General features: G+C 42.8%; 1 protein-coding gene across 1 annotated transcript; it reads right to left on the bottom strand.

Annotated features, from left to right (window-relative positions):
- Positions 1-12,860: 12,860 nt before the first annotated feature.
- On the bottom strand, positions 12,861-99,702 carry cps1 (carbamoyl-phosphate synthase 1, mitochondrial). Its single transcript, XM_029637193.2, has 38 exons — positions 99,387-99,702; positions 90,694-90,803; positions 90,324-90,468; positions 89,449-89,538; positions 88,670-88,726; positions 88,356-88,448; positions 88,145-88,234; positions 82,689-82,817; positions 82,195-82,301; positions 81,490-81,631; positions 81,112-81,189; positions 80,809-80,907; positions 80,169-80,264; positions 77,538-77,727; positions 76,085-76,242; positions 75,559-75,687; positions 75,181-75,325; positions 73,851-74,061; positions 72,043-72,241; positions 71,592-71,768; positions 69,396-69,514; positions 65,845-65,986; positions 65,426-65,491; positions 65,027-65,090; positions 64,578-64,759; positions 58,782-58,976; positions 58,058-58,125; positions 54,244-54,319; positions 52,792-52,869; positions 41,362-41,469; positions 40,940-41,029; positions 36,856-37,026; positions 27,114-27,188; positions 26,760-26,858; positions 21,262-21,321; positions 20,882-20,994; positions 15,219-15,348; positions 12,861-14,979 (listed from the first exon to the last, which is right to left on the bottom strand). The coding sequence occupies exons 1-38, from the start codon at positions 99,501-99,503 to the stop codon at positions 14,821-14,823; spliced, it is 4,557 nt and encodes a 1,518-aa protein (XP_029493053.1). The 5' UTR covers positions 99,504-99,702; the 3' UTR covers positions 12,861-14,820.
- Positions 99,703-119,765: the final 20,063 nt, after the last annotated feature.

A 119,765-nucleotide genomic window follows, 5' to 3' on the forward strand; every position in this document is an offset into this window, starting at 1 on the left:
CCATGTTTCAGTCGATATTATGGAGTTAATTTGGAAAAAAGTTTGGCGTTTTGACGAATGAATTTTCGGGTTTTTTTGGTAGCCAAACATGACGCAGAAAACGGACCGATTTCTCCTGCACAAATAATCTTTCAGGAAAAATTGAACATTTGCTATCTAACTGAGAGTCTCCTCATTGAAAACATCCGAAGTTCTTCAAAGGTAAATTATTTTATTTGAATGGTTTTCTGGTTTTTGTGAAAATGTTGCCTGCTGAATGCTAACGCTAAATGCTAATGCTAGCTATCAATAGCTATCAATACGGTTACACAAATGCTAGTTTTGCTATGGTTGAGAAGCATATTTTTGAAAATCTGAGATGACAGTGTTGTTAACAAAAGGCTAAGCTTGAGAGCTAGCATATTGATTTAATTTAATTTGCGATTTTCATGAATAGTTAACGTTGCGTTATGGTAATGAGCTTGAGGCTGTATTCACGATCCCGGATCCGGGATGGCTCGCCGCAAGAAGTTAATCAATTTGAGAATAACGCTGTAACGTTACAAAATGTGGAAAAAGGCAAGGAGTCTGAGTACTTTCCGAAGGCACTGTAGGACAGACACTTCAGAACATCCTTTTGATATTTGGGGGGGGGACAATCTGTTGCTCCATGTAGTGAATCTGTTATTCAATGCATTTGTGTGGGCTAATAGCAGTAAGGCCAAAAATAATGTTTCATCAAAGACCACAAATGTACCCAAAATGCTGTCCAAATTAATGCCTTTTCAAAATATCTGATATCTATGGATTAGAATGATATACAGTATAACATTTACCAAAACAGTGATTGCATAATAAGTAATGGTAGCCTTAGTATCGTGTCCTATACATCTCATTCAAAAAGGTAGAGTTCTATTGGATTGGTTCCATGTCCATGGTTCCATTTTCAGCATTCTAATTATAGGGAAGGAAGTACAGGGAAGCTTTCTTGTCACATTTCTTGAAAATAAAAAAATACAGAATATCATGTTTTATATCACTGTAATTAGTATACTTTAGGGAATTGCCATTTGACAGTTTTAAGAGTTTAAATGTAATACTCCAATACTTAAATCTTAATTAAAAAAAAAAATCTCTCAAATATAGGACAAACACTTTAAAACAAACTTCCTTGACATATTTTTTGTGTATCTGTTTTTCCACGTATGAATCTGATATTCAATGCATTTCTATGGGCTAATAGCAGTAAGTCCAAATTCAATGTTTCATCAAATAATTTTGGGGGGATACCTAAAATTCCAAATCAAATAGCTAAATGATCCTTGGTATGACCATCTTGGTCACGTTCTTTTCTCATGATGCGGCCAAATTTAAACAGCATGCACCATAGGATAAATGTGCTCTGATGAAAACAATACAGTAGGCTAGTCTGTAGCTTGTTACTATCATCTACTCACATCACTCATCTAAATGCATATTTTCATGAAACAGAGTGAGATAAAATGGTTATGGTTGGCATTCAGAATGAAGCTTGGATATTTCACCTGTAAAACAAGAAGAATTGTCATTCATAATTGACAGTGATGATGGCCTATTTTGAAATTAGGTAGGCCTAATTTGGTGTTTGGCAGTATAAAAAATACAAACATTTATTCAAGTCAATGTGTGTAGGCATAGGCAGACGTTACATTTGGATGATGCGTTTTTTTTCATATACAATTATATTATTGAACAGGCTACAGGTGCAAACATTGATTGAGAAATTACATAATTTACTTTTCTTTGCTCAACAGCACATAAAACAATAGCACTTAGGTTAAATCTGCAATGACACTATTACTATCTTTGTTTAGACTGACTTACTTTGGGTAAAGGCTGAAAGGTCTCATCATAAAAGTATTTAGTTAAAATGGGTTACCCGTCTCTCTGCTGGACATAATACATTCCTATGGGATTTTACCTAAAGTGACTTGAGCAGGGCAGGTTTCCTGTAATTTTTCTTAAAATTGACGCAAACAGAATATCATATTATATATCATTGAAATCAGTAGACTTCAGGGAAAACACGTTACTTTTTTATGTTTACATGTAAACTATTTGAACTACTTACAAAAATGTTTAAGGATACATCAAAATGTTTAATGGAAAAATCTATGGATTCTTTTGCCATTTTATTGTATTTTCCAGACTCACTGGTCAAGTGATTCTAGTCCAATATGGACCTGCGCAGTTGGACATATGGGCGGCCATATTGGAAATGGACAAAATCTGTGATTGCACTATAGCCAAAGATAAATGGCTGCCCTGGTTGTCTGACATGCTTTCCAGACTGCCTCCAGGTATCTCCCGAGTGGCGCAGCGGTCTAAGGCACTGCATCTCAGTGCAAGAGGTGTCACTACAGTCCCTGGTTTGAATCCAGGCCCAGCTGCGCACATTTGGCCCAGCGTCGTTCCGGGTTTGGCCAGGGTAGGCAGTCATTATAAATAAGAATTTGTTCTGAACTGAATTGCCTAGTTAAATAAAGGTTACATTTTTAAAAACAATCTAGTATTAGTGTACCAAGTTTGATACTTGTATCATAAAGTGGAACGATCTCCAGTACTTTTGGTTCTTATCCACTGTACTAACAGAGAGAAACTCATTTAATGGTATTTTTAACAGTCTAAAAACAGTTTTCCCACCAACACAGAGCTGTTAGGAAGCAGACCAGTGAGGCAACAGGGCTAGAGAGATAGTGGGGAGCTCAAGTGCAACATGGCTATGAGAGAGAGGTTGCATCCCAAATGGCACCCCATTTTCCTATTATAGCACAGTGCTTTTGACCAGGACCCATACAAAAGTAGTACACTATATGGGGAATAGGGTGCCATTTGAACTGCAAACAAAGAGAAATCAGTCTAGCTTGAATCTGTAGCTGGAGTCCTCTGAGAACCTACACTACAACAGCCGGCAGCCATTGAGATGCAGCACTCCTCTTCTGCCTTGTTTGATCAAAATACCCTCCCTCCACCGCACCACAGCTTAAATCCACAGTTTTAAAGGCTTCATCCCAAATGGCACCTTATTCCCCAATAGTGCACTACTTTTGACCGTGGCACATAGATCCAAAAGTAGTGAACTATGTAAGGAATAAGGTGCCATTTTGGATGTAGGCTAACAAAGGATCAGCTTGGTTAATTCTGGGTGATGCGGAAACTTCTACAAGGCCATTTTAAGTTTAACAGTAAGCAAACATACACTGAGTATACCAAACATTTAGGAACACCTTCCTAATATGGAGTTGCACCCCTTTTGCCCTCAGAACAGACTCAATACATCGGGGCATGGACTCCTCAAAGTGTCAAAAGCGGTGAACAGGGATGCTGGCCCATGTTGACTCCAAATTCTTCCCACAGGTATGACAAGTTGGCTGGATATCCTTTGGGTGGTGGACCATTCTGGATACACACAGGGAACTGTTGAGCATGAAAAACCCAGCATTGTTGTAGTTCTTGACACAAACCAGTGCACCTAACACCTACTTCCATACCCCATTCAAAAGCACATAAATGTCTTGTCTTGCCCATTCACGATCTGAATGGCACATATGCACAAATCCTTATTAAACCTGTCTCCTCCCCTTAATCTACACTGATTGAAGTGACATCGATAAGGAATCATAGCTTTTACCTGGATTCCCCTGGTCAGTCTACATCATGGAAAGAGCAGGTGACCTGGATGCAAGGTATTGTTCTAACGTTTCAGCACTTGAAGGGGGGGGTGGGCTCTTCAGCTTATGTTGTCGATCGACTCTCATTTTCTAACAATTCCCATAATTATCTCGCTCTTCAACTCTCTCTCTTTCCTTTCTCTGTCTCTGCTCATAAATATGGTTGGTAGCGTTTCTCCTACTGGTGTCATTGGTTGCTTGGCCAGGAGGAGAGGTTTATTAATATTGTCTATTGTCAGTGTTTTTGTACATTCTTAATCACCACAATGTGCCATGGCAGTTCTCACAGTAAAGCAATAGGGTTCTGTTATAGCAAGGTCATCATTTTATTTTTCAAAACGAACAAAAAAATAAGACATTCTGCAGGGCTACCAATTTTTCTTTGCAATTAGAATAGAAATCCTTGTAACAATATCACTCTGCATTGGTTCCAAACTTTGCTGTGTGAAAGGAAAAATAAGTCTATGGTGAAGGAAGATACTGTATAACCACATCAGACAAATTCCAACATGTCCTGTATGTGATTTAAATAGTCATGTTGCAAATGTGTATGATTAAATAGTCTTCCCTTCCTGACAGACGGGAGGAAAAGGCAGAGTAGCAGGAGGGGTGTGTGCGCATGGGTTGTCCACGAAAAGGAGTGCCTTGTCACGTCCTGACCTTAGTTCCTTTTGTATGTTTCTATTTTAGATTGGTCAGGGCGTGAGTTGGGGTGGGCATTCTATGTTTTGTTCTTGTGTTTATATTTCTATGTGTTTGGCCTGGTATAGTTCCCAATCAGAGGCAGTTGTCAATCGTTGTCTCTGATTGAGAACCATACTTAGGTAGCCTGTTTTCCCACTCTTGTTTGTGGGTGGTTATTTTCCGTTTCAGTGTTTTTCACCATTCGGGACTGTTTCAGTTTTTCTTTATTCGCTTGGTTCATTTGTTTCCTATATTCAGTGTAATAAATATGACGAACACATACCACGCTGCATATTGGTCCGATATTTCCTACTCCTCCTCAGAAGAGGAAGACGACAACCGTTACATGCCTTTTGTATCTCTGATATTTTAAGTAGAAATTGTGCACCAATATTGACATTTTAAAGACCATTATATTCAATGAAGTGGCCTTTAATATCGACCATATGGAAAATTCAATACATCTGTAATCTGTACATTTTGTATATGAATAAAGACTAAATGTATAATTTTGACATGTCCCTCCGTGCACCATCTGTGACTTCTGGAACATTTGAACCCACTTAACCCCAACATTTTTCACGACCATTGAAAAGCCCTAGTTATTTTGTTGCTATGAAGATTATTATTTATTTAATGTAATTAGTGATTCATTTACATCTGTCCCTCATTTAAGGTGAACCTTGTTATGCGAACTGAACCCTCATTTTAATAATGGTGAAACTATTCCTTTTAAAATATTTTTTTCAAAAGAAACAGTCATAGAGTAAAAGTAGGTAAAAGTAGGTGAGCTGATTCTACACTTTTTGGCAATTTTCTGGTGTTTTGTGGTGTAAAACTGAGTCGAGCATATTTTTAATTTTTAATTTTACCTTTATTTAACCAGGCAAGTCAGTTAAGAACACATTCTTATTTTCAATGATGGCCTGGGAACAGTGGGCCTGTTCAGGGGCAGAACGACAGATTTGTACCTTGTCAGCTCGGGGGTTTGAACTCGCAACCTCCCGGTTACTCGTCCAACGCTCTAACCACTAGGCTACCCTGCCGACCATAACAGGTCACCCTGTTACCCATAGACAGGCTAGAATTTTTTAAAACAATTTCAATATTTTTGTGACGCTTCCCACGGGGCAAAAACTGGTTGAATCAATGTTGTTTCCATGTCATTTCAAACTAAAAAAAACTATGTGATGAAGTTGAATCAACATGGAAAACTGCTTGGATTTGCAGAAAGTCATCAACGTGAGGGAATTTAGTCTTTTTTTTCACCCAACTTTTAACCCAAATCATGGTGACATTTTTTTCCTTGATTTCACGTTGAATTGACAGTAGTCATCAACCCTGTTATGGTCAACCCTGTTACTTTATTTGGCACTTGGTGTTTTTAAAAGTGTTGAACATGTGGTCTTCGGGACAGAATGTCAAAAAATATATAAAATGTGACTCAGATCTACATCACAAAAGGCACCGAATTGGAACGATCTGTATGCGTGTGTATGTGAATGTTTGTTTGCGTGCGTCCGTTTGTGTGTGTGTGCATGCGTGTGGTGTCTGCATACGCGTGATTGTGTGTGTGCGCGTGCATGTCCGTACGTGTGAAGTGAAGGAGCGACTGCCTCAACAGTGGTCTTAATAGTGTTGTTGCCCAGGTATTGATTACCTGCTTTATGGTCAATTATCTGACACAGTCCATCAGCTGCTACACATCAACAGCACAACAGACAGGCTGGAGAATAGAGGTGGAAAGAGGGGAAATGATAGGTGGAAAAAGGGAGGCAATATGTAGAAAGAGAGGAGAAGATATGTAGAAAGAGAGGAGAAGACATGTAGAAAGAGAGGAGAAGACATGTAGAAAGAGAGGAGAAGACATGTAGAAAGAGAGGAGAAGACATGTAGAAAGAGTGGAGAAGACATGTAGAAAGAGAGGAGAAGATATGTAGAAAGAGAGGAGAAGATATGTAGAAAGAGAGGAAGATATGTAGAAAGAGAGGAAGATATGTAGAAAGGAGAAGATATGTAGAAAGGAGAAGATATGTAGAAAGAGGAGAAGATATGTAGAAAAAGGAGAAGATATGTAGAAAGGAGAAGATATGTAGAAAGAGGAGAAGATATGTAGAAAGAGTGGAGAAGATATGTAGAAAGGAGAAGATATGTAGAAAGAGGAGAAGATATGTAGAAAGAGTGGAGAAGATATGTAGAAAGAGTGGAGAAGATATGTAGAAAGAGAGGAGAAGACATGTAGAAAGAGAGGAGAAGACATGTAGAAAGAGAGGAGAAGACATGTAGAAAGAGAGGAGAAGATATGTAGAAAGAGAGGAGAAGATAAGTGGAAAAGAGGAGAAGATATGTGGAAAAAGAGGAGAAGATAAGTGGAAAGAGAGGAGAAGATATGTAGAAAGAGAGGAGAAGATAAGTGGAAAGAGAAGATATGTGGAAAGAGGAGAAGATATGTGGAAAGAGAGAAGAAGATAAGTGGAAAGAGAGGAGAGTTGGTGCAAGGAAAGGAAAATTCAAATAGAGCTGTTTTCCTCATTTGAGTTTGCTCCTCTCCCTCCTACTCCTCTCCCTCCTCCTGCCCTTGGCAGCCACGCAGGGGGAAGACTGTCTGAGACACAATGTTTGCTTATAATTAAATGGATCCAGACACCTCTTCAATAACTGAAAAACATTTGCATCAGAGGAGAGGGGAGCATGGGGAGGGGGGTGTAGACTAAAGTGCTGGGTGCTACTTTGACAACCTATATTCCATCCTCTAATGGGAAGGGAGTGCTGAGTGTGAATAGTGAGTATCATCTGTATCTTAACCAGAGTAATCAAAGGGCGCTACGATCTTATGATGCATTTATTTCGGTCCGCAAGCGACCATTACTCTCCTCCAGTCAGAGCACCAGCCACTACCCACCCTCCGCTACGCCACCCTGTCATATAGTACCTGCCTGCTCCTGCCACCCCCCGTTGCCATGGTGGTGGGAGGTGTTCTAAATGTTATTGTTAAATTGAAAATAGATGAAACTATCTGCCTGGGTTGGAAATGGAGGACGCTGACTCTCCCTCTCCCCTTTCTTTTTTGTCTAACTCGTTAGGGTTTTGAAACAAAATATTCAAATCTATTCTTTTGTCTTTTAGGAGACCAGGGGCTGTATGTTTCAAGCATATCAGAGTAGGAGTGCTGATTTAGGATCCGTTTAGGATTTTAGATCATAATGAATAGGATCAAATGGACAGGGGAGAACCTAATCCTAGATCAGTACTCCTACTCTGAGACGGTAGGTTACTTACACTACTGTTCAGAAGTTTGGGGTCACTTAGAAATGTACTTGTTTTTTGAAAGAAAAGCACATTTTTTGTCTATTAAAATAACATCAAATTGATCAGAAATACAGTGTAGACATTGTTAATGTTGTAAAAGACTATTGTAGCTGGAAACGGCAGATTTTTTAATGGAATATTTATATAGGCATACAGAGACCCATTATCAGCAACCATCACTCCTTCCAAATCATGTCCAATCAATTGAATTTACTACAGGTGGACTCCAAGTTGTACAAATATCTCAAGGATGATCAATGGAAACAAGATGCACCTAAACACAATTTATTTTGAGTCTAATAGCAAAGGATCAGAATACTTATGTAAGTAAGGTATTTCATTTTTTATAAATGAGCAAAAGTTTCTACAAACCTGGTTTTATTTTGTCATTATGGGGTATTGTGTGTAGATTGATGAGGGGGGAAAAAATAATTGTATCAATTCTAGAATAAGGCTGTAACATAACAAAATGTGGAAAAAGTCAAGGGGTCTGAATACTTTCCAAATTAACTGTACATAAGTATTCAGACCCTTTACTCAGTACCTTGTTGAAACACCTTTGGCAGCGATTACAGTCTTGAGTCTTCTTAGGTATGACGCTACAAGTTTGGCACACCTGTATTTGGGGAGTTTCTCTCATTCTTCTCTGCAGATCCTTTCAAGCTCTGTCAAGTTGGATGGGGAGTGTTGCTGCACAGCTATTTTCAGAGTTTTCCAGAGATGTTTTGATCAGATGTTTTCCAGAGATGGTTGATTACTCCAGTGCTAGCCTCTCTACACTGGCTTCCTGTCAAAGCAAGGGCTGATTTCAAGGTTTTACTGCTAACCTACAAAGCATTACATGGGCTTGCTCCTACCGATCTCTCTGATTTGGTCCTGCCGTACATACCTACACGTACGCTACGGTCACAAGACGCAGGCCTCCTAATTGTCCCTAGAATTTCTAAGCAAACAGCTGGAGGCAGGGCTTTCTCCTATAGAACTCAATTTTTATGGAACGGTCTGCCTACCCACGTCAGAGACGCAAACTCGGTCTCAACCTTTAAGTCTTTACTGAAGACTCATCTCTTCAGTGGGTCATATGATTGAGTGTAGTCTGGCCCAGGAGTGGGAAGGTGAACGGAAAGGCTCTGGAGCAACGAACCGCCCTTGCCGTCTCTGCCTGGCCGGTTCCCCTCTTTCCACTGGGATTCTCTGCCTCTAACCCTATTACAGGGGCTGAGTCACTGGCTTACTGGGGCTCTCTCATGCCGTCCCTGGGGGGGTGCGTCACCTGAGTGGGTTACTAGTCCAACGCTCTAACCACTAGGCTACCCTGCCGCCCCGAGGGAACCTTACATTGAGCCCCCTCTGTAGAGGAGAAAGGAGGAGGATGGAGAGGTAGAGGAAGGGATAGAGGGATGGAGGTTGGAGGGAAGGTTGGAAAAATGGAAGGATAGATACACAGAGCGACAGAGACAAAGAGGGAGAGGCACGAAGGGACAGAGACAAAGAGGGAGAGGCACGAAGGGACAGAGACAAAGTGGGAGAGGCACGAAGGGACAGAGACAAAGAGGGAGAGGCACGGAGGGACAGAGACAAAGAGGGAGAGGCACGGAGGGACAGAGACAAAGAGGGAGAGGCACAAAGGGACAGAGACAAAGAGGGAGAGGCACGGAGGGACAGAGACAAAGAGGGAGAGGCACGGAGGGACAGAGACAAAGAGGGAGAGGCACAAAGGGACAGAGACAAAGAGGGAGAGGCACGGAGGGACAGAGACAAAGAGGGAGAGGCACGGAGGGACAGAGACAAAGAGGGAGAGGCATTAAGGGACAGAGACAAAGAGGGACAGAAACAAAGAGGGAGAGGCACGAAGGGACAGAGACAAAGAGGGAGAGGCATTAAGGGACAGAGACAAAGAGGGAGAGGCACGAAGGGACAGAGACAAAGAGGGAGAGGCACGAAGGGACAGAGACAAAGAGGGAGCGGCACGGAGGGAAAGAGACAAAGAGGGCGAGGCACGGAGGGAGAGGCACGGAGGGACAGAGAAAGAGGGAGAGGCACGGAGGGACAGAGACAAAGAGGGAGAGGCACGAAGGGACAGAGAAAGAGGGAGAGGCACGAAGGGACAGAGAAAGAGGGAGAGGCACGAAGGGACAGAGAAAGAGGGAGAGGCACGGAGGGACAGAGACAAAGAGGGAGAGGCACGGAGGGACAGATCAGACAACAGTATCCTATGGTCGGTAAAATAGTTACTTGTCCTGGATTCATATCTAATGAGTAAAAAAAGAAAAATGCTTACTTTTGCCAGTTACGTAAGTGGGATCCTGTTGAATATTTAATATGATCTGGTGTCTAAACTCAGCATTGGCGCTGAAAGTAGTATTACACAAAGTAGTATTTTCTGCATATGAGCTCATTCCACACATTCTCCCAATGAGGACATTATCACCCATTTGCCCTCTAGTCTCCTGTAAGATGTAGATTTTACAAAGGCGTCAAGAGACTGGTTGGGTTTTAGACTGTCATCAATAAATGTATTCTAAATGAGCTTCTCAGCCATGGATCTGATTCCCACGATTGTATCATTATTGTAATTTCAAGACAATGAGCCTCAATCTACCTACATAGTACCTCTCAAAACATACACAGATCTGTACAGCAAGAACATAAAGATGATCCTCACTACCATCAAAATTAGAGCTAGTACAACCCAAGTGTGCTGGGTCGTGAGATGGCAGCAAGAGAAATAAAGAACTTAACCAGTGAGCAGGACAATTTATCTAGACATTAAAATGATGTCATGTCGGCCGGTAATAACCTTCATCAGAACCAATAGAACTACCGCAGTTTTACCAGATTAAATGTAACTATTTTACACAGTACCGGCCCTCATTGCTAGAATTAAAAACAGAGAATACAGAACACAGCTGGTCTTTGACATTCCAGGAGAGGCTTGAGGTAAGGCCTTACAGGAGCGTGTAGGGAAATCGCTCAATCCATAGTCATCTGAATACAAAAAAAAACATTCTCCATTATGTGTAATTGCACTTTATCCAGCTAAACAAGGGACTTGATCAAACCCCAGAAATGTTTTGTTATGCAAATTGCAAAATTCGCAATAAAAAAATAACTCCCCTTGAAACATTAAAAAGGGAAATGGCTGAACGCATCGTCTCCCTTTTCTCTGCACAAAGTATAGCTAATTAGAATGGAACATAAACACAAAGACTGTCATTTGAAAAGACAAGTAGTTTAAGTGTTCAAGTCAAGCATGCTAAAGAACATGGTAGTTAGGTATGATGATTCAGAGGTAATTACAGTAACATGTGAACAAAGAGTGTGGGCATCCCAAACGGCACCCCATTCTCTAAATAGTGCACTACTTTATGGTCAAAAGTAGTGCACTATATAGGGAACATGGTGCCATTTGGGATGAACCCAGATGAGCGAATTGGAGGGATGTTGTATATGTATCTGGATGGGTAGCAGAAAGGATACACATGGAACAGGCAGCTGTGGTCTATTACAAAGGTTCACCCATTCGCCCTCTAGTCTCCTGTAAGATGTAGATTTTATAAAGGCGTCAAGAGACTGGTTGAGTTTTAGACTGTCATAAATAAATGTAGCCTCAATGAGCTTCCCACCATGGTTCTGATTCCCACGATCGTAGCTTGGGAGAAAAAAAAAGACCCAGCAACTTCCCAATTGCACCCTATTCCTTATGCAGTGCACTACTTTCGACCAGGGCCAATAGGACCCAAATACTTAAGACAAACAGGAATGTATTCAGATGAATTGAATTCCAACACATACAGATGTTCTTATCATACATGTACACTACGGTTTATGTTAGATCTTAGCTCAGTGTTATTATTTGCAGAGCTTAGGGTCAGTGTGTGTGTGTTATTAACGATGGCAGGAAACGTAAGTTTGAGCTCAATATAACCTGTCAAACAGCAGGTGGCTGTGCTGTTACAGCAGACAGGCATATGGCAAACCTCCCTTTGCGTAGGTAAATGTGATGGAAAGTCTAACCCTATGGCAGCTGGGGAAACGTCTACATTCCAAATGGCACCCTATTCCCTTTATAGTGCACTACTTAACCATAGGGCCCTGGTCAAAAGTAGTGCACTATATAGGGAATAGAGTGCCATTCAGAACACACTATAAGCGTGCAATCATCATTGCTGGGGTAAAAGCATCAAAGCTCATGGCTAGCGTCTGAAGTCAGTGTGACTAGCGTCTGAAGTCAGTGTGACTAGCGTCTGAAGTCAGTGTGACTAGCGTCTGAAGTCAGTGTGACTAGCGTCTGAAGTCAGTTTGACTAGCGTCTGAAGTCAGTGTGACTAGCGTCTGAAGTCAGTTTGACTAGCGTCTGAAGTCAGTGTGACTAGCGTCTGAAGTCAGTGTGACTAGCGTCTGTCAGCAAAAGAGGTATTTACTGAGAGCATAACAAGACTCACACAGGGACTGACAACAAAAGCCACATGGAACACTACAGGCAATGTAATCTTCATGCTGTTGTATTAAATTGTCATTAAGGCCTGAGTGTGTGTGACTAACGTGCTATTGAAGAGGTCAGAGGTTGTTCTCCACTGTATCTAGTAATTTGTCCCCTCACACAAATAGCTTACATGTATCTCATTTCCTCTTAATATGTTTTAATTCATAATGAGTATAGCATGCAACAGATCTGCAAAAAGCAGAGACCATCTCTGTGGCTGGCCCAGGCAAGGCTCCATGTACAGTACGTTCCCCTCCCCCCTCCACCCCTGTCCTACTCTCCTGTGATTGGTCAAAAGACTTGGGCTGCATGTCTAAAAGCAGCTAAAGTGATACAGTGATCTCCTCCAAGCCCCAGGCAAAGCCCGAGGCAAAGTAGTCATTTACATGTGGTAAACAAAAGTGTTTGAAAGACTTTGAAAAACATCTGAAAGACAAACAAAACAAATCAATAAATATTGGTGGTGGATAAGGTGTTCCCACTTAGCGCTTTGTGCAACTGAAAAAGTGCTATTTAAACCCAATCAATCAAACATGTACTCACCTGATTAGTAGTGTTAATTCCAGGTAAGGGGAGGAGACTAAAACAGCCCTCTATGGTCATGCAGAACCTGATTCCCTAGGGCACTAAAACTGTCTAACTTCTATACAGCAGGGTAAACCCAGGGATAGTCAAATAAACTGCAGCTAAAACATGGTGAATACTGATTTTATTACATTTGTATGTATGCAGAATGCAGATGTTTATGAAAGGGAGAGTACTTTGAAATGTAAGCTCATGTTATTTATAAACATGGACACACAAATACATGTAAAATATAACTAATCAGCTGTTAGGCTCGTTAACTAAAATTGTCCCCAAAATAACTCAAAACTTTCAGATAGTTTTTTTTTAAGACAGAAGCATTTTGGATAAATTCATAACTTGATATCGGCCTCAAAATATCAAGAATGTAGAAGCTATCTCGAAGGGTGCCTAGTAAAACATACTCAACCACTGGTGTAAAGTATTTCAGTAAAAATATGTTAGAAGTACTAATTAAGAAGTTTTTGTTGGGGGTATCTGTACTTTACTTTGCTATTTATATTTTTGACAAGTTTTACTTCACTACATTTCTAAAGAAAATAATGTACATTTTACCTGACACCCAAAAGTACTCGTTACATTTTGAATGCTTAGCAGGACAGGACAATGGTCCCATTCACGGACTTATCAAGAGAACACGTGGTCATCCCTGCTGCCTCTGATTTGGTGGACTCACTAAACAAAAATGCATATTTTCAAAATGATGTCTGAGTGTTGGAGTCCCTGGTTATCTGCAAATGTTTAATACAAGACAATGATGCCGTCTGCTTTGCTTAATATAAGGAATTTGAAATGATTTCTACCTTAACTTTAGACACTTACGTACATTTAGAACCGAATACTTTTAGACTTTTACTTAAGGGGGGTGACTCACTTGTACTTGAGTAACTTTCTAAGTATCTATAGTTTTACTCAAGTATGACAATTGGGTACTTTTTCTAACACGGCACTCAACATACACATACAATCCTAGTTGGGTCCATAGCACCATCTTTAGTCTATAACCAAAATGCATGAAGCAGTAGTGTGGGTCACTGGCCAAACTGAGTCCTTTAATGTAGCAGGCATTACAACGGCTGAAAGCAGCGGCTGGCTAGTTAGAGACGGGTGGGTTAGTTAAGAGACGATCAGTGGTGAGTCAACATGTAGTCACTGGAACAGAAAATGATGCCCGATGTTCTGGGCAGAGATAATAGGATGGCCACCCGCTGCTTTTAAAAGTTTGTCAGCAAGGTCTGTTTTAGACTTTAAAATGTTGAAGGCTTCTGAACTGGCGAACAAAATATCAAAGGTGTTTTATGTGTTTTCAGTATGAGGAAAATACAGCCAAAATACAGCCAAGATAAAGAAAAATGTGTTTGTGGAGTGTAAACAGGAAAGATACTGCCCTTGGATGTGGTTAAATGAGATCACAAACAAACATACTATGTCCTCTATCCCTCGATGTGAAATGTCTTTAAAAACACATGTATTAAGATTTGGCATATAATTATGGGCTACATTTACAGGTGTCAATAACAATGGTTTACCCCCTTTAACTTCTGGTACAGTAACTATCTTCGCTACAGTAACTATCTATGCTACAGTAACTATGTTTGGTACAGTATCCGCCAGACATCACAGAGGAAAAGAGACAGGCAGCAACAGTTGTCATGGAAGACGAGCCCTGTGTCCAAATCTCTGTCCTTTCTCCTAAAGTGTTTGCTTCCCTTCATGGATTTCAGAGGAGCTGACTGATGTAAGAAATATGGTGGAAACTCCCTCTGGCCCAACATTCTTACACCAATCCAACACTTTAAAATCAATGGGGAGGAGTGTGTGAGTGCACACTTCAGGGGAAAGGGGACAAATACACCTCTACTCTGTAAAGAAGCATGTCACGTGAAAGGTCAAGGGTCATCATGGTCTTTCCTGGTGTTGGAGGACCCTGATGGAGTGAGCTGTGCTGTACTGTGCTGTGTCTGGGCCCTGTGGGGGAGGGATGGGGGGGATGAGGGAGAGAGGGAGGGTCAGAGATAGGGTCGGGGATAGATGAAGAGATGAGAAGGGGGGGGGGGGGGGGCAGCTCTAGCTCTGCAGTCCGGCGGCAGCGTCCCTAAGGCGGTCAGCTTCCTTTTCGAGGTCAGCGTCCCGTTGGCGGTCAGCGTCCCGTTGGCGGTAGTGGAACAGGCTGGTGGTGTCCAACTCGCTGGCATACTTTATGGCCTCAGCAAACAGCTTGACCACCTGACGGGACCACAGGGAAAGGTTCAGTGATGGGGTCAATTCAATTCGGGAAGTACTCCAATTCCAAATAATGCTTTTCTATGAGTAAAACTTGGAATTGCAGTTAACTTCCTGAATTGAAATGAAACTGACCCTGGAAAGGTGTCTCAATCTGTTTAAGACATGATTGTCTGTTCAATTCTTGTAAGTACTGTAAGTTGCTTTGGATGTGTGTGTGTCTTGTCACTGTGTCTGTGTACCTGGTAGTTGGTGATGAGAGGCACCCCGTGGTCCACAGCCATCCTGCGGATCAGGAAATTGTCCCTGAGGAACTTGCTGTTGTTGTTGGGAAGGTTTATCACCAGGTCAATGTGGCCCTCATTGATCAGCCTACACACATACACAGAGAAAGGTTACAGTGAACCGAGGAGAATAGGAGAAGAGAGAAAGGGAGAGGAGAAGAGAAGAGAGGAGGAAGTATGAGGAGAAGAGGAAAACAGGGCTGTGGATAAACAGATGAGGTAAAGCATCTAAAGATACATTTATATCTGAAGCCTTTTGTCAGACAGAGACACATCAGGATGGAATGCTAATGATAATATGGAGGGGACACAAATGACAACCACATTAAAACAAAGGTGACATCAAATCCTCTGTCCACAATCACACACACATCACGTGCCTCTCCTGAGGCTGACAGCAGCACTGTGTAAGGAGGAGTAGTGTGTGCGTGTGTGTGTGCACTCCTCGTTGTTATATTTCATATTCCTTATAATTCTGTGTAATTGGACTGTGTGTTCTGAGACATTATTCAGAGTTTAATCACACGCCAAATATATTATAGTGATGAAGCAGTAAGAGCTGTAAGGAGTGAGATGTTAGCAAAATACTAGGGATGTACATCTTTCCCTTTCAAGACAATTCCATACTCATCTAGATACTGTACATGGGCTCCGATACGATACAGGATTGATACGTTTTTAGCTTGAAACGGTTTGTGGGATTCGGTTTGATTAGAGAACGAATCGTTGCGATTCAGTTTGATGCACTAACATTCGTTGCATAAACACATTCCAAATCCTCTGCTGATTAGCTCATGAGTTGGGCCTCTCTGATCCGGATCTGTCTGAACTGACTTCTGCGTGTGTGTATGTGTGTGTGTAAATGATGCATGTCTAGGGTGTATCTACTATTTTGGCACCTGAGCTGAGCCATAAGGGAAACTAGGCACCACCTCACTACCAATATGAGATTAGTGGGGGCAACGTGTTTTTAGCCTCCCCCCACTTCGGTTCTGAAATCACCATCACCCACTAAATTAACGTGTCATTTTTGCAGATTAAGTGTTTGAGCTAGTATTGTATCAATATTTACCGTTTACAAATGAGCTATGACATAGCCAATTAATATATAGCCAACTTTGGATTTAACCCCCCACCCACCTCAAAATCTAATGGTTATGACCGTTGACGTTTTTACGGAGTAACCTTATTTTTCCTCCTGCATCGGCCATGCAGCGTGCCTCACAAAACTTGATTGTTGTTCTTGTTATGAAAATATTAACTTTACCCTGTATATCTAAAAATGACCATATACACTGATTGTTTAAAACCAAACTACCTAAAAAACTATTGCCGTTGGTGAACCTGAACAAGCTAAGTAAAATCTATACTAAGCCTGTTCATCAGGTATAGCCAAATGTCTCCAATAGTTTACATTTATTCCGGTAACATACAATACATACAACCGCACATAGATAACAATAACAACCTAGCAGATTTCATAGGTTGTCACTAAACTATAAAGCCGAATATCGCGCAAGCCAATTTAGCATTTGAATGCTGAAGGTGCCGTGCAGATGTTCAAGATCAGGCCGCCTACCTCGCGTTGGTCAGTGTGTGAAGCTGGGCACAGTGCACAGTTTTACTATAGTAGGCTACTGATATTCATTGACTACAGCTCAGCATTCAACACCATAGTACCCTCCAAGCTCGAGGCCCTGGGTCTCAACCCCACCCTGTACAACTGGGTCCTGGACTTCGTGATGGGATGCCCCAGATGGTGAAGGTTGGAAACAACACCTCCACTTCGTTGATCCTCACAACTGGGGCACCACAAGGGTGCGTGCTCAGCCCTCTCCTGGACTCCCTGTTCACCCATGACTGCGTGGCCACGCACGCCTCCAACTCAATCATCAAGTTTGCAAACAACACAGTAGTAGGCCTGATTACAAACAATGACGAGACAGCCTACAGGGAGGAGGTGTGGGCCCTGAGAGTGTGGTGCCAGGAAAATAACTTCTCACCCGACGTCAACAAAACAAAGCTGATCGTTAACTTCAGGAAACAGCAGAGGGAGCACCCCCCTATCCACATCAACGGGACCGCAGTGGAGAAGGTGGAAAGCTTCAAGTTCCTCTGCTTACACATCACTGACAAACTGAAATGGTCCACCCACACAGACAGTGTGGTGAAGAAGGCGCAACAGCGCCTCTTCAACCTCAGGAGGCTGAAGAAATTTGTCTTGGCACCTAAAACCCTCACAAACTTTTACAGATGCACAATTGAGAGCATCCTGTCAGGCTGTATCAACGCCTGGTACGGCAACTGCACTGCCCACAACTGCAGGGCTCTCCAGGGGGTGGTGAGGTCTGCCCAACGAATCACAGGGGGCACACTACCTGCCCTCCAGAACACCTACTGCCCCCGATGTCACAGGAAGGCCAAAAAGATTATCAGGGACAACAACCACCCGAGTCCCTGCCTGTTCACCCCGCTCTCATCCAGAAGGCGAGGTCAGTACAGGTGCATCAAAGCCGGGACCGAGAGACTTAAAAACAGCTTCTATCTCAAGGCCATCAGACTGTTAAATAGCCATCACTAGCACATTAGAGGCTGCTGCCCTATATACATAGACTTGACATCACTGGCCACTTTAATAATGGAACACTAGTCACTTTAATAATGTTTACATATTTTGCATTACTCATCTCATATGTATATTAGTGGGGCGGCAGGTAGCCTAGTGGTGGTTACAGCGTTAGACTAGTAATCGGAAGGTTGTAAGATCGAGCTGACAAGGTAAAAATCTGTCGTTCTGGCCCTGAACAAGGCAGTTAACCCACTGTTCCTAGGCCGTCATTGAAAATAAGAATTTGTTCTTAACTGACTTGCCTAGTTAAATAAAAATAAAATAATAATACACTGTATCTACTGTATCTTAGTCTATGCCGCTCTTGTCACGACTCCCGCCGAAGTCGGCTCCTCTCCTTGTTCGGGCAGTGCTCGGCGGTCGACATCACCGGTCTTCTAGCCATCGCCAGCTTCCATTTCATTTTCCATTTGTTTTGTCTTGTTCATCCGCACACCTGTTTTACATCCCCTCATTCTCTACGCATATATTGTCCTCTGTTCCCCCCCATGTCTGTGTGTGTAATTGTTCGTTGTGCAAGAAACACAAGCATTTCGCTACACCCACAATAACATCTGCTAAACACCAATAACATTTGATTTAATTGCCTGGGGTTGTTCGGGATGCAAAATGACTTGTTGATCAATGACTGTCAACACAGTTACATGCTTAATTCCACACTGAAGGAGAGGACGCATCAGTTGTCACAAAATATGAGAGGTATTTTCGGAAGGTAGATTAATAACGTTTGAAAGGAGGGTGCCCCGATCCACATCAAGACTGCAGTAGAGAGTCACAAGTTTTAAGTTCTTCAGTGTCCACATCACAGAGAACTTGTCATGGACCAACAATACCACCACTCTTGACAAGATGGCACACCAGTGTCTCTACTTCCTAAGACGGCTAAGGAAATTTGGCATGCTGCCCCGGGTGTTCTCCAAATACTCCCGCTTCATCATCGAGAGCGCCCTGACCTGTTTCATCACGGCCTGGTACGGGAATTGCTCCGTTCACGACCGCAAGGCCCTCCAGTGGGTGGTGAAGACGGCCCAGTCCATCACTGAGACCGTGCTCCCACCCATCCAGGACATCTACTCAAAACAGTGCCTGAGGAAGGCACGCAACATCATCTAGGACCCAACACACCCCAGAAACAAGCTGTTCTCCATAATGATGACGGAATTGGAGAATGAGGTCTGATACCAACAGGCTCAGAGACAGTTTCTATCTACAAGTCATCAGACTACTTGAATTGGACTGACCACCTGCTCTGTTACTACACACCTTAGCACACATGCACTCATTCATGCACACACCCACACAGACATACACATATACATTCATACTACACACCCACATAGACATACAAACACACATATACATTCATACTACACACACACACACACACACACACACACACACAGACATACACACACATGCATACTACACACCCACACAGACATACACATACACATTCATACTACACACAGACATACACATATACATTCATACTACACACCCACACAGACATACATTCATACTACACACACACACACACACAGACATACACACACATACACATGCATACTACACACCCACACAGACATACATTCATACTACACCCACACAGACATACACATACACATTCATACTACACACAGACATACACATATACATTCATACTACACACCCACATATACATTCATACTACACACACACATATACATTCATACTACACACAGACATACACATATACATTCATACTACACACCCACATATACATTCATACTACACACCCACATATACATTCATACTACACACAGACATACACATATACATTCATACTACACACCCACATATACATTCATACTACACACACACATATACATTCATACTACACACCCACACACACATATACATTCATACTAGACACACACATATACATTCATACTAGACACACACATATACATTCATACTACACACCCACAGACATACACACACACACACACATATACATTCATACTACACACACACACAGACATACACACCCACACAGACATACATTCATACTACACCCACACACACAGACACACACACATATACATTTATACTACACACACACAGACATACACATATACATTCATACTACACACACACATATACATTCATACTACACACCCACACACACATATACATTCATACTAGACACACACATATACATTCATACTACACACCCACAGACATACACACACACATATACATTCATACTACACACCCACACAGACATACACACACAGACATACACACACACACACACATATACATCCATACTACACACCCACAGACATACACACACACACATATACATTCATACTACACACCCACACAGACATACACACACCCACAGACATACACACACACATATTCATTCATACTACACACCCACAGACATACACGCACACATATGCATTCATACCACACACACACATATACATTCATACCACACACACACACACACACATTCATACTACACACACAGCCATACACACACACATATACATTCATACTACACACACACACATACATTCATACTACACACACAGCCATACACACACACATATACATTCATGCACACAACCACACAGACATACATACACATATTCATTCATACTACACACACACACACACATCACAACTGCTGCTACCAGACTCAGTTTATACACTGGCCCCCCATTCCCCCTCTTCCCCAATACACATGTTAATATTGGACTAAAAATTGTACCATCCTGTATTGTAATTATGCTAAAATGTTTATTCTATTGAAACATTTACTTTATGTTCATATTCTTATCTTTCATTATTTCTTATTGCTGTTGCTTTGTTGGGAACTTGCAAGAAAGCATTTCTTTGGACGATGTATACCATGCGTATCCTGTACATACGACTAATACAACTTACTCTTTATCCCTCCCTCTATTCCAGACAGTCGCCCCTTGCCCTTATCCCCTCTCACCTGATAATACTGGGCAAGCTGGCATCTCCTCCCTCCTGGCTGGGCCATGCCACAGGGGTGGCGGGCACGTCATTGACAGAGAGCCAGGCCGAGGTGGCCTCTGTAGCAAAGAGCTGGAGGAGAGACCACACACACACACACAGAGGGGGAGAGAAGCAAATGTCAGTTTGTTCTCTTTCTCTTCATATCCTCTGTGTTTTGGTGTGTTGTTTTGGGTTGTGCATAGACTATCAGGTCGACTAGCAGTCTAACTCATGACTGAACTTCCAATAGGAGAGAAGAATTTTGCTAGACCCGCAATAACATCTGCTAAACACGTGTATGTGACCAATAAAATTTCATTTGAAGAGTAGTAATTGAGAACAAACAGTAGTACTCACCTTAAAGCCTTCTTCATTCAGCTGGTGTGCTGTGGCTAAGAAGTTGGGCCGGAACGAATGCTGAGGGAGGTAAAAATCGAATCAGAATCACAAACTAAGCCCTGGTCAAAAAGTAGTGCACTACATAGGGAATAGGGTGCCATTTGGGACGCATATGAGTCTCTGACCCTTGGTAGCGTTTGCTTTTGAACATCAATAGAGGAGAAACAGAAGAAACACCTCTCTAAGATGAAATCTGTACATTCTTTCCCCCTCTTCTCCTCTGTGAGCCAGATCAACAGCCTAGTTGTGTCGTCACACTGTGTTAAACAGGACCAAGTAATCAGGTTTGTAAAGGCGTGTCAGATTCACAGCCATGTAGGCTGGTCATTAGGAGGGAAAGGTAGAAGAGAAACACAGCCTCGGTCGCTAATTCTGATTTCACACCACCCTCCGCTCTGTCCCTAGTACCTGCAGACACACACACACACAGATATTCCGATTTCACACTAGTGTCCACCCTTTGTTGAAGTCTTATTAGAGACGGACATGGACGATGACCCTATAACAACCTCTCTCTTCAATCATTCTTCCATCTCTCGCCCTCTCTTGCAGGGTTTCCGTAAGCCGGTAATTGACGGCTTTTGGCCGATAAAATAAATGAAAAGTCGATAAATAAAATTGTAGCTGGCCAAATTGTCCATAGCAGCATATCATACATCCCGATTTCGTGCTTCAGCACCATTTTCTCACTGTCTTCTGCGCTGCCTTATGCGCCTGCTGCTGCTGATGGAGCGAGAGAGCAAGAGAGGAGCCTCGGGCTACTGTTTCTTGTGAAGATGGATGCCTTTTTCATTGAAGTAAAACAAAAACGGTTTAAACCAGTTTGAAAGTGTTTTGTTTCATTTTGTTCTCTTGGAAAATGTTTTCCAAATGTAATGTTGTGTTTGTTGCAATATAATATCCTGCAGCCGTTTTACAGGTGCAAGACACTAATCTGGACGCTTATAAGAAATCCCACTACGCCCTCTGAGGAACCATCAAACATTCAAATCGTCAATGCAGGACCAAGATCGACACTTAATACACCGGCTCTGAAGCTCGTCAAATGTGGCAGGGTTTGCAAACTATCACGGATTACATAGTGAAATCCAGTCGCAAGCTGCCCAGTGACACGAACCTACCAGACGAGCTAATTATTGGGACGGTAAAGCATTTTTTCTACTTTTTGTTCTAAGTTACAGATGCACAAATATCATACCCCCAAGACATGCTAACCTCTCACCTTTACAATAACAGGGGAGGATAGCATGTTTTTGGGGGGTATGATACACTACATGACCAAAAGTATGTGGACACCTGCTTGTCAAACATCACATTCCAAAATCAGGGGCATTATATGGAGTTGGTGCCCCCTTTGCTCCACTCTTCTGGGAAGGTTTTCCACTAGATGTTGGCACATTGCTGCGGGGACTTGCCTCAATTCATCCACAAGAGCATTAGTGAGGTCGGGAACTGATGTTGGGCGATTAGGCCTAGCTCACTGTCGGAGTTCCAATTCATCCCAAAGGTGTTCGATGGGGTTGAGGTCAGGGCTCAGTACAGGCCAGTCAAGTTCTTCCACAGCAATCTCAACAAACCATTTATGTATGGACCTCACTTTGTGCACGGGGGCATTGTCATGCTGAAACAGGAAAGGGCCTTCCCTGTTGCCACAAAGTTGGAAGCACCGTACTGTCTAGAATGTCATTGTATACCGTAGCGTTAAGATTTCCCTTCACTGGAACTAAGGGGCCTAGACAGAACCATGAAAAACAGCCCCAGACCATTATTCCTCCTCCACCAAATTGTACAGTTTGCACTATGCATTGGGGCAGGTAGCGTTCTACTGGCATCTGCCAAACCCAGATTAGTCTGTCGGACTGCCAGATGGTGAAGCGTGATTCATCACTCCAGAGATCACATCTCCACTGCTCCAGAGTCCAATGGCGGTGAGCTTTACACCACTCCAGCTGACTCTTGACATTGCGCATTGTAATCTTAGGCTTGTGTGCGGCTACTCGGTCATGGAAACCCATTTCACAAAGCTTCCAACGGCCAGTTATTGTGTGGACGTTGCTTCCAGAGGCAGTTTGGAACTCGGTAGTGAGTGTTGCAACCAAGGACAGATTATTTTTACGCTCTACGCACTTCAGCGGTCAGGTTCTGTGAGCTTGTGTGGCCTACCACTTCAGCTGAGCCGTTGTTGCTCCTAGACTTTTCTACTTCACAATAACAGCAATTACAGTTGACCGGGGCAGCTCTAGCAGGGCAGAAATTTGACTACTGACTTTTTGAAAAGGTGGCATCCTATGACGGTGCCACGTTGAAAGTCACTGAGCTCTTCAGGAAGGCCATTCCACTGCCAATGTTTGTTTATGGAGATTGCATGGCGGTGTGCTCAATTCTATACACCTGTCAGCAATGAGTGTTGTTGAAATAGCCAAATCCACAAATTTGAAGGAGTGTCCACATACTTTTGTATATATAATGTATTTGTGCATCTAACTTTCTCAGTAATCCTTATTCACGATTCATTCAGAATTATCCGTAATCATAGTAGCATCCACATTCATGTAGAAGTATTTAGAAACATTTTGCATGCCTATTTACAATAAAAGTGACTCCAAAATGACATGAATTTCTACTGAGAACAAACTAATCTGAAACACAACCAAAACAAACAGCGAATACATCCAACAAGTTTGTACAGTCACAAGCTTAATGTGGTCATTGCGTGCTAGGAATATGGGACCAAATAGCTAACTTTTTACTACTTTAATACACATCAGCACATTTTTCCCAATACTTTTGCTCCTCTAAAATGGTTCACTTGATATGAATGAAAATTCTAATTAAAGCTGACAGTCTGCACTTTAACCTCATAGCTATTCTTTGAATTCAATCAAAACTTTTGAACTATAGAGTAAAAATAAGAAAAAATGCTTTACTGTCCCAATAACTACGGAGGGCACTGTATCTGGCCAAGAAACACGAGGACGAAGTCACACTTTAGTAGCCTTTCTAGTCAATTTGACCGAACCTCTATATGTGGCCTTTCTCTGTGTGACCACCCAACGTGGCTGGTGAAATAGACATTCTTACCCGCCAATGTAAAAATATACCCAATTTGGCGGGTGTTAATTTCTAACCCTGACTATAGTGGATCAGTAAGCCTATAGGCCTATGCATGCAATGTGCTGATGCATTTAGTGCTCAAATCTCCGACAGCTGAACTGTGAGGTGGACAATTATTGTTTTAGGAAAGTAATATCCCTGGTTTATTGATGCTGTTGGCTGCATGGATGGACACCCTAATGGGTTACAAACCCAACACATATGGATGACCGGTCCATTTCTCAACTGTCCGGCCCCAAATTCTCCTAATGGAAACCCTGCTCTCCGGGTGGGTGAAGAGAATCCCGTGGTCATTTGGACATCAGTAAGTTCCATAGAGGCGAGGCGGAGGATAAAAGGATGGGACATGACATTGGTACTGTCAGATCTTTAAGCAGTACCAAGGCCTCCTGGAGTACTACTAGCACCGGGAATTGCCAGGGACCTCACGATACGATATTATCACCATACATTGGTGCCGATACGATATGTATTGCGATTCTCACAATTCTTTATTGTGATTGAATACTGTGATTTTAGTGCAATTCACTGTTCAAAACATAGTGCTCACCATGTCTGCTGCAGAGGGACAAGACAGAGCCATGAGAAAAATGTTGATCTGTAATGGAAATAAAAGTACTGAAAACAAATTGGCTCCCTATTTAAAAAGAGGATGGGAAACAAGCTATGAAGAAAATACTGTTTTGGTGCAGGTGCAGCCAACTAGCACAAAAATAATATTGCGATAGTCAAAACTATATGATATATATCGTCAAAAAGAATATCCTGATATGTAACTGTATCGATTTCTTCCCCCGTTACTAGGTACTAGGCCTTCATAACGCAAGACATATTCTCCTGGTGGGTAGCAGGCCTTCATAGTGCTAGACATATTCTCCCATCAGACCTGCACTGAGCACTTGTGACATGTGGAGCTGAATGCCATGATGAGAAATAACCACTGTCAACTTTCATCTGGCCCTCAAAGGACTTCCTCACATACAGACAGTCTGTCACTGGAGACAGGAAGAACGAGTGAGAGGAGAGGGGGAGAGGGGAAGAGAAGGGAGGAGGAAGAAAGGGAGGGAAAAGAAAAGGAGAGAGTGAAAGGAAGTAGAAAGATGGAGAGAAGAGTCTGTCACCAGAGAGAGGGAGGAGACAGGGAGGAAGAGAGAGAGGACAGGGGGAGGGTAAGAGAGGGGAGGAGGGAGAGAGGGAAAAGAGAAGGAGAGAGTGAAAGGAGAGGAGGGAGAGGGGAAGAGAAGGGAAGAGGAAGAAAGGGAGGGAAAAGAGAAGGAGAGAGTGAAAGGAGAGGAGGGAGAGGGGAAGAGAAGGGAGGAGGAAGAAAGGGAGGGAAAAGAGAAGGAGAGTGAAAGGAAGTAGAAAGATGGAGAGAAGAGTCTGTCACCAGAGAGAGGGAGGAGACAGGGAGGAAGAGAGAGAGGACAGGGGGTGGGTAAGAGAGGGGAGGAGACAAGGAGGAAGAGAGAGAGGACAGGGGGAGGGTAAGAGATGGGAGGAGGGAGAGAGGGAAAAGAGAAGGAGAGAGTGAAAGGAGAGGAGGGAGAAAGAGGGGAAGAGCGAAAGGGGGTGAGAGGGAGGGCGAAGGAAGAGATGTGGAAACTCTACAGAGAGCTCATAATGCCCTGTTTATCCATATCTCTCTCTACCCGATGAAAACAGACACAGAAGACTTTATAAACAAGACCTTCCTCTCTCAATACAAGACATCTATGTAAGTATCTGATGTACACACAGGCACAGACATACACACACACACTTTTAACTTTCCATCAGAAGTGCTGTCGTAGCCATGGGAGACCAGTCCGTGGATCGATGATCATTTATGATATGAATGCATCAGCCTTTTACAGATCCTGCTATTCAGCTTTAGTGTGGCTAGCTAGGAGCAGGCCTGAGGCACTCATTCATAACCCCACTGACTGGCTCGTTGAAGAGCGCTAGCTACGTATTACACATGAACACTACATTAATCTTACTAGCTGCACACGCATGGCTGTTTCTGACACACACATGAGAAACAGCAACCTTTTTAAGCTGCGTCCCATATTGCACCCTATTTCATATATGGTGCACTTCTTTTGACCAGGATAATAGGGCTCTGGTCAAAAGTAGTGCACTACATAAGGAATCGGGTGTCAACCGCTTTTGTCTACTCTGTTTTAGTATCTGACATGTACCTGAAAACAGCTTTTTACAGAGCAAAGCACTTTGGCAAGAGACTTGGGAAGAAAAAACAAATCCTGACAACTGTGAGATTATGGATTAAACAATTTGAGAGTGTTTGAAAAAGGGAAGTGTTAACCCTGATGTGTACTTTCTTGAACCACACACACACAGACCTGGATCCCGATGAGGATTCCTTTTGTAGGCAGCTTGAAGCCAGTAGATAGCATAGCCTTGAGGAAGGCAGAGTAGATGTTTGGTCCAAAACAAGCCACCTGCAAGGAGGGACACAGACACCTGTTAAGTGTATATATGTGCGTGTGTGTGCATGTACATACATACATACATACATACATACATACATGTGTGTGCGAGCCCGTCTGTGTGCGTACATGTGTCATTTGTGTGTGTGTCTGTGTAATGTATGTGTATGCGTGCTAGTACCTATATATTTGTGTATTTGTGTGTTTGTTTATACATAGTTGTTTGTGTGTGTGTGTGTGTGTGTGTGTGTCCGCACGCACACACACCTCTCCTGTGGAAGCCATTTCACAGCGCAGGACTGGGTCGGCATCACGAAGGCGAGGCCAGGAGAACATAGGAGCCTATCACAGAGAAGATACAAACAGACAGACCATTTTGGTATTTTAACCTGTGGAGCTCAGTGGTGGAGACCTCCCCCAACCCTGATCTTAACCATCAGTGGGGGAAATGCTAAACTGACTCAGGATCAGTGTCTAGGGGCAACGTCACCGAATATTGTGGCTGGAAGAATGGAATGGATGGAAAGGTATCAAATGTGTTTAGTGTAACCTAAAGTATAGGCATTACTGAAAAAAGCAGTGCAAACTTTTCTTCTGCAATCAGATATGTTCTGGTGATTTAAATCCTTATATCAGCATTATAATACCTTTTTAATGGTGTTAAAGGATGTGTCTACAGAAAGCTATTGATAAAAAGACATGGGACTACCTGTGAGTAAGAAATGTTGCTTTGGTTAGAAATTCAATCATACTTTGCTACATTCAACAACCGAGAGGAAATGGAGCATCAGGACCAGTGCTTCAAATCAAACAGGTTTTGTGACAAGGCTGCCATCTAGAGGTGGAAAATCTCTCAAACCCCCGGATCAACCATGTGGATCTAAACCCCAGCCTCCCGCTCGTGATGTCAACATCTTTACCACTTGGCCAAGAGGGTATTCCCTATCAACCCGTGTCAACTGATGGTTATTCAACGTTACGGTTGCTGAATCTTTGTAGTGACTGCACCAAAAAGAGAGTCAGACAAGGACAGAGAGAGCGAGAGAGAGATAGAAAGAGAGAAAAAGTGTTCGAGAGAGAGCGACACAGAATTGTCATATCCTCAACTCTGATGTAAATGTAAGAAGTTAGAGCTTGGCTCACGTATAGACAGCAGACGAGACTAGACTATTCACTACTGTTTAATATTCTCTTCTACGCAAGCCTGGATATTGAGAAGTTACAGAGAGGAGACAGGGATTATACCTAGCCCATTGCCCCCTCCCCCAACCACAGCTATTGTGCTGCCTCTCCTTTGTAATTACAACAGGAAATTACTTTGGGAGAAAACAGCGTTCAAGCACCAGCTGGCTGGCTGACTCCACACTCCACTCACACATTTCAATCTACCAGTAACAGTTTAGTTAGTCACTGCCATAACCAGGGCCTAAAATTAAGACCCGCCAACTGCGGGTATATTTTTGCCACTGGCGGGTAAGAATGTATAATTCACCAGCCACGTTGGCGGGTGGTCAGACTCAGGGCTTAACAGTGCGAGCATTTCATAAAAAGTCAATATCAACATTTCTGGGATTTTTTATTTCAGCTCATGAAACTTGGGACCAACACTTTACATGTTGTGTTGATATTTTTGTTCAGTATTCAAAAGTTAGACTTTATCCATGGCTTTCTTGGCTATTTACATTGTTTTGTTTACAAGTTAGGTTGTTTTTAAATGTTTGAGTTTGCTTCCACTGCTATCGAAGAGATGTCGTCGGCCTCAACTAGTCAAGATTCTCAAAGGCACAGTGACCACTCGAGTGGCCCCGTTACCACGTTGTCGTGACGTGACTATCATTAATCTGATGACTGTTATTTATTGAATCAAACTAACTATGTTTAATTGTTACTCAATTAAATTAATCATGTAACAATTAACTCATTAGGAATTTGGGGCACCATGGGAAAAGTTGTTTAACGAGTTACAATCTCCCGACTTAAACTCTAAAGATATCTGTATATCTCTTACATCAATAATAGACCATTATTAATTATTACCTCAGTCTTATTCTGAATGTCGCATAATCCGTGGACCCGCAAGAACCCTAGCCCTTTTGAATATTCAGTACTACACAAATGTATTTATTTACTAACTAACTAATAACACAATACAATACACACTTACATGAGATAAAAGTCCCTAGTGGACTGACACGATATGACGGCTTGTTTCACAATGGAAGGGCGGTGGGGAAAGATACATTTGAAAACTACGGTCAGAGTAACCAGAATACTTAGCCCCCTAACCACCGCTCATTCAGATTAGAAATACAATATATATTTACGCATAGACGTCTTTCTCTGTCGTCTCTGTTGAAACCAATCGATCCGTCTACGGGTAGTGGCTCAATACAAGGTTCTGGTTGTCTACCAGAGGTCACAATGTCTTTCTTAGTTGTAGAGCTTCTCTGGTCTTGGAGTGTTCGTTAGAAAAGATAGTTCAGACATACCAACAGTTGTATCAGTGGGGATTGTCTTCCTTCCTCGTGTCTTTAGTCAAAGTTCTAGGACCACTTTTTCATGCACAGCTGCAGACTGTGAATGTTCTGGTCTAGTCTACCTTCTTCACTTGTGTTGAGAGTTTGTAACCATTTCGTAAAGTTCAGCTCGCGCTGTATGTCGGCTGGTCTGTAGAGTTTAAACCATTTTCAGCTGTGTAGCCACTGCTCCAAGCAGTCTGGCGTCAGTACAACGTTTCTAACCATTTCAACGTGTAGCCACCTCTCTACACTTTCTAGTCTGTATGTTAATTCTTAGCTAGTCCTTTAACCTCTTCAACCTACAGCGTCCGGACAGTTTGGCCTAGAAACTATAATGACCCCTCTATGGAAAGATGAGACTGTCACGTACATATGGATTGTTTTGCTCTACGACGCCCACGGTCCTCACAAGACTCGTCTGAAGGTCGCCCAGTAACATGGGACCTCATATCCTCAAAATGTTCTACAGCTGCAACACCGAGAGCATCCTGACAGGTTGCATCACTGCTTGGTATGGCAATTGCTCAGCCTCTGACCGCATGGCACTACAAAGGGTAGTGCGTATGGCTCAGTACATCACCGGGGCCAAGCAAACATTTCTAAAAAACTGGTTTCGCTTTGTCATTATGGGGTATTGTGTGTAGATTGCTGAGGATTTTTATTTATTTAACCTCTTCAACCTATGGGGGCGCTATGTCATTATTGGATAAAAAAACGTGCCCGTTTTAAGCGCAATATTTTGTCACGAAAAGATGCTCGACTATGCATATAATTGGCAGCTTTGGAAAGAAAACACTCTGACGTTTCCAAAACTGCAAAGATATTATCTATGAGTGCCCCAGAACTGATGCTACAGGCGAAACCAAGATGAAACTTCAAACAGGAAATGAGCAGGAATTTTGACGCTCTGTTTTTCATTGTCTCCTTATATGGCTGTTAAAGCGCCACGAATTAGCCTGCCCTTTCTATCGTTTCTCCAAGTTGTCTGCAGCATTGTGACGTATTTGTAGGCATATCATTAGAAGATTGGCCATAAGAGACTACATTTACCAGGGGTCCGCCCGGTGTCCTTTGTTGAAATTGTTGCGTAATCTCCAAGCTGCTGCATTCATCCATGTGATTGAGACAGAGAGGAGACTTCCAGGAATGATATATCATGAGATATGTGAAAAACACCTTGAGAATTGATTCTAAACAACATTTACCATGTTTCAGTCGATATTATGGAGTTAATGTGGAAGAAAGTTTGGCGTTTGGATGAATGAATTTTCGTTTTTTTTTGGTAGCCAAACATGATGCAGAAAACGGACCGATTTCTTCTGCACAAATAATCTTTCAGGAAAAACTTAACATTTGCTATCTAACTGAGAGTATCCTCATTGAAAACATCCGAAGTTCTTCAAAAGGTAAATGATTTTATTTGAATGGTTTTCTGGTTTTTGTGAAAATGTTGCCTGCTGAATGCTAACGCTAAATGCTAACGCTAAATGCTAACGCTAGCTATCAATACTGTTACACAAATGCTTGTTTTGCTATGGTTGAGAAGCATATTTTTGAAAATCTGAGATGACAGTGTTGTTAACAAAAGGCTAAGCTTGAGAGCTAGCATATTGATTTCATTTCATTTGCGATTTTCATGAATAGTTAACCTGTTAGTACTCTAGGGGCAGTATTTCATTTTTGGATAAAAAGACGTGCCCGTTTTAAGCGCAATATTTTGTCACGAAAAGATGCTCGAATATGCTTGGCATTGATAGTTTTGGAAAGAAGACAGTCTTACGTTTCCAGAAATGCAAAGATTTTCACTGTGAGTCCCTTAGAACAAATGCTTCGGGCAAAACCAAGATGTATGACCGACCAGGAAATGCACAGGATTTCTGAGGCTACGTTTTCCATGATCGCCTTATATGGCTGTGAATGCGACAGGAATGAACGGACTCTTTCTCTTGTTTCCCCAAGGTCTCTGCAGCATTGTGACGTATTTGTAGGCATATCATTGGAAGATTGACCATAAGAGACTACAATTGCCAGGTGTCCCTCTTGGTGTCTGCGTGGCAATTGGTGCGCAAAAATCAACTCCCAGTATTTTCCCAGTCACTTCTCAGAAAAAGCTAGATACAAGGACGGTGCTTTCAATGGAGAGAAATATGACAAACCACCTTCAGGATTGATTCAAACAACGTTTTCCATGTTTCAGTCAATATTATGGAGTTAATTCGGAAAAAAGTTCGACATGTAGGTGACTGAATTTTCGGTTAGTTTCGGTAGCCAAATGCATAGTAACAAAAGGGAACGATGTGTCCTACACAAGAATCTTTCAGGAAAAACTGGACATCTGCTATGTAACTGAGAGTCTCCTCATTGAAACATCTGAAGTTCTTCAAAGGTAAATTATTTTATTTGATTCCTTGGCTGGTTTTTGTGAATATGTTGCGTGCTAAATGCTAACGCTAATGCTAAGCTAGCTATCACCACTCTTACACAAATTAGTGATTTTCTCTGGTTCTAAAGCATATTTTGAAAATCTGAGACGACAGGATTGTTAAGAAAAGCATAAGCTTGAGAACAGGCATATTTATTTCGTTTCATTTGCGATTTTTAAAAATCGCTAACGTTGCGTTATGGTAATGAGCTTGAGGCTGTAGTAACGATACCGCATGCGGGATGGGGCGTACTATCAGGTTAACGTTGTGTTATGCTAATGAGCTTGCTGATAGATTTACACAACCCTGGATACATTTTTTTTTCTTAGCTAAACGTGATGCACAAAATGGAGCGATTTCTCCTAAACAAATAATCTTTCAGGAAAAACTGAACATTTGCTATCTAACTGAGAGTATCCTCATTGAAAACATCCGAAGTTCTTCAAAGGTAAATGATTTTATTTGAATGGTTTTCTGGATTTTGTGAAAATGTTGCCTGCTGAATGCTAACGCTAAATGCTATGCTAACGCTAAATGCTGTTACACAAATGCTTGTTTTGCTATGGTTGAGAAGCATATTTTTGAAAATCTGAGATGACAGTGTTGTTAACAAAAGGCTAAGCTTGAGAGCTAGCATATTTATTTCATTTCATTTGCGATTTTCATGAATAGTTAACGTTGCGTTATGGTAATGAGCTTGAGGCTGTATTCACGATCCCGGATCCGGGATGGCTCGACGCAAGAAGTTAAAGCACTCTGGCCACAGGGACATTCTGAACTCTGAGCTCACTTGAGCGTGGCTACAGACTGGGCACAAGTTTATTTAAAAATAAAACTCATTTACAAGGCTAAAATCACATTGCTGTCTTCACAAAAGTATTCTCATATTTAATCATATCATTATTACAACATTTAGATGTAAACCTGATACATAGAAAGTGTACACTTTGAGTTACCTTGATATACCATCATTAATGACATCACAAAATAATAAACAACGTGACATGATTATTATTTAAGTCCCCACCAACCATTCCAAACATTTGGATTTCAGAAATAATGTTCCAATGTCTAATCTTTTGATTTTAGAGTTTTTAGGTTGGCCACACTCTCTATAACAAAGGAGTTTCAGTCCTCCAATACTGCGGTGCAAGAAAGAGAACGTTTCTGCAAACTATTTATGGTCGGCTGTTAACTTCTTATGGATGGGGGGCAGTATTGAGTAGCTTGGATGATTAAGGTGCCCAGAGTAAACTGCCTGCTACTCAGGCTCAGAAGATATGCATATTATTTGTAGATTTGGATAGAAAGCACTCTGAAGTTTCTAAAACTGAGAAGAAAATCCAACCAGGAAGTGGGAAATCTGAGGTTTGTAGGTTTTCAAGTCTTTGCCTATCCAATATACAGTGGAAATTTGGTCCGATTGCACTTCCTAAGGCTTCCACTAGATGTCAACATTCTTTAGAACCATGTTTCAGGCTTCTACTGTGAAGGGGGGGAGAATAAGAGCTGTTTGAGTCAGGTGTCTGGCAGAATGCCATAAGTTCAGTCTCGCGCATGCCCGTAAGAGTTAGCAGCGTTCCTTTTCCTTTCTAAAGACAAAGGAATTGTCCGGTTGGAATATTATTGAAGATTTATGTTAAAAACCTCCTAAAGATTGATTCTATACATCGTTTGACATGTTTCTACAAACTGTAATACAACTTTTTTGACTTTTCGTCTGTACTAAGTGTGCCTGCATTCTGATGAAGATCACCAAAGGTAAGTGAATATTTATAATGATATTTCTGACTTCTGTTGACTCCACAACATGGCGGGTATCTGTATGGCTGGTTTCTGTGTCTGAGCGCTGTACTCAGATTATTGCATGGTGTGCTTTTTCCGTAAAGCTCTTTTGAAATCTGACACAGCGGTTGCATTAAGGAGAAGTATATCTTTAATTCCACGTATAACACTTGTATTTTCATCAACATTTATGATGAGTATTTCTGTAAATTGACGTGGCTCTCTGCAAAATCACCGGATGTTTTGGAAGCGAAACATTACTGAACATAACGCGCCAATGTAAACTGAGATTTTTGGATATAAATATGAACTTTATGGAACAAAACATACATGTATTGTGTAACATGAAGTCCTATGAGTGTCATCTGATGAAGATCAAAGGTTAGTGATGAATTTTATCTCCATTTCTGCTTTTTGTGATTCCTCTCTTTGGCTGGAAAAATGGCTGTGTTTTTCTGTGACTAGGTGCTGACCTCAGATAATCGCAATGTATGCTTTCGCTGTAAAGCCTTTTTGACAGCAGACACTGTGGTGGGATTAACAACATGTTTATCTTTAAATGGTGTATAATACTTGTATGTTTGAGGAATTTTAATTATGAGATTTCTGTTGTTTGAATTTGGTGCCCTGCACTTTCACTGGCTCTTGTCAAATCGAACCCGTTAACGGGATTTCATCCGTAAGAAGTTAAGTCATACAACCAGCCCCCCCCTATCTGTCAGCCATGTGCCAAGCTGATATGGCACCTTTGATCCTCATCAAGGAGAGAGAGTCATGACAACGGTAATGTTAAATGGGCAGCTGAACATTGTCGTCTCATTTGTGATATTTTGGTTAAAAGTGTGTGACTCGTTTCAGGAAACTAGGCGTATGACGCACGTCACTACTTCACAGGAGCAGCATTTAAACGTAAATATATATATTTTTTTCAAAATGCATTTTCTTTTTTCAGAAATACCTTCTGGAATATGTGAACTTCATGTGCCTTAATAACAAACTTGTATTCCATCCATAAATACTAATAAACATTTTAAATTACAAGCCTAGTTGGTTCAGCCAGGGGAAAAAAAACAGGAACCTTCCCACTAGCCATGATTGGCTGAGATAATGTATGGTCTGGACATTCCGGGAGATGAGTTTGGATTGAACTGAGATGTAAGCGCGCTTCTGTCTATTACGTGAGCTGTTCAGTATGTGTTGACAGCCCTTTCTACCTTGCCGTTTTTGAAAGATATAACGTTAGCCATCGAGAACTACAAACGTTTTGCTACTTTTCTCAACAACATTTGATGCCCTGAATTTAGCAGGTGCTATCGACAGAGCAGTAGGATAAAGTGATGGGCTACTTTCTGCACACGCCACGGTCAGTGTGAACCGGAGTGACTTGACACAAAGCTGGCCAAACAAGATGTAGCTACAAACAAAATAGAGTTAAATGGTTCCAGTCTGCAGTGAAGCGTTCATCCATGTAAGAGTACATGTCTAGACAATAGTGACACATCCACTTAGCTAGATGTGGGTGAGGGGTGGTTATAGCCTTTCCTCCACATGAAGGAAACACAAGTGTGTCAGGTAAGCATCATCTAATAACGATCAAATATTTATAAAATATTTTTATCTGGACACACTGTTTTTGATATCCCTACTATGCAAGTACTATCGCTGCACCGTTTACACCTTCTGTATCCTGTGCATGTGACAAATAAACATAGATTTAATTTGATATAGCGTGTTTACCACATGGCCTCACATGTGAATCCTTAAAGAGATGGTTGGGGCTAAGGCTTAAGCGGGTGTGAACGATGCTGAATGGGTGTAGACAAAGAAGAGCTCTCCAGTAGGTTTACCAAAGGATTCAAGGGCCATTTTCTCAAAATGTGGGGTTACAAGTTTATCAACATTCATTCAATGGCCATTTTCTCAAAAGTGGGGTTTCCAATTGTTCCTCAACTGCAGTGTATGATATACAATCTCTACTTTTATCCAATGTAAAAAACACAATTTCAAATATCACATTACTTCTTACTAGTTTTTTTGGTGTAATTAATGAGGAAAATATTTTGGCTGGTAAAAAAATCTGAGTGGCCCCTGGATTATTTTATCTACCTGCTAAAGTGGCTGGTAGACAAAAAATGTAGTTTTAGGTCCTTGCCATAACACTTAACAAGTCTTAAATAGCAACCTATTACATATATAGTGCACTATTTTTAACCATGTCCCTGGCAGCTTATTCCCTATATAAGTGCACTACTTTTGACCAGAGCCCATTGGGTCCACTATACAGGGAATAGGCTGGGTGCCATTTGGGAAGCATCCTTAGGGTCTAGGCAATTCAGCACTAAACTACAGAGATGTATTTATTTAACTTTTATTTAACTAGGCAAGTCAGTTAAGAACAAATTATTATTTACAATGATGGCCTACCCCGGCCAAACCCAGACAGCGCTGGGAAAATTGTGTGCCGCTCTATGGGACTTCCAATCACAGCCGGATGTGATACAGGCTGGATTCGAACCGGGGACTGTAGTGACGCCTCTTGCACTGAGATGCAGTGCTTTAGACCACTGCGCCACTCGAGAGCGTGTGTCTCCTTTCCACCCCATATTCATTGGAAGGTCCATGTGTTTAGGTTGTCACATGACCTGGATTTAAACTTTATTTTAAGCCTTTCCCGAAATTAGAATTAGACCAAAAATAAAAGCAATCGTCATGAAAAGAAAATGAGACTGTTTGGTGAAAAATCGCTATAAATAAAGGTTAAACTCCAGGTCATGTGACATGATTAACCAAAACACAGGGCCTAAATAATAGGCTTCATATGGCTAATCATACTTATTGTACATATATCACCCTCCTCCCTGTGTGGGAGTGTTCTACCATGCCTAAAGCAGTACAATAGTCCCCCCACAGTTTACTGCAGGCCAGTCCACAGAATACATGGTCATTATTAAGACTATTATGGAGGGTATAATAGGTGAAAATGGCAATAGGAGAGGTTGGTGCTATTACCACTTTTAATCAGGGTCCCTTTGCTACTCTTTAGTCTATTGCATAGTAAGACACCTATGATAGCAAAAAAATATGATTTATCGCTTCATTCTAAGTAGTGTGCTAGTGTGGATATTGGGACAGAGCCCTGTAGTCTCCCCTTATTGCTTCATTCTAAGTAGTGTGCTAGTGTGGATATTGGGACAGAGCCCTGTAGTCTCCCCTTATTGCTTCATTCTAAGTAGTGTGCTAGTATGGATATTGGGACAGAGCCCTGTAGTCACAGAGCCTCACCTTGATTCCCACATAGTCAACGGGGATGATGGGGTTCTCCAGAGAAGGCAGAGCAGCCTCATCCTGGGGTTCACCCACCATGACCCGTGTAGCCACACTAATGAAGTCCACACCGATGGTCTTAGATACGAAGGGGAAGGAGCGTGATGCTCGCAGGTTACACTCTATCACCTGGCGGGGAGGAACGCACACACACATTTTCATTCTAAACCAGTACAGTTGGAGGAGGATGGGCCGAGCTACTATTACCATTAAGCACTTAGTGGCAACTGTAAAAAAAGGCCCAATTTCATTGATTAATTGAACGATGTGTCCTAACTATTTCCACACATCAAGCTTTGATTATTTGAATCAACTGTGTAGTGCTAGGGTAAAACCCAAAATGTGCACCCAGCGGGGGCCCCAGTAGTTTGGGAAAAACTGCTATAGTGTGCTGTGAAAAGAGTCACCTCTTGCCTTAACTTTTATTTGTGTTGCTTTTACATGTTTATCGAATGCCTAAAATAAAATTTCAAGAAAGAAACTATGATCTCAATCTGGGATTTTTCTGCCATTTTAATCCGCCTAATCTTTTTTTCTCAAGTCGCCTGAATCCAAACAGTGTAAAAAATAAAATACATAAATAAATCATTTTTGGGATGGGAAAACGCTTTCAGTGTAAACCAAATACAGTGCATTCAGAAAGTATTCAGCCTTATTCTAATTGATTAAATAAATAAAAATCCTTATCTACACACAATACCCCATAATGACAAAGCGAAAACAGGTTTTTAGAAAGAATAATGGACCTATTTATTTTTTATAATATAATCTCTGATAACCAAAATAAAAGCTAGACAGTCAAGGAGAATTGAAAACCCATAAAGCAATGGAATTTGTGGTTAAGAGCAGTTCAGAGTGTTGGGGCAGTAACCGAAACATTGCTGGTTCAAATTCTCAAGCCGATTAGGTAAAAACATCTGTCGATGTGCCCTTGAGCGAGGCACTAATTGCTCCTGTAAGTCGCTCTGGATAAGGGTGTCTGCTAAATTACTATTATTTTTATGTTGAACACCAGTTTTAATTTTGTTATTATATTTGAGCAAAATAACACAACATTAGCCATGTCAAAACGCACAGAATTGCAGGAAACTAGCTTAAAACTAAGTTCTCTCAGCTCCATGGCAACTAACAGGAAATGTGCTTCAAAACTACAACAAAAATGTGTAGATTTGCAGGAAATGTGGTTTAAACTGATACAAATTCTCAGCTTCATGGTGAAGTGTGTAAATTGCAGGAAATTGGCTTAAATATGCAACAAACAAAAATCTACATTAGCAGGACGAAACCTCTAAAATTTTGACTTCACTCATTGCCTCTGCCACGCCAACCACCGAAGGCACTTTTTGATCAAGAAAACAGACACATTTGACAAATTAAATTGAAGAACAGTATTCATAATGAAATCTACATGCGTCTTCAAAAATGATTCACACCCTTTAGATGGCAAAAAAAAAACGTTAAAAAAAAGCAGACATTGAATATGGTGAAGTTACAAATTACCCGTTGGATTGTGCATCAATACACCCAGTCACTACAAAGACACAGGTTTACTTCCTAACTCAGTTGCCAGAGAGGAAGGAAACCGCTCAGGGATTTAACCATGAGGCTTAACCTGTTGCTTCTACTCGGGACGCTTGCGTCCCAACTAGAGCTCTGGAAATGCAAATGCGCTACGCTAAATGCTAATAGTATTAGTTAAAACTCAAAAGTTCATTAAAATACACATGCAGGGTATCGAATTAAAGCTACACTCGTTGTGAATCCAGGCAACAAGTCAGATTTTTTAAATGCTTTTCGGCGAAAGCATGAGAAGCTATTATCTGATAGCATGCAACACCCCAAAAGACCCACAGGGGACGTAAACAAAATAATTAGCATTTCGGCGTTACACAAACCGCACAATAAAATAGAAAACATTCATTACCTTTCACCATCTTCTTTGTTGGCACTCCTAGATGTCCCATAAACACTATTTGGGTCTTTATTTCGATTAAATCGGTCCATATAAAGCCTAGATATCGTTATATGTAGACTGTGTGATAAACGAAAAAAACATCGTTTCAAAACGTAACGTCATTTTTTTAAATTCAAAAAGTCGATGATAAACTTTCACAAAACACTTCGAAATACGTTTGTAATGCAACTTTAGGTATTAGTAAACGTTAATAAGCGATAAAATTCATCAGGAGGCGATGTAAAGATCATTAGCTGTCCGTCTGGAAAAATGTCCGGCTAGAAACTCAAGGAAAATATCCGGTCCTAGACCGGATTTAGATACGGTGTCCTGCATGTGTTTGACCAAGAAAAAACTCGAAGGGAAATGACAAGACTCTAGACACCGTGTGGAAGCTGTAGGTACTGCAACCTCAGTCAATTAATTGTGGTTCACCTTTATCAATGGGATCAAGTAGCGCATGGATATATTTTCCCATTTTCAGTGATCAGTTTTTCCTGTGCTTTTCGATGTAAATGCCGTTCTGGTAAAGCCACAGCAGTGATTTAACCAGTTTTTTAAACGTCTGAGTGTTTTCTATCCACACAGACTAAGCAAATGCATATACTATATTCCTGGCATGAGTAGCAGGGCGCTGAAATGTTGCGCGATTTTTAACAGAATGTTCAAAAAAGTAGAGGGTCGACTGAAGAGGTTAAGGTGACTTTAAAACAGTTACAAAGTTCAATCACTGTGAGAGGAGAAAACTGAGGATGGATCAACCACGTTGTAGTTACTCCACATTACTAACCTAAATGACAGAGTGAAAAGAAGGAAGCCTGTACAGAATACAAATATTCCAAAACATGCATCCTGTTTGCAATAAGGCAAAAAAATCTGTCAGAGAAATGCACTTTATGTCCTGAATACAAAGCCTTATGTTTGGTCCAAATCAAACACCACCATATTTTCAAGCATGGTGGTCCTGCATCATGTTATGGGTATGTTTGTCATCGGCAAGAACTAGGGAGTTTTTTAAGGTTAAAAAGAAACAGAATAGAGCTAAGTACAGGCAAAATTCTAGAGGAAAACCTGATTCAGTCTGCTTTCAACAGACACTGGGAGATAAATTCACCTTTCAGCAGGACAATAACCTAAAACACAAGGCCAAATATACACTGGAGTTGCTTACCAAGATGACATTGAATGTTCCTGAGTGGCCTTCTTTTTTTTTACCCCTTTTTCTCCCCAATTTCGTGGTATCCAATTGTTTTAGTAGCTACTATCTTGTCTCATCGCTACAACTCCCGTACGGGCTCGGGAGAGACGAAGGTTGAAAGTCATGCGTCCTCCGGTTAGTGCGCACTGCGCCAGGCCCGCCACAGGAGTCGCTGGTGCTCGATAAGTCAAGGATATCCCTACCGGCCAAGCCCTCCCTAACCCAGACGACGCTGGGCCAATTGTGCGTCTCTGGTGGCAAAGCTGGCGCTGCAGTACAGCGCCCTTAACCACTGCGCCACCCGGGAGGCCTAGTTACAGTTTTGACTTAAATCGGTTTGAAAATCCATGGCAAGACTTGAAAATGGCTGTCTGACACTGATCAACAATCAACTTGACAGAGCTTGAAGAATTTTTAAAAGAAAAATGTGCAAATATTGTACAATTCAGGTATGCAAAGCTCTTAACAGACTTACCCAGAAAGATCGCTGCCAAAGGTGATTCTAACATGTATTGACTGAGGGGTGTGAATACCTACGTAAATGACATAATTCTGTATTTAATTTTCATTAAATTATCAAACATTTCTAAAAACATGTTTTAACTTTTGTCATTACTGGGTATTGTGTGTAGATGGCTGAGAATTCCGGCTGTTAACAACAAAATGTGGATTAAGTCATGGGGTATGAATACTTTCTGAAGGCACTGTATCCATCTTTTCATCTTTGGAATTCACTGTGACCACACCACACCGAGATTCTGTATTTCAATTCATGACCAAATTGCTACTCTTTTTTTTTTTTTTTTTACGACTGAAAACGTCAAGTGATCATTTATAGCTTTCTCTAACGTATTCCGTCAGGCGTCACACACACGCACACACACACTTACCATGACATCGTTGCCTTTCACTAGGAACTGAGTATTGAATGGACCAGAGATCTCAAACGCCTTAGCAATTTTCCGTGTGGCACTCTTCACCTGAGAGTAATGGAGGACAAATACTAAATATGAAGCTTCCATCAAAGACGAACCTATAACTCAGTATAAATTATTCACATATTCACAGCCTGGGCAATGGATTACAGTAGTGAAAAATCAATATAACCCACAGCCTAATAATGAATTCCCTGTCAGGAGTCAGTGATCCTAAATGTAGGCAGGCCAACAGACTAACAGTCTAACAAATAAAATGTGGAAACTTTTCATAACGATGCACACTTTCATGATTGATGTGAGACATGTTTTGAGTGAGTCAGCCCCTAGTAGGTGGGTAAAAAAAAACAGCATGATACACACACACACACACTGACCTTCTCTAGGGCCCCCTGGCTGATGCTCTGGGTAGGTAGCATGAGGGTGGCATCTCCAGAGTGGACCCCAGCATCCTCCACATGCTCTGTTATAGCATGGCACAGCACCTGAGAAGAGGTTATAACTAGTGCTGAGCGATTAACATAAATTATAATTTTCCGTTTTTTAAACAACTAATTGATCAACGTTGGATCAATTATTTGAACATTTGATTTTGTTCTGGGGGGGGTTTCTGTGAGATCAATGCAGTTTCTCTAGACAGAACTCAGATCAAGCCCGAACTGTGCAATGTAGTAGGGAATTGTAGTTTCCAACAGGCCAATATTCGACATAGTTTAGCACAAAAAATGTGGTAATTAACTGCAATCCATTGCGCACTTACTTGTCCGGTCTATGTGGGGCAGTCACAGAGAGGGAGGGTTTCCACTAGTTAGGCATCAGGTTAGCAGTGTGGTTAAGATTAGGGTTAGGTTTAAAATCACATTTTAAGAAGATAAATTGTAGAAATATGCAGGCTTTATGACTATGTGGCTGTGGTAACTAGTGACAACTAATAACTAATGTATAAATGTATGCAGGCATGACTAAGTCGCTTTTGATAAAAGTGACTGCTAAATGGCATATATTATAAAAGTATGCCTTATTTACTTTGAAGAACTGCTAAAAATAGGGATTTTGTCAGACAGCAAAGGCAGCAAAACTATAGAGATGAGAAGATGACTGAATTAAATAATAAATTCATCAAATAAAACAAATGTAATATATTATAAACAACAACTTACATATTTGATTAAAGTAAATCAAATAAATGATGGTTAACAAGTGATAAGCAGTAATGGGCAGTCACTACCATAATGAGTCGTATTAAGTGTTTTATTCTGTGTTGTTTCAGCCACAAGAGCATTGGTGAGTTTGGGCGATTAGGACTGGCTCGCAGTCTGCTTTTTCATGAAGCTCTCAACGAACAGTTATTGTGCTGACATTGCTTCCAGAATAGGGCTGTGGCGGTCACAAAATTTGGTCAGCACATAACTGTCGGTCTCACGGTAATTGACTGTTAATTAACATAAACATATTTAGCATCTCCTGGCTTCCACACATAGCTACAAGCCATTTTAAAAAGTCTAATAAATCCATGTAATATAGCCTACACCTTCACAATAAATCCATTATTTATTTTAGACAGGTCTAAAGAAGCATGATATGAAGAAAATAGTAGTTTATTTCAGAAGAAAAGAATAGCATACACGAGCTGTCCTTAAGTTAGGTCCTGATGTGGCTATCCCAAATGGCTGTGGGCTACACTAGTTCATTTAGCAGACAACATTTGCTTATAATTCCGTGGCATTATTTTATAGTATGAAGAATACAATTGAACAAAGCTGAATAAAATAAAGGAATAAAATAAAAGGATATTTTTTCCAAATGATTTGAAGGAGTGCGGACACGTGGCTATTCTGTGTTGAGTGGTTAACAAAGAAATAGGTTCTCCTTTATGCTTAATTTAGAGTTATTAATGCAAACTTTACTTGTTCTACAAATGTTGGGCTAATGATGATTTGAAAAACGTCACTTGAAAAGGCATGAGCTCTGCTGTACGCAGGCTGTACACACTACAATAGTCTCTCATTCACAATTTGACAAGCACTTGATAATGCCTCGAATTTCCCGGCAGCATACCCTTTGTGGCCGTAATGCACCCAATAAAAATTATCCATGCCTTTTGCGGCCCGGAGTGCTGCGTTGTGCCCTTCTCCCTGAGTGTGCTGCGCAACCCGAATCGCCTCTCATTCACATGGCTCTCACGTGATTGGGTCTTTCTTACAGGCTAGAAGTGAAGACATACACATCGGGGACACAATTGCGCGTGTCCTTATCCAATTCCAAGGTGCATATTGAAGATATTGGAAGAACTGACCACATTTACTTTGTCAGCCAACAAGATGAGCAGGCCTAATGAACAGCAAAAGCACTAGCCTATCTTTTATCCTCCATAGTACAAAAGTCAACCTATTCTATTCTGTGTGATACATAAATATTCCAAACATAGTCTGGGATAGTAGTGGGATGCGATAGATCCCAAATTATTTCAACCACTAGCAATGTGCACATGGTAGTAGGCTTAAAGCGCAAATGTTCAATTTTTATGGTGAAAATGATCTCTCCCAAACTTGAAACTCAGACTGCTTACATATGCCAGTTAGGCTCTACGCCCATTGTAAAATGGATAAATGTGATTCATTTTAAGAAGATATTTGGCCACTTTAGTTGGAATACAATCCCATATAAAACATATAGGCCCATGGGCTGGCTACAAGAGGTGTGTGACTATGATTAGAAAAAGTAGCGACTATGATAAAAAAAGAAGAAGCATTGTTTCTTATGCTGGTCATCATTCACAAGTGATAATATATCAAGTGATAGGCTAATATTGTCACCCATCAGACTATTCTTGATTTAATCTTATCTTAACATATACTAAATAATATATATGTGTGACATTTGTTTTGATTTAGAATGGACCGTTATCGTGCATCTGTATCGAAACAGGGGCAGCCGGAGAAAATAGATAGGAATGGAGGACGCTTTTCCCTGTGGTTTATTTTCATGCCAGCCAGGTAGGTTATACTCCCGTTGTAAAGCTAACAATGTGCTTAACATTAGGAAAGTTGAGAAATAAGTATAGTAAGCCTAGCCTATAGAAAGCTGATGGGATCCTCATATTTTTATTAGCGGCCATCACTGCGTTTTCTCCCGCAATTGCATAGCCTATAGAAATGTTGTGCAACATGAGCTCATGGGCTCTCATGAAGTGTTTGCATGGATGTCAGAGTGATTAGAGGGACAACAGAGTGCTGAGTACCAGGCAGTTAGCAAGTTTGGTAGGCTACTAATGACCAGCAGCAGCAAGAGAGCTTGGAGAAGCCTAATTACCGTGACAAAACGGTAATGTGGAATTTGACTACGTTCATGACTCGTGACTGCTGGTGGCAGTAATACGGTCACCGCAACAGCCCTATTACAGAGGCAGTTTGGAACTAGGTAGTGAGTGTTGCAACCGAGGACAGACCATTTTTAAGCGCTTCAGCACTCTGTGGTCCCGTTCTGTGAGCTTGTGTGGCCTACCGTTGTTGGTCCTAGACGTTTCTACTTCACAATAACAGTACTTACAGTTGACCAGGGTAACTCTAGCAGGGCAAATATTTGACAAACTGACTTGTTGGAAAGGTGGCATCGGCATCCTATGACGGTGCCATATTGAAAGTCACTGAGTTCTTCAGTAATAGCTGAATCCACTAATTTGAAGGGGTGTCCACATACATATGCAAAAGTAACACTATTATTTCAAGTCATCACGATAAGCAGCCCTTTTCACACAAAAGTGTATAAAGGAATTCATCAATAGATAAACTATATAATTGATAGCAGGTAATACGTCAATATAAAACCTTAAATGGATGAATTGCTGAAAGGGCTCTGGTCAAAGGTAGTGGACTATAATCGGGAGCCATTTGGTACATAACACTTAACTCTCCCACCCCTTCCCCTTCCCACCAATCAAAAGGGAGTAGTGTTTCAATGAACTGCGTTGTCGTTAGTACATATTAAACCCCCGATAATTGCAGCACTCATTAGCAACACACTAATTGATGAACACACATAATCCTGGAGGAACACACACTCTTGATAAAGCCTGTAGTTAATACGGGGGAATGCATATGAAGAGCACACGCGCGCATGCACACACACACTGAATAATGAGCCCTATTTGGCATTCAGTCAATGGATGGATCTGTAATGTGGGAGGAAAAAGAGAAGACAGACAAATACAGAATATAAGGAAACCAGATATAATCTTTATAGCAGATTGAGAAATCCTTTGATACAGTATGCCTAGAATCTGTTTATGAGTGCCTTGATTTTTTAACTTTGGAGAATCTCTCATAAGATGGGTAATGTACAACAACTCTTTATGTAAAATAATCAACAACGGATACTTCTCTGAAAGTTTTGAGCTGTCAAGAGGTGTAAAACAAGGTTGCCCTTTATCACCATACCTATTTATTATATCCTTTGAAGTGTTAGCGATAAAAGTCTGATGATAACATTAAGGGACTAAATGATTCAAGTTATCTTGAGTCCTTCAACCTTGAAGGGCCTTATTGAGGACATGGAGAATTTATCAAATTTATCAGGGTTAAAAGCTAACTATGGTAAGTGTACTATATTACAGATTGGGTCTCTCTCTAAACACGGGACTTGTTATAGTCCCGTACCCCTTCAAACATTCAACCTCCAGCTGTGTACCCCCTCCAGCACCAGGGTCAGCGCACTGTCAAATGTTTTTTGCCATCATTGTAAGCCTGCCACACACACAATACATTTATTAAACAGAAGAATGAGTGTGAGTTTGTCACAACCTGGCTCATGGGAAGTGACAGAGCTCTTATAGGACCAGGGCACAAATAATAATAATCAATAATTTTGCTCTTTATTTAACCCATCTTACATATAAAACCTTATTTGTTCATTGAAAATGGTGAATAAACTCACCACAGGTTAATGAGAAGGGTGTGCTTGAAAGGATGTACATAACTCTGCAATGTTGGGTTGTATTGGAGAGTCTCAGCCTTAAATCATTTTCCACACACAGTCTGTGCCTGTATTTAGTTTTCATGCTAGAGAATCCACTCTCACATAGGTACGTGGTTGCAAAGGGCATCAGTGTCTTAACAGCATGATTTGCCAAGGCAGGATACTCTGAGCGCAGCCCAATCTAGAAATCTGGCAGTGGCTTCTGATTAAATAACATTTTCACAGAACCGCTCGTTGCAACTTAGATGAGGCTCTTCTGTTCAGATATCAGTAAGTGGACTGGAGGCAGAGCATGAAAGGGATAACGAATCCAGTCGTTTGTGATTGTTAATGCAGACAAAGAAGAGCTCCAATTTCTTAATCATAGCCTCAATTTTGTCCCGCACATTGAATATAGTTGGAGTCCCTGTAATCCTAGATTCAGATCATTCAAGAGAGAAAAAACATCACCCAGATAGGCCAGTCGTGTGAGAAACTCGTCATCGTGCAAGTGGTCAGACAAGTGAAAATGATGGCCCCTCGTTAACCAGCGTACTTCTGTATGTTGTAAAAGTGTTACATGGTCGCTGCCCATATAATTGCATAGTGCAGAAAATACACGGGAGTTCAGGGGCCTTGCTTTAACAAAATTAAACATTTTCACTGTAGTGTCCAAAACGTATTTCAAGCTGTCAGGCAATCCTTTGGCAGCAAGAGCCTCTCGGTGGATGCTGCAGTGTACCCAAGCGGCATCGGGAGCAACTGCTTGCACTCCACAATGTCTCTCTGTCATGGCTTTTGACCACCAAAGTCCATTTGATGTCATAAAGCTGTCCAGTACTTTAAACATATCCTCTCCTGTTGTCCTGGTTTCCAGTGGTTTGCAAAAGAGGATGTCTTCCTTAATTGACCCCCCATAAACGTAACTGGCATACAGTGGAGCAAAAAAGTATTTAGTCAGCCACCAATTGTGCAAGTTCTCCCACTTAAAAATATAAGAGAGTTCTGTAATTTTCATCATAGGTACACTTCAACTATGACAGACAAAATGAGAAAAAAAATCCAGAAAATCACATTGTAGGATTTTTTATTTATTTATTTGCAAATTATGATGGAAAATCAGTATTTGGTCACCTACAAACAAGCAAGATTTCTGGCTCTCACAGACCTGTAACTTCTTCTTAAAGGGGCTCCTCTGTCCTCCACTCGTTACCTGTATTAATGCCACCCGTTTGAACTTGTTATCAGTATAAAAGACACCTGTCCACAACTAAACGGACGATCTCTGCATGTGTGCTTCCCACCGTGAAGCATGTAGGAGGTGGTGTGACGGTATGGGGGAACTTTGCTGGTGACACGGCCTGTGATTTATTTAGAATTCAAGGCACACTTGAGTGAATTTTGGCCCATTCCTCCTGACAGAGCTGGTGTAACTGAGTCAGGTTTGTAGGTCTCTTTGCTCACACACGCCTTTTCAGTTCTGCCCACAAATATAGGTTTGAGGTTAGGACTTTGTGATGGCCACTCCAATACATTGACTTGTCTTTAAGCCATTTTGCCACAACTTTGGAAGTATGCTTGGGGTCATTGTCCATTAGGAAGACCCATTTGCGACCAAGCTTTATCTTCCTGACTGATGTCTTGAGATGCTGCTTCAATATATCCACAATTTTCCTACCTCATGATGCCATCTATTTTGTGAAGTGCACCAGTCCCTGCAGCAAAGCATCCCCACAACATGATGCTGCCACCCCCGTGCTTCATGGTTGGGATGGTGTTCTTCGTGCTTGCAAGCCTCCCCCTTTTTCCTCCAAACAAAATGGTTATTATGGCCAAAAAATTATATTTTTGTTTCATCAGACCAGAGGACATTTTCCAAAAGTACCATCTTTGTCCCCATGTGCAGTTGCAAACCGTAGTCTGGCTTTTTTATGGCAGTTTGAGAAGTGGCTTCTTCCTTGCTGAGCGGCCTTTCAGGTTATGTCGATATAGGCCCCATTTAACTGTGGATATAGATTATTGTACCGGTTTCCTCCAGCATCTTCACAAGGTCCTTTGCTGTTGTTCTGGGACTGATTTGCGCACCAAAGTACGTTAATCTCTAGGAGACAGAACGCATCTCCTTCCTTAGCGGTATGACGGCTGCGTGGTCCCACGGTGTTTATACTTGCGTACTATTGTTTGTACAGATGAATGTGGTACCTTCAGGCGTTTGGAAATAGCTCCCAATGATGAACCAGATTTGTGGAGGTCTACAATTGTTTTTCTGAGGTCTTGGCTGATTCTTTAGATTTTCCCATGATGTCAAGCAAAGAGGCACTGAGTTTGAAGGGAGGCCTTGAAATACATCCACAGGTACACCTCCAATTGACTCAAATGATGTCAATTAGCCAATCCGAAGCTTCTAAAGCCATGACACAATTGTCTGGAATCTTCCAAGCTGTTTAAAAGGCAGTCAACTTACTGTATGTAAACTTCTGACCCACTGGAATTGTGATAGTGAATTCTAAGTAAAATAATCTGTAAACAATCGTTGGAAAAATTACTTGTGTCGTGCACAAAGTAGATGTCCTAACTGACTTGCAAAAACTATACTTTGTTAACAAGAAATTTGTGGAGTGGTTGAAAAATGAGTTTTAATGACTCCAACCTAAGTGTATGTAAACTTCTGACTTCTACTGTATGTGGGAACTCCATCAAGACTGTTGGAAAAGCATTCCTCAAGAAGCTGGTTGAGAGAATGTGAAGAGTGTGCAAAGCTGTCATCAAGGCAAAGGGTGGCACTTTGAAGATCTAAAATATATAGTTTAATTTGTTTAACACTTTTTTGGTTACTGCATGATTCCATACGTGTTATTTCATAGTCTTGATGTCTTCCCTATTATTCTACAATGTAGAAAATAGTCAAAATAAAGAAAAACCCTTGAATGAGCAGGTTTTTCCAAACTTTTGACTGGTAATGTATATTGAATGTTTATGTTTTACACCAGGTCCTCCAACCAGAGGAGGGGGTGGTAGAGTAAAAAAAAGTGGGATCAGAAATTATGCAAGTAATGTTGTTTGATGGACTCATCTGTAAGCTAGTTTTTGTCTAAAAGAGACAGACAAACAAAGAGGGATATATACAAAAGAGAAAAAAAGGGAGAGGAGGAGAAGAAGAAGATTACCATGTATAGGCTACAATCAGAAATCTAAACATGTCCATACAGGGTCTCAATCATATTTATTAAATGTATTGCATTGGATCCATCCATGTGTGGCTTTTTTTCTTAATCGTGTTTCAACATTAAAATATTACAATGGCAGATCCAATTTAGACACATGAAACTAAGGGAATAATGATGAGCTCTTCAGGTTGAACTAAGGCTTATATACTCATACCTATCTCCCTGGCACCATGTAAACTTCTTAACCAATCCCTAGCTTTGACATGTCTAATAAGGGCTCTTAAGCGGTTGTTTTCGTGATGTCGGAGGAGGAACTGCTTTAGAGCTGTCAAATCCACAAGCGGCTTCTGGCATTATGCCACTGGAATTTTTTTTTTTTTTTTTAAACCTTTATTTAACCAGGCAAGTCAGTTAAGAACATTCTTATTTTCAATGACGGCCTGGGAACAGTGGGTTAACTGCCTGTTCAGGGGCAGAACGACAGATTTGTACCTTGTCAGCTCGGGGGTTTGAACTCGCAACCTTCCAGTTACTAGTCCAACGCTCTAACCACTAGGCTACCCTGCCGCCCCAACATGAACATTGGAATGTGACATGTACTCTACACCTCGATTAGGCTGATAGAAATCCTCATTATTTAGTTTAATTATTTTCTTTACAGAACAAAAATATAAAATCAACATGTAGTGTTGGTTCCATGTTTTAGGAGCTGAAATAAAAGATTACAGAAATGTTCCATTTGCAAAAAAAGCATATTCTCAGAAATGTTGTGCTCAAATTAATTTATATCCCTGTCAGTGAGCATTCCTCCTTTTCCAAGATAATCCATCCACCCGACAGGTGTGGCATATCAAGAAGCTGATTAAACAGCATGATCATTACACAGATGCACCTTGTGCTGTAAACAATAAAAGGCCACTCTAAAATGTAAAGTTTTGTCACAACTCAATGCCATAGAAGTCTCAAATTGAGCAAGCATGCAATTGGCATGCTGACTGCAGGAATGTCCACCAGAACTGTTGCCAGATAATTTTATGTTAATTTCTCTACCATAAGCCATTTCCAACGTCGTTTTAGAGAATTTGGCAGTTCGTCGAACCAGCCTCACAACCGCAAACCACGTGTAACCACGCCAGCCCAGGACCTCCGCATCCGGCTTATACACCTGCGGGATCGTCTGAGACCAGTCACCCAGACAGCTGATAAAACCTGTGGGTTTGCACAAGAATTTCTGAACAAACTGTCAGAAACCGTCTCAGGGAAGCTCATCTGCGTGCTCGTCGTCCTCACCAGGGTCTTGACCTGACTGCAGTTTGGCGTCGTAACCGGCATCAAAGTGCAAATGATCACATTCATTGGCCACTGGCACGCTGGAGAAATGGGCTCTTCACGGATTAAGCAATGGTTTCAAACTGTACCGGGCAGATGGCAGACCGCGTGTACGGCATCGTGTGCGAGGGTGGGAAGTGGCAGGACACAATGCAAATAGTCCGGGGAGCCATTTGATTAGTTGTTCAGTAGTCTTATGGCTTGGGGGTAAAAGTTGTTGAGAAGCCTTTTGGTCCTAGACTTGGCACTCCGGCACCGCTTTCCATGTGGTAGCCGAGAGAACAGTCTATGACTGGAGTGGCTGGGGTCGTTGACAACTTTACTGGCCATCCTCTGAGGTCCTGGATGGCAAGCAGCTTAGTCCCAGTGATGTACTGGGCCTTACGCACTACCCTCTGTACTGCTTTGCGGTCGGACCCCGAGCAGTTGCCGTACCAGGCAGTGATGCAACCAATAAAGATGCTCTCGATGTTGCAGCTGTAGAACCTTTTGAGGATCTGAGGACCCATACCGAATCTTTTCAGTCTCCTGAGGGGGAATAGGTTTTGTCATGCCCTCTTCACAACTGTCTTGGTGTGTTTGGACCATGATAGTTTGTTGGTGATGTGGACACCAAGGAAATTGAAGCTCTCAACCTACAGCCTTTTTGATGAGAATGGGGGGGGGGGGTGCTTTGTCGTACCAGGCAGTGATGCAACCAGTAAAGATGCTCTCGATGTTGCCGGAGTGGGTTGTTTGGTCTAGCCGGTGCAGCGTATATCCCGCTAGCTGAATGTTTTCCATGTCGTCATTCAGCTACGATTTGGTGAAACATAAGATATTACAGTTTTTGATGTCCCGTTGGTAGGATATTCGTGATCGTACCTCGTTTAATTTATTGTCCAATACTTTGGCCAGTAATATTGATGTTAAGGGAAGATTTCCCACTCACCATCGGCGGATCCTTACGAGGCTCCCCGCCCTGTGTCCTCTATACCTGCGTCTCTTTCTCTTGCCAATGACGGGGATTTTGACCTTGTCGGGTGTCTGAAGTACATCCTGTGCATCTTCGTCTAATCCGAGGTGAGTCACCGCTGTCCTGATATCCAGAAGCTCTTTTTTGCCGTAAGATACAGTGGCAGAAACATTATGTACAAAATAAGTTACAAAAACTGAAGAAAAAAACACATAACAGCACAATCGGTTAGGCGCCTGGAAAACGGCTGCCATTTCTTCCGGCGCCATTGTACATGTTTGATCACCACAGTTCGTCAGCACCCAGCAGGTGTTCATGTCAATGTTCGTGTTGGTCTATCTTCCCTCGTACAGTATGTGAGTGGTCAAATCTAAGGCTTTATTGGATCAAAGGTCAATGGAGAACATTATTATGCAGTTTCTTTTAAGAACTGGCCTCAAAATGTTATAAAAAGGTTAATTGACTCCAAAATACTTTTCAGTACTCTTTACATAACCTACAAAACATCCCAGGATTTTTTAAATTTGTTTTCCCCCACCCATCTTTCAATTGAATATATTCCATTTCCACTGTCTGTCTGATATGTATCTGCCAATCCTCTGTTCCTTTCAAAGCAGCTGTAATATGTTTCCCTGCTGATAGGATGGGAGAAATGATCTAGTGTCTACTTAGGTTGCATCCTAAAATAGTGCCCTACCTTTGATGAGTGCCCTAGTAGTGCTCTATGTAGGGAATAGGGTGCCATTTGGAACTTGGCCTCATCAGACTGAGGTAATATAATGGAGGAATAAAATGCTACATTAAAGCAGAGTGGAGTAATGCTCCAGCGTGGCTCAGTTGGTAAGAGAGCTAGCAAATGCAAGGTCGTGGGGTTAAATTCCCCCAGAGGTCACATCCACATACTAAAGACTGAGTCATGAATGTAAGAAGATATAATGAGACAAATGTAAAGGTAAAAGTACAAAACTGCTTTAGTAGTAGGATTAGGACATACTATGTTGATGTAGAACTGATTAAATTCATTACAGTCTAAATGTGATGCTAAGTAATATAGCCTGTGAGTGTTTTGCTTGCTGAAGCAAATAATTCACCTTGCCCTTCATTCAGGAAATAAGAGAGGAGAGGAGGGAGGGGGATGAGGAGGAGAGCTCCTATAAAAGCCCCCCACGTGTTCCACCTGCTCCATCACGTGAGGCAGAGAGATCACACATCTAGGTCCTGTATGGCTCACTTGATAAAATGGGTTCAAAAAAGGTCATGGGTTCAATTCCAGCAGGAATCACATACACATACTGAAAATATGCACATGCACTCACTGTACTGAAAGCAAGTGTCTTCTAAGTAGCTTATAGAGCACATAGCATAATGATGTGAGGTGTGTGAGGCATATCAAACTGGCTTACTTTTCCCATCTTGGCCACTGCATCCACCTCCACCTCTCTGGCTCCACGGATGAACTTGGTGATGACCACTGGATGCTCCTGTAGGAAAAATAACAACATCAGATATCTAACTCTCAAATGGCACCTATTCCCTATATAGCGCTCTACGTTCTTAGGGCTCTCAACAATAGTTGAGAGTTAACAATAGCACTATATAGGGAATAGGATTCCATTTTGGATGCACAGTGCAGCAGAGCACACTGCAATTATGTTGGAGTAGGGAGCTGCATCCTGTTTATATTGGGATTCTACAGCAGCCCAGCTCAACTCCCCAGCTTCCTTATACATACTATTATACCAGTTACACGTGTGATTTGTACAGCTAGCCGGATGCGCACGGTGAGTCGAGTAGAGTAGAGCTCAGTAGAGTCTGCTGGGGACAGGACGGCTCATAATAATGGCTGAAACGTAGTGAATGGAATGGCATCAAACACATGGAAACCATATGGTTGATCTATTTGATACTATTCCACTCCAGCCATTATCACAAGCCTGTCCTCCCCAATTAAGGTGCCACCAACCTCCTGTGATAGAGCTCCTCTTGGCGTGGTGAGTGGTATGTGTGTGTGTGTGCTGCCCCTGAGAGACAGGTGTGTGATGCTGTGTTCTGTCAAAAGCTAGGCAGGTCATGTCTATTCAGGTCACAGGCCAGAGGGCTGTTTCTCCTCCTCCTGGCTAGAGAAGTGCTGCTTAGCTGACAGTAAGCAAGGGGAGGTGTACGTGCGTGTTTGTGTGTGCATATGACCAGGACTGGTTTAGTGTGAGCAGCATGACAGGGAGGCCGGCTGCTCTGTCAGCCCCAGGCAAGGGCATGTTGAGGGGCCAGGTGGACCACCAGCACCCAGAGGGAGTGTGTTTGTATGTGTGGGCAGAGAGACAGGTAAACAACAAAATCAGCTCTGCCCCACAGCCAACATACTACACTCATCCATACTGAGAAGGTGCCAGTGAGGGGCACGAGCTGATTGAGCTCAGAGGAACTGTGTGTGTGTGTGTGTACAGTAGGTGAGTAGACATTAGACAAAGGTTGCATCCCAAATTGCAAACTAGTCCCTATGTAGTGCACTACTTTTGACCAAGGCCCAATGGGCTGTTTAAAAGTAGTGCACTATATAGGGAATAGGGTGCAATTTGGGACACAAAGAGATAGTTTTATCTGTGGTTGGCTAGGGAGAACAAATACATGGAGAAATGAAGTGTAAGCCTTTTTATAAGAGAGGGGGTTATGTGTGTGAGTGCATAATGAAGGAATTGTATTTGTAACTCACAGGGTGGGTGAGTCTGAGTGTGCATGTGTTAAAAGGATTTTGTATGTTGAGTAGGAAGAGGTTTTCAACTGATTACTTCAAGTAGTGCACCATATAGAGAATAGGGTTCAAGTCGGAACACAGATAATAAAGTTCCCTGGATCACCTGAGACACCTGAGTAGCCTCGTCCAAGAAGCCCCTCATCTCTTCTTCACCGTATGCCACGTTCATTGCTGAGCCACTGAAAAGGAAGAGAGAGCGAAAGAGGAAAATAATTAGAAAAATAACAAGCTCAAATGTTGATATCTCCCAGTTGCATCATTATAATCAAGATGAAGAAAGGTTTTAAACAGCAAAACAAAAAAGTGGAGAAAAAGAAAAAGAAAGATTTAGGTCAGCAAACACTCCAGGCTCTACAGAATGAGTTTGCTTTCTGAGCTGAGTCATTAAAAAATAAGTATTCGGGGTATTTATGTTTTTCTCCCTTCTTCTTTTGGCCAGCTAGTTGGGCATCCACATGCTCCTGAATGCAGCCAGAGGGAGAGTGGATAGTCTCTGTCCCAAATGGCACCCTATTCCTAACATAGGCTCTGTTCAAAAGTAGTGCACTATGGGTTTCACTATAGGCCCTAGTCAAAAGTAATGCACTATAAACGGAATATGGTGCTATTTGGCACACAGGCATAGACTAGAGGGACAGGGGAGGGTCAGGCTCAGTCACAACTCCTACCTCCTTTGGCCTGACTGCTACAAGGCACACATATGGCCAAACAGCCAGACACCACACCTGTCTTTAAAAAGCCATGGACATTATACGGGGTTCAAGGAAAAAATATTCCTCTGTGACTCAGTTGGTTGCAGCGCCAGGATTGTTGGTCTGAATACCGCTGGGACCACCACCCATATGAAAATGCATGCACGCATGACTGTAATCGCTTTGGACAAAATCATTGGCTAAATGGACATATCACAATCATTGGCTTAGTGAGTTCATTCTTTGAATAACAACATACTCAAACAATCAATGGATATCTAGTGTGAGTGGCTGAACTGCATTTAGAGATCAATCATCTTCCAAGCTAATCATAATTAGTAATGGTCTGATGAGAGGTAGGCCCAAACACACTATGCACAATGACATAATAGAGAAAGACAGACAGATGGACAGCCAGGCAGGAGAGGAGAAAGGGAAGAGGAAGGGAGGTGAGGGGAGAGGTACATGCTCCATGTACACAAACCAATAAGGTAATACAGTTAACAGGGTGGTGCCTCCAGTTCCTACAAGACCATAGACAGCCATTGGGGACCTGAGATTCCTAATCACTCCATCATGGATGACTGTTTGCAAACTAAAACAAGAAGCAGCAGCCTAACAGCCTAACCCACCTGTCTGATGCTGCTCTTCTCCTAAGCATGCAAGCTGGGGGGGTTGTGTGTGTGTGTGTGTGAGTGAGCTGTGTTGACTCGAGTACCAAAATTAGCCACCCAATATGCTTTCAATACACTTTCAAAACCAACGATGTTGCTTGATTATGTGCAAATTAGCAATCCAGACCTCCCCAATACCAGCACCGCATTAACACACACACACTGTAATAAGTTTTGTTGTGTTCTTCTCAGGATGTAGGCTATCTTTTCATTCTGGTAATTGAGTAGAATCGCAGTGGTAGCCGTGACAAAATTGTAAAGGCTAAATTGAGCCTCTGCTTTAGCTAATCAGTCTCTTGCTGTTTTTTATACCCTCCCTTCCATATTTCATTTTGCGTTTCTTCACGCTGACTGTCGTATTTATTTATTCTTCTGAGATGCATTCAATTACTCAAAAATGTGTTTTCTAGTTGGACATATGGTGTGGCTGTATAAACAAGTTATCATATTAGAAAATACATCCCATTACTGTGGATATACTGTAGAGGCCTGGCCAACATAAACAAGGAAAGATTAGTCCATTCAATTTCAATTCAGTTCATACAGGAAGTAAACTGAAATAGCAATTACTGATTTGAAATGGAGTTGACTCCAACCTATGGTTATGAGAGTGCTGTCCCCTCCCCAACACTTAGCGGAGTACATAAGAGGGGCGCAGGAGACAGGAGTAGCTTAACGGGGTACGTAAGAGGGGCGCAGGAGACAGGAGTAGCTTAACGGGGTACGTAAGAGGGGCGCAGGAGACAGGGGTAGCTTAACGGAGTACGTAAGAGGGGCGCAGGAGACAGGGGTAGCTTAACGGAGTATGTAAGAGGGGCGCAGGAGACAGGGGTAGCTTAACGGAGTACGTAAGAGGGGCGCAGGAGACATGGGTAGATTACCTGAGTACGTAAGAGGGGCGCAGGAGACAGGTGTAGCTTAACGGAGTACGTAAGAGGGGCGCAGGAGACAGGGGTAGCTTAACGGAGTACATAAGAGGGGCGCAGGAGACAGGGGTATCTTAACGGAGTACGTAAGAAGGGCGCAGGAGACAGGAGTAGCTTAACGGAGTACGTAAGAGGGGCGCAGGAGACAGGGGTAGCTTAACGGAGTACGTAAGAGGGGCGCAGGAGACAGGGGTATCTTAACGGAGTACGTAAGTGGGGCGCAGGAGACAGGGGTAGCTTAACGGAGTACGTAAGAGGGGCGCAGGAGACATGGGTAGATTACCTGAGCACGTAAGAGGGGCGCAGGAGACAGGGGTAGCTTAACGGAGTACGTAAGAGGGGCGCAGGAGACAGGAGTATCTTAACGGAGTACGTAAGAAGGGCGCAGGACACAGGAGTAGCTTAACGGAGTACGTAAGAGGGGCGCAGGAGACAGGAGTATCTTAACGGAGTACGTAAGAAGGGCGCAGGAGACAGGAGTAGCTTAACGGAGTACGTAAGAGGGGCGCAGGAGACAGGAGTATCTTAACGGAGTACGTAAGAGGGGCGCAGGAGACAGGGGTAGCTTAACGGAGTACGTAAGAGGGGCGCAGGAGACATGGGTAGATTACCTGAGCACGTAAGAGGGGCGCAGGAGACAGGGGTAGCTTAACGGAGTACGTAAGAGGGGCGCAGGAGACAGGAGTAGCTTATCGGAGTACGTAAGAGGGGCGCAGGAGACAGGGGTAGCTTAACGGACTATGTAAGAGGGGCGCAGGAGACAGGGGTAGCTTAACGGAGTACGTAAGAGGGGCGCAGGAGACAGGAGTAGCTTAACGGAGTACGTAAGAGGGGCGCAGGAGACAGGGGTAGCTTAACGGACTATGTAAGAGGGGCGCAGGAGACAGGGGTAGCTTAACGGAGTACGTAAGAGGGGCGCAGGAGACAGGGGTAGGAGACGTAAGAGGGGCAGGAGACAGGGTAGCTTAACGGAGTACGTAAGAGGGGCGCAGGAGACAGGGGTAGCTTAACGGAGCACGTAAGAGGGGCGCAGGAGACAGGGGTAGCTTAACGGAGTACGTAAGAAGGGCGCAGGAGACAGGAGTATCTTAACGGAGTACGTAAGAAGGGCGCAGGAGACAGGAGTATCTTAACGGAGTACGTAAGAGGGGCGCAGGAGACAGGGGTAGATTACCTGAGCACGTAAGAGGGGCGCAGGAGACAGGAGTATCTTAACGGAGTACGTAAGAGGGGCGCAGGAGACAGGAGTATCTTAACGGAGTACGTAAGAGGGGCGCAGGAGACAGGAGTAGCTTAACGGAGTACGTAAGAGGGGCGCAGGAGATAGGGGTAGCTTAACGGAGTACGTAAGAGGGGCGCAGGAGACAGGAGTAGCTTAACGGAGTACGTAAGAGGGGCGCAGGAGACAGGGGTAGCTTAACGGAGTACGTAAGAGGGGCGCAGGAGACATGGGTAGATTACCTGAGCACGTAAGAGGGGCGCAGGAGACAGGTGTAGCTTACCTGAGTACGTAAGAGGGGCGTAGGAGACAGGGGTAGCTTAACGGAGTACGTAAGAGGGGCGTAGGAGACAGGGGTAGCTTAACGGAGCACGTAAGAGGGGCGCAGGAGACAGGTGTAGCTTACCTGAGTACGTAAGAGGGGCGTAGGAGACAGGGGTAGCCCACTTTATTGGCAAAGGCAAAGGCATCTTCCTGAAACACACAGAATCAGAGGAGATGAGGGTTAAAGCATTGGTTCTAATTACAACTTATATTTATAGCATCAAATGCCTGTTTGCCTGACCCTAGGTCATTCTCTCTTTATTTCACTCGGTCTCTTTCTGTCACAATCTCTCTCTCTCGCTGCTCTTTGTTTTCTCCATCATAATACAACAGCTCCTGGTGGGATGAACAGAGACACAGATTGGTTCCTAGGGATACTGGGCTCTGTCGGCTCTAAGTCTAAAAACGACTCACCACTTAAAATACAAGTGAGCGCTAGAAAGAAGTAAGTAGATAATTAGGGAGAGAGAAGGTGTGAGAGAAAAAAACAAATATGGAATGTGTAGGAAGTGTCTCGGAGGAAGTCTAGTCCTCTGTTTTTCTTTCTCTCGCTCTGTCTCTTTCCTTCATTCTAATATCAGCATGTCTTCGCTAACTGTTGTTTCCTTCTACAGTACATAGCCCTGTCTAAGCCGAGACAGCCTATCCCCTTTCCACTCCTCTCCCTGTAGGTCCAGGAGAGACAGGAGCAGTACAACACTAAGGGAATGGAGAGTCAGACACATTTCAGCAAGTCAGTCGATCTACACGTCTCTGCACTTCTGACACTAAGGGGACAGTCTGTTTGTGTTGTGTGCATATCTCACCAGTGAGCTGAGGGCCTTCCACGGGGCCTGGGCCACCCCCAGTTCATCCAGGATGGTGGAGAACACTGACCTCTCCTCGGCTCGGTCGATCTGCTGGGGGTTGGTTCCTAGGATCTTGACCCCGTTCAGGTGCAGAGGCATGGCCAGGTTATTGGGGATCTGACCCCCTACAGACACGATGCTGCCTGTACAGCCCTGGAGACTCACGGTAGAGAAGTAGGACTTTAGTAAGGTTACATTATTTATATCTATAAATGAAATCTGCCATTTTTCTCATGTTTCTGGAATCACTGAATTCTGAAATAAGATGGTTGTGAATAGGCTACTGGGTGCTTGTTGAGATGTTTTGTATTTGCCTGATAAAAGGTTTCATACATTTCAATAAACCTTCATCGAAGAGAGCAAAGGACAGGAGGGATGGTGGTAATGTTATCTCCCTGAATCAACAACCAGTTAATCACCAGGCTGATCTTATATCCACTATAACTGGAGTACATTCCTCTGGAGGGAAAAGTCAACCGTACATCCCAAATGGCACCCTATTCCATATTTAGTGTAGTATTTAGTACACTACTTATGAACCGGGTCTATAGGGCTCTGGTCAAAAGTAGTGCCCTATATAGGGAATATGGTGTCATAACAGCCGCTCACTGAAACCAGGCTACAAACCTGTTAGAGATAGGGGGCAGTATTTCCCCTTTGGATGAATTGCGTGCCCATAGTGAACTGCATCAAAATCTGTCCTAAATTGCTAATATATGCATATTATTATTAATATTGGATAGAAAACACTCTGAAGTTTCTAAAACCGTTTGAATTATGTCTGTGAGTATAACAGAACTCACAGGGCAGGCAATCTTCCAAACTAGTTTTGAAATCCTGAAAGTTGGGGCAACTTTGACGTCATCGCCCCCTGCCTTCCCAACAAGTTATGGATCTGGAAACACTTCTGATGTCTTCCACTAGATGTCCTCATTCAGTAGAAAGTGTAATGGAGCATTTGCTGTGAACTTTGACCTAATGGGAAGGAAAGTACTAAGTGTCGCAAAATATTTCCATGTGCTTGAAGGGGCGTATGCGTTCGAGTGATTCGGCTGTTCCAATCAGCCCCAGATGAACATGAATGGCCCGGTTGGAATGCTATTCGATCTGTATGATCATAACATCCTGAAGATTGATTCTGCACTTAGTTTGACCAGCTCCATCAACCTGTAATATGTCATTTGGAAGTTTTGATGCAAAGTTATCCTGGACCAGAAGTCATTTTTTGGGCATTTGAGCTGAAAGTGGTAGCAAATGCTGCTACTTGGACACTAGAATTGAACATTATGAAACAAAACGATTTATTGTTGAACTAGGACTCCTTGCACTACATTCTGATGGAAGATCTTCAAAGGTAAGGGAATATTTATGTTGTAATTTTGTATTTCTGTTGACTCCAACATGGCGGAGAAATATTGTTACGTCTGAGCGCCGTCTCAGATTATTGCAATGTTAGGCTTTTTCAATAACGTAAAAAAAAAATGTGACACAGCGGTTGCATTAAGAACCAGTGTATCTTTTTAATTATATATAGAACATGTATCTTTAGTCAGTAGCTTTCTATAATTCCTCCGGACATTTTGGAGAATTTTCTGAACATGGCGTCAATGTAAACCGAGATTTATGGATATAAAATGCATATTATCGAACAAAACATAAATGTACTGTGTAACATGTCATATGACTGTCATCTGATGAAGATTTTCAAGAGGTTAGTGAATGATTTTTTTAAAAATCCTGCTTTTGTCATTTTATCTTTTGTTGGACAAAATGGCTACGTTTCTTCTTTGTTTTGGTGGTGGTCTAACATCAATATATGCTGTGTTTTCGCCGTAAAACATTTTAAAGATCTGACACACTGGGTAGATGAACAAGGTGTTTATCTTTCATTTGAGGTATTGGACTTGTTAATGTGTGGAGGTTAAATATTTCTAAGAATATTTTTGCATTCCCTGCGCCACCGTTTCAGCTGAACGGGGGGGGGGTGGAGTTCCTGTAGGGGAACCCATAGGCTTAAGAAGTTTTAACTAGCAGAGCCGAGAGCGTCATATTGATTCAAAAACAAATGTACTTTTTAATTACTCTGCCATTTTTAAAGTCACATGTCACCCCTCAACCATAACTTTTTCTTAACAAGTCTATATAACACAATGTCATTGTTAGAATCTTAATATCACAAACATCATTTGTGTTATAAGCGGTTTTAAGAGGTTATGTTTTCCCCCTGTCCCTCACCGCAAGTCATTCACTGGCAGTCAGCCTGACGATGGCCCATCGAAACAACACCTAAACTACAGTCAGGTACAGAATTATTGGCACCCATGATAAAGATGGGCAAAAAAAGGCTGTATAAAATAAATTGTACAAATACTGGGCTGTATTGCATGCAATTTGGGGGAGGGGGGATTATATTATTTTATACTAATACAATTGCTCAGAGAAAGACATTTTGTTTAACAAGTTTGTTTTAAGTGTCAGAATTATTGGCATCGCTGTTTTTAGTACTCAAGCACCATACCCTACCCAAGGATAACAACACTGAGCCTTTTCCTAAAACATTTTATGAGATTGGAGAACAGATTGGGAGGGACCTCAATGTGTTCTCCAATGGGAGGGATCCATACAGAATCTTTCCAGGTCCTTGATATTCATCGTCTGTACTTATGGAATGCCCTCTTCAATACAAACCACAGGTTTTCAATGGGGTTCAATTCCGGAAAATGTTGAGTTTGTGGTCAATAAACCATTTCTTTGTGGATTTTGATATGTGCTTGGGGTTGTCGTCTTGCTGGAAGATCCACTTGTGGACAAGTGTCAGCCTCCAATCAGAGCAACCAAGTTCATGACTAAAATGTCAGGTGCCATTGTCAGATGAGATGAAAATAGAGCTCTATGGCCATGCATACCAGTGGTGGGTTTGGTGTTGTAAAACAGATGCATATGCAGAAAAGTACATCATACCTACTGTAAAATATGGTGGTGGATCTTTGATGTTATGAGGCTATTTTGCTTCCACTGATCTCCAAATCAAATAAAATTTTATTTGTCACATGCGCCGAATACAACAGGTGTACCTTAAAGTGAAATGCTTACTTACGAGCCCCTAACCAACAATGCAGTTTAAAAAAATAAAATAGGAATAATTACAGATAAGAACAAGAAATAAAAGTAAACAAGTTATTAAAGAGCAGCAGCAAAAAAATAACAATAGTGAGACTATATACAGGTACAGAGTCAATGTGCGGGGCACCGATTAGTTGAGGTAATATGTACATGTGGGTAGAGTTATTAAAGTGACTATGCATAGATAATAACAGAGAGTAGCAGCAGCGTAAAAGGCGGGGAGGGGGCAATGCAAATAGTCTAGGTAGCCATTTGTTTTGGTGTTCAGGAGTCTTATGGCTTGGGGGTAAAAGCTGTTTAGAAGCCTCTTGGACCTAGACTTGGCACTCTGGTACCGCTTGCCGCTCGGTAGTCTATGACTAGGGTGGCTGGAGTCCATTTTTAGGGGCTTCCTCTGACACTGCCTGGTATAGAGGTCCTGGATGGCAGGGAGCCTGGCCCCAGTGATGTACTGGGCCGTTTACACTATTCTCCGTAGTGCCTTGCGGTTGGAGGCCGAGCCATTGCCATACAAGGCAGTAATGCTCTCGATGGTCAGGATGCTCTCAATGGTGCAGCTGTAGAACCTTTTGAGGATCTGAGGACCCATGCCAAATCTTTTCAGTTTCCAAGGGGGAATAGGTTTTGTCGTGCCCTCTTCACGACTGTCTTGGTGTACTTGGACCATGTTAGTTTGTTGGTGACGTGGACACCAAGGAACTTGAAGCTCTCAACCTGCTCCACTGCAGCCCCATCAATGAAAATGGGGGCGTGCTCGGCCCTCCTTTTCACTGCAGCCGACGTGAGTAAAACATTTAAACGTGTTAACCCTCGCAAGGCTGTAGGCCCAGACGGCATCCCCAGCCGGGTCCTCAGAGCATGAGCAGACCATCTGGCTGGTGTGTTTACGGGCATATTCAATCAATCCTTATCCCAGTCTGCTGTTCCCACATGCTTCAAGAGGGCCACCATTGTTCCTGTTCCCAAGAAAGCTAAGGTAACTGAGCTAAACGACTACCGCCCCACTCACTTCCGTCATCATGAAGTGCTTTGAGAGACTAGTCAAGGATCATATCACCTCCACCCTACCTGACACCCTAGACCCACTCCATTTTGCTTACCGCCCCAATAGGTCCACAGACGACGTAATCCCAACCACACTGCCCTAACCCACCTGGACAAGAGGAATACCTATGTGAGAATGCTGTTCATCGACTACAGCTCAGCATTTAACACCATAGTACCTTCCAAACGCTTCACGACCCCGCCCTGTGCAACTGGGTACTGGACTTCCTGACGGGCCGCCCCCAGGTGGTGAGGGTAGGTAATAACATCTCCACCCCGCTGATCCTCAACACTGGGGCCCCACAAGGGTGCATTCTGAGCCCTCTCCTGTACTCCCTGTTCACCCACGACTGCGTGGCCATGTACGCCTCCAACTCAATCGTCAAGTTTGCAGACGACACTACAGTGGTAGGCTTGATCACTAACAACGACCAGACGGCCTACAGGGAGGAGGTGAGGGCCCTCGGAGTGTGGTGTCAGGAAAATAACCTTGCACTCAACGTCAACAAAACAAAGGAGATGATCGTGGATTTCAGGAAACAGCAGAGGGAGCATTCCCCTATCCACATCGACGGGACAGTAGTGGAGAGGGTAGTAAGTTTTAAGTCCCTCGGCGTACACAAATTGAATTGGTCCACCCACACAGACAGCGTGGTGAAGAAGGCGCAACAGCGCCTCTTCAACCTCAGGAGGCTGAAGAAATTTGGCTTGTCACCAAAAGCACTCAAACTTTTACAGATGCACAATCGAGAGCATCCTGTCGGGCTGTATCACCGCCTGGTACGGCAACTGCTCCGCCCACAACCGTAAGACTCTCCAGAGGGTAGTGAGGTCTGCATCACCGGGGGGGCAAACTACCTGCCCTCCAGGACACCTACACCACCCGATGTCACAGGAAGGCCATAAAGATCATCAAGGACAACAACCACCCGAGCCACTGCCTGTTCACCCCGCTATCATCCAGAAGGCGAGGTCAGTACAGGTGCATCAAAGCAGGGACCGAGAGACTGAAAAACAGCTTCTATCTCAAGGCCATCAGACTGTTAAACAGCCACCACTAACATTGAGTGGCTGCTGCCAACATACTGACTCAACTCCAGCCACTTTAATAATGGAAAAATCTATTTAAAAAATTTATCACTAAACACTTTAAACAATGCCACTTAATATAATGTTTACATACCCTACATACTCATCTAATATGTATATACTGTACTCGATACCATCTACTGCATCTTGCCTATGCCGTTCTGTACCATCACTCATTCATATATCTTTATGTACATATTCTTCATCCCTTTACACTTGTGTGTATAAGGTAGTTGTTGTGAAATTGTTAGGTTAGATTACCCGTTGGTTATTACTGCATTGTCGGAACTAGAAGCACAAGCATTTCGCTACACTTGCATTAATATCTGCTAACCATGTGACAAATAAAATTTGATTTGATATCGTCAAAAATAACATCCCGTTATGCAACTATTGATTTCCCCCCCCCCCCATCACTAATGTGTGTGCGTATACATGTGTGTGCTTGTGCGCATCTGTGCGTCTCTGAACGTTCATGTGTGTGTGTTGACTTCTCACCTCTTGCTGTGTGATGTCCAGAATGCGTTCCAGAGTCAACTCTTCAAAGTACAGGCGGTCACATTCGTCAAAGTCCGTGCTGACAGTCTCAGGGTTGTGGTTTACCACCACTGTCCGCATGCCCATCTGACGCAGGGCTCGGATACTGGACACTGCACACCAGTCAAACTCCACACTGCTCCCTAGTGGACAGGAGGGATAACAAAAACGTAATTATTGTATTACTTTAACTCACAACTTTCAAATATTGATTTGATTGAATTTATTTTGGTTTGATACATGTTAGTTACGACAACGAACACACACGACAGAGGAGTTGGCGGATCGCAAACAGATCTGCTACCATAGAAAAGGTTCAAAAAAAGACCAAATAGAAATATGTCTGCTACCACCAGGCTAGAGTAAACCATTCATTAGTATGTTGAAAACACCATGATAATACATCTCACCAATGTGATAGGGACCACATCCCAGCACCATGACACCCTGGTCCTTGAACTCCAAGTCATGTTCCTGTTGAATGGACACAATGACACAGGTTAGAAAGATTGAAAAAGTATCTAACTAACTTTGACAAACACAATGCATGGGAAAAAACCTTTAAGGACCACATACTCATATCTTCTCAAATAAAGGTATTGCTTATACTATTAAGAATTGCAGTGTGTTTACATCCCTCACCCGTTTACCAAAAAAGTGGCGGGGTGTCCACTTTGTTGTTGTTTATAATGCAGATTGGCCTTAAAACATTTTTCTAATTCAGGAGCTAACGTACGGCACCAAGAAATTACTGGACATTGGACAAATACATTATGAATTCACATCGGTTAAGCAGGATAAGGACTCACCTGTCCATGGTAGGTACAGTACAGGTAGTTGGTCACAGCAGGGTACTCTGCAGCAAGGGTGTCAATCTGAACAGAAAATAAAAACTGATGTCTCCTACAATACAGAACCTACTCATTAGAATACTATGAACACGTGACAATGTGATATTTCTGTGCACAATGCTTTTATTTAGTAGGCCAAGGTAGGTCTGAGGGTCTGTCGCTAGGAGAGCGATGTCAGAGAGGTGTCACGTGGAGGTGAGGGACGTTGTTAGCCTGAAAGTTAATTTCAACTCCTGTGGGAAATACTCAACGCGTCCCAGATGACACCCTATTCCCAATATAGTGGACTACTTTTAAGAAGTACACTATGTAGGGTAGTGAAAAGGGTGCCATTTGGGACACATTACATGGACCAGGACCCAGGGGCGGCTGCTCACCTGTTTCACCCAGGGTTTAATGTTCTGAGCCAGCCTCAACACTCTGGCCTCCCCCTCGCTGGAACCAAGGGCCTGGCCCACCTGGCGGTCTGAGAAGCCGTCCTGTTTAGCCTTCAGCAGCAGGGTCTGGGGTAATGTTGCACTGAGGAGAGAAACCAAGATCTGAGCTTAAAGGTTAAATACATATACACACTGAATGTAGCACTTGGAAAACATGTGTGTTGGGCCCCTCCCTCTGCACCAGGTCAGTGATTGGAGCCGTTTAACCCTCTAGTCTAAGCCGGGGGAGGGTTCTACTTAGCTACCATATGAAATTATTTTAAGATGGTCATACCATGGATCATTAAGCTTTTTGATTTAGCATTTTAGAATAAAAAACTAATAATAAACTAATTATATATTTTTGGCATTATGCCAATTAGCTCATTGAAATGCACTGAATAACAGATTCACTACGTGAAAAACAAAAAACAGATCTAAAGGAAGTTTGTATTGTTTTTGTTGACATTCGGGAAGATATTCAGACCCCTTGACTTATTCCACATTTTGTTACTTTACAACAGTTTTCTAAATTTGATTAAATTGCCCCCCACCAATCTACACACAAAACCCCATAATGACAAAAGCAACAACAGGGATTTTCAATTTTTTGGCAAATGTATAAAAAATAAATAAAACTGAAATATCACATTTACGTTAGTATTCCGACCTTTTACTCAGCACTTTGTTGAAGCACCTTTGGCAGCGATTAAAGCCTTGAGTCTTCTTGGGTATGATGCTACAAGCTTGGGGAGTTTCTTCCATTCTTCTCTGCAGATCCTCTTAAGCTCTGTCAGGTTGGAACAGCTATTTTCAGGTCTATCCAGACATGTTTGATGGGGTCAAGTCCACTCAAGGACATTCAGAGACTTGTCCCGAAGCGACTCCTACATTGTCTTGGCTGTGTGCTTAGGGTCGTTGTTTTGTTGGAAGGTGAACCTTGTCCCCAGTCTGAGGTCCTGAGCGCTCTGGAGACGGTTTCTATCAAGGATTTATGTACTTTGCTCCGTTTATATTTCCCTCAATCCTGACTAGTCTACCAGTCCCTGCCACTGAAAAACATCCCCACAGCATGATGCTACCACCACCATGCTTCACCGTAGGGATGGCGCCAGGTTTCCTCCAGACGCGACTAGGGCTATTAGGGTGACCGTATTACTGCCACACCGGCAGTCAAGAAGGCAGTCAAATTCCACGAGACCTTTTAGTCATGGTAACTAGGCTTCTCCAAGCTCTGATGCTGCTGCTTGTCATTAGTAGCCTACTAAACTTGCTAACTGCCTGGTACACAGCACTCTATTGTCCCTCCAATCACTCTGACATCAATGCAAATGTGATCGAAAATCTAATCAAACACTTCATGAGAGCCCATGAGCTCATGTTGCTCAACATTTCTATAGCTATGCAATTGCAAATTGAGAAAACAAGAGTGATGGCCTCTATTAAAAGGAGGATCCCATCAGATTTCTATAGGCTATTATATTTATTTCTCAACTTTCCTAATATTAAGCACATTATTTATCTTTATATCAGGAGTATAGCCAACCTGGCAGGCATGAAAATTAACCACAGGGAAAAGAGTCCCCCATTCGCTATTTAAGTGCATAGATGACATGTATTTTTCCCGCTGCCCCTGTTTCGAGACAGGTGCACAATATTCTATATAAAAATACATGTCACATATATTATTTAGTATGTAAAGACTAGATTAAATCAAGAATATTCTGATGACAATATTACCCTATCACTTGTGAATTATATATTATCACTTGTGAATGATGTCCAGAGTAAGGCAAAAAGCAATGCATAACTTTTTTTGCGACTTGTAGCCTAGCCCATAGGCCAATATGTTTTCATTAGATTTGTATCACAATTAAAGTGGCCAAATAACTTATTAAAATGTATCCACAATATGGGGGATAGTAGATTGACATAGGCTAGTGCTTTGCTGCTCATTAAGTACAAAAGCTATCTTGTGTCCTGTGGTCTGAGAGTCCTGTAAGTGGCTTTTGGCAAACTCCAAGCGGGCTGTTATGTGCCTTTTACTCGGGGGCTTTCCTTCTGGCCACTCTAACATAAAGGCCTGGTTGGTGGAGTGCTGCAGAGATGGTTGTCCTTCTGGAAGGTTCTCCCATCTCCACAGAGGAACTCTAGAGTTCCGTCAGTGACCATCGCGTTCTTGGTCACCTCCTTGACCAAAGCTCTTCTCCCCCGATTGCCAGGCGGCCAACTCTAGGAAGAGTCTTGGTGGTTCCAAACGTCTTCCATTTAAGAATGATGGAGGCCACTGTGTTCTTGGGGATCTTCATTGCTGCAGACATTTTTTGGTACCCTTCCCCAGCTCTGTGCCTCAACACAATACTGTCTATAACTTTGGGACCTTATATAGACAGGTATGCCTTTCCAAATCATGCCCAATGTATTGAATTTACCACAGGTGGACTCCAATCAAGTTGTAGAAACATCTCAAGGATGATCAATGCAAACAGGATGCACCTGAGCTCAATTTCGAATCTCATAGCAAAGGGTCTGAATACTTACGTAAATAAGGTATTTCTGTTTTTAGTTTTTTATAAAATGTGTTAACATTTCTTAACCTGTTTTCACTTTGTCATTATGGGGTATTGTGTTTAGATTGTTACGTTACAGCCTTATTGTTCCTCATCAATGTGGAAAAAGTCAAGGGGTCTGAATACTTTCCAAATGCACTGTATGTCCAGAGAAAAAAAATCTAAAAAGGTAAAGAAAATAATAAGTGAATCACAAGATGTGCTTAAGTGTACATTATGAGAATAGCCCTGGTGGTATGGTGTGTGTTTCTTCTGTGTAGGATTGTGGCCATTCGTGGGTGTGTGTATATAGGGACTATCTGCTGGTAGAGTACAGACAAGCACACACACACACACACAACAGCCAGGCCATGGGTTATATGACTAAGGTAATTGACGTGTCTGCTCTGCTCTCCTCGCACACAGGGCCCAAAATCTCCTCTATCCGTCCATCGCTCCTCTATAGCATCCCTCCAACCTGGGCAGAGCCATGGCAGGAGGGTCATACAAATATGAATGGATGATTTAGACGGCGGGTGGACGGAATGAGAGACAGACTGGAGAAGACGATTGGTGGAGAGAGAGAAAAGAAGTGGAGAGAGGTGCTAAGACACTTGAGGAGAGGAGGACAGAGACTGGAGGAGGAGAGGTGGACTGGCTGAGAGGAGGGAGGAGGAGTATATTTCTACAGCAGGAGGGCTAGAGTAGTGGTTGAGCTGCTTAAGGGGCATCAAGAACACATCCCCATTGGACTGACAGTCTCGGTTTAACTGTGCCCTCATAGCATCACCTAGTGGTAGAAGTGTTAAATGCATCAAGTTTTTTTTCATAACAGTGAAATTTGTGAGTTTGTGTGTGCATGCATGCATGCATGCGTGTATGTTTGCATGCATGAGTGTGTGCGTGCAACGATGCATATGTATGTTTGCGTGTGTGTGTGTGCATGCATGTGTGTGTTCCTACCTGTTGAACTGGCTCAGGTGCTGCTCCAACTCTGTGATGCGTCGTAGCTTGTGTAGGAACCACTTGTCTATGGCAGTGAGATGGTGGATGTGGTCTACAGTCACACCACTGTGAAGGGCCTAGAGAGATACAGGGAGAGGGTCAGTCAATGCAATACGGTTTTACTCATATCACCTTACCTTCTGCTTTACTCTCAACACACACACAGAATCAAATCATTCTAAGCACTCATGATAATAACACAATTCAACCTGTTCTAACACCTGTGCTACTAACTGCTGGTAAGAACAACCAGTCAATCAATTATGATGAGACATTCAAGTCTCATGACTGACAAAGTAAGCTGAATGAATACCATGATGATAAAAACACAACCTATGCAGAACATAAGAAAACATTCAGTTGAGTTGTGCGATGGAGTAATCAGGCATTGTTGAGTGGAGTCCTTCTCATACAGGGAATGATGCAGTGTAATTGTGAGCTGTGTCTGCTGCGGTGCCTTCGGAATATAAAGCAGGGCCCAATGAGGCGTGACGGGCCCAGCTCCAACACCCACACGTTCCAGCACTGCTCTGTCTGTTACCTGGGCATGTGTGGGACGCAGTACAAGACAGAAGGACACACGCAGCACTAAGTGGTGCCTTTCAGCCATGTGTGATTCACATGGACAGGCTGTTTAATAGAAGACATAACCAGCTCACAATGAAATTAGGCACTGAGAGAAAAAAAATGCTGAAATCACACGCGCACGCGCACACACACACACTCTGCTGCCAGGCTAACCTTGAGTGTTATTGGCATCTCATAGCGTGATACGATTGGGCCCATTACTTCTTAATACATCGTACAAGCATCAATCATTTCATCCTGCACTCAATGAAGGATTCCTCACTCTGTTCCTCTCCCACACATACACCAGGGTTCCAGACTGCCACCATTTGACTTGGCTGTACAAGTTCCATTTTTATTTTAATATTGGTTTTATTTTATTTTTTATTCTTCAAGCTCTGTCATGTTGGTTGTTGATCACTGCTAGACAGCCATTTTCAAGTCGTGCCATACATTTTCAAGCCAGTTAAGTCAAAACTGTAACTAGGCCACTCAGGAACATTAAATGTTGTCTTGATAAGCAACTCCAGTGTAGATTTGGCCTTGTGTATTAGGTTATTGTCCTGCTGAAAGGTGAATTTGTCTCCCAGTGTCTGTTGGAAAGCAGACAACCAGGTTTTCCTCTAGGAAGTACTTGCCTGTGCTGAACTCTATTCCCTTCATTTTGATCCTAAAAATCTCTGTGGTCCTCGCCGATGAAAGCATACCCATAATATGATACAGACACCACCCTGCTTGAAAATATGAAGAGTGCTATTCAGTGATGTGTTGGATTTGCCCCAAAAATAACACTTTGTATTCAGGCCAGAAAGTGTATTTATTTTTTACTTGAGTGCCTTATTGCAAACAGGATGCCTTATTCTGTGCAAGCTTCCTTCTTTCACTCTGTCATTTAGGTTAGTATTGTAGAATAACTATGTTGTTGATCCATTGATCCATCCTGAGTTCTCCTATCACAACCAAGAAAACTGATTTAAAGTCAACACTGGCCTCATGCTGAATTCCCTGGGCGGTTTCCTTCCTCTCCGGCAACTGAGTTAGGAAGTACGTCTGTATCTTTGTAGTGACAAGGTGTGTTGATATACAATCCAAAGTGTAATTAATAACTTCACCATGCTCAAAGGGATCATCAATGTCTGATTATTTTTTTAACCCATCTACCAATAGGTGCCTTTATTTGTGAGGCATTGGAAAACCTCCCTGGTCTTTGTGGTTGAATCTGTGTTTGAAATTCACTGCTCGACTGAGGGACCTTACAGAGATTAGGTAGTCATAAAAATCATGTTAAACACTATTATTGCACACTGAGTGAGCCCATGCAAGTAATTATGTGACTTGTTAAGCAAATATTTACTCCTGAACTCATTTAGGCTTGCCATAACAGAGGGAGTGAATACTTAGACATTTCACCCTTTCAAAAATGTCTAAAAACATAATTCCATTTTGACATTATGGTGTATTGTGTTTAGGCCAGTGACACAAAATCTCAATTGAATCATCTTTTAATTCAGGCTGCAACACAACAAAATGTGGAAAAGGTCAAGGGGTGTGACTACATTCTGAAGACACTGTATGTGGTGTCTCTACCTTGGCCAGGGAGAAAACCCGTGTGCTGGAGGGTACAGCCAACTCCTGGTGTAGGTCCTGCTGAGCAGACCAAGGCTTGTTGAGGGGCAGGCGGGGCATGAACCCATCCACAGAGGGGTGGCACATTCTCAGAGCCTTCTGCATGCTCTCCTCAAACGTACGCCCAACCGCCATCACCTGAGAGGACAGGGGGGAGAGAGAGAGAGACGTTAAAACTAGAAGATAAAGTGACAGACAGGTTTCATTTAGAGTCATCTCTATCACTCCCTACATCCATTAATGGAAGGTAAACTGAACAGAAGTCAAGATTAAGTAGGCTATCCCTGAGTCCCAAATCAACCCCTAGCTCCTACCCCCTAAGCACTACATGTAGATATGAGAGGATAAAATAGGTGTGAAAGCAATATGGTAATATCCCCCTTGAAGCGGAGCGTGTGTTTGTGTCCCGTACCTCTCCAACACTCTTCATGGAGCTGCCTATTTCTCGGGACATGCCCTGGAATCGGTCAAGGTCCCAGCGAGGGATCTTCGTGACAATGTAATCCAGGCTTGGTTCGAAACAGGCTGTGGTTTTCTCTGACACAGTGTTCTTGATCTCCGGCAGAGGGATGCCCAAAGCCAGCTTGGCTGCAACAAACGCAAGGGGGTACCTTGAGGGAGCATGGGGAGTGGGTTAGGAGAGAGTTGAGATACTGTTGTACTGCGATACTGCACTTTAGACAGACCCTATGGGTCCTGATCAAAAGTAGAGCACTGTGAAATGAATATTATGGATTACCCTTTGTTTCAGGGGGGGGGGGGGGGGTCAGCATTAATATTGTAGCTAGATTGTGGCTTCCATCAATGTAATTGTCTGCATCATTTCCAATCCCCCATATATATTTTTGTAACTATATACTTTATTTTCCACTAACCCTACCCTAATTGGAGTAAACGATTTCGATATATTTTCCTTCTTTATTATAAACGTCTATTTTTGACACATTAATTCGGAATGGTTACAGGGTTGAAACAGAAACAACATTTCAGGCATTAAAACTTCATAACATCAACAATTCTCACAGCTTGCTTTAAAGGAATGATTAGAATACTCCACTCAGAAACCATATAATTGTAGAAATTGACTAGAATCATAAAGTTTTAATTAATGATGTGTGTAGTTTTAGTCAGTCAAACAATATGTCTATTATAGTGTCTTGAGCACAGACTGTCTGAGTAAGAGTCGGGGCCGACCTTGGCTGGGGCCACAGAGATTGGGGAGAGGACAGGGAGTGATTCTCACAGTGTTTTCACGGTCCCTAAACTTTGTCGGCTAGGTAGCAGGACATTGTGTGAATGTATGTTTGTGTGAATATGTGTGCGTATGTTTGTGTGAATGTGTGTGCGTGAGAAGCCAGTATAAAATGAATTGTTTTGTACAACAGGGTAGCGCTCCCTCGTAAATACATTTTCTGACTATCGTAGCTGGGCCTCCGTCTGATTCATTTCAACCAGTTTCCTACAAATTCTGGGTTTCAGGCTGAGTAGTTAATTGAATTGGGTTTATGAACATTGAGAACATAATTCTCGTGACACCCATCCAACCTGACAGAGCTTGAGAGGATTTACAGAAGAATGGGAGAAACTACCATACATTTGTGCCAAGCTTGTAACGTCATACCGAAGAATACTCAAGACTAATCACTGCAAAAGGGGCTTCAAAAAAGTACTAAGTAAAGGGTCTGAATACTTACGTAAATCTGATTCCAGTTTTTTTATACATATTATACAGTGGGGCAAAAAAGTATTGTCAGCCACCAATTGTGCAAGTTCTCCCACTTAAAAAGATTAGAGGCCTGTAATTTTCATCATAGGTACACTTCAACTATGACAGACAAAACGAGAAAAAAAATGCAGAAAATCACATTGTAGGATTTTTTATGAATTGATTTGCAAATTATGGTGGAAAATAAGTATTTATACATATATATATATATATATATATATATATATATAGATATATATACACATTTTCAAACATTTATAAAAAAAAAAAAAAGTTTGGGCTTTGTCATTATGGGGTATTGTGTAGATTGATGAGGGGCAAAACAATTAATGAGTCAATTTTAGAATAAGGCTGTAACAAAACAAAATGTAGAAGAAGTAAATGGGTCTGAATAATTCCCGAATGCACTGTATATCGATGTTCTCAGGACCTTTTCAAGTGTCTGAAATCAAAGTGTATTTTTAGTGATCAGGCTGGCAGAACAAGCGTCTTACCCGGTGGCCTTGGATGCGAGGGCAGAGCTGCGTGAGAGGCGAGCGTTGACCTCTATGATGCAGTACTCTAGAGAGCCAGGGTGAAGGGCGTACTGGATGTTACACTCCCCCACGATGCCCAGGTGACGCACTACCTTGATGGCCGTCTCACGCAGCATGTGGTACTCCTCATTGGACAGAGTCTGGCTGGGGGCCACCACAATAGAGTCACCTGGGGGAGGGAGAGTGGACAAACACACCAATGAGAGGATAGATTCAACGTATAGTCACTTTACAAATTACCCCGACTAACCTCTACCCCCGCTTGCCCCCTGTATATAGCCTTGTTATGGTTATGTAATTTTCTTGTGTTACTTTATTTTTTTAAACTTTAATTTATTTAGTAAATATTTTATTAACTCTATTGTTGGTTAAGGGCTTGTAAGTAAACATTTCATGGTAAGATCTACACCTGTTGTATTCGGCACATGTGACAAATACAATTTAATTTAATTTGATTTGATTTAGAGTGGAAAGAATGTGTATGTGTCTGTCAAAATCAAATCAAATTGTATTTGTCACATGCTTTGTAAACAACAGGTGTAGGCTACCAGTGAAATGCTGACTTACGGACCCTTCCCAACAATGCAGAGAGAAAAATGTACACATAATAACACAAGGAACAAACACACAATGAGTAAAGATGACAGTAGCAGCAGCATATGTGATGAGTCAAAAGAGTTTGTGCAAAAAGGGTCAATGCAGGTAGTCTGGGTAGCTATTTGGTTAACTATTTAGCAGTCTTATGGGTCTGGGGTAGAAGCTGTTCAGGGTCCTGGTGGTTCCAGACTTGGTGCATTGGTACCGCTTGCCGTGCGGTAGCAGAGAGAACAGTGTATGACTTGGGTGGCTGGAGTCTGACAATTTTTAGGTTCTTCCTCTGACACCACCTGGTATAGAGATCCTGGGTGTCAGGGACTCTGCCCCAGTGATTCCAAGCAGTTGCCATACCAAGCGATGATGCAGCCAGTCAAGATGCTCTCAATGTCGCAGCTGTAGAACTTTGAGGATCTGAGGGGGAAGAGGTGTTGATGTGTGTGGATCATGTTAAATCCTTAGTGATGTGGACACCGAGGAACTTGAAGCTCTCGACCCGCTCCACTTCAGCCCTGTCGATGTGGATGGGGGAGTGCTCTGCCCTGTTTCCTCTGGTCCACAATCAATTCCTTTGTCTTGCTGACATTGAGGGAGAGGTTTTTGTCCTGGAACCACACTACCAGATTACTGACCTCCTCCTCGTCTGTCTCGTCGTCTGTGTGTGGGTGTGCGTGCGCGCATGTGCTTGTAATACCTGTGTGAATGCCGAGGGGGTCAAAGTTCTCCATGTTGCAGACAGTGACACAGTTATTAGCGATGTCCCTGACTACTTCATACTCCACCTCTTTCCAACCCATCAGAGACTTCTCCACAAGGATCTGACAGCTCATCGCCAGGGCCTAGTCATACAAACACACACGTTTTCTACTTCATAACTTTTTTAAACAATTTGCTACATTGTGACTGCCTGAACACAACCCAGCATTCATGATTAGGCTAACACTGAATTGATCTTTGACCTACTGAGTAGACTGTTTGCCATTCATATGCCCGGCCTAGCCTGCTTGTCAAAAAGATGCATGCCTAAGAGGACTGAATGGGTCTTGTGTCCTCAACAAGTCTTTTGACCTACCTTCCGAGCGGTCTCCTCCAGCTTGTCCTTGTTGGCACAGAATCCTGAGCCCAGTCCGCCCAGGGAATAGGCAGAACGTAGCATGACAGGGTAGCCTATCTGATCCGCTGCCTTCAGGGCATCTGCCACCTATAGGACAAACAACGTCCTTACATCACACTACACTATTCAACTCCGCAACTTACCAGACCTGGGTTCAAATACTATTTGAAATCATTTAAAATACATTAGCTGTGCTTGACAGGCTTACCGGACAAATAGACAAGTCCTGGAACTCCAAATGCTACACATTTGGCACTCTGGGAAGGCAAATTCAAAATATTTCAAATAGTATTTGAGCCCAGGTCTGCACCTTACAGCTATAAATGCCTACACCTGGGTTTAATCTCAAATTTCTTTCCGCCGTCCTCTCCTCCCTTTCACAAAAAGGGAAGCAAGGAGATGAGAGTGGATGCAAGGAAAGAATTTTGAGATCTACCCCTGAACATTGTTGTTGATGTGGCTTGTGTTTGTCCAGAAGCCTCACCGTCTCCACAGCGAAGCTGGGAGCGATCTTCTCATTGATCTCGTTGAGCTTGTCAGCAAACAGCTGTCTGTCTTCAGTAGCCATAATGGACTCTACAGGGGTCCCCAACACCTTCACCCCATACTTCTGCAGTACCCCACTCTGGAACAGCTCCACTCCTACACATACACAGACACACAGGGAAACATGCACACACGTGAGCAAACATATGGGAGAATGCATGTGACTTCAGAGTGTAGGTGTAATAGTCAGAAGGCACATACAGTGGGGCAAAAAAGTATTTAGTCAGCCACCAATTGTGCAAGTTCTCCCACTTAAAAAGATGAGAGGCCTGTAATTTTCATCATAGGTACACTTCAACTATGACAGACAAAATGAGAAAAAAAATCGTGAAAATCACCTTGTAGGATTTTTAATGAATTTACTTGCAAATTATGATGAGAAGCGCTCATCATTTCACATAGGCTACATGTTGTATTAAAACAGCACATAAAACACTAAATAAGTCAGGAGAATGAAAGAAAATGAATTGTTTTGGCTACAATATTAGCCTATTAGTTCAAGGCTATAGCCGACAAAGAATTACATTGTTAAGCATTTGCGAGTGCAACACACTAGGCTGGCAGGAACATTAAACGCTCAGCATTTAAACAACATTTCATTGTATTAAATAATTATAGTTTATAAATTGCGCATATAGGCTGTGACTTACTTAGAATTAAATAAAAATGAAACAAAGGCTTAATTAGGCTTAATGAATTTGAATTCACTTGTAGAAACAGACGTTTGGCCAGTCTGTAGCTTCAGGCTCATGCGATGGTGCCTGGAGAGCAGGTCAGCAGTGGAGAATATCCTCTCAGTGCTTACAGAGTTGCTTAGATTTATTTTTTCTATAGGTAGACCTAAAGTTTACCTAACTCTATCAAAACAGAAAGCTCCTTGAAAGAGGTAATATGTCAGGCCTACTGGGCAGAAATCAATGATAGACTATCGTATAGATAATAGAACCAAAATGAACGAAACTTAAGAGATCCGATTGCTTGTTTATAAATAATTTTGCTACAATGACACACTTCGCTAGCTATCCACCTTGCTCCTTTCTGTTAGCATGTGCACGTAATACACCATCATGCTTTTACAATAAGTGTCTTTTCAGATTCCCAATGATTCTTTAGTTGTGGACACTACGTCACCACCCGCTCTTTCTCTTGGTCTTCATCTTATTAACTCATCTTCATTTTGCACCTGTGTGTTTTATCAGTTTCTTTATGAAAATATTTAGTGAAATCCATGGCTGTAGCTAAAGCAAGGGGCTATAGCAGCACACAAGTAGCCTACAAATGCAAGCAGTGCCGGTCATGCCCTGAGCTCCTGAAGTGAAATGAGTGCTACTGGAGTGGAACTGGAGTGAAATTGGAGCGGGCGAGAAGGCCAACACACACCCCTAACTCACCACAGTTTAGAGCAGTCTGTCCTCCCATAGACAGAAGGATTCCGTCAGGTCGTTCGGTCTTAATGACCTCTGTGACGAACTGAGGCGTGACAGGCAGGAAGTAGACAGAGTCAGCCTGTTTAGTCCCCACCTCGTTGGTCTGCACCGATGCTATGTTCGGATTCATCAGCACCGTCCTCACGTTCTCCTCCTGGAACACACACACAGAAATGTTGATGTACGTTTTGACTGAAGACATTTGTGGAGATTGTCATACACACATAGCCTGGTTTAAGTTTGTATTCTCTGCTATCATGACAATGACTATAGGAGTTGGCTGTACTGCAAAAACAAACCAGGCTAAAAAACAAGCAAAATACAGTGCATTCGGAAAGTATTCAGACCCCTTGACTTTTTCCATATTTTGTTAAGTTACAGCCTTATTCTAAAATTGATTAAATAAATGTTTTTCCTCATCAAGCTACACAATACCACATAATGACAAAGCGTAAACAGGTTTTTAGACATTTTCGTAAATCTATCAAAAAACAAATACCTTATTTACATAAGTATTCAGACCCTTTGCTATGAGACTCTAAATAAGTTTAGAACCACCACGACTCTCCCTAGAGCTAGCCGCCCAGCCAGACTGAGCAATCGGGGGAGAAGGGCCTTGGTAAGGGAGGTGACCAAGAACCCGATGGTCACTGACAAAACTCCAGAGTTCCTCTGTGAAGATGGTTGCCCTTCTGGCTGGAAGGTTCTCCCATCTCTGTAGCACTCCACCAATCAGGCCTTTATTGTAGAGTGGCCAGACGGAAGCCACTCCTCAGTAAAAGGCACATGACAGCCCACTTGGAGTTTGCTAAAAGGCACCTAAAGGACTCTCAGACCATGAGAAACAAGATTCTCTGGTCTGATGAAACCAAGATTGAACTCTGGCCTGAATGCCAAGCGTCACATCTGGAGGAAACCTGGCACCATCCCTACAGTGAAGCATGGTGGTGGCAGCATCATGCTGTGGGGAGGTTGTTCAGTGGCAGGGACAGGGAGACCAGTCAGAATCGAGGGAAAAATGAACGGAGCAAAGGACAGAGATCCTTGATGAAAACCTGCTCCAGAGCACTCAAGACCTAAGACTGGGGCGAAGGTTCACCTTCCAACAGGACATCGACCCTACGCACACAGCCAAGACAACGCAGGAGTGGCTTCGGGACAAGTCTCTGAATGTCCTTGAGCGGCCTAGCCAGAACCCGATCGAACATCTCTGGAGAGACCTGAAAATAGCTGTGCAGCAACGCTCCCCAACCAACCTGACAGAGCTTGAGAGGATCTGCAGGGAAGAATGGGAGAAACTCCCCAAATACAGGTGTGCCAAGCTTGTAGCTTCATACCTAAGAAGACTCAATGATATAATCACTGCCAAAGGTGCTTCAACAAAGTACTGACTAAAGGGTCTGAATACTTATGTATGTGATATTTCCTTTTTAAAATTTTGCAAAACTTTAAATACATTTGCAAAAATGTCTAAAAACCTGTTTTTAGCTTTTTCATTATGGGGTGTAGATCAATGAGGAAAAACAAATATTTAATCAATTTTAGAATAAGTCTATAACGTAACAAAATTTGGGAAAAGTCAAGGGGTCTGAATACTTTCCGAATGCACATGTGAGCCTCTGCTTCTTTGTTTGTTGTAAAGTAACCATTTTTTTCCTGTAACTTTTGGACAAGCTTGATCAGATCTGGTTCAGCCTCTCCTGCCTGACTGGCTCTCCTAGAGCTGGTTCAGCCTCTCCTGCCTGGCTCTCCTAGAGCTGGTTCAGACTCTCCTGCCTGGCTCTCCTGGAGCTGGTTCAGCCTCTCCTGCCTGGCTCTCCTAGAGCTGGTTCAGCCTCTCCTGCCTGACTGGCTCTCCTAGAGCTGGTTCAGCCTCTCCTGCCTGACTGGCTCTCCTAGATCTGGTTCAGCCTCTCCTGCCTGACTGGCTCTCCTAGATCTGGTTCAGCCTCTCCTGCCTGACTGGCTCTCCTAGATCTGGTTCAGCCTCTCCTGCCTGACTGGCTCTCCTAGAGCTGGTTCAGCCTCTCCTGCCTGACTGGCTCTCCTAGAGCTGGTTCAGCCTCTCCTGACTGGCTCTCATAGAGCTGGTTCAGCCTCTCCTGCCTGACTGGCTCTCCTAGAGCTGGTTCAGCCTCTCCTGCCTGACTGGCTCTCCTAGAGCTGGTTCAGCCTCTCCTGCCTGACTGGCTCTCCTAGATCTGGTTCAGCCTCTCCTGCCTGACTGGCTCTCCTAGATCTGGTTCAGCCTCTCCTGCCTGACTGGCTCTCCTAGAGCTGGTTTAGCCTCTCCTGCCTGACTGGCTCTCCTAGAGCTGGTTCAGCCTCTCCTGCCTGACTGGCTCTCCTAGAGCTGGTCCTCAGCTCTCCTAGAGCTGGTTCCTGCCTGACTGGCTCTCCTAGAGCTGGTTCAGCCTCTCCTGCCTGACTGGCTCTCCTAGAGCTGGTTCAGCCTCTCCTGCCTGACTGGCTCTCCTAGAGCTGGTTCAGCCTCTCCTGCCTGACTGGCTCTCCTAGAGCTGGTTCAGCCTCTCCTGACTGTCTCAACTAGATCTGGTTCAGCCTCTCCTGACTGGCTCTCCTAGGCCCTCTCACCTTCATGGCTTTGACGGCCTGTGATCCAGAGTAGTCAAACTCCCCAGCCTGACCAATGGACAGACCTCCAGACCCCAGCACCAGCACCTTGGAAACCTGCATTAAGAAAAACACAAAGACACATTAATAATACAGTATTAGCAGCGCTTGACTTGGGCAGGAGCTCACCGGAGCGGAGTTCAGACACCTCAAATGTTCTACAGCTTGAGTTTCTGCACCTATTATAAAATATTAGCTCAAAAGTATTGTGGAGCTCCTGCACCTAAATATACACAGTACCCACACCCAAAATGATTAACGGCACCTATTTTAGTCCAAGTCAAGCACTGAGTATTAGTACATACATGTTAGTATGTTTATATACTGTACATCACCCTTAATTGGGGAGGATGCGTTTATGGTAATAGTGGAACGGAATCAGTGAAATGCTATCAAATACATGGTTTCCATTTGCTCCGTTCCAGCAATTATTATGAGCCGTCCCTCACCTATGACCCTGGCATTTCAAGCGCCATGCTCTTACCAACTGAGCCACAAAGTAGAATCGCTCATGAAATATGATACAGATTTTTGGGCTTCTATCTTGATGAAGTAGAATCATTTTTGACTGTGTTGTACCTTTCATTAGTTAGTATCTTACCTGAGTCCTAGGTGGGATAGCAGGCTTCTTGGGCATGACTGACACAATGTTGGCCTCCTTCCCATTCTTTATCAGGGATATGAACACATCAAATAGGAACTGCAAAAAAGACAGAGATAATTAACTATGAATCACAGAAAAGATAGTTTTGTGTGAATTCTACTGTAGACTGTCCATCCTCCGCAGGAAAAAGTATTTCCTGTGTACTTAACAGGCCAAGGCACAACAGGGGCTTATAATGGATGCAGAGGTGTTTTGCAGTGATCAATAGTTTAATTGTATCCGTTTGTAGAGCAGCTTTACCTCAGTGTCTGTAGGTCCACCTTTAGCTTCTGGGTGGAACTGAGCCGTGAAGACTGGCTTGGTGTCGTGCATGATACCCTGGGACACAACAAGATAAAGTTTTGAACGACTAAGTTTGTTGTAAAAAGAACATAGCTATAAACTTAGGTAGAAGTTCACTTCATCTTTCTTTAACCAGTGTAGTCCAGCCATTCGGTAACAGTGTTTCCAAGAGAGTACGGAGCTAAGACAAATAGATACAACTGAACCTAATCATTCAAAACAATCATGCTGTATCTATCACAAAACCCAAGAGAGTGTGTTTCGTGTCATCAGTGGCCTATGCTCCCTGAAGAGTGATGGGCCCCCTAAGTAAGTAATTAAGAACACAAAGCAGACTTCGTTGGTTCCGTCGTTGGCGTTAACAAACAGCGGGCTCCATCCAGGTGGTAGAGAGGTGCTGTCAATGCCATAACCATGGTTCTGGGCTGTGATGAAGGCCTGACCCGTCATCACGTTGAGTACAGGCTGGTTCTGACCTCTGGAGAACAATAAACATAATTACAAATTACATGTAGTTATATCTTAGTAGCCACAGACTTAGAGGGCCAGTTTCCCAGACCAAGATGAAATCTACTCCAACACTAAAAATAATGCTAAATAGAGTATCTCCATTGAAAGTGCTTTTTAGTCCAGAATTAGTCTTAATCTAGGTCCAGGAAACCAGCCTATAGAGTTCTAATATCTCTTCAATTCCCCTAAGGTAGAGGGTTAACTTCAACAGAGCAAGACCCTAATGAAAGAATCAGCTGGCAAGAAGGACACTAATACGTGTCCTGCGGTGGTCATGGAATTGATCAGAGGGCCTTCAAAAGGGGGGCCGCAGGCCACCAGTTGCCCATCCCTGGGTTATAGGGACAATGGAGCCCTCAGTATCAAGCCATTAGCGACATGATGGTCGTTGGGTACGACCAACACATGTCCATTGAGTCAGAGGAGAACACTGACTCAACGGTCACATGGAAGTTGAATGCGGTCATAACTAATGACTGTCGGTAATACGGTCACTGCAACAGCCCTACCTGCAATGCATGTGTAGTTTACCTGTTACCCATGGGCAGTTTGTAGGACTGGGCCCCTGCAGCCAGTGCTGTGATCTGGTTGCCCATACAGATACCAAAGACAGGCTGTGGCCGGTCACTCTCCAGAACCTAGGGATGAACAACACAGCCAGGGAGGTGGTAAGATGAAGGGGAATAGACCAGAGGGAGAGCAATAATGAGAATAATGTAGTCGTATGAAACCACTTTCCAACTAGTTTACAACAATTAGTTTAAAAGAAATCAAAAGGCGGCAAGCACATACTAATAAAGTATGACTCAGATGTATTTTGAGCAATCGCAACACAAATGTTGCTCTGTAGTCCAATGGGCAGCTGGTACCTTGAGGATGTTTTGGATGAAATTCCATCTGGTAATGCTAACATCTTTTATCATGGTAACACTTCACACCTAAATGGTTTTATAAGTCCTTTGTAAACTGTTCTCTTCATCTAATTCTCTTCCCTCTGTAGTGCAATGGGCAGCTGGTTATGTTACCTTGCGGACGTTCTGTATGAGGTCTCCTGCCAGAGAGGGATCCCCAGGGCCGTTGGAGATGAACAGGCCATCGTACTCCAGACTCATCAGGTCCTGGTTCCAGGGCACCAGATGGACCTCAGCACCACGCTGCAGCATACAGACAGAGAGAGACATTTATTATCATCAATTCTATTCATGCTGCTATTAGTGACTAGCCCAGGGTCAGTATTTATGGTTCTCTAAAATAACATCTTTCATTATTTCACACTCAAATCCACAGGGTCATACTATGTAGTCTAGGGCTGACCCCAATTAGTCGACATTGAGACTTGTTGAGGACTTGTCTGTTTCTCAAACTTGACACTCTGTACTTGTCCTCTTGCTCAATTGTGCACCGGGGTCTCCCACTCCTCTTTCTATTCTTGTTTGAGACAGTTTGCACTGTTCTGTGAAGCGAGCAGTACACAGCATTATATGAGATCTTGTTTCTGGCAATTTTGAGCCTGTAATTGAACCCACAAATGCTGATGCTCCAGATACTCAATTAGTCTAAAGAAGGCCAGTTTTATTGCTTCTTTAATGAGCACAGCAGTTTTCAGCTGTGCTAACATAATTGCAAAAGGGTTTTCTAATGATCAATTAGCCTTTTAAAATGATAAACTTGGATTAGCTAACAAAGCATGCCATTGGAACACAGGAGTGATGGTTGCTGATAATGGGTCTCTACGCCTATGTAGATATTCCGTAAAAAATCTGCCGTTTCCAGCTACAAAAGTAATTTACAACATTAACAATATCTACTCTGTATTTCTGATCAATTTGAGGTTATTTTAATGGACAAAAATGTGCTTTTCTTTCAAAAACAAGGACATTTCTAAGTGACCCCAAACTTTTGAACGGTAGTGTATATATTTATTTGCGCCCATCTCAGTGAACTAATCTAATGTGGAGGCCTAGACATTCTTTATCTGAAAATGTGGTCAGAGGCTCCATATGGAGGGTGAGATGCAATTAAAGAGCCTCCAGAGGTATGCAGAGGCCGTATCGAGCTCCGTACCGCATCGCCACATTTTTTTATGTGGAGGGCTCTGTATAGCTCCGGATTGACATGATTGGTTGACAGTAGGTGGGGGCGGTACATCCTGTATAAACACAAACTCACATACTTGACAATAGCGCTGCACTGCTCTGCAAAGCGCAAGAATTATGTATGAATGCCCTGACTATCACAGTAAATGCTGGCCAATGCAGACGTCGGATTGACATGCGCCCAGATGCAGAATGCAGTTCTCTCTCCAGAATGCGCTTTCTCCAGGTAATTTGTGCACATTCATTGTTTCATAGCTTCATTGTGTGAATTGTTGGTGTATATCAATTCCAGTAGTACATTTACCATTAGGAATGAATCTACAACATGTTACTTTGGTTATGGTAATTTATTTGAATGCATTCAATATTATTTTTCCAGTCTTTCCGTTCTCATTGTGGGTGTGGACACATTGTTTGCAGGTTGCACAACCTATGCTACACTTGTGAGAAACAAGTTTTGGTGTAAGGTCTGCTTCCAGCTCACACTCTCACAATTGAGAGCATCACCACCTGGTCCGGCAACTGCACCACCCACAACCGCAGGGCTCTCCAGAGGGTGGTTCCCAGCGTAGCACCGGAGGCAAACTACCTGCCCTCAAGGAAACCAACAGCACCCGATGTCACAGGAAGTTCAAAAAGATCAAGGACATCAACCACCCGAGCCACACCTCATGTATTAGCCTAGCCAATAAGCCGATATGTTTTGATAAGGTTTGTATCACAACTAAAAGTGTCCTAATAACTTCTTAAAATTAAGCACATTAATCCACTTTACAAGTGGTTTAGCTCCTAACTGGCATACATAAACAGGGTGTGAGTTTCAAGTTTAGGAAGATAATTTTCGAAATAAAAAAGGCACCTTTAAAGTAAAAGCATTACATGCGTATTCGCATTTGCAGTCACTTTTCATAATGGAGTTTTCCTACTAATGGAACATTTGCTCTTATTTGCTCATGCCATGTAAGCATTGCTGCGCTTATAATGTGAAGAAATAGCCTAATAGTTTATCAACATCTTAAGCTAAATGTTCTGATCTGTTGTGTCAGCCACATTGCATAAAAAGTGTTTTGATGCTAGTGGTTGTATTAATTTGGGATCTATTGCATCCCACTACTATCCCAGACTATGTTTGGAATATTTATTTATCACACAGAAAATGTTTACTTTTGTACTATGGGGGGATAATAGATTGACATAGGCTAGTGCTTTCGCTGTTCGTTAGGCCTACTCATCTTGTTGGCTGACGAAAAGCAAATGTGGACAGTTCTCACAATATGCACCTCGAAATTAGATAAGGATGCGCGCAGTTGAGTCCCCGATGTGTCGGTCTTCACTTGTAGCCTGTGAGAAAGACCCCATCACGTGATGGAGAGCCATGTGAGTGGGAGGTGCTTAGGAGCGAGCAGCACTCCGGGCCAAGGGCACAACGGCCACTGGCTGCAAAATAAAACATTTTAGGGTGCAATTTGAGTCAATATCAAGTGCTTCTCAAATGGTGAATGATAGACTAATGAAGTGTGTACAGCCTGCGTAAAAAAGAAAGCAGAGCTCATGCCTTTCAAGCAACTTTTTCCAAATCATCGCATCATGCAGCCTTGCAATGTATTAAAAATGTAAACATATAGCCCAACATTTGTAGAACAACTAAAGTTACATAAATAACTCTAAATCATATAGGAGTACCTGTTTTCTTTGTTAACCGCTCAACACAGAATAGCCACATGTGCTCACTCCATCAAATCATTTGGAGAAAATATCCTTTCTATTTCATTCAGCTTTGTTCAATTGTATTCTTCATACTATGAAATAATATAAAATAATGCCATGGAATTCTAAGCAAATGTTGTCTGCTAAATGAACTAGTGTAGCCCACAGCCATTTGGCATAGCCACAGCAGGACAACTCATAGTATGCTATTCTGTTCTTCTGAAATAAACTAAATTTTCCTCATATCATGCTTCTTTAGACCTGTCTAAAATAAATAATGGATTTATTGTGAAGGTGTAGGCTACATTACATGGACTTGTTAGACATAGATGTTCCAAAGGTCTGCATCAGTGGCTTGTAGACTGTGTGTGGACACCGCTGGTTCTGCTCACACTGCCCTACCCTGTGCTCTGACCTCTTTCTCCCCTCTCTCTCCAGATGAAATCTCGCGTCTTGTGACGGCCGGCCGCCCAACAACCTGCCCGCTTGACCCTATCCCCTCCTCTCTTCTCCAGACCATTTCCGGAGACCTTCTCTCCCTTACCTCACCTCGCTCATCAACTCATCCCTGACCGCTGGCTACGTCCCTTCCGTCTTCAAGAGAGCGAGAGTTGCACCCCTTCTGAAAAAACCTACACTCGATCCCTCCGATGTCAACAACTACAGACCAGTATGTATCCCTTCTTTCTTTTCTCTCCAAAACTCTTGAACGTGCCGTCCTTGGCCAGCTCTCCCGCTATCTCTCTCAGAATGACCTTCTTGATCCAAATCAGTCAGGTTTCAAGACTAGTCATTCAACTGAGACTGCTCTTCTCTGTATCACGGAGGCGCTCCGCACTGCTAAAGCTAACTCTCTCTCCTCTGCTCTCATCCTTCTAGACCTATCGGCTGGCTTCGATACTGTGAACCATCAGATCCTCCTCTCCACCCTCTCCGAGTTGGGCATCTCCGGCGCGGCCCACGCTTGGATTGCGTCCTACCTGACAGGTCGCTCCTACCAGGTGGCGTGGCGAGAATCTGTCTCCTCACCACGTGCTCTCACCACTGGTGTCCCCCAGGGCTCTGTTCTAGGCCCTCTCCTATTCTCGCTATACACCAAGTCACTTGGCTCTGTCATAACCTCACATGGTCTCTCCTATCATTGCTATGCAGACGACACACAATTAATCTTCTCCTTTCCCCCTTCTGATGACCAGGTGGCGAATCGCATCTCTGCATGTCTGGCAGACATATCAGTGTGGATGACGGATCACCACCTCAAGCTGAACCTCGGCAAGACGGAGCTGCTCTTCCTCCCGGGGAAGGACTGCCCGTTCCATGATCTCGCCATCACGGTTGACAACTCCATTGTGTCCTCCTCCCAGAGCGCTAAGAACCTTGGCGTGATCCTGGACAACACCCTGTCGTTCTCAACTAACATCAAGGCGGTGGCCCGTTCCTGTAGGTTCATGCTCTACAACATCCGCAGAGTACGACCCTGCCTCACACAGGAAGCGGCGCAGGTCCTAATCCAGGCACTTGTCATCTCCCGTCTGGATTACTGCAACTCGCTGTTGGCTGGGCTCCCTGCCTGTGCCATTAAACCCCTACAACTCATCCAGAACGCCGCAGCCCGTCTGGTGTTCAACCTTCCCAAGTTCTCGCACGTCACCCCGCTCCTCCGCTCTCTCCACTGGCTTCCAGTTGAAGCTCGCATCCGCTACAAGACCATGGTGCTTGCCTACGGAGCTGTGAGGGGAACGGCACCTCAGTACCTCCAGGCTCTGATCAGGCCCTACACCCAAACAAGGGCACTGCGTTCATCCACCTCTGGCCTGCTCGCCTCCCTACCACTGAGGAAGTACAGTTCCCGCTCAGCCCAGTCAAAACTGTTCGCTGCTCTGGCCCCCCAATGGTGGAACAAACTCCCTCACGACGCCAGGACAGCGGAGTCAATCACCACCTTCCGGAGACACCTGAAACCCCACCTCTTTAAGGAATACCTAGGATAGGATAAAATAATCCTTCTCACCCCCCTTAAAAGATTTAGATGCACTATTGTAAAGTGGCTGTTCCACTGGATGTCATAAGGTGAATGCACCAATTTGTAAGTCGCTCTGGATAAGAGCGTCTGCTAAATGACTTAAATGTAATGTAATGTAAATGAAGCCAGGTGATGCTAAATGTGTTTATTTTAATTAACAGTCAATTACCGTGAGACCATCTGTTATTAGACCTACTCTGAGGGCCCAGAATAGTTGATACAACGTTTGAAGTTTGTTGCAGACAGGCCATGTGTAGCCAATGTGATTTATAGGATAGTTATTTTTATCAGGATATTTTCTACCTGCAGACTGCAATGTTTTTATTATGTAGGCTACATAGTTACCAATGGCAATACAAGTTACTTTTTAGGTTCGTATCATTTTCATTTAGATTTTGATCTGATTTTGATTAACCACATGACAATGATATAGAGAAGTTATTATAAATTATATGAAACTGTTTCATGAAAATGTGCATATGAAAACCATAACTGGCAGGCAATCTATTGGTCGAAAGAACAGACCACTTTCAGTCAACCAAGATTTTTTTTAGTTGGGACAGCCCTACTGTAGTCTAAGTTGTATCATCTATGGACAGAAGAGATGAGGTCAGTGATCAATGGTAAACTTTCTCCTCTAGTCTCCCTTTCTCACCTTAACAAGCAGCCTGATGATGTTGTGCTTGATGCCACAGTCAACAGCCACCACTTTGATGGGGTTACCTTTCCCAAACACTCTGGTCTCCTGGAAACATACAAGAACAATGAAAGGATATCATCATCATCAACAGGGGGGAATATGTTTTGCAGCAGAATCATATCCATAATAACAGCATACACTTGATCGTATAGCAGTCAGAACGTACCTTTGTTGAGACTTCTGCTAAAATGTTCTGCTGGTTAGGGTCTGATATCTCTATTGGATGGCCCTCAAACTCTATCTTCCCCAACACTGTACCCTGGTCACAAAATAAAGAGACACATTTTCTGTCAAAAACAGCTTTTTTCTTCAATAGTCACGTTTCTTTAAACACAATAAGAGTAAAGCAGTAACAAGACTAGCTTCCTGTCCAGGGAGTGTACTTGTACATCAAGCTGCCTCAAGCTACATAGACAGGAGATAGGCTCCTGCCCTATAGGCCATTCTGGCTTTGACAAGGCTTACAGTAAAAACACTTACCTTGTCTCTGATGATCTTGGTCAGCATCCTAGTATCCACTCCAAACAATGCAGGGACCTTTCAAACAATATGAGAAAATACTAATTGCCATTTGACAACATTAAAATTGCAGTAAGACTTGTGCTGTTAGAAAATGAGTCGAAGTGCCATGTTTTCAAAAGGTTCTTTAAACCACTGTAAAATCAGAACTGGTGCATTAGCCAAAAGTAAAACATCAAATTCATTAGTAGTGGGTCTGCACTCAAAAAAGTGATTTTATTTCTCAATTAACAAAAAGAAAATCTCCTTTTTGAGGGCGGACCCACCACTAATGAGAACTGTAACGCTGGGGACTTATGTTATGTTGACTATGTTAGAAGGCGATGAAGCCAATGAAATCCACCAAAACTCTCCCCTAACCCAGACAACGCTGGGCCAATTGTGGTGCTCCCGGCTGTAGTGGCACTTCATCACTGCAATGCAATGCAGTGCCTTATACCACTGCGCCACTCAGGAGGCCCCAGAATAATACATTAATTAATTAATTTTTGTTTCATTTTGTACCCCTTTATCTCCCCAATTTTGTGATATCCAATTGATAGTTACAATCTTGTCCCATCGCTGCAACTCCCGTACGGACTCGAGAGATGCGAAAATTGAAAGCCATGCGTCCTCTGAAACACAAACTCGCCAAGCCGCACTGCTTCTTGACACACTGCTCGCTTAACCCGGAATCCAGCCGTGCCAATGTGTTGGAGGAAACACTGTACAGCTGGGGACTGTAATGCTGTCTCTACTACCTTCTCCTCCTGTAGCCACTGTCCCAGGGACTTGACAGAGTTCCAGTGACTGTACTCATGACTGTAATCCTGCACCAAGAGTCCAGATACCTACAGAGATCACAACACAAACCCAACATGAGTCACAACACAAACCAAACACTTGAGTTATCAACCTAATAAAGCTATTATTTATTTCCTCTGTAAAGAGACCTTGTAATATGCACTTTAAATACCCTAAAATATTTACTTGACTAACAGCGAAGCAAAGGAGCAGTCAACTTTAAAATATAGCATAACATAACACTGCTCTTTTACCACATATTTCCCAAACATTACTATTTGGGAAACTATACTATTCTGGCCCTCCTATTTAATTTCAACTCTCCATTTCGCAGCTTTTCTCTTATTGAATTCAATTCTGACGTCCTTTTTGCCTCAGTGGATCAACGTTAACTTTTTTCTGCCCAAATTCCCAAAAGCATTTGGCGTGCATTTTCGCCAAGCCTCGCTGCTGCTTACCACACGGCTTGCTTAACCCGGAAGCGAGCCAAACCAATGTATCGGCTTGCAGGCGGTCGGCCCGACAAGGAGTCACTAGAGCGAGATGAGCCAATGAAATCCCCCAAACTCTCCCCTAACCCAGACAACAACGCTGGGCCAATTGTGCGCTGCGCCACTCGGGAGGCCCACAATTATACATTTATGATATTTTTTTTCTCTTTATTGAACCTGCCTGCCACCCACCTGCCCTTCATACACACAATATTTCATGACCCTAAACACATCCACCCGCGGATATACCCACTGGGACTGCGGGTTATGAGTCAACCAACACATCACTAACACAGACATGCTCTCACACACACACACACACGATAACATAACAGACCCACCTGTATACGGTCTGACTCAATGTTCCTCCTCAGGCCCAGCTCATCCAGCTCCTGAGTGTTTGGAACGCCGTAGTTCCCCACTATAGGGTAGGTCAGGGTCAGGATTTGACCTCTGTAGCTGGGGTCAGTCAAAGCCTCTGGGTACCTTCAGAAATGTGTAGTTATTATAGATATACATAGGTAACCTATTTGTGCTGGTTGTTGTCATGTTTGGTATGGGAGTGAAAATAGGAGTTGGGAAAAACTGCTTACCTGTCCCCTGGTTAGGACAAAATTGTCTCCCCACAATGTAAACATACTGTGATCCATGCACTTTAGCAATGATGATGACTGACTGTTAATGGTGATTTAGACAAGACTGATCTCTTACCCCACCAGGCCAGTGTTGAAGACCAGCTCCCCAGCAGCAGATCGTTCATCCCCAAAGGAGAAGCCCTTCATCCGGGTACCATCCTCCAGGACCAGGTGGGCGATCTGGGCCTGGGAGAGGAGGTGAAGGAGGAGCGAGACAAGGATGAAGAAAAAGAAGAAACCGTTGGTATATTACTCTTCACGTTAGCCTACACAGTACAGAACACATCCAAGAGTTGGACTGGTAACTGGGCTACTGAGTAAATACAAGAACGTGGTGGAATAACTACTATGATACATTCACAGACCTATTATATGGCAGTGGCACCTTTTTATATTACAATGACCCGTTGTTAATAATTCAATAGAACCAGGTCAGGCTATAGTAAAAAAGTAGCCAGCCTTGCACAAGCCTTGGTTTGTGCTAGCTGGAACAGCTCATAGGAACAGGAGCCTATGTACAAGTACACCCTTGGACAGGACAGTAGTTTACCTCCCGTCTATCTCTTTAGTGCTGAGTCTCAAGCAGAGACGCATCAGATCAAACTCCCAACCTTAGGGTGGGCACTTTAATCACAAGGCCACTGAGCCAGGCTACACAGTGCATTCAGAAAATATTCAGACCCCTTGACTCTTTCCAAATTGTGTTATGTTACTGGTACCCAACAGTACTAGAGATGCACCGATATTACATTTTTGGCCGATACCGATATTTTCCTTGGCATAAAAACAAAACATATCCGATATAAACAATTTTGTGGCCTTTAAGCATTCTAATAGTTATAAAGTTAAACACACACACGGAAGCAGCAGTCTAAGGCACCACATCTCAGTGCAAGAGGCGTCACTACAGTCCCTTGTTCGAATCCAGGCTGTATCACATCCAGCCATGATTGGGAGTCCCATAGAGCGGCGCACAATTGGCCCAGCGTCCTCCGGGTTTGGCCAGAGTAGGCCGTCATTGTAAATAAGAATTTCTTCTTAATTGACTTGCCTAGTTAAATAAAAAGGTAACACACACCACACTGACCAAAAAGTTATTTTGTTTGCATTTACTTATGTCCCCATCACCAGTAAAACATCATCAAAACCTATTTCTTTCACTTACTTGCTGTGCTGTTTCGTTGTTCATTTGTTCAGTCATTTCATTCTCAACCAGGATTTCATCATACATGTCAAGCAGTGAAGCTACAGCTCTGTCTGTCCTTGGTGTGCACTGTCACTGTGTCCATTTCCATCTTGTCCAGCTGTGTCTAACATTTCACGTAAACCCGGTTTCTTATCTGCATCGAAGTAGTGGTCCTTGTACCTAGCATCGAGCATGGTGGAGACACAGTAAAGAGATACTGCCTGTGAAAGTAGCGGCCCTTGTACCTAGCATCGAGCATGGTGGAGACACAGTAAAGAGAGACTGCCTGTTAAAGAAGTAGCGGTCCTTGTACCTAGCATTGAGCATGGTGGCAACACAGTAAAGAGGCTCAAATGACACCGAATCGCTTGTTCACAGCCTCGAGTACTTTTGTACGTTTTAACCCCACGGTCTGTGTCGGCAGTTTTGTTGAGCATGCATTTTAATTACATGACAGAGGGTATCACGTCTTCTGCAGATGTACTTGATTAGCTTATTTCTCAAGTCAGTTGTTCGAATGGGGCTAGGGATGTGTTCATGTTTCCAAGTTTCAAACATGTTCTCAAATGTCATTGAAATTGCAGCAGTGGTATGAGAATTAGTACATTCTTGAGCATGCAATACGGCTTTCCTCAGTACGAAATCCTCGACCCACATGGGGCTGACATCGCTGGTCCAAATGTCAGTCGTGAAGCTAATAGCAGTGACGCCCATAGCAAGTAGCTCATGGATGTGTTTCAACATTACTGTGTAACTCCGGAAGGGCAACATCTGAAAAATAGTGGTAGTTGGTAGTGTGTATCGGTGCTCAACCATATGGCAAAAGACAACATCATCCACGACAGAGAACGGTTGATTGTAAAGGGCAATGAATTCCATTATCTTGGCATTAATGGATTTCACCTATGAGTTGTCTCACAGAAATTCTTACTCTTTCAAATGACTGCTCAACTTGAACTTGTTTGTTGGAAGTGTGCGCTTACTATTTTTCTGCTTTTGTTCTGTGTAGTGCTGTATTTTTTGTGGCGTCAATACATCATCTACCTACATTATGTAGGTATGCACATCAGCTTTGTCATCGGTTTTGCACGCCGGCGTTAAACTAGACATCGGCCGACGCCGATGTTGGCATTTTTAGCAATTATCGACCTCGTGACCGCGGCATTCAAAACAAGGCTGCAATGAAAACTAATGGGACTGTAGCGACTGTGTTGGCATCAAAATCTGGGGTGTAAACCACGTTTCCATTCATGCGTTGATCGACATGGTAACGGACCAATAGTATTCGAAGAAATATGAAAAAAACTGACCCCTCTGATGCTCATTGTGTGCCGAACAGCGTCTTTCCACCAGGGGTGGTGCTTCTCTCCCAGATTAAAAACATGCTTAACCATAAAACGGTGCACAAACCTTCATTATTCATGACTTATATTAGTATTAATATTATTATGGCTAATATTCCATTATCGCCTTGTTCAGGGGTGGCAGGTAGCCTAGTGGTTGGAGCGATGGACTAGTAACCAAAAGGTTGCAAGATCAAATCCCCGAGCTGACAAGGTACAAATCTGTCGTTCTGCCCCTGAACAAGACAGTTAAATATTAATAATTTGACATGAGTTGTGTGCTAATAGCAATGTGGTCATCAATTACACAAACACTAAATAATAAATTGCATAAGACTGATGTGCAGAATCTTAAAAAGAATACCACTGCGCCATCCACTGATCTGCATTTAAACAAGAGATTTTATTTTTTGTTCTCACGTTAACTTTTTGAAATATCTTTGCTGTGCCAACCTATTCACGAGAGCTGTGTGTTCAATAATTGTGAAATCTCAATAACGCATGTCCCAAAATCTTAAAGGGTGCTATCTATTAAACTTGTTTGCAAATGTTATGCTCAAACCCAAATTGAGACGCCACATTCCTGCGTGCCTTTCTTTCTGCTCTTGATTGTGCACAGGTGAAGAAAATGAACTGAACTTCCAAAAGGCATGTTTAGCCAACTGCAATAGTTGTGGAACTATGTGGAATGTTATTGGACAATTGGCTACCCTGTAAACAGGTACTGACAGGAGGCATGAGGTCACCTCCCTCAGGCTGCTCCCTGTAAGGAACCTGTAGCTGTTCAAGGGTGTAGCAGTGCGGTTTCTTGGGCTCGTTGGGCCTTTCCCTTCCCAGACATCTCCTGTCATAATACAATTAAATGTTGTTGGGTTTTTTTCTTCTTCATGCAATACAATGTATTAAGAATGGTGCCACGGAAATGGACTCACAAATATGGATATCATTTCCATGTAATCCAACATAACGTTATTGCATATTTCATGGAAAGAGCAGGGGTTCATGTACACTCAGTGTGTATGATGGAGTGAGAGGACAGAGGTGAAATTATGTTAGAACTGTTGTTAGTTGTTATATAGATTTTTTATATTAATATTGTTACCTTACAGTAAATTACTAACGTTAAGTCGTTTATAAAAGTATTTACAGTTGAAGTCGGAAGTTTACATACACTTAGGTTGGAGTCCTTAAAACTCATTTTTCAACCACTCCACAAATGTCTTGTTAACAAACTATAGTTTTGGCAAGTTGGTTAGGACATCTGCTTTGTGCATGACACAAGTCATTTTTTCCGAACAATTGTTTACAGACAGATTACTTCACTTATAACTCACATTTTCACAATTCCAGTGGGTCAGAAGTTTACATTCACTAAGTTGATTGTGCCTTTAAACAGCTTGGAAAATTCCTGAAAATGATGTCATGGCTTTAGAAGATTCTGATAGGCTAATTGACATCATTTCAGTCAATTGGAGGTGTACCTGTGGATGTATTTCAAGGCCTACCTTCAAACTCAGTGCCTCTTTGCTTGACATCATGGGAAAATCTAAAGAAATCAGCCAAGACCCCAGAAAAATAACGCAGCCATCATACCACTCAGGAAGGAGACGCGTTCTGTCTCCTAGAGATGAACGTACTTCGAAAAGTGCAAATCAATCCCAGAACAACAGCAAAGGACCTTGTGAAGATGCTGGAGGAAACAGGTACAAAATAATCTATATCCACAGTAAAACAAGTCCTATATCGACATAACCTGAAAGGCCACTCAGCAAGGAAGAACCCACTGCTCCAAAACCACCATAAAACTGCCAGACTACAGTTTGCAACTGCACATGGGGACAAAGATTGTACTTTTTGGAGAAATGTCCTCTGGTCTGATGAAACAAAAATAGAACTGTTTGGCCATAATGACCATCGTTATGTTTGGAGGAAAAAGGGGGAGGCTTGCAAGCCGAAGAACACCATCCCAACCGTAAAGCACGGGGGTGGCAGCATCATGTTGTGGGGGTGCTTTGCTGCAGGAGAGACTGGTGCACTTCATAAAATAGATGGCAACATGATGGAGGAAAATTATGTGGATATATTGAAGCAACATCTCAAGACATCAGTCAGGAAGTTAAACCTTGGTCCCAAAAGGGACTTCCAAATGGACAATGACCCCAAGCATACTTCCAAAGTTGTGGCAAAATGGCTTAGAGACAGAGTCAAGGTATTGGAATGGCCATCTAAAAGCCCTGACCTCAATCCCATAGAAAATGTGTGGGCAGAACTGAAAAGGAGTGTGCGAGCAAGGCGGCCTACAAACCTGACTCAGTTACACCAGCTCTGTCAGGAGCAATGGCCCAAAATTCACCCAACTTATTGTGGGAAGCTTGTGGAAGGCTACCCAAAATGTTTGACCCAAGTTAAGCAATTTAAAGGCAATGCTACCAAATACTAATTGGGTGTATGTAAACTTCTGACCCACTGGGAATGTGATGAAAGAAATAAAAGCTGAAATAAATCACTCTACTATTATTCTGACATTTCACATTCTTAAAATAAAGTGGTGATCCTAACTGACCTAAGACAGGGAATTTTTACTCTGATTAAATGTCAGGAATTGTGAGAAACCAACAACACAGTTATAGAAAGAGTTAAGAAAACATTTACATTCATTTTTTTTATTAATAAAAACTAACATTAACGAGGCTTTATACAGGTGGTACCGGTACACATGTCAATGTGCGGGAGTAGCAGCAGTGTAAAATCAATGTAAATAGTCCAGATGAGAGGTCGACCGATTATGATTTTTCAATGCCGATACCGATTATTGAAGGACCAAAGAAAAAGCCGCTACCGATTAAAATCAGCCGATGTTTATATATACACAACAATACTGAATGAACAATGCACACATTTATTTTAACTTAATATAATACATAAATAAAATCAATATTAAATAAATAATGAAACATGTTAAATTTGGTTTAAAATAATGCAAAAACTCAGTGTTGGAGAAGAAAGTACAAGTCCAATATGTGCCATGTAAAAAAGCTAACATTTAAGTTCCTTGCTCAGAACATGAGAACATATGCTAATATGCTAACATAAACTAGTTAACCTAGTAATATCAACCATGTGTAGTTATCTAATGATTATGTTAAGATTGATTGTTTTTTATGAGATAAGTTTAATGTTAGCTAGCAACTTACCTTGGCTCCTTGCAGCCACAGGTCCTTTTGATACTGCACTCGCGTAACAGGTGGTCAGCCTGCCACGCAGTCTCCTGGTGGATTGCAGGCTGGTTGTATTGGTGCTAGTTATGTACCAAACTAAAGCTAGCTAGCTACCACAGCAGTTGCGGTTGAACAAATAATGCTTTATTACCAATACGGTATTGTAAACACATCGCTCGTGGCCGGTGTTGGCAGACTTTTTTGTACAGCTATGACAGTGCTACTGATAGTAGTGGTGACGCTTGGCTTGCACGTGCAAATTCAGAACAAACATTCTATAATAAAACTGTGTTATTTGACGTGTCAAATTAAAAGCGTATTTAACGTGTTATTTGACGTGTATCTTTTTTGACACGCAAAGACCCAAACAGCGTTCCATAGTATGTCGTGAAGGTAATAGCAGTGATGCCATTACTGTGTAACTCCGGTAGGGCAACATCTGAAAAATAGCGCACTTGGTAGTGTGTACCGGTGCTAGACCAGTTACGAATGCCAACATCGTGCAATGAATTCCATTATCTTGGCGTTTATGAATTTCGCCTTTTGAGTTGTCTGGCTGAAATGTTCTTACTCTTTCAAATGACTGCTCATCCACACAGCAGACATTGTGGGCTAGGTTAGGAACTCTGTGTTGCACGTGTAGTGAAACTTTTTACGTGGCGTCAAATAGGTATGCACGTCAGCTTTGGCATCAGTTTTGCGCATCGGCGTTAAACTAGACATCGGCCCGATACCTATGTTGGCATTTTTAGCTAATATCGGCCAATTCTGATATGTTCACTGATATATTGTGCATCCCTTATTCAGAACCTTTACTCAGTACTTTGTTGAAGCACCTTTGGCAGCGATTACAGCCTAGAGTCTTCTTGGGTATGACGCTACAAGCTTGGCACACCTGTATTTGGAGAGTTTCTCCCATACTTCTCTGCAGATCCTCTCAAGCTCTGTCACATTGGATGGGGAGTGTAGCTGTACAGCTATTTTCAGGTCTCACCAGAGATGTTCGATAGGGTTTAAGTCCGGGCTATGGCTAGGTCACTCAAGAACATTCAGAGGCTTGTCCCCGAAGCCACTCCTGCGTTGTCTTGACTGTGTGCTTAGGGTCTTTGTCCTGTTGGAAGGTGAACCTCGCCCCAGTCTGAGGTCCTGAGCGCTCTGGAGCAGGTTTTCATCAAGGATCTCTCTGTACTTTGCTCCGTTCATCTTTCCCTTGATCCTGACTAGTCTCCCATTCCCTGCCGCTGAAAAACATCCCCACAGCATGATGCTGCCACCATGATGCTGTCACCGTAGGGATGGTGCCAGGTTTCCTCCAGATGTGATGCTTGGCATTCAGGCCAAAGGGTCAAATCTTGGTTTCATCAGACCAGAGAATCTTGTTTCTCATGGTCAGAGTCATTTAGGTGCCTTTTGCCAAACGCCAAGCGGCCTGTCGTGCCTTTTGCTGAGGAGTGGCTTCCATTGGTGGAGTGCTGCAGAGATGGTTGTCCTTCTGGAAGGTTCTCCCATCTCCACAGAGGAACTCTGTAGCTCTGTCAGAGTGACCACCGGGTTCTTGGTCACCTCCCCGATTGCTCAGTTTGGCCGGGGGCAGCCAGCTCTAGGAAGAGTCTTGGTGGTTTCAAACATTTTCCCATTTAAGAATGATGGCCACTGTGTTCTTGGGCACCTTCAATGCTTAGACATTTTTTGGTACCCTTCCCCAGAGCTGTGCCTCGATACAATCCTGTCTTGGAGCTCTATGGTCAATTTCTTCGACCTCGTGGTTTTTGCTCTGACATGCACTGTCAACCGTGAGACCTTACATAGACAGGTGTGTGCCTTTCCATATCATGGCCAATCAATTGAATTTACCACAGGTGGACTCCAATCAAGTTGTAGAAACATTTCAAGGATGATCAATGGAAACCCTATGGACCTGTGCTCAATTTCAAGTCTCATAGCAAAGGATATTTTTTTTATCTAACATTTCTAAAAACCTATTTTTTCTTTGTCTTTATGGGATAGTTTGTGTGTAGATTGATGAGGGGAAAAAATAATGTAATACATTTTAGAATAAGGCTGTAACGTAACAAAATGTAGAAAAGTTTAAGCGGTCTGAATACTTTCCAAATGCACTGTAGGTAATCCTTACTGTTTGTATGAGGTGTTTTTACGATACAAGGAACATTTCTGTTTAGATAGACAGACAGTAACATGCTATCTTAAATCGGTATGAGAGAAGGCTTATCCTAATTCACCGATAACAAAGGAAACTAGAGGTAGCTATCTACCACCAGCCCCTGACCCACTCAATGAGGGGCCATATTCTCCTGGTCAGTAGTGAATGCTGAGGTAGACTATTCTCTTGTTCTATTTTTCATGGCCTAGCCTAGGATTATCCACTGTGTGTGTGTGTGTGTGTGTGTGTGTGTGTCCGTGTGGTGTTAAAGCCCAATACCGTATCCTACACATATTTATAAAAATCACAAAATGGCATTTAATGTTATGCCAATATAACTAATAAAGTTGATTGAAATATATTGCATTGTGTAATCATGCAATGTTGAGAAATATATTTTCTTAGCCAGATTTGCCAAACTGCACCCCAAACTAGTAAATCAACATGACGCAACACCACACGGGGAATGGCCACCATATGCATCCATTCATTTTATTGGCCCCACTGCAACTCAAGAACACGACTGTTTCCATGACATGTGTTTCTTCTCCAAATGCAAAAGAACGTTGACCTGTTGTCAACTGCATTTAGCTGACTGAAGCAAGTTCGAGCATGCTTTATTAGTGGGATTAGCTAGCTAGCTAACGTTAGTTACCTCGACAATAAATTGTTTTAGCTATTATTGACAATGAATGACAACTTACGTTAGCTTATTCCTAGCTAGCTATAATTCATGGTCAATGACAAAACTTTCGCAAACTATTGCAAGCTGGTAAAAGTAAGTTGTTTACTGCTCAATTAACACGTTTTAGAATTAAAGAAAAGCAATATAGCTAGTTAGCTAGCTGGCGAATGAATTACCTTAACACTGAAGAGTCTAGCAGACCTCAAACAAGCAGGGTTGCTGCTTCTTCTGGCTGCGAGCCATCCTTGCCTCAGTGATTTGACGACGTTGCAGGCTGTCAATATTTTTGTCATATTCCGTCTTTAATTCACTTATTCTGACTCTGTTAGATGTTGTCCTACAAGGGAAAAATGAATCCGTGCAGAATGTGTTGTTGTCAAAGTTGTTCTATTGAGAAAGAGCGGTCCACTGAAATGAATGAATTTTGGCTCAAGCAGCCCGCGTGTCTCATCCGAAGGATTCCAGACAGATAACTCCGAATGCAAACAGCCGATCAACGTGGGTTGGCTGCAATTGGCTGCCACGTTGTTTTCTTCTGCGCGTTTCTTTCCGCTCAACATTTTGATTGGCTGCGAATCGGTGAGCATGGTGGCTGAAACCGTGTAAAAAATTCTGCGCTGTTAGCGTTGAACCAACCATGCTTGCTTTGCATGATGCACATGTCACAGTCACAGAATATTTGTATTATATACAGCATGCGCTTCTACGACTACGTTCCAACATATTCCTAGTATGCATAAACTCCCAAGGAAAATATTACTTTCATGTGAACTCAGTTCACTGTAACATGACTAACTTGACCATTTGCCCCATACAGATGCTGATCTTAATTTGAGCTAGTTTGCAAAACCACAGCAGGAAAATAACTCTACAGCCACAGGAAATATTCATTATTATCTGGATTATAATTAATGGACACTTTTGTAGGGGTTAGGGGTTTGTTAGGTCAAATCATAGGCTGACGCACAATTGGCCCAGTGGGTTAGAGAAGGCCTGGGTAGGCTGTCATTGTAAATAAGAATTTGTTCTTAACTGACTTGCCTAGTTAAATAAAGGTTAAATAAAATACATTTTAAAAATCCAGTCTGAAATATCAAAGTGGTCATTACAAACTTTAGAAGCCCTTTTAAAACTAAAATACACTACAGGTTTACATCTCTTGCTGTGCAGGACATTTCTCAGCAACAAAAGAGTGATAATATTAAGATCCTACATCTGAGTATAACCTAAGAGCAGAAAGGTTCCTTCTTTATTTAGTGAGTTCCATCAAACATGGCACTTTATTACATGTGTGGTACATGTTTATATGTGATTGCGTTTCAGGATGGTTAGTCTCCATGGAGAATCATCGACTATAGTCTAATGGAGCAGATAACAAGAAAATAAGCCCAATTAACCATATATTATTAACACTGCTTTGGTGCTTTGACATAAATTGCATTTGACTTTTTCCACCAACCTTTGGTAATTTCTCTATAGCCCCCAGCTGCTGTCTGGCAATGAAGAGCCACCACCACCACTGACCACTGGTCTGAAGCAGGATGGGGGGAGGTACCTCACTGGGCCAGTCAGTCAGTCACTAGAGAGAGCTGCCTCTGCCTGCCACTCTGCTGGGTTCAGAAGTCTCTCTTTCCCTGTATCTGTGTGTGTGTGTCCATGTTAGAAGCCGGTAAAATGGTTCCACCCAATCAATTCACTCGGGGGGGAGGTGCAATTTTGACATTTGGTTCTACATAGGGAGTTTTTCTCTTGTTCTGTTAGTCACTGACAGTCACTCAATTAGCCCTTGTCAGCCAAATGTGTTTAGATTGGTAAAATAGTCCAACCAGCTATTAAAACTCCAATCAAATCAAATGTTATTGGTCACATACACCAATATGTCATAAGGTGAATGCACCAATTTGTAAGTCGCTCTGGATAAGAGCGTCTGCTAAATGACTTAAATGTAAATGTAAATGTACACATATTTAGCAGATGTTATTGGTCACATACACATATTTAGCAGTGTAGCAGAATGCTTGTGTTCCCATCTCCATCAGTGCAGTAGGATCTAACAGTGCAGTAGTATCAAAAACAATTCACAACAATACACACATCTAAAATTAAAAGAATGAAATTAAGAAATATACAAATGTTTGATCAAGCAATGTCGGACTAAAAAAGCTTGGGTACAGTAGAATAGATTACAGTATATACATATGAGATGAGTAACAGTATGATAACATTATTTTAACATTATTAAATTGACTAGTGTTCCATTATTTATTATTAAAGTGGCCAGTGATTCCAAGTCTTTGTATATAGGGCAGCAGCCTCTAAAGTGCAGGGTTGCGTAACCAGGTGGAAGCCGGCTAGTGATGGCTTTTTAACAGTCTGATGGCCTTGAGATAGAAGCTGTTTTTCAGTCTCTCGGTCCCAGCTTTGATGCACCTGTACTGACCTTGCCTTTTGGATGATAGTGGTAACAGGCAGTGACTCGGGTGGTTGATGTCCTTGATGATCTTTTTGGCCTTCCTGTGACATCGGGTGCTGTAGGTGTCCTGGAGGGCAGGTAGTTTGCCCTCGGTGATACATTGGTCAGACCGCACCATCCTCTTGAAAGCCCTGCGGTTGTGGGCGGTGCAGTTGCCGTGCCAGAGGGTGAGACAGCCTGACAGGATGCTCTCAATTGTGCATCTGTAAAGGATTGTGAGGGTTTTAGGGGCCAAGCCAAATTTCTTCAGCCTCCTGAGGTTGAAGAGGCACTGTCGTCAGGGATGTGTACACCGAGGAACTTGAAGCTTTTTCCCCCTTCTCTACTGTGGTCCCGTCAATGTGGATAGGGGCGTGCTCCCTCTGCTGTTTCCTGAAGCCCATAATCAGCTCCTTTGTTTTGTTGATGTTGAGTGAGAGGCTGTCTTGTCCCCAGGCTGTCTCGTCATTGTTGATAATCAGGCCTACTACTGTTGTGTAGTAGGCCTTGATGATTCAGTTGGAGGCGTGAGAGGCCACGCAGTCATGGGTGAACAGGGAGTACAGGAGAGGGCTGAGCTGAGGATCAGCGAAGTGGAGGTGTTGTTTCCTGCTTTCACCACCTGACGGCGGCCCATCAGGAAGTCCAGGACCCAGTTGCACAGGGCAGGGTTCAGACCCATTGCCCGAGCTTAATGATGAGCTTAAAGGGTACTAAACTTGTAGCAATCATGGTCGGATTACCGACCGGGGTACCCCCATAGTTTTTTGGGTCATATTAAAAACTGCAAACATTTCTCTCCGCCCTATGACAAAATGTGTAGAAATGAACTGTAAAACTAAAATAAATTCTCTCCACTGTCAAGAGGGGGCCATCCCTGATCTAGAGGGTGTCATTCATGTGTTAACTTCATGCAGGGCAGAGGCAGCCATGATTATATTTTATTTTGGATCATTATGTAGTGTGGAGATTGATTCTTTTCAGTTTGACCTTTCATACCTACTTTTTTTTATTGGAACAGTTTATGTGTATGTTGTTGGTTATTATTACAGTATAATAACTGTATTATAAGTTGACAATATTACATTAAGTTTCAAACCATACAGTATGTAGAGCAGCAGTTTTAACAACCGGACACAGGGGAAATGAGAAAATATTAGGAAATGAATCATACAGCAGCAGAGTACAAAATGGTTGTTAAATATAATATATCCACATTAACAGTCACACTGGTATTCAGTACAGTATGAATGGTCATGGTCCTAAAACAGGTTGGACTGTACCAGAATAAGTGATCCTCTGCAAGGCTCCTTTTTGGCCATTTGCAAGTGCATCCTTTTCTTTAAAACCTGTTTTAAAGAGGGAGGGGGAGAGAGAAAGAGTAAAAGACAGAAGAGAGACATAGATAGAAAGAGAGATTGGAAAGAGTGAGAGAGAGAGACAAAGGTAGAGAGGGAGACAGAAAGAGAGAAGAAGAAAGACACTCAGGACAATGAGTGGTCAGTGACCCCCTTTGGTCCAGGTCACCTGGTCACCAATCCAGGTCACCTGACCTGTGACCCTTAGGTAGACATCATGATGATGAGAAACAAGTTCCAATATATCAGTTGCAGATTCAAAAGTTGCTCCCTCCTTCTTCGTTCAGATCCACTCCAAAACAACGAACATCCAAATCAAATCTGAGTGACTCACCTATACAATCCTCCATGTTTTGCTCTCACACCTACTTTGAGTGAATAAAAAAGGGCGAAGAAAGATTCAATTCACCAACACTATCTGGTATTAGTTACTATATAAACGTCAATACACTCATCATGTACCTTGCATCCTTAATAATCTCCTTCTCTCATTTACTGTCCACCTTCCATTCCCTCAGAAACAGTTTTTATGGACCTCTAGAGACATGGGATCACTTATAAACCCTAGTAGACTTCCAGTACACAGGTCAGGTTTCCCCTTGTATCTAAGTTTATCCACATGGATTCAGTCCCAAAAGGCACCCTATTCCAAAGTAGTGCACAATAAAGGGAATAGGGTGCCATTTGGGAAGCAAATGGGGTCAATTCACTTGTAGTGCACTAGTGTCCTCCAGTGGCCATTCTCAGAGAGGACTAAATAACGAATGGTCAGTCTGGCCATTGCCGGGTACAATGGCAGCAATGTAAAGAAAAGTCGAGTAAGAGATGTAAAGATAAGTAGATTAATGAGTTATAGGGTGAAAATGAAGAGGCTACTTATATAGCTGCCAGCTTGTCACTATGACAGATTTGCACATGGACCTTCCCTTCATACTCAAGACTGTAAGGTACAGTTGAAGTGGGAAGTTTACACACACGTTAGCCAAATACATTTCAACTCAGTTTTCACAATTCCTGACATTTAATCCTAGTAAAAATTCCTGTCTTAGGTCAGTTAGGATCACCACTTTATATTAAGAATGTGAAATGTCAGAATAATAGTAGAGAATGATTTATTTCAGCTTTTATTTCTTTCATCACATTCCCAGTGGGTCAGAAGTTTATATACACTCAATCAGTATTTGGTAGCATTGCTTTTAAATTGTTTAACTTGTTTAACTTTAAAATTGTTTAAATTGTCAAACGTTTGGGGTAGCCTTCCACAAGCTTCCCACAATAAGTTGGGTGAATTTTGGCACATTCCTCCTGACAGAGCTCGTGTAACTGAGTCAGGTTTGTAGGCCTCCTTGCTCACACACCCTTTTTCAGTTCTGCCCACAAATTTGTTCCAATACCTTGACTTTGTTGCCTCTAAGCCATTTTGCCACAACTTTGGAAGTATGCTTGGGGTCATTGTCCATTTGGAAGACCCAAGCTTTAACTTCCTGATGTCTTGAGATGTTGCTTCACCTCCAATTGACTGAAATGATGTAAATTAGCCTCAGAAGCTTCTAAAGCCATGACATTTTCTGGAATTGTCCAAGCTGTTTAATTAAAGGCACAGTCAACTTGGTGTATGTAAACCTCTGACCCACTGGAATTGTGATAATGTGAGGTATAAGTGAAATAATATATCTGTAAACAATTGTTCAAAAATGTACTTGTGTCATGCACAAAGCAGATGTCCTAACCAACTTGCCAAAACTATAGTTTGTTAATAAGAAATTTGTGGAGTGGTTGAAAAACGAGTTTTAATAATATCTCTCCACATACTGCTATGTTTTACTATCTTGGGACAATACTAAATCATCGTAAAACATTCATAAACCTACCTTCTCATCTACCATTTCTCCAACACCAGACTAGGCAGTGCTAGGAAATCTGGCAACAAGGAGGAACAAGCCTACCCTGGTTTATTTTCAGGCACTCACGCATGACAGACATCTGAAAACTGTAACTTGGCTGACAGATAATGTGAAGGGGCCTCCAATAAGACACTGGACCCTCATTAGCACCAAGGCCAACCAATCAACACAGGGGGATCAGTCCATTGCTAACAGTTGCTAATTACAGCTAGGCTTCCTCCAAATGGTGCCTTATCCCTTACATTGTGCACTACTTTTGACCAGTGCACTATACAGTATATGGGCCCTGGTCAAAAGTAGTGCACTGCAGGGAATATGATACCATCTAGACACAGGTCCTACAGTCAGTAAATGCCCTATGCGTTTCAGCTCTCATCCTTCTCATGTTCTCCATCCAGTCACTAAGCCATTTTCCATCTTATGAGCAGCATTATGGCCTGCCCTGAATTTGCTGGTAGAGAAGGGCTCAGTCGCAAATGGTACTCTATTCTCTATGTAGTGCACTAGTTTTGGTCAAAACCCTGGTCAAAAGTATGCCACCTGGGATGCAGAGAAGGGATACAGACATAGGGTACAGTCATAGTGATAATAGTAGAATAGTAACAGCAACAGGGAGTAGAGAAGAGAGCCTTCAATACTCGGTGGTATGTTCTGCTATGCTCTGCTCTCCGCTCAACAACAAGCTCCCTAATCCCCTCTATCCCCGTCTTCCTCCCTCGCTGACCATTTTGCTGCTGGGTTTGGCATGAATTATACAAATTCAGAGACAGGACATTTCACCAGCATACATAACAGCAGGTATTACAGTATAATACACCATCATTTGACGTTTCATAGAACATTTAGCCTACTTTTCAATAACTTCCCTAATTTCAGTAAGGAAATTCAGGTTGAACATGAATTCAAGTTATATGAATAGTAGACAATTATTGAAGACAATACAGGAATGTAACGGCAGGGGGGAAACTTGCACAATGATAATATCTGGTTAAGCATGGTAGCAACTGACAGGGAACAGTTTGGAGATTATGGGAAAAGTATTAGATCAAAATTGAGGACACAACATTTCACCTGACACAAGACTGGCTCCAAAAATGACCTGTTGATTTGATGTGCATTTTACATTTACTGTACTTTTCGCCGTAATTGTTGATAACTAAATCTGAAAATACTCTGGATACATTCAGTAACATGATAAGAATATTCCCAGACAATGCGGGGTAAGTGCAACGTAAGACAAAGAAATGACCAGGGTGCGAGGACTAACTGGTGTCTTCAAGCCAAACACCTCTCCAAAGTTTGTACAGTTTCTAAGTAATTCCAATGCGCTTTTATTACTCAAAGAAGAGTCTTAAACCATAAGGTTATTTTTTAAACTAGCCTGCTGTTGGGGAACTAGAGCAAGCACACTTGTATTTGTTCTGTTTAGAACACAACCCTGCATCCCGTCATCACACAATTACTGTTGTTTACACAATCCAGAAACAACCCATTTTAAATCGCAAACTGGATCAGGGGGGAATCATTTGAAAGCTTGTTCTATTTACAACATAGCTAGCTAAATTATAAAACATGATCTTACAGGTTTTAGGCTTTAATTTACAGCATTTCCCTGCAAAGGTTGCCCAATTAGTGAGAGGGATGGTTGCAACTTCTTGTTGCGTGCGGTGCTCAAGTTCAGAACGGCTGTCAGTCAAAACCCCTACAGAGCTGTGAAGTGCAGAGCCTGAGCTCTGATGTCAATTGTCGCATGTTACCGTACAGCCAGCCACTGTGCTCCAATTTAGGTGCTTATCAGTGCCCAAATCTGCCATTTTCAACCCATATACGGGTATGAGTATAACTTAAGTAGCTTTTAATTCTCTAAGTACTGAAACCATCTGATACAGGACTGATGTACAGCACTAGATGGCAGCACTTAGATTAGGCCTGTTGTCGGTTAGGGTTGGTTTGACTGCACCACAACAGGTGAGACCGGTGCAAAAGCAGGCAGCATCCTGTGAAGATCCAGTGTGACTTTAACCTGGCAGAAATAAGGTACTCTTAACACTATGATGTCACACTGGTGGGCCTAGTTGCACTTACTTACTTGTTGCAATAGTTTTTCATTACCTGCAGCAGCTGATACTATCAATAGCTGCATACATGTGACTCATGCTCCTCTTAATTGTGTTTCATTGTTTGTTTTTCATGATCATTAGGGTTCTATAAAAAAATCGAAGTGATTGAATGGAGAGCCTCTCTTATCTTCTAACTTGTGCACAAGTACCACTAAACCCAACCTTGGATTTCTGTGAAAGTCTGAGTTGTACATGAGCCAACATAAAGTTAGGATCAAGCCCTGCGTGGTGACTGGAGGATAACATCAAGAGAAGCATCCAGAGGACATCATTTATACCCAAAGGACCTCAGGTAGTTCTTGGAGTGAAAGATAAAATTCCTTGTGGTGGTGGATGTCCCTCCCTCCGACCATTCCTCAGTTTAGTGTTAGGTTACCACTGCCCCCCCCCATTTCTCAATTCAATTCCATTTCAATTAAGGGCTTTATTGGCATAGGAAACACAAGTGAACTAGATAATAAACAAAAGTGAAAAAAACTATAAAAAAGAAACAGTAAACATTACACTCACAAAAGACGTTTCAAATGTCCTATTATATCTGTATACAGTGTTGTAATGATGTGCAAATAGTTGAAGTACAAAAGGGAAAATAAATAAACATAAATATAGGTTGTATTTACAATGGTTTTGTTCTTCACTGGTTGCCCTTTTCTTGTGGCAACAGGTCACAAATCTTGCTGCTGTGATGCAGACTGTGGTATTTCACCCAATAGATATGGTTGTTTGTCAAAATGTGATTTGATTTCGAATTATGTGTGGGTCTGTGTAATCTGATGGAAATATATGTCTTTAATATAGTCTTACATTTGGCAGGAGGTTAATAAGTGCAGCTCAGTTTCCACCTCATTTTGTGGGCAGTGCACATAGCCTGTCTTCTCTTGTAAGCCATGCAGGTCTTTCTCAAAAGCAAGACTATGCTCACTGAGTCTGTACAAAGTCAAAGATTTACTTAATTTTGGGTCAGTCACAGTGGTCAGGTATTCTGCCACTGTGTACTCTCTGTTAAGGGCCAAATAGCCTTCTAGCTTGCTCTGTTTTTTTGTAAATTCTTTCCAATGTGTCAAGTAATTATCTTTTTGTTTTCTCATGATTTGTTTGGGTTTAATTGTGTCTAATCTCTAATTGGCTTTAATCCCTCCCTCCCTCCCCACCACTCTCTCTCTCTCTTCCCCCCTCTTCTCTCTTTTTCTCTCTGTCAGTCACAGGCTAAGGGCAGATTTGTACTTTGTTTAGCCTGGCCCTGTTTAATGACTGTCTGCCCAGCGAGGGGCTGTGAGTGTCACAGTGAGCCACCAGCCCACCAGCCCTACAGCAGGCCAGAGAGACTGCATCATTCAGCCCCCTTAAGGAGTCATGGCCCCTTTCTTAGAAATCCCAAGACACTTCACACCTCTCCGCCCTATAAATAGGTCCCATCTGTCCCCTAGACTCAGTTACAGCCTCATTCCTTTTGGAGTGCCTGAATGGCTTGGGGTTGGGAGTTGATGGGGGGCATGAAGGCAGGTGGTGGTGGTGGAAGGGGAGGGGGGAGAACCGAAACACAGTCCAAAAGCAATACAGCATTATACCCACCACTCACCACCAACAACTCAACACAACAAAGATAGAGGGCTGACTGCTGACTCGTCTAGTCCTTATTGTACTGTACACTCGAATCGAGTTTGGTGTTTTGCTTGCATGGTTGGTAAGTTGGTATACAAAACCTGAACCACTTTTTCATCTAGCCTGATATTCACTAGCCTGGATGCCGGACTGTTTCTGCTCTCTTGCTCTCCTTCAAACATTGGTGTGACAATGAGTGACAAGGAGTTGGCAAGACAGCAGAAACAGATCTGGGACCAGGCTAGGTGTTCACCATTGTGTCTTAACCCTAAAAGCGCCAATATATTGTTTGCTTAAATGTCAACTGCTCCTAAGAACCAACTTCTCGTGGCATCGATATGAGTCAAACACTTTCATTCCAGTGTCAAAATTGACCAAAGTGTAAATAGGATCATTTTGATCAGTCTCATCCAAAACTGAGTTTTGTAAATGAGTTTGTCACAACTTACTGGAGAGTTGGGTATGGATTACTTACACTGAGTATACAAAACATTAGGAACATCTTCTTAATATTGAGTCGCACCCCGTTTGCCCTCAGAACAATTCATCAGGGCATGTACTCTACAAGGTGTGAAGGTTGCCAGGTGGCAACGTCGTTTTAGAGAATTTGGCAGTACGTACAACTGACCTCACAACTGCAGACCACTTGTAACAACGTCAGCCCAGGACCTCCACATCCGACTTCTTCACTTGCGGGATCGTCTGAGACCAGCGACCCGGACAGCTGATAAAACTGTGGGTTTGCACAACCGAAGAAGTTCTGCACCAACTGTCAGAAACTGTCTCAGGGAAGCTAATTTGCGTTCTTGTCGTCCTCATCAGGGTGAAATCAAAATCAAATGTTATTTGTCACATGCGCTGAATACAAAAGGTGTAGTGAAATGCTTACTTTACAAGCCCTTAACCAACAATGCAGTTTTAAGAAAAATAAGTGTTAAGTATGTACTAAAATAAACTGAAGTAAAAAAAAGTAAAATCATGAAAAAGTAAAAATAACAAATAATTAAAGTGCAACAATAAAATAACAGTAACGAGGCCATATACAGGTGGTACAGGTAGAGAGTCAATGTGAGGGGCACAGGTTAGTCGAGGTAATTGAGGTAATATTTATATGTAGGTAGAGGTAAAGTGACTATGCATAGATAATACCAGAGCGTGTGTGTGTGTGTGTGTGGGGGGGGGGGTAGCCATTTGATTAGCCGTTCAGGAGTCTTATGGCTTTGGGGTAAAAGCTGTTGAGAAGCCTCTTGGACCTAGACTCCGGTATCGCTTGTCGTGCGGTAGCAGGGAGAACAGTCTATGACTAGGGTGGCTGGAGGAAATTTGGCCCCAGTGATGAACTCGGCCGTATGCACTACCCTCTGTCGTGCCTTGCAGTCGGAGGCCGAGCAGTTGCCATGCCAGGCAGTGATGCAACCAGTCAGGATGCTCTCGATGGTGCAGCTGTAGAGCTTTTTGAGGAACTGAGGACCCATGCCAAATCTTTTCCGTCTCCGAGGGGGAATAGGCATGCCCTCTTCACGATTGTCTTGGTGTGTTTGGACCATGATAGTTTGTTGTTGTTGTGGACACCAAGGAACTTGAAGCTCTCAACCTGCTCCACTACAGCCCCGTCAATGAGAATGGGGGCGTGCACGGCCCTCCTTTTCCTGTAGTCCACAATCATCTCCTTTGTTTTATTCACATTGAGGGAGATGTTGGTATCCTGGCACCACACTGCCAGGTCTCTGACCTCCTCCCTATAGGCTGTCTCATCATTGTCAGTGATCAGGCCTACCACTGTTGTGTCATCTGCAAACTTAACGATGGTGTTGGAGTCGTGCTTGGCCATGTAGTCATGGGTGAGCCGGGAGTACAGGAGGGAACTGAGCTCGCACCCCTGAGGGGCCCCCGTGTTGAGGATCAGCGTGGCAGATGTGTTGTTACTTACGGCCCGTCAAGAAGTCCAGGATCCAGTTTCAGAGGGAGGTGTTTAGTCCCAGGGTCCTTAGCTTAGTGATGAGCTTTTTTTCCTGTAATCCGTGGCTTCTGGTTGGGGTATGTACGTATGGTCATTGTGGGGACGACGTCATCGATACACTTATTCATGAAGCCTGTGACTGATGTGGTGTACTCCTCAATGCAATTGGAAGAATCCTGGAACATTTTCCAGTCTGTGCTAGCAAAACAGTCCTGTAGCTTAACATCTGCGTCATCTGACCACTTCCATATTGAGCGAGTCACTGGTACTTCCTGATTCCGTTTTTGCTTGTAAGCAGGAATCAGGAGGATAGAGTTATGGTCAGATTTGACAAATCGAGGGCGAGGGAGAGCTTTGTACGCGTCTCTGTGTGTGGAGTAAAGGTTTTATTTTCTTCTGGTTGCACATGTAACATGCTGGTAGAAATTAGGTAAAACAGATTTTAGTTTCCCTGCATTAAATTCCCTGGCCATTAGGAGAGCCACCTCTGGATCAGCATTTTCTTTCTTCTTATGGCCTTATACAGCTCGTTGAGTGCGGTCTTAGTGCCAGCATCGGTTTGTAAAGGTAAATAGACAGCTATGAAAATATAGATGAAAACTATTTTGTTAAATAGTGTGGTCGCCAGCTTATCATGTGATAGTCTACCTCTACTTCCTTATTATTAGATTTCATGCACCAGCTGTTATTAACAAATAGACACAGACCGCCACCCCTTGTCTTACCGGAGGCAGCTGTTCTATCTTGCTGATGCACGGAAACTCAGCTATATGTTATCCATGTCGTCGTTAAGCCACGACTCGGTGATATTACAGTTGTTAATGTCCCATTGGTAGGATAGTCTTGATCACAGCTCATCCAGTTTATTATCCAATGATTGCACGTTGGCTAATAGGAGGGACGGTGGAGGCGGGTTACCAACTCACCGTCTGATTTTTACAAGGCACCCCGACCTATGACCTCTATATTGCCTTCTCTTCTGTATGCAAATTATGGGGATTTGAGCCTTGCCTGGTGTCTGAAGTAAATTCTTTGCGTCTGCCTTGTTAAAGAAAAAATCTTCGTCCAGTATGAGGTGAGTAATCGCTATTCTGATATCCAGAGGCTCTTTTCGGTCATAAGAGACGGTACAAAATAAGTTACAAATAACACGAACAAACACACACAATAGCACAATCAGTTAGGAGCCCGTAAAACGGCAGCCATCTCCTCCGGTGCCATTATTACCTGACTGCAGTTGTAACTGGCTTCAGTGGGCAAATGCTCACCTTCGATGGCCACTGGCATGCTGGAGTAGAGTGCTCTTCACAGACAAATACCGATCCAACAGATGCATATATGTATTCCCAAGACATGCCACAAGAGGTCTCTTCACAGTCCCGAAGTCCAGAACAGTCTATGGGAGGCTCACAGTACTAGATAGAGCCATGACTACATGGAACTCTATTCCACATCAAGTAACTGAAGCAAGCAGTAAAATAAGATTTAAAAAACATCTTATGGAACAGCGGGGACTGTGAAGCAACACAAACATTGGCACAGAAACATGCATACACACACACACGGTAACATATGCACTATACATACACATGGATTTAGTACTGTAGATAAATCAAATCAAATCACATTTTATTGGTCACATACACATGGTTAGCAGATGTTAATGCGAGTGTAGCGAAATGCTTGTGCTTGTAGTTCCGACCATGCAGTAATATCTAACAAGTAATCTAACAATTCCTAACAATTTCACAACAACTACCTTATACACACAAGTGTAAAGGAATGAACAAGATTATGTACATATAAATATATGGATAAGCGATGGCCGAACGGCATAGGCAAGATGCAGTAGATGGTATAGAGTTCAGTGTATACATATGAGATGAGTAATGTAGGCTATAAGGTGGTATTGTTGATAGTGACTAGTGATACATTTATTACATCCAATTTTTAATTATGAAAGTGGCTAGAGATTTGAGTCAGTATGTTGGCAGCAGCCACTCAATGTTAGTGATGGCTGTTTAACAGTTTTTCAGTCTCTCGGTCCCAGCTGTGATGCACCTGTACTGACCTCACCTTCTGGATGATAGCGGGGTGAACAGGCAGTGGCTCAGGTGGATGTTGTCCTTGACAATCTTTTGGCCTTCCTGTGACATCGGGTAGTGTAGGTGTCCTGAAGGGCAGGTAGTTTGACCCCGGTGATGCGTTGTGCAGACCTCAGTGCCCTCTGGAGAGCCTTATGGTTGTGGGCGGAGCAGTTGCCGTACCAGGCGGTGATACAGCCCGATAGGATGCTCTTGATTGTGCATCTGTAAAAGTTTGTGAGTGCTTTTGGTGACAAGCCAAATTTCTTCAGCCACCTGAGGTTGAAGAGGCGCTGTTTCGCCACCTTCACCACACTGTCTGTAAGGGTGGACCATTTCAGTTTGTCCGTGATGTCTACGTTGAGGAACTTAAAACTTTCCACCTTCTTCACTACAGTCCCGTCGATGTGGATAGGGGGCTGCTCCCTCTGCTGGTCCCTGAAGCCCATGATCATCTCCTTTGTTTTGTTGACATTGAGTGTGAGGTTATTTTCCTGACACCACACTCAGAGGGCCCTCACCTCCTCCCTGTAGGCCGTCTCGTCGTTGTTGGTAATCAAGCCTACCACTGTAGTGTCGTCTGCAAACTTAAAGATTGAGTTGGAGGCGTGCATGGCCACGCAGTCATGGGTGAACAGGGAGTACAGGAGAGGGCTGAGAATGCACCCTTGTGGGGGACCCAGTGTTGAGGATCAGTGGGGTGGAGATGTTGTGTCCTACCCTCACCACCTGGGGGCGGCCCGTCAGAAAGTCCAGTACCAAGTTGCACAGGGCGGGGTTGATACCCAGGGTCTCGAGCTTAATGATGAGTTTGGAGGGTACTATGGTGTTAAATGCTGAGCTTTAGTCGATGAACAGCATTCTCACATAGGTATTCCTCTTGTCCAGGTGGGTTAGGGCAGTGTGCAGTGTGATTGCGATTGCGTCGTCTGTGGATATATTGGGGCGGTAAGTAAATTGGAGTGGGTCTAGGGTGTCAGGTAGGGTGGAGGTGATTGTCTTTTGTTATTATTGAATCGAATGGTACTATCTTCAAACATGTCAGGGAACACCTGTCTTATATGGGACACTATACAAAGAGGTATATTATTTGCACATTGTTATATTAGCAGACCACTGCGTCTACAGTATTATGTGAAGTGTGATTTATTCTACATGGAACTGTTACACGAGACAAATAGACATACTATAGGATATTGGTCAAGATGGCGCAGACAGACATGGCAGCTCTGCTTCTAGTTCCTAAGCAACTTTGCCGTATTTTGTTTTTTTGTGTGGTATTTCTTACATTACCTGCAGCCGTAAGTAACTTTTGGATGTCAGAGCGGCGGTAATTACGACCAGGAATACGACTTTCCCGAAGCGGATCCTTTGTTCAGACCCCCCCAAGGTAATTGAACTTACCTTGGAGTGGACTTCTAATCCGACTCAGGAGGCGTGCACACCATCCAGATCATGACTCCATTTTGCTCATCCCTCAAACAGGAAGTACCCGTGGTAAGGTCTATTCAACACTGGTCTGACCAATCGAAATCCATGTTTCAAGATTGCTTTGATCACGCGGATGTAACGGATGTGAAATGCTAGCTTAGTTAGCGGTGGTGCGCGCTAAATAGTGTTTCAATCGGTGACGTCACGTGCTCTGAGACCTTGAAGTAGTGGTTCCCCTTGCTCTGCAAGGGCCGCAGCTTTTGTGGAGCGATGGTTAACGATGCTTCGTGGGTGACTGTTGTTGATGTGTGCAGAGGGTCCCTGGTCCGGGTATGGGCGAGGGTACGGTCTAAAGTTATACTGTTACATTGGTGCCGTGACCCGGATCACTGGTTGCTGCGGAAAAGGAGGAGGTCAAAAGGGGGGTGAGTGTAACGGATGTGAAACGGCTAGCTTAGTTAGTGGTGGTGCGCGCTAAATAGCGTTTCAATCGGTGACGTCACTTGCTCTGAGACCTTGAAGTAGTGGTTCCCCTTGCTCTGCAAGGGCCGCGGCTTTTGTGGAGCGATGGGTAACGATGCTTCGTGGGTGACTGTTGTTGATGTGTGCAGAGGGTCCCTGGTTCGCGCCCGGGTATGGGCGAGGGGACGGTCTAAAGTTTGTTACACGGACTGCGACATGTTCAGGGTACCCTCTGAGAATAACATTGATGTATACACTGAAAGCGGTGACTGAGTTCATCAGGAAGTGTATAGCGGATGTTGTTCTCACTGTGACTATTAAAACCTACACAAGTCAAAAACCGTGGATAGATGGCAGCATTTGCGCAAAACTGAAAAACGTAAACCACCATATTTAACCATGGCAAGGTGACTGGGAATATGGTTGAATACAAACAGTGTAGTTACTCCCTCCGTAAGGCAATCAAACAGGCAAAACGTCAGTACAGAGACAAAGTGGAGTCGCAATTCAACTGTTCAGACACGAGTTGTAGGTGGCAGGGTCTACAGACAATCACGGATTACAAAAGGGAAACCAGCCACGTTGCGCATACCGCCGTCTTGCTTCCGGACAAGCTAAACACCTTCTTCGCCTGCTTTGAGGATAACACAGTGCCACCGACTGACTGTGAATGCAGTTCATTGACTATAGCTCAGCCTTGAACACCATAGTACCCTCCAAGCTCATCATCAAGCTAGGGGGCCCTGGGTCTAAACCATGCCCTGTGCAACTGGGTCTTTCCTGATGGGCCTCCCCCAGGTGGTGAAGGTAGGAAACAACACATCATGTTCTTCGGCATACACATTAATTGTGATCTGAAATGGTCCACCCACACAGACAGTGTGGTGAAGAAGGTGCAACAGCTTCTCTTCAACCTCAGGGGGCTGAAGAAATTTGGCTTGGCCACTAAGACCTTTGCAAACTTTTACAGATGCACAATTGAGAGCATCCTGTCAGGCTGTATCACCGCCTGGTATGGAAAATGCACTACCCGCAATCGCAGGGCTCTCCAGAGGGTGGTGCAGACTGCCCAATGTATCACCGGGGGCACACTGCCTTCCCTCCAGGACACCCACAGCACCCGATGTCACAGGAAGGCCAAAAATATAATCAAGGACAACAACCACCCGAGCCACTGCCTGTTCACCCCGCTACCATCCAGAAGGCGAGGTCAGTACAGGTGCAGCAAAGCTGGGACCGAGAGACTGAAAAACAGCTTCTATCTCAAGACCATCAGACTGTTAAATAGCCATCACTAGCCGGCTACCACCCAGTTACTCAACTCTGCACCTTAGAGGCTGATGCCTTATATGCATAGAGATGGAATCACTGGTCACTTTAATAATGGAACACTATTCACTTTAATGTTTTCATACTGCTTTACTCATTTCATATGTATAAACTGTATTCTATTCCACTGTATTTTAGTAAATGCCCCTCTGACATTGCTTGTCCTAATATGTATATATTTCTTAACTCCATTCTTTGTGTGTATTGTTGTGAATTGCTAGATAGGAGCTAGTAACACAAGCATTTCGCTACACCCGCAACAACATCTGCTAAATATGTGTATGTGACCAATAACATTTTATTTTTTTTGAAAGTTAATGAAACACTTAGTTAAGAATATCTACATGAATTCAGCAATTGCTCTCTTCTCATAAAACTCTGTAGGACACTGTCCGATGCAAAGCTTCCTTTGAATTGGTCAGTAGCCCTTTATTTTCATTTGATTGATTTATTTCACCTTTATTTAACCAGGTAGGCTAGTTGAGAACAAGTTCTAATTTGCAACTGCAACCTGGCCAAGATAAGGTAAGTGTAGGCATACTGTCTTTATAAGCGCATACTTTTCTAGCAAGGTGTTGTAGAAGGAGTGTCTTATGAAACACATTCCAGACATTGACTCTTGCCATCGAGCCATAACTGATTTGACAGAGAAATATCAGATAGATAGGATAGCCAGCTGCAGCTATCACCAAGCTATCCTAGCTAGCTGCTATCAGCTTGGGTGGCAACAAAAAATGAGTTGTGTGTAGAGTACAACTTCAACTGCTATCAGCTTTGCTAAACACAAGGTCAGCGCATGCTTTAGGATGAATTAGCAGACCATTGTGAGATGGCGACTCAAGAGGGGAGGTCCTCAACTTCAAAACTTTGTTCTCTCCATAGCAAAGCTAGTTCAGTTTACCTCACTGTACTCACTACTGGCCTTGTTTGTTGTAATTGAATGGCAAAGACACACCCAATAAATGTCCACATCAAACCACACAGTCATGGGCACTAGCAATTCTTAATGAGCTTTGATAAAAAACAAGGCCAAATCAAGAAGTGCTGTAGCCCTTTAAAAGCGCCAAATTAGTAATGATTTCAAAGAGACACTGTCTTGTCAATCAGTAACACTTTTTATTTTGTAAACCTTTTGTAACACAATAGAATAGTTTAAATGATCCGAAATAAGCATATACAGTACCAGTCAGTTTGGACACAAGGTTTTTTTCGTCTTTGTTTTACTATTTTCTACATTGTAGAAAAATAGTGAAGACATCAAAACTATGAAATAACACATATGGAATCATGTAGTAACCAAAAAAGTGTTAAACAAATCAAAATATATTTTATATTTGAGATTCTTCAAAGTAGCCACCCTTTGCCTTGATGACAGCTTTACAAACTCTTGGCATTCGCTCAACCAGCTTCATAAAGTAGTCACCTGGAATGCATTTCAATTAACGGGTGGGCCATGTTAAACGTTCATTTGTGGAATTTCTTTCCTTCTTAATGCGTTTGAGCCAATTAGTTGTGCTGTGACACGGTAGGGGTGATATACAGAAAATAGCCCTATTTGGTAAAAGACCAAGTCCATATTATGGCAAGAACAGCTCAAATAAGCAAAGAGAAACGACAGTCCATCATTACTTTAAGACATGAAAGTCAGTCAATACGGAAGATTTCAAGAACTTTGAAAGTTTCTTCAAATGCATTCGCAAAAATTATCAAGCGCTATGATGAAACTGTCTCTTATGAGGACCGCCACAGGAAAGGACCACCCAGAGTTACCCCTGCTGCAGAGGATAAATTCATTAGAGTTACCAGCCTCAGAAATTGCAGCCCAAATAAATGCTTCACAGAGTTCAAGTAACAGACATCACAATATCAATGTTCAGAGGAGACTGCGTGAATCAGGCCTTTATGGTCGAATTGCTGCAAAGAAACCACTACTAAAGGACACCACTAAGAACAAGAGACTTGCTTGCTTCAACAGGACAATGACCCAACACACCCACATACCATGTAAGGGTTATTTGACCAAGAAGGAGAGTGATGGAATGCTGCATCAGATGACCTAGCCGCACAATCACCCGACTTCAACCCAATTCAGATGGTTTGGGATGAGTTGGACTGCAGAGTGAAGGAAAAGCAGCCAACAATCCTTCAAGACTTTTGGGAAAACATTTGAGGTGAAGCTGGTTGAGAGAATGCCAAGAGTGTGCAAAGCTGTCATCAAAGCAAAGGGTGGCTACTTTGAAGAATCTCAAATCTCAAATATATTTTGATTTGTTTAACACTTTCTTGGTTATTTTCATAGTTTTGATGTCTCACTATTGTTCTACAATGTAGAAAATAATCAAAATAGGGAAAAACCCTTGAATGAGTACTGAAGGAGGAGCAGTGTTGCTTATGAATATGTATCTTAAAGAATATACTATGTTTACTACTTATAGGATGTTTATTGATGGTTGACACTTGATTCTTCGAAGGTATTAAAAGAATAAAGTAACTACAAAGTAACAGTAAATAACTTCCTAACAGATGGTATGCGAATGCTGTATTATTTTCAGGGCTTTAAAAAATATCAAGACAATTCTGGCTGAGCAACAATGATACAAAACCACTCTCAGTGCATTGAATAAAAGTAAAGACATTTTTAACATAACACATTAATAGTCTGGGAGGCTCTAGTTTACAAGCCCCCATTTTAGGAATGCACTGATTTGTCATTTCTCCCCTGCCCATAATAACATAGCAGGTGTTCCTCACTTCAGTTTGGTGACGGCTTGCGACTGTTTATTTTTAAACCCATTCCACTTTAGTGGACAATTCCGGTGGAATACCGGGCAGAAGCAATCTTGGGCCACCAGGTGTTAGGTGCGCTACCCCCCACCCCCCACCCCTGACCCTAGGGACAGGTGCAGGCCAGGGAGAGAGGGGGTAAGGTTTGGGGGAATGGTGGAGGTGGGGATCCTGTTGGAGTAAGGTGCTGTAGGATGCCAGGGGAGAGGACTGATGACAGCTGAGGGAGTGAGCCTTTCTCTGGCTCTGCCTCCATGCAGCCATGGGGTCAGGGAAAGCGGGTGAGCAGGGGGCGGAGGGTGAAGGGTGGAGGTATTTCTTCAGTATCGTATTTACGAGGCCCTTGTAATGGGTGAGGGTGGGGTTAATGCCCCAGCCGGCCTTTTCGGACTGATATAGACAAGAGGAAGGAGATAGAATTCGCTCTGTTGGTCCTGCCTAGTTACTGGCATCGGCAGCTGAGGCTCCTACCCCTAATACCTCGCACATCTCCCAGACATGGAGGACACCCAAAGCTCAGTGGTCATTCTGACCCCCACCCTTGCCTTGCGACCCCATATGGGATCATTCAAAAGGAGCTGGCCAATCCTCCCCTGCCTCCCCTGGTCTAGTCATGGGTGACTATGGCCCTGGTCCAAAAGTAGTGCACTATAAAGGGGTATCATTTGGGTCATAACCCTAGTCTTGGTTCTGGGTTCCCAGATTACTTGCCTACCCCTGTCCACCCTCTTAACTTTCATCCCCAGAAGACAGATCATTGAGGTGGATCATTACCCCATTCACAGGCTATCAAAATGTACCGATGAAACTCTCTTCCATTGCAGCAAGTGTCTAAAACATGCATTACTCTATCTGGACACCATTACATTTTTATTTTTTATTTACTATGTGTGTTAGTGTGTTTTTTATCTTCAAAGATAAACTAATAGTCTACAATAAAGATAAAGGACACAGTTTGTGAAGTCCATACAAACATAATATCATAAAAATCTAGTTGAAATAGACATTTGCACATACTGGTAGCCTAGACCTACTTGTGTGACCCACTCCCACATTTCCCCCATCATCC

Source organism: Oncorhynchus nerka, linkage group LG3, assembly GCF_034236695.1.
Source record: "Oncorhynchus nerka isolate Pitt River linkage group LG3, Oner_Uvic_2.0, whole genome shotgun sequence".
NCBI classification, from domain to species: domain Eukaryota; kingdom Metazoa; phylum Chordata; class Actinopteri; order Salmoniformes; family Salmonidae; genus Oncorhynchus; species Oncorhynchus nerka.

Bases quoted from the DNA above. Each gene is read 5' to 3' on its own strand.
- cps1 (XM_029637193.2), bottom strand. From the start codon at position 99,503: ATGACAAAAATATTGACAGCCTGCAACGTCGTCAAATCACTGAGGCAA. The intron at 65,492-65,844 runs GTGAGCAGCCGC...TTTTCTGTTCAG, and splicing joins TTAAACCCTGGGTGAAACAG to ATTGACACCCTTGCTGCAGA. The intron at 65,091-65,425 runs GTGAGTCCTTAT...TCCATTCAACAG, and splicing joins ACTGTACCTACCATGGACAG to GAACATGACTTGGAGTTCAA.